At 42.0% G+C, this 113,802-nt stretch overlaps 1 protein-coding gene across 3 annotated transcripts; it reads right to left on the bottom strand.

Annotated features, from left to right (window-relative positions):
• Positions 1-23,342: 23,342 nt before the first annotated feature.
• On the bottom strand, positions 23,343-77,707 carry Tab2 (TGF-beta activated kinase 1 (MAP3K7) binding protein 2). 3 transcript variants are annotated; one of them, XM_059272766.1, is made up of 8 exons: positions 77,620-77,707; positions 45,225-45,412; positions 39,039-40,539; positions 31,477-31,637; positions 31,174-31,267; positions 29,926-30,006; positions 29,787-29,830; positions 23,343-25,309 (listed from the first exon to the last, which is right to left on the bottom strand). In XM_059272766.1, the coding sequence occupies exons 2-8, from the start codon at positions 45,324-45,326 to the stop codon at positions 25,220-25,222; spliced, it is 2,073 nt and encodes a 690-aa protein (XP_059128749.1). In that variant the 5' UTR covers positions 45,327-45,412; positions 77,620-77,707; the 3' UTR covers positions 23,343-25,219. The 3 variants fall into 3 exon arrangements, with proteins under 3 accessions (XP_059128749.1, XP_059128747.1, XP_059128748.1); XM_059272764.1 differs by lacking the exon at positions 29,787-29,830; XM_059272765.1 differs by lacking the exons at positions 29,787-29,830; positions 77,620-77,707 and adding an exon at positions 54,722-54,853.
• Between the last annotated feature and the right edge of the window lie 36,095 nt (positions 77,708-113,802).

Below are 113,802 nucleotides of genomic sequence, written 5' to 3'. Positions count from 1 at the left end.
CGCCCGGCGCAGAGATCATTCTTGAACCCAGAGTGAGCTCACAGCAAAACACTGAAAGAGATCCGTGCCCAACACATGCACACACACACACACACACACACACACACACACACACACACCCTTTATAGCAAAAACAAACAAAAATCTGCATGGGCATCCAGAGCAGGTGCTACTCCAGGCCTCTGCTTAAGGATCAGGGGTGGTCCCGGGTGGTCCCAGGTGGTCCCAGCCCACTTGATGCAAGATATCATTGGTCAGAAGAAACACACAGGGAATCGTCCACTTCCAAATGGGCAAGAGATACCCACACCTGGCACTAACACTGTATTAGGCAAGGTTCTTTGGCAGCCAGTTTGGTTTACAGAACCAAATGGCAGGATACCAGAGGAGGCAACATTCCCAGCTGCAAGCTCCACCAGGTGTCTCTTGTCCGCTTCCTTTTCATTCTGCTTCTTTGATTTTTTTTTTTTAATTGTCTCTTTCTAAGCTTTTCTCTACACAATGAGAGTCATTCTGCAGGCAGGTTTCAGCACATGTCCTTTCAGCTAAAGATTCAAGAGGCAGCCTTGACAAAATTCTGGGCAAGAGTTCTGATTGACTTGATGTGAGTCTTGTACCTACCCCCAGACCAATCACTGTGGGAGAAGGTGGTAATGGCTCCAGCCCAGACCTTATGCCCACCTCTGGCCAGCACATGGGTATAAATTGTGATTGTTAGTTTCTTTATGAATCTACAGGGTGGTTAGACACTGGAAGGAGGTGAGAAGATTCCTCAAAGATGGAGGATCATTGTCTAGACCGATGAAACACATGTCCATAGCTATGTTCAAAGCTGGGGATTGGACCAAGGCTTAGGATGCCCCCAGCTATCTCTTGTCCTACTGGGTGACCCTCATATCTACTCATCCACAGACAATACAGGCAGGGGGAAGGAGGGAGGTCTCCTGCAACAGAGCTTGGAGTGTTACCTGGTCATCAAGCCAATTTTGGGATCAGAGCCAGAAAAGTGTTTTGGTAGACCACCATTAAAAACCCCTATGGTTGTGGAAATGGCTCTTCGGAGTCAAAGGCTGACCTAGTTCCCACCAGCTTATGTTCTGAGTTGATTTTTTCAGAGCTCACAGAATTCTCACTGTCACAGCAGCTAAGTGTGATGGAGATGGAGGGAGCAGCTGGAAACGAGGGGCCATGGACCTGACCCCACTGGGTAATGAATTTGTTGTGGGTTCCTAGAGACTCCTCTCTGTCCTCATGGAGGGGTGGTACCCATGCTGATTCTCAGAAGCAGAAAAGGTGCTGAGAAAACAAACCAAAAGGCCATGGGCAAGTGCTCAGAAACCAGCTGAACGCCATGCTGAAGTCTGGCTGACCGGCTGCCGTTGACTGGTGCTGCTTGACAGACAGACTGACAGACACTGAGTCACCACCCCAGTGACCTACTAACTGATGGCTTCTGAAACTGAGGAACACTGACAGAGACAGATTGACATGGAGGCTAGCAGGAACCGACGCCTTGACTAAACTAACGTCAGTTCACTGACAGTGACTACCTCATCGACTGGTTGACAGTGGGTGCCTGACTGACATTGATGGTGACTGACTGACTGAGAAAGACAGACGGATAGATACTTGTTCTGATTCACTGACTGGCTTATGTCAGACAATGACTAACATTGATTGGCTGACATTGATTCATTGATCTGTGGACACTGATTATGACTTTCTGACACTGAGTGACTGACATTGATTAAGAATACCTGGCTGACACTGAGTGACTGACATTGATTAAGAATGCCTGGCTGACAATGAGTGACTGACATTGATTAAGAATGCCTGGCTATGGGCTGGAGAGATGGCTCAGCCGTTAAAGGCTAGGCTCACAACCAAAAATATAAGAATGCCTGGCTGACACTGAGTGACTGACATTGATTATGAATGCCTGGCTGACACTGAGTGACTGACATTGATTATGAATGCCTGACTGACAATGAGTGACTGACATTGATTAAGAATGCCTGACTGACACTGAGTGACTGACATTGATTATGAATGCCTGGCTGACACAGACCATGACTTCCTGGTTGGCATTGAATTACTGATGCCAACCACGACCAACTGTCTGATGCTGCCTGACTGGTTAGATAGTCAGCCCTCATGGCTGTTGAGGATGACTGCTCAAATAGGATCACCTGTTCATGATAATTGTGATTTTATCTGCAGTCAAATTGACTCTTGAATATGGTATTTGTGTGATTATGGTAAGTCATGTCAAGCTCCAAAGTTGGTCCGTTTCTGAGAGAGGCAGTCAGAGCGCGTTTTCTCCACAACACTTACGCAGTTGAGGAAGGGGGCGAGACTGTTCTTGCGTAGAGGTTTCACCCTTGCTGCCGGCTCTTCCTCTCTCTTCCCCGTCCCCATCTCTCATTTCCTCCAGGTCTTGCTTCGCTCAAAACCACCCACTCATGAGTCCTCTGGGCTCCATGCTCGGCTTGGCCATGGCTCCCACCCACTCGTGAGTCCTCTGGGCTCCACGCTCGGCTTGGCCATGGCTCCTTTGCTCTCCCCCCTTCTTCCGTCTCTCACCCCCTCCCTTCACATTTCGTGATTCTTCAGAAACTCTCTCCATGGTTCCCTGGCTAACCAGCACTGGCATCTCCTCAGACTCCTCCAAAGCTAATCTTTTCTGGATAGCTTTCCATTTCTACATGTCCACACGGCTTCAGGGCACCCCTGGGATGGCTTTGCTTTGAAAGGCTGCTTTTCTTTATTGGATTCATCTTTGTAGCTAGGCCAGACTTCCCTGAGTAGTCCATGCATACTCAAAGGGGTGGGTTCTGCCTAACCCTGGTCTCCCAAACAGCCTGGTCAGTCAGGAGAAGGGACGCAATGTTCCAGAAAGAACAGAGTTCTGAAGTTCCCTGAAACGTTGGCTCTAACAAGTCACACCACTGTACTTCACTTCCTGGGCTGGGACAGGAAGGCCCCTTCTACTGAGCTCATGGAAGACACACTCAGAGAGTGCCATTCATGACAAGCCACCTGTGACCACAGAGAAATGGCGATTACCTGAAAACTCTGAAGGATGGAAGGCATAATGAAAACACAGTTCATTCACCGAATGCGTCATTAAGATAATATTGTTTAAAGGCACTAACGATGGCTAGTGTTACCCACATATTGTGAAGTTAGGAAAGTAGATTCCTTAAAAAAGAAATGTATTACATGTATGTGATGTGTTTCGGGAAGATGGCATTTCCTTTTCCTAGTGTCCTTTGAGTTGATTCAATTCCAGGGAAGTTTTTTTGGGGGGGTGGCGGTGTGGGGGAGGGAGCTGTTTTCAAAATAATTCTCACGATCTCTTTGTTGCAAAGGCAGTGATTTTTGGTGTTGTAGAACTCTGATATTGGCCAAGCTCTGCCTGGAGCTTGGCTGAGGTTTTTCTTTGCTTGTTTACCAGAGTGACTTAGGAGCTTCAATGCCAGGAGATTCCATGTTTCTCTCACTAGAGACCTGATTCCTTGGACTGGCCATCAATTCACGGCCAGGGTGGGGCTCCTGTGACCCATCTAAGAGTCTCCCAAAGAGACCCCCAGGGCTGCTGTTCTCTGTGCCCTGTGGCCTACATTCTGGCTTCTTCCCTTCTTTTAGGCCCCCGCCCCTCTACTGCTGAGTGGCTGCGGGTGAGCAGAATGCATGGTTATTTCTTATGCTAGTTGTTATTTCTACTGATGGATTAACTTCATTAGAATGCCTGAGCACAATCAAGGCCTATGGTGCCCTGGAAAGCTGGGCTGGTTTGTGGGGGCCGCAAAGGGGTTCATGGGGCAGTGGGGGGGGGAGGGGGAAGCTCTGAATAACCCCAGGGCTCCTTCTTTGAACCTCTAAGGGACTGTGTGACCAAGTACTTTCATGTCATGTTGGAGTGGAAGGAAACTCTGAGATCTCAAGGAGACTCCCATCTAGGGAGGCCAAAGTACTTGCTCAAGGCACAGAGGGAGTTTGTGATCCCAGGACCTTTCCATTCCTTGGGGCTCTCTAAAGAAACAATCCACCTATTTTTATCTATTTATCCAGGACATGTATCATTTCCAATCTCAGCTGTGTGCCTGATGAGGTTGTTCCTGGCGCAGGGGGAAGTCTTTCCTTCACAAAGCCTCTTTCCAGGTGAAGGCAAAGCTAACTCGCACCACAGAATGGCCAGCCTACCTGTTACCTGCTGGTCAGTGCCACCCCATTCGCCATCACTGTCACCTTTGGGAGGCTTACTGTGAGGAGGAAATGGAAACACAGAGAAGCAGCTTGCTAAATGCCAATTGTATTGATGTTATAATTGATATCAATTTATAATTCATTTATAAACATTTTCTTCCTTTAAAAACAATTAAGTGAGGCAGGCTTAGTGGCATATACCTTTAATTCCAGCACTTGGGAAGCAGAGGCAAGAGGATCTCTTTGAATTTGAGGCCAGCCTGGTCAACATAGTGAGACCCTTTTGTTTAGAAACAAACAAAACCCCAAACCCAATTAAGTGTAAAGGATAGTACCTGCACATAACCTCACCCAAAGATGGCTGCCTTAGCATGTGGAGGTCTGGTTGGGAATTCTCTCTGCAGAGCTGGCAGTTCAGAAGCTTTAATAATGGTCACAGGCACACAAGCCAGGTGTTGTTAACTGTTTTTATTATTTACAGTGGCTGCCCCTTCAGCAATGGCTGTCCTAATCAGAGACTGCAACACCCACTGCTACCAGCAGCAGTTGGGCTGGAAGGGCCACAGCCTGAGGGGATTCTGTGCCATCAGGCACCAACTCTTTCAAAGCTACTAAGGAAAACTTTACCTAGATCTCTATCCCTCCAAAGAACTCACGATTCAAAGGTTGAGGTGGAATTCTGCTCACTCAGAGAGGCTGAATAGCAAGTAGTTCACTTTCTCCCTTTGCTGGCCTCTTCCCAACCATCCTTCTGCTCAGCCCCCACTTAAGAACCCTCAATACATGTGGTTCCTCCCTACCACTTCCTGTCAGCTAGTTGCTCACTCAGCCTCCTGCTTGCAGATTAATTTTATTTAATCAAACAAGTGTAACACATCTTTTCATTGTTAACAAAAGCAGTAGGAAAAAAAATGCAACACACTTTTAAAATAATATTCCACACCACAGCCATTCAGTCATCAGAGAGGATGCTAGAAATGATTGCTTATTGTCCAAAGTGCTCAGCCCTAGCAAACCTCAGGCCTTGAGCTGTCTACATAGACTGCCAGCGATTCTTGGCTCCTTTGCTTTGCTGGAGGCTCAGAGGGCAGGGTGGAGGGCTGCAGCGCTTAGATTGATTCTCCCAGATTTCCCTCCCTCAGTAAAACAGAAATCCCTTCCACGCCCATTTTTGCTTTTCTCATGGCATCATACCTGAGGGCGGTGGTTCTCAACCTCCCTGACGCTGCAACCCTTAACACGGTTCCTCGTGTTGTGGTGACCCCTCCAACCATAAAATTATTTTCACTGCCACTTCCTAACTGTAATGTTGCTACTGTTAGGAATCCTAATGTAAATATTTTTGGAGATAGAGGTTTGCCGAGGGGGTTGTGACCCATAGGTTGGGAACCACTGCCTTAGGGCACCTAGTACTTTGCAAAACCAGATTCAGCCATGACTGCACTGTGTCCATGTAGAAGCAGATGTGATGTGGAGCTGTGGATGGAGGTTTGTGCTTCTCACAATTTATTTACTTGTTACTGAGACCAAGTTGAGGGTTGCCATCCTCTTTCACACCCAGCCCCTCTCCTGCCTCCTCTGGAGCTTGGTGTGAGGAGGGAGAAGTCAGAAAATCCTTGCAGACTTTCTGATTCAATGTACACTCACCTGCTCTAGTTTGCTATTCATTTTTAAAAAAATTTAACACACTAAAAAAATCTAATCAAAATGGATCGTAGGCCTAAAAGTGAAACCTAACACTACTACAAATGCTCCAGAAAGGCATAGAATGCAACCTCGAGCTAAAGATTTTAAAATATGACACCAACAGTATAATCTACTAAACAAAAATTGACCTGGCCTGTTCTCTGAAAGACAGTATGAGGAGAATAAGACAAGCTGCAGATGGGAAAAACATTTGCAAAGCCTGTATCCATAAGAGGACACACATGCAGAATACACAGAGCTTGTAGCCACAAGAGGACACATTTAGGTGGAAGTTTTTGTCCTGCCAGCAACTCCAGATACCCAGTAGCTGTTTCCCAAATTACCACACAGAGGCTTATATTAATTATAAATGCTTGGCTGGTAGCTCAGGCTTATTACTAACTAGCTTTTACACTTAAATTAACTCATAATTCTTATCTATGTTTAACCACATGGCTTGGTACATTCTCATCTTACTTCCTCTGCATCTGTCTGGCAACTCTTTGACTCCACCCTCCTTCTTCCCATCATCCTCAGTTTGGCTTTCCTGCCTAACTTCCTGCTCAGCTACTGGCCTGCCAGCTTTTTATTAACCAACGAGAGTAATACATATTCATAGTATAGAAAAGGATTGTTCCACAGCAGATACACATGCAGAATACACAGAGGACCCCTGAAAACCAATCACTAATAAAACACTAATGAAAGTATGGACAGCTTTATCTTAAAAGATACTGGAGGAGGGAGGTGGCTCAGGGGTTAAGCGCTTGCTGCTCTTGCAGGGGACCTGGGTTCAGTTCCCAGCACCCACATCAGGTGGCCCACAACTGCCTATAACTCAAGCTCGAGGGTGCCCAATGCCCTCTGGCACGTAACCGCACATAGGCACACACATATACACATAAATTCAAACAAAAAAAAAAGACTTTTAAAAAAGATACGAGGTTGGCAGAATGGCTACCTCAGGGAAAAAGTGCTTTTCATGCAAATCTGGTGTGAGCCTGGTACCTGGAACCCACAGAAAGGAGAAAGGAGATAATTGACTCCATAAAGTCGTCTTCTAACCTCCACAAGTATACTTGGGTATGCAATTCTCTTCCATAATAATAAATAAAATAGCCGGGTGGTGGTGGCGCATGCCTTTAATCCCAGCACTCGGGAGGCAGAGCCAGGCGGATCTCTGTGAGTTCGAGGCCAGCCTGGGCTACCAAGTGAGTTCCAGGAAAGGCGCAAAGCTACACAGAGAAACCTTGTCTTGAAAAACCAAAAAAAACCAAAACAAAACAAAATAAAAAAACCCAAACAAAAAAATAATAAATAAAATAAAAAGTGAAAAGCTGTGGGTGATCAGTATGCATTTGAAAAAGTGCTCAATATTCTTACTTTCTGATAGGATGCAAATGAGCTGTTACTACGGAATGTATCAGTGAACTTAAAATTCAAAAGATAGCTCATGTGAAAAGACTGTCTTCCTCAGTCTCTGCTGTTATTTCTAGGGTGTAGGGGTCAACTCTCACGGCTGAGTCTAGCTGTCTCCAGGCCCTGCTGAAATACCTCACACTGGCAGCCCAAGGCAAGAGAGAGATCCAAGCAGGACACCCGAGTCCCCATAATCTCCATCTAAGCCAAGTCTTCCTCCATATCTGTGCTCAGAGATGTCTGGGAGGGTGATGGTTTGGGGTGAGAACACCTCTGTGGACCCTGGAGCCAGTTCTGTCTCTCTGGAAGATCACTGAAGCTGGGACCAAGTGAACCCGAGGGCTGTGTTATGTGTGACCCCACAGCACCCCCTCCTCCCCGGGGCTCAGACAGAAGCCGGACTTTTTCAGCATCCATACAGAAACAAAAGCCAACATTTGGCTTTTATTCAGAGTTGGACCTATTCAAATCCCCCCTCCCCCATACGAGAGTGTGAGCAAGCATTCCACAGTGCACATGTGGAAGTCAGACAGCTTGGCAGGGGTCAGTTTTGCTCTTTCATGGTATGAGTTCCAGGGAATGAACTCACACCGTCAGGCTCTGTGTCCAGCACCTTCACCTTCTCAACCATCTTGCCAGTCCTATTTAATTTTAAAATATTTTATTAATTTTTATGTGTGTGGGTGTTTTGCTTGTGTGTATGTAAGTGTACCACGTGTGCACACCCATGGAGTCCAGAAGATTGCAGAGAGTTGTGAGCTGATGTATGGGTGCTGGGCCTGGTACCCAGTTCCTGTGCAAGCGCGCTCTTTATCGTTGCTAAGCCATATCTCCAGAACTCTCCTATTTAATTTTTTAGAAGAGAATTTACTGAATATCCTGGTTAATTTTTATTGTCAACTTGACCCAACCTAGCGTCATCTGGGAAGGGCTGTAGACAGATTTTTCTTTGGGCTGCCAGCTCACACACAAAAAATGATATGGAGACTTATTAGTTATGAAAGCTTGGCTTATAGCTTAGGCTTGTCCCACTAGCTCTTATAACTTAAATTGACCCATTTCTAGTCATCTACGTGTTGCCACGTGGCTTGTGGCTTTTACCTCTCCTCCTGCATGTCTTGCTCCTTCTGCATCTGGCTGGCGACTCCTTTCTTTTTTCCAGAGCTCTCTCTGTCCAGAAGTCCCAGCTGTACCTCCTGCCTAGCTATTGACCATTTAGCTTTTTATTAAACCAATCACAGCGACACATCATCACACCGTGTAAAGGAATATTCCACAACAAGGGGCATCTGCACTGATGAACTGCCTCCATCAGACTGGCCTGTAGGCATGTCTATGGGCCATTGTCTGAATTACTGACTGATGTTGAAGGGCCCAGCCTACCGAGGGCAGCCACATCCTTAGGCAGGTGGTCCTGGGTGGCATAAGGAAGCCAGCTGACCATAAACCAGTGAGCAAGCCAGTAAGCAGCCTTCCTCCGTGGTTTCTGCTTCAGATCTATAAGCAGTTAATATTTCCTTTGTACAACGTTCTAGTTTCCTTTCTGTTTCTCTGATTAAACACGACCAAAAGCAACCTAGGGAAAGAAAGCTTTTATTCCTGTTTAATTTCCAGGCCATAGTCCGTCTCTGAGGGGAGTTCATAAGAGGCTGTGGAAAGAGAAAGGTTTCATTGTCACACGCTGTGTTGACTTAGGACACATTTGTCCTGAGCATAGGACTAAAAGTGCTACTTCTAGGTAGGCACGGGTGCTCCTCCAGAGCAGTTCAAGACACCTGATGCCCTGTTGGAGAGTTGGTCATGTGAATAGCAGCCCTGTCTCTTGTTCATTCCCAGAGGGTCCTAGCCATCGCGCTCGAAAATGGAAAAAGGGAAGGATGAGTGTCACCCCATGCAGACTCTTCCTTCAATTCCAGAATTAGTTTCTCCCCTCAGTTCTCACATCAAACGTCGCGTCCAGGATTGTTTTAGAAGGGCCTCAGACCCCGCCTTAATATTGGCAGGGTGCTGGGAGGAACCTCTGCAGAGTACCGACCTCAGCGATCTAACCTTTAGAAGGAAAGAGAAAACCATAGTCTAGAAAGTTCTCTAAAACGATGCTGTTCTTACGGAGTGAGGCAAGTCTGCTATGGCTGAGTAAGAAACCCAGCATCCTGCAGTTCAGGTCCTCGGGCCACCAATCTGACATTTAGCGTTTGGTGGGGTGGTCCCCAGCCCCTTTCCAAAACCCATGCGCGTCCCTCCTGAGACCACTAGGTGTCACTGTTGCAGCGTGACTCATCGACCTGGGGTGCGACACTTGGATCTGATCCACTGCTTTAGACTTCCTGCACCTTGGGTCCAGCGGCTCCTGGGGCCAGAGACCACGGGGCGGTTGATGATTGCACACTACAGGTAAAGCTGCATCTGTCATCTGGTAGGTACAGTAACAGTGTGGACATCACGGACCACTAGAAAGGCAAATTGAAGAGGTTTTTGTTTTATATCTTAAAAGTCAAACTACACTATTTCAAACATACAGAAAAAGCCAAAGAATATCGTTAAGAGCTCGAATGGAATCTTAATATCTTCCAGGCTTGATTCGTTATTTCATTTGATAATAATTTATAATTTTCTGTAAACAGATATGGATATATATTTTAATGAAATGATGCTTGGATACCTTGTGGTTTTTATTACTATGGTTGCTCATATCCTTATTAAAAATGTGTCCGCTGTCCTTCACACCTTTCCACTATTGTTCATACACTGATTTTTTGTTTGAATGAATCTTGGATGCCAGGCTCAGCTGATCACTGTTGAGACTCACCCTGGCTGTCAACTCGACCTGCTTGGGGAAAAGGAACGCAGTTGTGAAGAATTGCCTCTATCAGACTGGCCTGCCGGCATGTCTGTGGGGCATTTTCTCAGTTACTGACTGATGAAGAAGGGGCTGGCCCACCGTGGGTGGTGCCACCCCTGGGCAGGTTGGTCCTGGGCTGTGCAGGAAAGCAGGGAGTGAGGCAGTAAACAGCATTCTTCCAGGGTCTCTGCTTCAGCTCGGGACCTGACTGCTCTTGATGGATTAGAAAGATGAAATAAACTCATTCCTTACCCAAGTTGCTTTTGGGTCATGGTGTTTATCACGGCAACAGAAAGCAAACTAAGACAATTACACTACTTTCATCCTTTAGGGTGAATTTTATTTCATACATTCGTACACACACACACACACACACACACACACACGCACACACACACACACTTTTTTTTTTTTGTTTTGGTTTTTCGAGACAGAGTTTCTCTGTGTAGCTTTGTGCCTTTCCTGGAACTCACTGTAGCCCAGGCTGGCCTCGAACTCACAGAGATCTGCCTGCCTCTGCCTCCTGAGTGCTGGGATTTAAGGCGTGTGCCACCGCCACCCAGCCACTTTTTTTTTTTTTTTTGAGACATTGTCTCTCTGTCATCATGACTAGCCTGGACCTTACTACGGAGACCAGATTGCTTTGAACTTGCAGAGACCCTTACCTCTGCCTCCCGAGTGCTTGGATTCCAGTCATGCGCCACCACACACGGCCTCACAATTTCGAAGTGCTGAGCCATCTTTGCATATGGAATATGCTGGCTAAAGCTCCACCGTTGGCACAGAAGTTTCTGCAGTGATGAAATGTCCCACCCTGTCCCCTGGGGGACACCATGGCTACATGTGGTTAGTGTGACTGAAGGGCTGAACTTCAATTGTGATTTAATTTTAATTAATTATACACATCAGCAGCCACATGCAACTCAAGGCTGCCGTGACTGACAGCAAATGTCCCTGCAAAGCCCAGCTGTGTGCTGCACGCCGAGCTGCGTGCCGCACTGCTGGGGATTTTCTCCTAAGTTCTCCCGGGCTCTCTGCTGGTGGTTACTGAGCCCCGCCCCCTCAGGTTTGGTATTTCTGTCTTGGGAAATACAATAAAGAAGTCAAGACTGCATATTCCCCAGGGAAATACAGAGTCACCGGTGTTGACACAGCCTTGACCTTGTGAAATACCATGGCCAGCAAGATTGCTTCATGCGTGAAGGTGTGTGCTACCAAGCGAGATGAGTTTGATCCTCGAGACTCAAATGGTGGACGGTAAGAACCAACTCCCGGATACTGTCCTCTGACTTCCACATACATACTGTGTCCTGGGGGATGAGGACGAGGCTGGACAGACAGGGCCCTGGGCTCTAGGTTTGTCTCACTCATGCTGACCCTAGCAAGGCCTGCTCCCAGCTGTTGTATATATTGAAGGCTAAGATCTGTTTGGAAAGAGTTCTGTTGCTAAGAAGATATTGAAAACCATTGCTGCGCATCAAAACTGGCTGGCACCTCCTGTCTGGCTTAGTGCGAATTTCTAACCAAAGACTCAATTTACAAATGGGCAGAGTCTTCTTGGTCTGCTCTGACTGGCTGAAGTCTAAGTCTGTCTGACAAGTGGACCTGGAGTTGTTCTCTAGTGGTACACGAAGTTAATTTACAGAGCTTAAGAAATACTGTGGCACCTTTGGTGGTGGCACACGCCTTTAATCCCAGCACTTCGGAGGCAGAAGCAGGCAGATCTCTGTGAGTTCAAGGCCAGTCTAGTCTACAGAGCAAGTTCCAGGACAGCCAGGGCTACACAGAGAAACCCTGGGGGCCTGCACAGGTTCAAGCCAGACAGGGTCCCAGTGCTGATAGTGGACACTAGTTCCCATCCCTAATTAAGAAGCTATCTCCAATTGACATCCGATTGCAAAAGAAAAATTAATTTTCTCCAGTGGAGTCTTAGTGGGTATACAAACCACACTTAAGGGTCGACCTCATGACTAGAGGTAGATGGTCAACCCAAAACAAACTCAGTGGTATTTTTTGTAGATTTTTTTTTTTTGTCTCACATTGCTTTATTTAGCTGTTAAAAAATCTTATTGGTCTTCTGTTAGTATATTATGGCTTCTGACTTTGTGTTTTTATGGGTATTTATTGTTTTTGGGTGTGTGTCTGTGTGTTTCTTGTGTTTTTTTTTTTTAAAAAAAATCTGTTGTTATTATTATTTTTTAAATTTGCCTGTTTTGTTTTTTTTTAAAGAGACAGAGAAAGAAGGTATGAAGTTGGATGGATGTGGAGGTGGGGAGGACCTGGGAGAAGGGGAAACCATGATCAGGATATAAACAATGCTGTGGCCATCTTGAGTCCTAATCTCCATGCCTGCTCCCAAGGATGCTGGCTGAGCTTTCTCCCTATGGTTTCTCAGCACATTGTAAAGATAGGCAAAACCATGCGTGGAGCATGGAGCTCTCTGTCAAGACTGTGGTGCTGGCCCTGCCAGAAGTGAGCTCCGAGTCTTTGGTGTCAGCTTCCGATAAACCAGGAACTCCAGCTGACGCGGTTCCTTGTGTCCTGATCGTTCTTGGTGCTGACCCTTCTGCCCTCACTTACAGGGATGGGCTGGTGTTGATGCTACTAAAGACATACTTCTGCCAGTAAGTCCTCAGCACCCACACGGTAGCTTAGAACTGTCTGTAACTCCAATTCCCAGGGGGTAGGGGGCGTGGGAGGGGGTTCGATGGCTTCTTTTGGTCTCTGTGGGCACCAGGACATTACTAGTGCATAAACATGCAGCCCAAACACCCATACATCACCACCACCACCACCTCCATCACCACCACCACCACCACCTTCACCACCACCACCTCCACCACCACCACCAACTACAACACCAACACCAACAACAAGAGTACTTGTTGCTCTTTCAGAGGACCCGAGTTTGGTTCCCAGCACCCATGGATTTATATGTAGGACATGAAGGTGGAAATGAGGGAGGGCTATGAGGGGCGGGAGAGACCCAAGGAAAGGGGGAGTGGGAGACAGGGGAGGTGATAAGGGTGAGTGTCTTGAAAGCAGAAGAATGTGGACACTAATCACGTCTTTCCCCAGAATGTACAAGGGAGCCCACAGCCCTCTCCCCAGGGATCTCTTCCTAGACTCAGCTGATGCTGTCTTTTGGAATGGATCAGCATGGAAACACTCTGCTCTAATGGTTTCTTTTGGACCACCGCAATATCGATCCTGTAAGGCCATCTTTCTGGAGGCTAGACTGAGAAGAGCTTGCTCAAGCTCTTTTTCTTTCCGTTTTTCCGGCCGAGCAATGTTTTCAAACATAAAATGTTCCCTTGTAATTATGCTGTCTGTATTTGAAATCCGCCCCCCCCTCGCCCCCCACTTGACTTCAGTTCCGTTTAGTCAGCAGTTTCGGGGCCCCGGCCACAGATCAAGCCACTGACTGAAGACAGCGTCGGGTATGTGTGTGTGAAGCGAGGACTTAGAGTCTGGAGGAAAAACCCAGGCACCATTCCCGCCCCATCCCTGAATTTGATGTGGAAGGGGATTGTGTTTTTGAGGTGCCTTCTTCTCCCCCTTCCCTGTTCGAGGGCATCCAGACAGCGTGAGAAACAAGCAGTGACGTCAGCGGTAGGAATCCACTCTACTGAAACGGAAGGTGGATAGGATCTGGCGAGCAGACCACAGCTTAAGAGGCCAGCTGATGCAGGATCTGGGGCAAAGCTTTCAGCCCTCAGGGTACTGAGACACCCCCAACTTTGCATCTGCTTATGCCTCTTCCCAGCCTACCTCAACTCCAGTAGCAGCAGCAGGAGCTGCTGCAGGGGCATGCAGCTAAATAAAACCAGTACCAAGGTGACTAAGACCGAATATTTGAGTATTTAGCTACGAGCACCAAAGATAGAAGCCAGAAAAGTACGAAAGAGGTTTCTAGGTTTTTTGTTTTCGTTGTTGTTAAAAGGACACACACTTAGAATTTTATTTGTTCTCTGAATTTGAACATATGCTACTAAAGAGAGAACCAACATGAAAATATTATGCTTATTTTCTGAGACAGAAACTCATGTAATCTAGAGTGGCCTCAAGCTCCTTAACTAGCCAAGGCTGTCTTTGAACTCTTGATCTTCCAGCCTCTCTATCTCCAGCAGCATTTTAGCTGTAGAAGATTTGCCAGATTTTTGTGTTTGAATGGAAGGCCCTTGGCAGCAGAACAAGCAAAGGTGAGGAATGACTTTGTGAAGAGAATGTTCATACCCCAAAATCCAAGCCTGTCCCACAGCATCGCTGATGTCGGTATCCCTTAGGAGAACACTCAAAGCTAGTTATGTAGACTATGAGGCTCCGTCCCCCGTTCGAAAGAGAGAGCCCATAGGAGTGGAAGCTTAAGATACCAGGAGGGCAGGGACCTGGGTATCTGCTGCAGTATCCATGTGGACAGTTTCAGAACCAGGATACAACTCGTGCAGACCTGCGGTGAAATAGAGGAGGGACTGGTTTATACACTATTATATGTTATTAACACAAGTAAAGTAAGATCATGGCTGTTCTCAGACAGGAGGATGGCTGTGCTTTCGAGTTGCCTATGGGATGGGGCCTTATTTTCTATTTGCTGATTCCCATGGGATCTCTGCTTGGTGACTTATAGGAGTCTGAGTCGCTTCCTCCATGTACCTTTCTCAAGTGTGTTCTGTGTAGTTAACACCTTTTTTTTTTTTTTTTGCCAAAGCTTCTTTTTTTAAAAATAACTTTTATGGTTTTAAATTTCTATACATTATAGACTAAATGTTCATGTTCTCATTAAGTAAGTCAAGCTTTGAAATCTAGTCACCAGGGCTCTTTGGGGACCTCTGCAAGGTGATTAGGTTACAAGGGCCCAGGGAATGGGATCATGCCCTTGTAAGAGGCATGGCCATAGAAACACATAATCCCAGCACTTGGCAGGCTAAGGATGAAAGTGAATTTGAGACCAACCTTGGCTATGGAGGAAGACCTATATCAACAAAGCAAAGCAAAACAACATAAAAGAGGCCCCAGAGGATGACTTCTCTTCCTCGCTCTGAGAACAAGGCACAAAGAGTCTATGATTCTGAAATGGTACTTCCCCAACTCGGAATCCACTGCTCTATTGATCCTGGGTTTGTCAAGCATTTAAAACTGTGAGAAATTATTGAACTTGTTAAGACTGATGGGATGGACTTGATATACAATACAACACAACACAATACAATACAATACAATACAATGCAATGCAATGCAATACAAGACAAGACAAGACAACAAGACAATACAATACAATACAATACAGTACCAATGCCAACTGTATGGTTTATATGCAACAGTATGTACCTATCATGAGGTTTACATTTTTTAAGTTGCACGTTGTGTGTATGTGTGTTTGGCGGTGGTGCACTTGTCACGTGTGTGTATCACGGAGGTCAGAGGACAACTTTCAGGAGTCAGTTCTCTTCTACTTTGGGTGCTGGAGACTGAGAGCAGGTTGTCAGGAGTGGTGGTAAGTACCCTTCCCCACTGAGCCCATGAGTGTTGATAATGATACCTGTTTGTGAAACCTCACCCCGGTGAGCATGTAGCCCATTTCTATGACCCTTAAAGTCTGTATGTTTCCCTTTGCCATGGGTCCTGGTCTACTACCCTCTGCCTGCTGTTACTGTAATTGCTTCTGCCTTTCCTGTGGATGGTACTAGACAGGATGGAGTCTTCTGCACCCGACTCCCTCCATCACTGTGATGCCCTGGACACCCAGCCAGGTTCTATCCGCATCCGCCCTTCCCAATGCTGAACTGTATCCCACTGTACAGATGTTCCAGAGTCCATCTGCCTGGTTCATTTCTAGTTTTTAGCTGTGAGTAAAGCTGCTATTAATGTTTGTGTGAGTCTGTGTCTGAGCTGACCTCTTCCTCTCTTGGGCAGTGCGTTCTCATTTTCACTGAAGGTGGTGTACAGCAGTTGTTGAAAGCAGGACTAGAAGAAGTCACTTGATTTTGAATTCTTACCCAGATGCTATATTATATGTAATATATTATATTATACATTAGTATATAATATAATATAATATTATATTATATATGTTATAGCTGTGTGACTGTGGGCCTGTTATACAACCTTAGCCTTTCCTTGCTTCAACTCTGTCTATAGTCTACTCTTTGAGTTCTGAGGATTCCGTGAGCTACCATTTGTGAGGCACGTACTTCAGTACCTGTGGTGGTTTGAAAGAAAATGGCCCTCATAGGCTCATAGGGAGCAGCACTATTAGGAGGTGTGGCCTTGTTGGAGTAGGTGTGGCTTTGTTGGAAGAAGTATGTCACTAGGGGGCAGGCTTTGAGGTCTCAAATGTTCAAACCAGGCCTAGTATGACATTCTCTTCCTGCTGCCTGCCCATCCGGATGTAGAACTCTCAGCTCCTTCTCTAGCGCCATGTCTGCCTGCACGCCGTCAGGTTTCCTGCCATGCCTCCTCCGTGGTGATAACAGACTAACCCTCTGAACCTGTAAACCATCCCCACTTAGATGTTTTCTTTTATAGGAGTTGCTGCGGTCATGGTGTCTCTTCACAGCAATAGTAATCCTAACTAAGACAGCAGGTGACACAATTCCAGTCAGTGCCGAGCTTATCTGCTGCTGAGATCTTATCAGGCTGATGTGATTGCCTTTGGGGGAGAGAGAGGATTATGGGATGTGTGGGGTCACTTCTGCTTGGCATTTTCACTATCAAGCAAATGAGACCGTAGCCACTTAATAAGTGGCCTGCCTCTTTACATGATGTCACCTTGAGAACTTCAAAATTGCATTACAAAACAAAAAAACAAAAAAACAAAAACCACCTAATGCTTTGAGTAACTTTACGATTTCGTGTTGGGCCACATTCATAGTTATCCTGGGGTTCATGAAACCTGCAGGCCCAGACTGGACCCACATGTCGAGTGAGCAGCCCCAAAGCGAACTGAGACACAGAGCTATTGGGCAAAAATCTCAAGACTGCCACTCACTTCCTGTGACACAGGAAGCACCCTCTCTGCTCAGTTCCCGAGGGTGACACTGATACAGAGAGGAAATGCACGCTCCAGTATGTTGAGAAGAACCCCTGAAGGGTGGATAGTCACACCAGGAAGAACGAAGTTTCATTGAAAATGTTAGGCATATGATTAAATAGCCTTGAGGGAAACGCACTGATAAGGAAAAAAGAAAAAAGGAAACAGGAAAAGAAAACCACTGGACAGGGTAACTGGAAGTCAGCTGGCATCAGAGCACCCCAGCGACAGTCAGCAGCACACTATTTGATGACCCCTTGGTGGGACTGTTCCAGTGCGTTCTAGCATGGATTCAGAAGCACATGTGTGCAAGTCTAGAAAGCAGTGGCCTGCTTCCCCAGTGAACCAGGACACCCCAAATCCCTTGCTGAATGGTACTTTATAAGACATGACCGAGGAAGCTGGGCCTTCTTCAGAAATGGAGAGTGGATTGTATTAGAGAAGACAGTTACTTTGTCTAGAGAAGAAAGAGGGAATATGCTACCACTAAATTATATTCTTGGAGGATGAAAAGGGATTTTTTTTTTTTGGACTCTCAGTATCTTGCCTGTTAGAACCCGAGAGAGCAGCCAACGAGCCATTACATAACAGAACATCCCATTCACCGAATGGTGGACGCTAGGAACCAAAGCTCTGCCCACGCCTGATTCTAGGAGTTGTGGTTTCTGTGCCAGAGAAACGCAGTTGGGTTTTCAGAATCCGAACAGGAAGGCAGCACACTGACCTGCATGTGTCTTAATGACTAGGGATGGAGAGAGGAGAGAGGCTGTGGATGACAGGGATACGGGAGGGAAGCCTTAAAAGTGGCTGTGTTCTGGCCATTAGAAACTGAGTAACCATTCGGGGTCTTTCAGGACCATTTACAAAATGCACCTGCTCTTCGCTGGGGTGAAATGGCAGGTACGCCTCTCTTCAGCTCAGCACAGCCTGGCCGGCTGGACTAGCAAGTGTCTAACGCATACGTGCTGCTCTGTTCCGAGACAACTCTGACGGCTTTGCACAAGACCATGGGAAAGACTTATTAAAACCACGAAGGTAGTAATTAAGACTTCAAGCCAACTCCTACAATAGGACGCAGGTCTGTTTCATGTCACTTATTACACGGAGTCTTGGTTACATGGACTCAATTTACAAATACACGCAAGGTTGCGACTCCCATCCGAAACCTGTCTTTCCGCTTTCCCTGGGACACAGGAAGACAGGATTATCATACACTTGGCATTCAATATTTCCCTTTCCTCTTTTCTTCACCAATTTTCTTTGGAAAAATGTCCTCTCATGTCCCTCTCTGTTCCAGTTCTCTTCCCCTCCTCATTAAGACCCTTATCGTATCCAAAATTTAAGAAGCCACTCAAACACATATCCACAAAATGGGCAACTTTTCAGCTTTGAAATAAAAATTAGATGTAACAAAAATCAGGGATCTGGATTTCAAATGCCAATTTTTGAGTGTTTTAGAGTATTCACCAGTTCCATCCTCCACACATTAGGTAATGCCATTGTTACATTTAGGGATCTCAGCAGTATTTCACTTTATTTCAGCATTCCATCAGTGGTCTAGCCTGGGAACCTATCATTTATAAGATTGCTACTATGGGAAAAACACATGAAATTCCAAAGGCTGTACTCACTGGTGAGGCTGAATAGATGTTAGAAACATTACTTGGCCTTCAGATGAAGAATCATCACCATCAATAATTACCAATCTCTCTGTCCCCTATCCGATCCCACGATGCCAGGGAACAAATCTAGGGTCTTGTGTGTGGTGGGCAAGTGCTCTTATCACTGAGTTACATTTCCAGCTGATCCCTTCTTACCTTGCAAGGGGGAGGGGCGAATACCCTGTCAGAAGTACATGTAAATGGAGAGCAGAGCAATAAGGAACCCCAAGTTGGCAGAAAGCATTGAAGGGCTATGAGGGAAGGTGCAGTGTACAAGGGCCTCGCCACCCTTTAAAAAATTAAAGAAATGTATTTTATGTGGTGTGTGCATGCACACACATGCACAGGGCATGCATGGCTGTGTGCATGTGGATGTCAGGGGAAAACTTGGGGAGTCGGCCTCTCCTTCAACCATGTGGGTCCCAGGGACTGAGCTTAAGGCATCAGTGTTGGCAGCAGGTGCCTTTACCCACGGAGCCATCTTGCTAGCCCAAGACCTTCTTAATCTTGGCCTTTATTCTTGATAGGTTAAACTGAATTAGAGACAGGGCAAACAGGGTGGAGAACAGTATACCGGAGGGCATGTGCAAGGTCTCTCAGGGAAGCGGTCAGGCCAATTCGGATGTCAGAGGTGTCTATGGAATTGATCCCACGGAGAGAGCAAGGGGAGCACAGTGGCTACCTGAGGGCAGGAAGGGCTACTGGACAGGAGCCCGTGGACCAGGCATTCTCTCCAACTATACTGTAACACACTACAACACTGGAGCAGAGTAAGAACCAGGAAGTGGAGCTGGGCTCCCAGGTGGGAGTTTTTCCTAAAAAAGTCCATGGAAAAGATACTAGTGCTTATTTACAGAGCCATGGGGACCAGTGCGCTTTTGGAGCAGAGATCAGTAAGTGGTGATGGAGATGACTGGGTAGCAAGGGGATCGAGAGGAGGAAGAGATCTCCAGAGGGAGGCACTGGAGTGCTCAGAGAGTTTATATTTTTTTATTTTATTTTTTTGGTTTTTCGAGACAGGGTGTCTCTGTGGTAGCTTTGTGCCTTTCCTGGAACTCGCTTTGGAGACCAGGCTGGCCTTGAACTCACAGAGATTCGCCTGCCTCTGCCTCCTGAGTGCTGAGATTAAAGGCGTGTGCTACCGCCCGCAGAGGGTTTATTTTAGGCCACACAAAAATGCACATGGGCAGTCACCAGAGTCAGTCTTTTGAACACAGCATTTGTTGTCCTGGAGAAATAATTTGCTACATGCAGCCAGCCTTTGACATTAAAAAAACAAACACAAACACACAAAAAAAACCCCACTATGTAAAGCAGGCGGAGGTGATAGTTGATGGTAAGGGTTTCTTTGCAAGTATGAGGACTCAAATCAGCCTCCCATAACCCCCACCCACAGCTATGGGTGGAGGCCTACATTTGCACTCACAGTGCTAGAGAGGCAGAGGTGGGCGGATCTTTGGGCCTCCATGTGCACGCCCACCTGCACACATGTGTACTCCTCCACATACATGCCTTTGTAAAGCAACCCACCTTTGATACATGGAGACTTCGGTCTCCATGACTGAAACACCAAAGTCTGCTCCATGGAGATGTCCTCAGAGCAACTGAGAAAAGAGCATCAATACCTGCTAATTATGCTGTGGAGATGAAGGCCTTAATATAGCTCCCAATAAGAAAAAGGTTTGGATCAGTTATACACCCGTGGTGCGAAGCTTTTAATCCTCTACCCTACCCCTCTGAATCAGGCTCACGTAAGGAAGAAAACCTAACGTATAAATACCCAGCTAGAAATGATTTTTACCCTCTCTCTTTTATGTGCATTGGTGTTTTGTCTGCATGTGAAGGTGTCAGATCCCTTGAAACTGGAGGTACGAACAGTTGTGAGCTGCCACGTGGGTGCTGGGAATTGAACCTGGGTCCTCTTAACCACTGCGCCACTTCTCCAACCCTCAAATGCTGTTTTCTTGATGAGACTTTTCTTAGCTGCTCAACTGTGTTTTCAGGTGGAAGCAAAAATAAAAAGGCAGCAGTATCGCTGCATCTTCAAGTAAAATGGATATAAGATTGTAGGTTCAAACAAAACAAAAAGCTGGCGTCTGGGCTCCCGCTGAACTCACCTAGCTGGTAGCTGGTTGTAACATAAACCTGATAAATGAGCTCCAACCTCAGAAACCATGCTAGAACCGACTCCAGCAAGGGGTCCCCTGCTTACACATATGCTGTGGCGTGCATTCACACACACGGTGGTAGTTTGAATGAGCTGTGTCCCCTACAGTCTTGGGGACTTGCAGACTTGGTCCCCAGGAGGTGGCACTGTTTGGGGGAGGTTTAGGTGGTGTGGCCTTGCTGGAGGAAGTATGTCACAGGGTGAGAGGTGGCTTTTGAGTCTTGTGCCCATTCCAGTTGGCTGTTTCCTGCGTGTGCCACAATGTCTGCTGTTTGCCGCTATGCTGGACTCATCCCTCTGGAATGTAAGCCAAAAGAAACTCCATGCTTAAGTGGCTTTTGGTCATGGTGTTTTATCACAGCAATAGAATAGTAAATACACACACACACACACACACACACACACACACACACACACACACACACGATAAAGTAGAAACTGGAGCCCAAAGCGCGTTCACTTGTAGAGGAATATATTTTGCTATATAACAGGGAGTTATGCTAACTGTGAGCAGGCATTAATTCTGGAAATGGTCTCTGGTACAAACACTTATTTTCCAGGCTAATTCAGCCATGGACTGAGCATTCTTTTTTTTTTTTTTTTTTTTTTTTTGGTTTTTCGAGACAGGGTTTCTCTGTGTAGCTTTGCGCCTTTTCCTGGAACTCACTTGGTAGCCCAGGCTGGCCTCGAACTCACAGAGATCCGCCTGGCTCTGCCTCCTGAGTGCTGGGATTAAAGGCGTGTGCCACCACCGCCCGGCAGGACTGAGCATTCTTTACCTCTGAAACTTCTATCACTCACTAAAATTTCCCATTAGCGTTAAATTGGGGAAGAGGAAACTCACAAAATGTCAGTTAAGTTTGATGTTTACCAAGGCTTTATCAATTTAGAGTTAGGAGCTAAAACAGTTCTGGACTATGCTAATACAATCTTATGCATGATTTCAATTTTTCGATACAAAATTATTTTTATGGAATAGGTTGGCTGTTTGGTCATTAAAAAAAAAGAGGCTGGAGAGCTGGCTCCTCAGTTAAGAGCATGTCCTGTTCTTGCAGAGGGCCATGTCAGGGAGCTCACACTGGGGACCTACTACCTCTGTGGACACTACTCAAACACACGAACCCACACCCAGACACACATTACATGTAATTAAAAAAAGCAAGTAAATGGGATATGGTGCCATAAAAACCTGTCATCTCTGTACCTGGGAGGACAGCCCTGGCTACTATGCAGTTAAGACCAAACACCTAAAAAGTGTATGGGTGTGTGTATGTACTGGGCAGTGACAGTGACTGGTGTTTCATGTTTGCACATTTATTTGTGCGCACGCACGCACGCATGCACGCACGCACGGCAAACCCACGTACAGCAGGTAAGAGAACACCTGGGAGGTGGTTGTCTCTTCCCACCATGAGTTCTGGGCACTGACCTGCCTGCTGAGCCGTCTCTCTGGCCCTGGCTAAGGTTCCAGAAAGTGTCCCCATGTTCAGTTTATATGACCTGCCCACTCCCATCCCTGAAGAGTGTGGTGGTAATCTAAGGATGGTGGCATAGCGTACCCTTCTCTGAGGCTTTAGTAATTTCTAAAGGTAGTTTCTAGACCACCATCTTGTGTTCAGGCCTCCTGTTCTTTGGCAAAGAAAGTTTTTCTCTCACTAGGTCTCAGAAACTCACAGTATATCATGCCTTCGTGCACAGACCATGTTAGAGACACCACCAAACATGGTGTCTCTTACTTTTCAAGCTCAGAAAAACTCTTGAGTCTTAATGTTTTGACAAGTGTGACTCTGAGAGTTTTGTTCAAGAGAAGCACCACTGTACACTCAACACCAATGCATCATGGGACTTAGCAAACATGAACTGACTGGGCCAGAGAATCCAAGAAGTCACATTTCTTTTGAACAATAGGGTAGAATTTTTAAAAATTAAAAAGAAACGAATAGTTAAAATATACCCTGAGAAGAAGCTGCTCTCCACTTTCTTCTTCGGCTGAAATCCTGGTTGGTTTTATCAGTTAAAAAGCCTGGCAGCCAGAAACAAGGCATGCCTAGAATCACTGGACTCGGGAGGCTGAGGCAGGAGGACTGCAAATTTGATGCTCGCCTGGATTACATAGTGAGATCCTGTCCACAAAAACGAAGTAGCCAGCCAACCAATTAAGACACTCAAAAGAAACCAACAAAAAAATCCACAAACCGAGGGGAAGCTGGGAGCTTCTGAGAAGACTCAAGATGAGGTGCTGTACTTTCCCGACTCCAGTTAACCAGGGAACACTGTGCGGGGCACAGACTGTCCCACAAACTTCAAAAACAAGTCACAAAATCCACATTAGAATATAAGTTTTTTAATTTTTATAAATAACTTATCTGTTACAAAGATAGTTTACCCAGCTAAATCACAAAACCATCAACTCAAGATATCCAAATTACGTTTTATTAATAAAACAAGTAAAAACTGATTTACCAATCTTCACATAGAACTGCAGAGGAAGCTGAAAAACAAGGCCTACTTTGAAAACAAAATGCATCAAATGATCGAGGTTTGGGGCCTGCTGTCTAGTGACCTAGGATTGCCATATTTCTTTCCATATTCACGAGGCAAAGCCTGGAGCCAAGGCTCTGACCCCTGCAACGCTCATCTGCAATAATCCTGTTTAGTGGAAACAGCCACTTGTGAACCTCGACAGCGGGACAATCTACATGACTCCCCATCTTTTGCTGTATTTCAGCACTTCCCTAGCCCCATTCTAAGCACTGATAATTTCATCATTCTTTTTAAACGCAGTTATTTCTTGATTTCATTTAGTTATATACATTCCTGATCGTATGAATAGTTATTTTCCTTACAAAAATATATCATCAAGATAAGAGATGTCTGAGGTTGTTTCAGTGTTCAAGTCTGCTTGTTTTCTTTCTTTTTTCCAGCTTGTCTTCAGTTGTCTAAAGATGACTATGTTTTATAAATACACATGAATGTCACCCAGTCAGGTTAGAAATGGACTGTCCCGACAGCGCAGCAGCTACACTTCCTTCCAGGAAGAAGAAAGGCTGCTGGCGCCGCTGCTGTGGCTGCTTCTCAAACTACTTCCCAACGAGAACCTCCCGTGAAGTTCTGGGGGACACCCACACACGGGGCAAGATGTCAGGGGGTTTAAATACTTTTTGCTTTAAGCTGCTGCAGGGGACAACGACATGTTTGGTCACCCACTGCTGAAGTCGGTGCACAGTGTGACCTACCGACATGCCTGCAGTGTTTCCTGCAACTCCCATGCAGCACCTGCATATCTTCTCAGAGCACTGGCACCCAAGGGGACGAAGGACAGGAGCAGGAGAGGGAAGTTATCTGTGCATAGTTTCATTTCATTAATGCTTTTTTGTCTTATGGCATTGCTTTTCTCAGTAAGGCTTAAAAAGGAACATGATTGTGCCTACTAAAAGGGAAAAAGAACATTAGTTAACAAAGTCTATTACACTATACATATAGAAATATAAGAAAATAATGAAGAGATCACTTAAAGCGGACGCGAGAGATCTGTACAGTAGGGAAGGCTCTGGGGCGCTCACTGCGGATTTGCAGACAATGCACACTGCTTTCCTTTTCATCACCAGATCCTAGATGCTGGCTTCACAGAGACGTCTTCAGAGAAGACAAAGACAAGGCCAAGAGTACCACAGATTGTGAAGTTTGCCCGCATCCACTGGCACTATGCGGCAGCAGAATTTTTACATAGTCAAACCTTGTTCCTTCTCTTCGTGTATGTAGTGTTTCACCAAAAGCTTTAAAAACACAAAAAGCTATCATCCTATTCCTTCCTCCTGTCAAGATCAGTAGTGACAGGAGGGAGAAGGACTGGGGACGCCGAGGCACTGACGGGGTGAGAATGGTCCATCGTGGACAGTGACACTGTACATGGTCAGGCAGCAGGCAGCCCGGTCTCTCGGGTCACCTCTCACGTGACGAACCTCTACTGCCCAGGACGTTAGACTGAGGTATTATTAGCTCTGTGGACTGCCACTGAACACAGCAGGCCACCGTCTTGTCACACCTTCAACTGGACTAAACCCTATGGAGCAGTGAAACGTTTCCCCGTCGACGACAGATGACTGTCTTGAATTTCAGATGCGGCTGTAGAGGAGACACGGGGCCTTTGGCTCAGAAATGCCGAGGCATCTCACACTGTTCACAGCGGATTAAGGCCGGGTGATTCAGAAAAGTACAGGCAGTGCAGTTCCACTGAGCGCCCTCCTCATCCTCTGTGTCTTGAGTCTTTGGTGCTTTGATGGTGGGCCTTTGATCTGCAGGGAAGCCGGAGGAAGAGAAGAGTTAGAGAAGCAGGGAAAGCCCACAGAGTCCACCAAATCCCTGGGGACTGACCGAGGTCGCAGGCCAGTGGTGAACTAACTACCATGTGCTTTCCCTGCGCTTCCCTCTGGGAAGAGCCACTGGATGAACACAAACACCTCCACAGCCTCACGGAAAACACAGCCTCACAGTCCTAACATCTACCAGGAGAAAGGACACTCCTTACAATGTCTGAGTGTCACGTTAGCCCATGAAAAAGGTTCCTGTTGAGAGTAATCATGAGCTCCATTTCCCATTCAAGTAGTGTTGATATTTTTTACTAGGAAGGGAAGTTTCCATGAAATGTATTTTTTTTTAATCTACTGAGAAAGTAAGTCTTTAGTAACTGTTTTATTTGAGACATCTTAATCTCCTGGGTGCTGGGGTTTTAAGTATGTGCTATAAACCTTGTTTTTAAACAACTAATTCCTTCCTTCCTTCCTTTTTTTCTTCTTTGAAACAAGGGTTTCTCTGTGCAGCTTTGGGGCCTGTCCTAGAACTCACTTTGTAGACCAGGCTGGCCTTGAACTCTCAGAGATCTGCCTGCCTCTGCCTCCTGAGTGCTAGGATTAAAGGTGTGTACCACCATCGCCCGGCCTCAACAACTACTTTCTAAATGTGTTTACACTTATGTCAATAACAAATGCTGAAAAAGTAAGCCCGTGTCAAAAAATCCTCACATTTTCCTGTTTTATTTTTTTAAAATTAGACATGGTATGGAAGAACACTGACTCTGGATTCAAACAGCAGGGAGCCTTTTATACTGTGTTCAGAGATCCTTTGCTATGCAGCTTTTTAGCTGTCACAACCGAAAGTCACCCTCCTCAACACAATGACAGGACATTTTTATCTAGCCCGTTTCCTATTATATTTAAATTGTAATCTAGCCGATTGCTTTAACACTTATGGATTTTGTGTATGTACGTAGAGGGAGTTGGTTCGTTCCTTCTACCACGTGGATCCTCAGGATTGAACACAGGTCATGGAGGTTGGCTAGCACCAAGTGTCCTAACCATCACCACCCTGCCAGCTCCAGCTGAGCTGGTGTGTGCGTGTGAAGTAAGGTCGGGGTCAATCCCATTATTTGTGTACGGAGCTCTCAGCCTCGCCAGTCTCATTTACTGAAACACCGTTGTGTGTTTCTGGTCCCTTATCGAAGACACGCTGGTTTCTGCTCTGTTCCACGGGTCTGGTGTCAGGCTGTGTCTATGTCTGCACTGACTGGATTACTGGAGCTCTGTCCTCTATTTTGAAAGAAGAGTATGTTATCTCCATCTCTGTCCTCACTCCAGATCCCTCTGGGTACTTTGAATCTTTCTTGTCTGAATTTTAGGATATTTTTCTTATTTTTATATAGAATGACATAGAATTTTGATAGTGACTACACAGAATCTGTGGATGGGGGCTGAAGATGGCTCAGCAGTTAAAGAACATTGGCTGTTCTTCCACATGACCCTGGTTCAATTCCCAGCACCCACACAACAGCTCCTAACCTTTAGTTCCAAGTGATCTGACACTCCCAGATACATGCAGGCAAAACACCAGTGCACATAAATAATATATCTGTAGATCATCTTGGGTATCTTAGATATCTGAACAGTACAATTTTTCCAATCCATGAACATGAATTTTTCTGTTAATTTCCTTCTTCGGTATTTATAATTAAATAAATTCTTCTGGTATAAAATTCTTCTGCCTCTTTAGTGAAGTTTATTCCTAAGTATTTTATCTTTTTGATTATCACTGTGAATGAAATTGTTTTCTTGGTATCTATGAGTTTCTTTTGCATAATTGTACAAAGAAACATAAGACTGATTTTATATACTACAATATTAGTGAATTCACTAAGTAGTTTTAATAGTGAATGCTTGAAACCATGGCTAATACTGACCTTGATATATGCTATGTTTTTCTTAAAATACAAACACCTATAAAACAACTTATAAACTAGGCACATTAAAAGAGTAATATCTCATAGTAAAACAGATTATAACACTATACTAATAAATTCTATCTAAAATTTATAAATTATTTATGGAATATTCCACATAGCGTTTTCAGAATGTGATTAACTGGCTAACCAATTAATAAAGAGAAACTACAACTGGACATACAACATGATCATATCTTCTGCAATTAGGGGCAATTCTGTTTCCTCTTTTCTGATTTGGATGTCTTGTTGTTGTTGTTGAAAGAAGGAGAGATGGTGGGCATTCCTGTCTTGTACCACGTTAGACGAAGGCTTTCAAGTTTCCCCCACTATGATATGATCTGTGTGGTGTGGACAAGTGGCCCTTCTGATGCTGAGGTTAGGTTCCCCTTCGCTTACTGACTCTCTTTACTAACTTGGTGTGTGCGTGTGCGTGTGCGTGTGTGTGTGTACATGCATGCCAGAGCACATGTATACATGTTCAGAGGACAACTTGAGGAGTACATTCTCTCTCTACTGTTTGGGCTCCAGAGAATGAATCCAGTCCCTGAGATCTCACAGGAAGAACTCTTCCCTGCTGCAGGATCTTGTACTTTATCCTTTAATCTTTGTGGACCCATTTCCATCAAATGCTCTTATGTGCCTATTGACCCGGCATGCTTTCTTCTGTTTCTACGTGTATACCACGTACTCTAATCTGTCTATGTCGAGCAATTCTTGTATATCAGGGGTAATTCCCACTTGGCCATGCGATGGACTTCCCAGAGTGTTGCTAACAGTGCAGTAAGAACCCCCACATCTGTGTTTGTTGGTATCTGGGCCTAGAGCTTCCCTTTACTTGCAGAGTCTCTGTCCAGTCTTGGTCTCATCAAATATCTGCAAGTGTTCCTTTTCAATTTTGCGGGTTTATAATTTTAGTTTTTCAAATGTTTTAATTGATTTCCTATTGTTTTTAAACTCTCTGATTTATGTTTAACCTTCCTCATTCCTTTTCTTCTATTAACTTTGGGCCTACTTTCTTATGCTAGGTTCCTGAGGTATATAATTAGGCTGAGTTATTGTTTTTTAATGCAGGCTTTATCTATAAACTGAACATCTGTATTGCTTTTGTTGCCTCTCACAGGTTTTGGTGTGTTTGGTTTCTGTTTTCTTCCAGATACTTCTGTGTCAAAAGCAGGGTTCTGGGATCAAACCTCAGGCCTTGGACTTGCTAGGTAAACCCCTGTCAGTGAGCTACATATCTCTAGCTCATTCTCTCCTCAAAGACCCAGTGAAGAGTGGAGAATGTGTTGCTTACTTTCCATGCATTTTCTGGTTTCACTGGACTGGTTCAAAGATGGCTGAAATGACTCTGATCTTAAATTTGTTAAAACACGTTTTAAGATAGCTCTGTAAATGCTGTGTCTTCCTATTGAATATATCCTTTTATCATATACATAAAATCACATTCTTTGTCCTTAGAGAGTTTAGACTTAAAAAAATATCTTGTCTAATTAATATAGCCACTCATGATTTCTATTAGTTACCACTTAAATAAAACACCTTTTTGTATCTCTTGATTTTTTAGTCTTTAGGTCTAAACTGAGTTTCTTGTAGAGAGAGCGCATTGTTGAATCCCGCTTTAGGATTCACCCATTAGCTCTCTCAGCTGGTGGTGAGTTCATGTATTTCCATGGAAGGCACTCATTTATTGCTAAGTGCAGACTTGGCACGGCCTCTGTAACTTCTTCCTCCTCTCGCCTTTCCATCTGTTTGTTTCCTTGTTGTTTGACGATTCTTGTGTTTACTGTTTTTTAAAGCATCTGTATACTTGTTAATAGTATGTTTCCCCTACTTTCGGGTTGCATGGATATCTTTCAGTTACATCTTTCTATTTTAAGTTAGTTGATGACTTAATCTCAATCCCATGCAAAAGCTACACTTTCACCAACTCTACCTTTCCAAATATGTGTTCTTGTAGTCAAAATTTGCTCCCTTAATGTCTATTTATTCTTTTTTATTTAACTTCTCTTAGGGCTAAAAGCAAATTACGCATCATGAATGATTAACAGTGTTATAGTGACCTAAATGTATGTGCCTACATCTTTTACTGTGGTCAGATTTATGCTATATAATATATGGCAGATATGTGATCTTTATTTATATATGTATTCTCAAGCCTGGCTCAAATACAGACATTTCAACATGTCTCAGCCTGGTGCACACATATTCTGTGACTGTCAATGATGTAAAATGTTACTAGATGATACGTTCTGAAATTCACCTGGAATTCAGGATATATTACTCAGAATTATACAAAACAATGTTCTCAAAACACTGAATTTCTCTAAGGTGACTTCCTCAGCATTATTTAAAAATTTAAGGAAAATAAACCTTTGTACTTTCTGTTTTGGGAGTACATAGTGGCCATTAAGGTTTCAAACATGACTCTTAAAAAGTTAAATACATTACATCTTTGCACCCCCACCGACCCCAGAATGTAAATGAAAATAAACAAACACCTTCCTAATGAATCCACTCCGGAATGCCAAAGTTGGAAGCACTTCTAAAGTGGAAGGTTGAAAAAAAAAAAAAATTAAAATTTTCTAAGATTTTGCTTTTCAAAATGTAACAGTTTTCACACTTAATGGAAACACTAACCTTTGGGTTTTGGTGGCACAGGACCTACAAATCCAATATTGTCATAAAAGTTATGAATAGCGCTGGGGTTAAAATGTGGTCCTGAAATATATAAAAAGTAAATATATCAATATTTATAGCTCAAAAATACTTAATTTTATTTTTAAAGCAAGCATTTCTTTCTAAAAATAAACAGAAATGCTTTAAATTGTACCCTCTTAATTTCAAATTATATAATAAGATTTCAAAAACATATCTCAAAGATAGTATTCATAAACAGGCAAGTGGTAAACTGGGAAGAAATGAAATTAATGCTTGTAAGAAAGAATTAGAAGCAGACCCCTGGTTCTATGTGACAAGTTAAAATGGTAGCTTATTGTCATTTAAAATCAATTTAAGCAAAATCCATCATCTTTCAGTATAATGGATGTTAGACTACACACAGAAGTATAACTTAAGACTTCTTTGTTAAGTTTCCTTTGCCTCTTTTTTTTTTTTTTTTTTTTGGTTTTCAAGACAGGGTTTCTCTGTGTAGCTTTGCGCCTTTCCTGGAACTCACTTTGTAGTCCAGGCTGGCCTCAAACTCACAGAGATCCGCCTGGCTCTGCCTCCCGAGTGCTGGGATTAAAGGCGTGCACCACCACTGCCTGGCTCCTTTGCCTCTTTTTAAATTTTATATATTTCTGTTATTTCTCCAACTTCAGAATTAGATTTCAGTGATAAAATTTTATTTCGGTTTTCTATGGAACGGAATTAAATATAAGTACTTTTTACTGCATTAAGAAATTATTGCTGGTTACTAATTGCTCAAAAAAGTATAAAACCCTATCATGGTCCTAAAAATATGTAACTCTCCTTTTATGTCCTTTTCTATTTTATCAATTAAGACAGTGCCAGTGAAATGAGAACACGCAATTCTTGAAAGGTAAAAGGAAAAAGTTACAGGGATACATCCCTATTAATAAATCCTGTTAGGACTCTTTATGTCTGGAAGCCAAACCTCTGACCACGCAGCTAGACCTACAATCACTGTCTTCCCTTACCACAGGGCTCCAGCAGATCTAAAGGCTACTGAGTGTGTCTGGTTTCTTGAACCAGCTACATACTTACTGGGGAGGAGGGGGCATTAAAAAGCCAATTGCTCTTTAGCACTACTTGGCTCCAAAGCTGAGTACTTTGAGACAGTGACTGGTAAGTCTATTCTCAGTCAGGGAAAAGAGTTGGCAGATCAATTCAATAAATTTCGGCTGAGTATGCACTGAACTTTACCTCGGGCTTGAAAAAGATCAATTTCTTTGGTTAAGCAGTCAATGTCAATCTGGAGTTGTCTATTACAACTTCTCAACTGCTGCATTTCTTCGAGCTGAAAAATAATTCCATGTAAAAAAGGTTTGTATTGAATTCTCATGTCATTAGTTAAGAAAGAATGGAGTTTGGCAGGGGAAGGGAAGGACAGAAAAACAAGTATGAATTAAGAGCGTCTGCAGAGAACTAGAGCAAGCCTTTACACTGTGGCAGCCAGCCTACTCTCCTGTGCAAGCGCAGAGGTCACAGCAGTTGTGTAAGACTTACTGAAGGTATTTGGGATATGGAATTTGATCTCTTCAGGCGCCTTCGAGTTAGATTGTTTTCCATCTCATTGACCTCAGATTTGAGTTTATCCAGCTTTTTCTTCTGCATCTCGAGCTCTCTTTGAAGCCGTTCCATCCTGGCCTTCTGGTGCACCAGCAGAGCTGCAACAGGACACAAGTGTGAGACCCACCCGCTCCAGAGGCTACCCTAATCAGACACGACAATGGAGACCGCCAAACATTTCTGTGACAGTTTGCCAAGAATCCCAGAGCTACATTAGAACAGAATATTGTGAAGCACTCAAAATTTCAAAATTCTCACTCTGGAAACTGTCTCAATTATTTAAGCAAATATTCTACACTTAAAATTTTTATGGTTTGGATTAAACCTATGTTCTGGCTGAAGACAGTGTCTGTAGTCTAATCCCTTTTAAACAGTTCTAGCATAGGACACTAACCTACTTGCTGCTCTGTAGTTCACATTTGACTTTTGGAAAGGACAAGTCTCTCTCCACTTGCATGATACACTGGTCTGTGCACGAGATATTCTAACATGATAATTTTACAGATATTTTATAAGGGAATATGGAATGGAGAAAATACATTTTGATGTAAGTAACAAATGAGAAAACCACATGAATATTAGCAAATTGTTCAAGCTGCAAATTAAAACTGCCATTTAGATAAACAAACACTTTTTCTCATTCTCAGACTACATTTTGTGAAACTATTTTAGCAGGGTTTCTAAAAGAAGCAATAAATCTTGCAGCATAAATGCTGAGCTACCCAGAAAAGCTTATCAAGCTGTCAAATATTGGTGTATGTCACTGGGAGTGAGCCCTGGGAAATGGGAACTTTGTCTTTTAGGACACTTGATTAGAAAGACACCTTGGGATGATACTACCCAGAGAAAATAAGCTGATGTGAGGAAAGTACCTTAAGCCCGCAGTATTTTTAGTGCTTCCTATGTTTAGAAATGTTTGGATACACAAATACGTACCATGGTATTCCAACTGCCTAAGTGTCCATGCTACACAGGCTTACAACGTACAGTCAGCAGGTAAACCAGGGTCTAGGCATGAAGTAGCATTACTGTTCAGGTCTGGAAACTCCATGCTGATTGCATGGTGAGTGGAGTGGCTACACGGAACAGTTTTCAGACTGAATCACTTGGTAAATGTTGTATAGCTAGCTGTACATTTAAAAATGAATTCCACGGGAAGACAGGGAGTATGGAGAAAGGTCAAGATCTGAAGGATAATGGTTAAAAATGTCCCCAAATTGAAGAAAATAAAAATGTAATTCTAGAAGATAATGGGACAATTTGTTCACCTAACTAAATTATCAAAGAATGCAGACAAAGAAACACACTTTCAAAGTCTGGGAGACTTTATCAATGACAGGCAGCTGCTGAAGTAATTAAGAAAATTAAGATGGACTATGATGACAAACAAAAAGCTGAGCCTAAAACTACAAGACACCTGTGGTGAGTGTGGGAGGATGGCAGAGACTGTTGAAAGCAGAGTGAGACTAACATACCAGAAAAGAAAAAGAATTAGGAAGTACAGAATCTGAAGTATACCATGGTCTTGGAAAGAATGCCCCAGAACATCTTCTCCTGTGCTTCTCTGTAAGGGCTTAAATTTACATGAAGACCCATTCTTGTATGCCAACATGCTAACTGTTTAGGAATTACTAATGACAGGAATGAAGGTGCATTTCTAAATAAAATACCCAGTTTCTAAATGAAAATAACAAAGAGAAAAATAAAGAACATGGTTAAACCTAGCAGGCAAGGAAGAACACAAAAGACATAGAAAACAAAAAAATTTGACAAGGATAATTTAAACTGTTACTAGTGACCACAATAAGTGCAATCTTAAATAAATGTATTTGTTGAGATAGAGATAAAGGGGGGGGGGGAGATTCTTAAAAATATCTATTTTAGCCAGGCGGTGGTGGCGTTCACCTTTAATCCCAGCACTCGGGAGGCAGAGGCAGGTGGATCCCTGTGAGTTCAAGGCCAGCCTGGTCTACAGTGTAAGATCCAGGACAGGCATCAAAACTACACAGAGAAACCCTGTCTCGAAATACCAACCCCCTCCCCTAAAACCTACAAAACTATTTTATTTACTATGTATGACTGCTTTGCCTGCATGTATGTGTATTCCTCATGCCTGCAGAGGTCAGGAGAGGGAGGAGGATCTCGTGGAACTGGAGTTATAGATGGTTGTGAGCCTCTCCATGTGGGTGCTAGTAACTGAATCCAAGTCCACTATAAGGGCACTGCTGAGCAATCTCTCCAGTTCGCAAAGTAGATTTAAATAATTCACATTTATGCTCTTTATAACAAAACATTCCACTCATCCATTCTTTTAATGAGCTGAGAGGCTACTACATTGTAGGCAACTTCCTCACCCTGTGGAGTTTACAGTAACAGGGAGATCAGGGCAAGAGAAGACAGCAATATCAGGACTCTTTAGGGAGCCTTAAACAGATGGAAACAGGGAATTAAAAATGTAGCAAGTGCCTCTTAAGTCTTCTTTTTGCCAAAATTAAATTAATGGATAAAACTAATGTAAGCACGCACCCCTTCTGTTGTGAAGACAACCACAAACTGGAGTGGTTAATTACTAGCACTGCTCCTGGAGTCTAGGCACCTCAGAGAGAATGGTGCCTTGGTTCAACTTCTGCCAGGTTCTGATGGACACAGATGTTTCTTAATTTTACTAGAAACTGTAAAAAGAAACTTCAAGTTCTAGATGGTGTTAGTTTTAATATTTTTTAGGCACTTTAAATAAAGCCTAGTTCTTCCAGAAACATAAAACTCAAAACTATTAGAAGAGAATCCACTTTAAGACAATCCATTGTAAAACGTACTAGGTATTGATGGATGTAAAGATTTTAGAATTATTGGGAAAAAAAGGTATTTTTTTTTTTTTTTTGCTACTAAATGTAGTAGGTACTTATTTCTCAAGTCTTAAATTTATACGACTTAATGTGCCTAAATTAGGTATATGCCTAAGTCAGCTTTTAAAACAAATCTAAATTCTTCTAGACTTCAACAGGGTTGGCAGCACAGGGTGTATCTGTTTTATATATTGCTGTATTACTACTAGACATTTATTTGGTGACTGAATCACAAAAGATTCAAGACAGCAGCTTTTAAAGCATCCTGTTTTCATCTGTTTTGCCATTTTTAAGGCTAGTTGAAATCAGATCTTGCAGCAGGGCCTGTAATTCAAAGAACAGACACAAGAAAACTGAGGCTAATGTGGATCTCTGTACCTCAGACATCCACATCATTCACACTCAGTACTGAAGAGACCTGTGCTGGGCACTACCTTGTTGGCATTCTTTGTACATAACTAAGACTGCATGCAACTTACAGCACTAGGTACAGACACTGTCTAACGCTTACTTCAGACACTAGGATGCTCACAGCTTAGACAGATCTCTCCTTTAAAAAAAGACAGCAGTCTTCAAGTTTGTGACGGAATGTCATGAGGCCAGTTCAATGTGGTTTCAAAGAGGATCACCATAACTAAAGAGAAACAGCACAAGATTTCTGCTGTCTGCCTTTCCAAATCACGGAGCTGGAAAAGGTTTTCTAATTATGATACAAACCCCAGAAACCAAAAGGGAAAAGACCGGCAAATCTGAATACACAAAAGTAAAGCACTCAAAACATTAAGTGAGCACAGTCACTGCATGTCAGCAAAGTAGACTCAGCACCCTTCAAAAACAGGCATGCTCACAAGTAAGAAATACGAGTGTCTTCAAGACACTCATCTTCACTCATAAACTCCAAATGATACATCTGTATGTCTCAGAACAAAGACATGTTTTCTTTCCAATCACTTATTCACTTGATAGAAGGGCAGAAAAGTTCTTGTGAACACTGTCAAAGTGCTCTCTGTTCACAAATGGTGTACACAGATTAGTACAAGAGGCCTAGGAGCCTCCACGTAGAAAGCGGTCACGTTTACTGTAGCAGGAGAGGGTGGGAGGCAGAATTGCAGTGTACTCTGACCTGGGTGTGGCTAGAGACCTGCTTTACCCAAAGAACTACGCCTGCAGAAGCCAGGGGCATGGCTGATCTGCTAGCATTTCTGTTGTCATGGAGCAGAGATGGAACTTGTTCCTATCTGGTTCTGCGGTGGGGATGATACAGAACAGAGCCTACCAGCTAATCTGTAATGACATAGAGTATGAGGCAGGGAGACCATGAATTCCAACTTATTTAGGGATCACAGAAAGGCCCTGTCTCAAAAAAAAGTTAATATTTGCATATAAGCACATCCTATATGTACTTTAAATAGGCTCTGGATTATTTGTTATAATACCTAATACCATGTAAACATTAAATATATAGCTGTAATGCTGGCTTGTTTAGTGAATAAGAAAGTCTGTATTTCTGCAATATAGATGTAATCCTGACAGGTTCAATTTATCAATATGTGGTTAGATGTGATTATCTAACCGATGTGTTTACAGATATCCATATGCATATAGTATATTCTAAAAATGTGCTTATATGTATATATAGTCATATGTATGTATATTTATATATATATATGAGTGACTATAATGAGAAAGATTAAAAGGTTAATAAAAATTATATTAAATAGTTAAATGGTTAGAGATGGAGACATATTTTTCTTTTCTTTTCTTTTTTTTTTTGGTCAGGCCTTTTTAATGATTTGCATATAACTTCTATAATGCTCTAAGTCACCAGTTGCTAAGCAGAGCTCTCCAAAGATGGGCTGTGCCCTCAGGAGGCAGTTATAGAATGGACTTGCAATTGCTGGAGCTCCTGTATCATGGTGCTGGATGGGCAAGCGCATTGGATAACCCTGGGTCTAGAATTCGGCATGACTTAAGAGTCTCTTTTAACTCTAAAATTGATGCCAAATTAAAAAGTGGTTCCCGTAAAAGAGAGGGAAGAGCCAACAGGTAAGAGATTCATTTGAAAAAAAAAAAAAAAAAAAAAAAAAAACTAACAGAAAAAGTGAACCAGAAAGCAGCTTGGTGTCAATTTGTAATTACTGAGGTAATTTAATAACACGATTATAATAAACAATTTAAAACCAAGTTCTATAGGAGACATTTCTAAATAGCAGCTCACAAAATTAAATCAAGTACCAATTTAAAAATTGTAACTAATTTAAATTATATTTCCTTTTGAAACAAAATCACTTAATTTGTACCACAACCAGAATTTTATTAAATCTCAAATAAGAGTGCTATGATTTGTACCGGTGAAGGATGTACTGATGAAAAATGACAAGGAAGGAGAAACACAAAAATCTATAAACTTCTTTTCAACTCATAATTTTTCTAACTTGAATATCTACTTTAGGTTCACAGGTCAATGCTACTGTTTAACAAATCACAACTTCTGTTACTATTAATAGGACAATAGACTCACAGGTATAAGCTGAGACAGGACACTAAGTATTATTAAAATAACATTTTACACACGTCTGTTTGTAAACAACGCAAGCAGTCTGCCATCTAACCCGTCTTTGGAGAGGTTTCTGGAGGAGGAAGATGGAGCAATCACTGGCAGCTCTACTACTTTCCTGAGCCTGGCTTCTCTGACACATGCAATTTCTTCCACCATGAAAACTGGTCTGAACGAGGAAGTATTTGATTCCCTTCATCTATCGGAGTGGCCAGCCCGACTAAAGGCATGCCACTCTGGGGAGGGGACGAGGCAGCGTCCCTGCTGCTCAGAAGCCGTTCTCTCCGACGGTCTCAACAGGAGGGAAGAAGAGCAGAGCCTGTAACTCAGAAGAGCAGCTACAAAGGCCCAAGGATGCCTTTCTTCTACGTAGGGAAGCCTACGAAGGCCAGTGGGGCTGCACACAGCAAGCGAGGTAGTGACTGAAGGGAGAAAGCAGGCCAGCAAGACGGCTCAGTGGGGAAAGCACTTGACACCGACAACTTGATAAACTGAGACTGATCCCCCAAACCATGTGAAGGTAGGAGAAAAACCAACTCCGAGTGTGTCCTTGACCTCCACTCAAACGCTGTAGCAATCCATTCCTACCCACATATTCATGTACACAAGCATGCAGGTGTGAACATAAACACACACAAACACATACTCATACTCTAAATAAATGTAAAAAAAAACTTCAATAAAAGTAAAGCCAAAAAGTAGACGAGGAGGGCTGGCAGGCATGTACAGCTTGAGAGCTTTTACTGTGAAGAGACTTCCTCAAGAGCTGTTACCTGCACAGGGACAGATCTGATGCGGTTTTGATCAGCATCCCTCTGGCTGCTGAGCTGCACGGAGACCACAAGGAGGCAAGGGTGAGAGCAGGTGCACTTGCTACTGCACTCATCTCAGAGGTGGTGGCGTTCAAGAGAACAGGGACTAGGTGGATGGAGGGACAGGATTCTGGATATACTTGAAAGGATAACTGATAGGATTTTCTGTCAAATAAGATGTCACTGTGGAATAAAGGAGTCAAGGATATTTTAGAAAAATAAGTTGCCAGTAACTGCCTATGGGGAGAATAAACTGGTAGGAAGGCCAGAAGCTGTTTTAGGATTCAGTAAATCTGAGAACCCCATGGAATAGTCCAATACAGGGTCCACTGCGCAGATAAAGTGCCTTGAACTCAGGAAAGAAGTCTGTTTAGGGTACCAATTTGGGGTCATGAGTGTATATATAATGTTATTTAAAATCAAGAGGCCAGAGCTGGGCATGGTCATAGAGGCCCTTAATTCCAGTACTTGGGAAACTGAGGCAGGAGGATTTTGTCTTGGGCAGAGCTGGACTACAGAGGACTACATGTGTGCATCAGCTCACTACATCAAGACGCTAACTGTGAGTTCAAGCCGGGCCCTGGGCATTTGATGTTCTGACATCTCTATGGAATTGGAAAACACCACAGCCTAGCATAGATGAAGAGTCACTTAGTATGTATCAGTTTAAACAATGAGACCAAAGAGTCAGACCCCTCTAGGAAACTTAGTCATAAAGCCAGTGTATCAGCAAAGGATGAGGGGCTAGAGAGATGGCTCAGTGGTTCAGAGCACTCCTTGTTCTTGCAGTGGACCTGGGTTCAGTTCCCAGCACTCCCGTGGTAGCTTACAAGCATCCTTAACTCCAGGTACAGGGGATCTGATGACCTCTATAGGCACCAGGCAAGTACTTGCTACACAGACATACAGGCAGGCAAAACACTATTCATACATATAAAACAAAATACACTTTAAAACAAACAAGCCTAAGTTGATATCCTGAAGAGCTAATAATATTACTATAAAATTCCAGATTATATGATCATAAAATTGAAATTAAAATTTATATGAATACTTTCAAATATTAAAATAATATTATTTGAGACATTAAAGATGGAAGTTGGGCCAGGGATACAGCCCCAGTGGAAGAGCACTTAGTTTAAGCAGGCTAGTACTGCAAAACAGAAGAGAAGAGCAGGCACAGTGACGCCCATCTCTGTTGTGACACCACATGTCCAATAACTGCAGCATTTACTGGAAAACTGGAAAGGAGGGGAATGATCCCTCCTTTAACATTAGCATTACCTTGCGTGTAGGCAGCATCATCAGATCCCATACTCAATTTCCGTGCTTCACTGATTCTATCCACATGTGCTAAAGTAGGGTCCGTGAGGTGCTGAATATTCTCGGTTTCTACATAATGGTCAGGATGATTTAGAAGATTTGTGAGTTCGAAGGTAGGGGACACCACCCCTGGGGAGACTGCAGGGGGTTTATTGGGAGAAACCGTAATTTTGAAAGTATATTTTGTGTTGGGTTGAGTGACCACCACTCGAGGAGATGTTGCAGAGTTACTTCCTAATACTCGGCTTTTGGGAGGGTGGTGATGGATGAAGGCAGGGCCCATGCTCACTTGCCCAGACATGTTCCTGGAGGCCGCAGATGGCCCAGAGTTTGTGGATATGAAGAGTGTAGGTTGACTGCGCATGCCCTGCTCATCTCCTGTGGCGGCATTGGCTGAAATATAGACCTTAGGTTGACTACGGGAGATCATCTCCTCAGTACTTGGAGGACTGGCAGCTATGTAAACAGTGGGCTGATTTCTATTTAAGGTCTGGCTGTTGACCAACGAGGAAGTGCTGGCAGTTCGAGGTCCAGAAGAACGTAATTTTGAAGAGCTGTTTCTTTGTGGGGGTTCAAGTTTGATTTCGATCTGGTTTTTTCGAGGTCCTGTTGAAATATTCTGAATGTTATATTGGCTATGGGCAGAAGACTGTGAGCTACCAGATGAATGAATTGTTGGCGGTTGTGGAGTAGTTGGCGAACTGATAGGCATGTAGACATGAGAGGTCTGATGGCCCTGCTGATTTGGCTGCTGGGTTGAGGTATGTGGCAAAGGACTGGACGTAGGATAAGTAGTCCAAGGAGCAGGCTGCGAAGGCTGATAGGCTTGTTGAGAGTTAATGGGATTCAACTGAGATACCCAGCCAGAATGCTGTTGTGTCTGCCGAGCTGTACCACTAGGAGTTGTAATATAAGGCCTAATATAGATAGAATTTCCCTGTGGACTATTAAGTACAGGTGGAGGTACACCATGTATGTGCAAAGACGTAGGAGTACTACGACCAGTCTGTATGTTTGGGGCTAAAGTTACCATAATAGGATTAAACCTGGGAGTTTGTTGAGAGAGGTTTGACGTTCCTTTGCTGCCTAGGTGAAATCCAAGATGTGGTGTTGAATTTGAAGCACCAGATGTACTGGGCATTCCAAAAACATTAAAGCCTTGAGGAACTTGAGCTGGTGCTGTCTGTGGCTCCTGCTGAAACAGTTCGTTACTGGACTGCCCACCTTGAAGCTGTCCATCACTAACACTGTGTGTTAAAGTCCTACTTCCATTCACTCTACTTCCTTCTCTTCCATGGTGGTAAACATTCTGTGACTGCAAGTCCAAGTTGAGAGAAGTCATGTGATTTCGCAGACCAGAAATTCCAGACTCATCTGAAAAATTCAGGTCTCCTTCACCATAAAGATACCTTGTACTCTCCTGAGAGAGAACAGCGCAGCAGGCGTCCAGGTTGTTATTATTCTACAGAGCAAAATGAGAACAGGTCAATCTTAGTCACGAGAAGTGAACACAAACTATCATCACCACAGAAATACTCCACAACTAACAAGTGAATGTGTAACACAATTATAAGAGACTTACATCTTTTGATCTGAGAACTATTTTATATATATATATGTTTGAATTATTAATTCTCACTATTAGTATAATGGAAAAACTGAGGAGTAGCAGATAAATATAAACCCATTCCAGAGGAACAAAATAGAAAAAAGCAAAACCCCAAACAAAATGTTTTTAAATAAAGTAGCACATCAGTCATAAATTATCCACAAATACTTACTTAACATCAACTATATATGAAGCAGTCTTTGAGCCTGTGGAAGACTAAGGACAAATAGAAGCAAGTTCTTCCCCCATAGAGCCTGTCAATCAATCAGGTGGACAGTTTTGGAAAATGGCAGCAGTCAGTTCTCCAGGGCCTACGACCTCTCTAGCCAAGGACAGCTAGCTAGGTTTATAACACGCCAGCTAAATTCTAAATATTTATACTTAAAGCCACAAAGAGGTGCAGCTCTCACCTCTCATCAAAGCAGTTTCTTTTTGCAACAGACAGAGCCCATTACAGAAATCTACAAGTGGTGAAAATGCAGAGAACCACCTACTGAGGGGTGCCCAGCACCAATCGGTACTTCTACAACACAACCCCTCCTTACACCATGGAAGAGGGGATGCTAAAACTGTAAGAGCCAGGGGCAGGATTTCTGCTGTGACACAGTGTCTTCTTGACACGACAGGGAAGCTACACCAGAAAATCATAACAACACTGCTGCCTACCTAAGACATGCACAATGAGAATACCAGTCAACATGCCAATGTGAATGGGGATACTGCACAAGACCACTCCTAGATGAGGAGCTATAGGCAACTGATGGTTGCTGAGAGAGGGAGAACCAGTCTTCTTCACAGACAAGCACCCCCAGTTCCAAATGGTCAGCCCTAAACACATGTACATTAGAGCAAAACTCAATTAGCTCAGTGATCCTGTTTCAAAAAATGGCAGGGAAAGCTCCAGAGAAACAATACTCGAGGTTCCCCTCAAGGCTCCTCCTAGACACATGAGAACTTATATACATTAATGTACACACACACACACACACACACACACACACACACACACACACACACGAGACTGGACTAATGAGGTAGGTACACTTGATTCACAGGGCATATACAATTTAGAGGAGGAGAAAGCTGACAAACAGCCCTCCTCAAACTAAAACAAAACCATCAGAGATCTCCAGAGTTCTTGGTGAAGAGAACGGCTAACTGTGAGAGTTAGCTGAGCCATGTTCCAAACAAAGTGAATGAAGCAAGTTTAACTGGAGTGAAGATTCACATTTGGAAACTTCATGAAACACATGGTTATAAAGAAGACTGGGATTAAGTAATGGAGGATTAAAAACAAAAATAAGACACTACAGTTTGTTCTTTATTAAGCAAGTGAGAAAGCCACTGAACACAGACAAACAGAGAAGTAAAGACAAAAGAGTATTTTGGGGCCAGGCAGTGGTAGTATACGCCTTTAACCTTGGCACTAGGGAGGCTGAGACAGGCAGATTGCTGTGAGTTCAAGGCCAGCCTGGTCTACAGAGTGTGTACCAGGCCAGGCTCCAAAGCTACAGAGAAACCCTGTCTCGAAAAATCAAAAAAAAAAAAAAAAAAAAAAAAAGTATTTTGGGAAGACAATTCTGTTCATACTTAAGAAGCAAGGAGATGAATATTCTTTTGGCAAAGCAGTGAGTGAGAAGACAGGCGACAATAAACATCTGATAATAGAAATGAGTAACCAGAGACCAACCAACACAGCTTAGATACCAGAGGCGGGGGAGGAATCAGCGAACTGGAAGATTGGAAGACAGAGAAAAATCAACGGAGTTAAAATGTCTCCAAGCAGGCTGATGAAAATCCCCCCAGATTCATTAAGAAATGATAGTTCTTGTGGTGTTTAGTCTTACTGCAACTTGATGTGCTGTGTTTTGTAAATATCCATGGGAGACCTGCCCTTTCCTGAACAGAAATAGAGGAGAAAGAGTTAACTATGGCTGGGATATAAATAAGAAAGGAAGAAAGAAAGGAAGGAAGGAAGGAAGGAAGAAAGAAAGAGAGAAAGAAAGAGAAAGAGAGAGAGAAAGAAAGAGAAAGAAAGGAAGAGAGAGAGAAAGGAAGAAAGAGAGAAAGAAAGAAAGAAAGAAAGAGAGAAAGAAAGAAAGAAAGAAAGAAAGAAAGAAAGAAAGAAAGAAAGAAAGAAAGGATAGTCTATATCATTTGAACAAGGAGTGAACAAACAAGAAGTGAAAAATGTTGTTTTTTTTTTTTTCCCCCCAGCACTTTGCCTCTGGAATGCTTGGCTTGTTTTCTCAATACATCAAGATTACACTGAAGTATACTATACATTAGAGGTCTTCTTTATGTTGTTCTATAAAAGACTTTATATTTCAATCCCAGTTAATAGGTTTTAAAATAACACTGAGCGCTGGGCAGTGGTGGCTCATGCCTTTAATCCCAGTACTCAGGAGGCAGAGGCAGGTGGAGGCCAGGTGGACTACACAGAGAAACCTTGTCTCAAAAACACCATAACAAAAACCAAAAAAGGTGTGTGTGTGTGTGTGTGTGTGTGTGTGTGTGTGTATCACTGAGCTATGAATAAGTGTTCTAGATATTTCTTTCAACATCAACTCATGAAATTTGTTAACCTACATTATTTTCCTACTAGTTTTTCAATGACTCTCTGAACACCCTTAGTATAGCTTTATTTTCCTACACAATTCTACCTTCTACTTTATTTGAAAAGTTAGACTTGGGTTCTAAGGGATGGCTTACACTCCCCCCACCCCCAGCCCATCTCTGCTCTCTTCCCACCTTCTTAAAACTTTGACACAAACCTAGACATATCTGGGGGAGGGAATCTCAACTGAGGAACTGGATCCATCAGACTGGCCTGTAGGCAAGTCTATGTGGCATTTCTTGATTGATGACTGATGTTGGTACCAGCCCTGGGAAGGTGGTCGGTCACAGGTGCTTAAGAAAGCAAACTGAACAAGCCAGTTAGCATGCTCCTCCATGGCTTCTGCTTCATTCCTGCCTAGAGTTCCTCCTCCCTTGAGTTAGTTCCCTCAGTGATGGGCTGTGACCTGGAAGTGTGAGATGAAATTAAACCCTTTCCTTCGCGGGTCACTTTGGTCTTGGTCTTCATCCCAGCCACAGACCTAACTAAGAATTGTTACTTTTTTACCTTTCTTTTCCTGTTACACGCTATACTGATAAATATGAACGACTGATTCATTTGCCAAATATTTATAACAGGGCACTTTCACTACTGTTTCTCTTTTAAGAAGTGTGAGTCTTATATCCTACTAGTTAATTTACCTGGATTATACTTTTCCGTGGAGATTTTTATTCTCACTTAACAGTGAAGAAGTAAAAAATAAGGGTCAAAGACGTTATTGTTGGTAATCATCAAAACATGGACTCAAGTCTGTTCTCAGAATCTAAAACTCATGCATGCTTAACCACTGTAACAGGAACCAGGTAAGTCTGGAGACTTCCATGTACCCAAGGATAATTACAGTGTAGAATACGAGGTAAGACATCAGGATATTGAATAAACTGGGATTCCAGACCGCAGATTATCGTACTCTAGTCAAGACACCCAAAATTTATCTTGAAGAATGTGAGAGAAAAAATTTTAAGGCAAATATATAGCAATCTGTATTTACACTTATCTTAGCTAAAAGGCCAAGAAACAGCAATATCTTTATCTAGAAAGTAAGATAGATTGGTGGGACTCAAACTAGGTTAAACTAGAGGCATATAGACCAATTAAAAATACAGCTAAAAGATAAGGGTATGGACAAAATATATGTAGTCACTATAAAATATAGGCTTGCTAAAAAATGTCACTTATTATCAAATTTTAAAAGTAACTTGTCAAATTCCTAAGTATGTGTGAAGGATCCCCAGAATTCTTTTGATAGAAAAGATTTCCAGGTTAAATAAATGGCCAGCTACAACTATTACTAAATACTTAGTAATATTAAAATTATGGACTTCTAGAATTTTTGTATATAAATAACAATGTAGAAATTGGAGACATTAATTGGAAAACATATAAAGTAAACTTAGAAATATAAAAAACACCTTTTCCTTTACAATTGGGAACTTATGCACTGTCATACAAATTCCTCAAGTCAGAGATAAGGAACCGATATGCAAACAGGGTTTTGACAAATGCCTGAAGTACCAAATCAATAGAAGAACAAGCTTTCTGACTCCTTAATGACTTTTTCCTCATTTTTACACAAAGATCTGGGATTTTAAAAACCTGACAAGAAGACGAGGAAAAAGGATTAAGACCATAGCTAGCTAGCACACATTAATATTTCTACGTTCAGATCTTAGTTCGCTCTCCTATTTATACAACAGACAATGCCTGTATTCCAGGCAAGTACTGAGGCCCCATTCTGCCCCAGGCCACATTACTAGGAGACACCAAAGATCATTTCTTTTCACTGCAGCACAGTAACGAAGACAAAGAATTTTCCTCCAATATCTAAAAAACATCAGATTAATAATTAAAAAAACATAATAATTAATAGATTATAATTAGTATTTTTTATCAATAAATCTAGAAATCAATGAACACTAACCTGTAACATGCACCTGGATACAACAACTTCAGGTACTTCAGGGAATTTTTGTCGCAGGTCATGTAAAACCTGAAAATCAATTTGGTGGCTTCCTTGGGCCATTCGTGTGTCGCCTGCTCAGGACTATCTTAATAGGCAATTCTAGGCCTGAGTGGAATTAGTACTCATCTCTTCTGGCCAAGCATTTTCTGTGAAAGAAAAAATTTTTTTAATGAGAACTGATTTTAGAATGAATACTGCTGTGAATTTATAATTACAGTATGAAAGGGTATGTGCCTTAGCACCTAACAATATAACCATGAAAGTGTTATTTAGGCTTAATGATTTCCATATAGCTATACATACTACCATCTCTAACAGCAAATTTTGAAATGATCTACCTTCTCTATATTAAGGAAAAGACGGAACCACAGGAAAGCCTTAGGCACCCTAAGAACCTGAAAACATTGCTCTCTATAAAAGACTATGAAACTGTGTTTTGCTTTCTACCTAGTTCTTAAATGCACAGTCAATCCCACTACGCAAAGTAAGTCTTTTCTACTTCAGGTTTCCAATGTGTCACTCACACAGGTGTTTTTCTCTCCTTCCATGTTTATCTACCACTAAGTTTGATTGTCTTTATTTGCAAAAATAAAGTATTTTGTACCTGACAATTCTGTCTCACCTGTATGGCTATTGTCTGAGCCACCTTAATCCACCTTAGCCATTACTGCAAAAGTCTCCTGATGGTCTCTTCTCCACCTCCACTCTGTTTCAGTACCCATGCCTTTCACACCCACAATCTTTCCCTGTAAGCAATCTTTGTGAAAAATACACAAAGTATCTACCCCCGACCCCTGTGGCTCAAAATGGCACACCACAAGGACTCTTGTTAACTACACCCTCTAAGTTCATTTCCTACCACATTCCTTGTTTCCTCAATTGCTAATGGGCTTCTGGTATCTTCTCAAGAAGCCAACCATCCTTTTCCTGTAAGGCTTTTGGACTTACTGCTCTTGCCTCTAACATTTTATCCCTCAAAGACTTGAAGGCTCTCTTTACTTCCTTAAAGCCACTTATCAAATGCCACTCACTTAAAAGACACTGTCCCTGACCATTCTTCCTATGTTAAAAAAAAAATCATATACACATACTACATTTTCCCTCTGTAACATCAAATGCCACTCACTTAAAAGACACTGTCCCTGACCATTCTTCCTATGTTAAAAAAAAAAAAATCATATACACATACTACATTTTCCCTCTGTAACATTTATAAGTGATATCCAGAGGATTAAGAACTCTAACATTAACTATTGTATTCCCAAGATTAGATCATTCTAGGTTCACAAAACATACAACACTCATTGGATAAAAGTTTTATTATGAAGTTTCTTTCACATTATAGTGTCTAAAACATTTCAAATGATTTAGACTTGGAAAAAAATAACTTACAACATTAGAGATGGGCAAATAAACATGTAAATGAAAACACCTTCATTAATTAGAAAGATGAAGAATGAAAACAAACTCTAATTTATTCCATTACTAAAGCATGCACAGCCATGAACTACTGACCTACTTTTCTAGACAATGCGGACACAGATGAGAAACATTATTCAAATGTACAACTACACTCCCCGATAGGACAGAGCGGTTCATAGAAAAAGAGGACCGTAAGTCAGCAGCCTAATCTTGTGCACAATCTGGACATTAGTTAGATCTCTGAACTACACACATGAGATATACTCTGAGCAGCCAGGCTAAGGTTAAAATAACCCATCTGAGATTCCAGGGTTTATAGTTTGGGTTCAGCCAAGTTACCTGTCCCTTAGAAGAAACCAAGCACGCTTATCCACTGGGGGAACACAAAAGAATCCAGACTTTCTACATGTCATTCCTGTCCTTAATCACATCCCAAACGATTAAAATCAAACAGGAAAAACCAATCTATACTCAAGAAAAAAGGCAACCAACGGAGAACAAGCCCAAAATGACTTGGCTACTGAAATTAGCAACACAGATTTAAAAGTAGCTATTTAACTATGCCTATGAATGTAGGGGCAAATATACTTGGACTTCTCAGGAAATAAACAGAATTATACTGATGTACTTCTATGTGTGAAATTTGCATATAATAATTTTCTATTGAAGAGCTCGAACATCTGAAACAAACAATTCACTAGACACACTTGTCTACTGTAGGAAGTCAGTGAATATGAAGATAAAACCACCTGGAGACAGTGAGAGTGATGAGTGGGATGGGGGCTTCCAGGCCCTCAGGGTCCAGCGGGTGGTAACAAAAGCTTTAATGTACTGATAATGAGTGATCAGAAAACAGGACACATTAGTGGGTGGCTAAAAACAAACCTGATGCAATTTTGCCTAAAAATTTCCCAAGTTAGTAAAAGATACAAATTTACAGATTTAAGAAAAACCATACAGAGGTCCAACATGTCTAACTGCTATAAACCATGGAAAGAGATCTTAAACACACCCAAGAAATGGCACCTACAGCCAAAGGAACAGCATATTTATAGACAAGGCTCACTCTCTAGCCCAAGGCTGTCTTGAAATTGGCTCCTGCCTCAGCCTTCTGAGTTCTGATATTAAAGGGGTGAGCTACCATGTCCACCTGAGTGCTGACTTATTAGAAACATTGGAGGCCAGTAGACAGATGATACAATGTGCTTTGTTTTAATTTTCGAGACCCAGGCTGGTGTTGAACTCACTATGGAGCCCTAAACTGCCCTGAAACTCAAAATCTTCCTGCCTTAAGTAAGTAAATAAATAAATACCAGGCAACTAATTTTAATGCCCCTGTAGAGGATAAAACTATAAAAAAAAAAAAACCAAACAAATGTCATTCACTTAATATCAGTATGAAAAACCAAGATACCTTAACAAACTTATTCTGGAAGATTATTTCTATTCCCTATGGTAGGATGCTAAACTTCTCAGTTCATAGAACTCCGCTACAGTGCTTTTGACATCATAGCAGTTACCACATAGGTTTCTGTACGTTTCTTTAACTAGTCTCATTTTGACAGCTGAGAAAGTGTATCAAAGGTGAACCGTATTAACATCAGTTTCATGGATTCACAGTGGTGACACTATCATATTTACTGCTGCATAATAAGTACTTTAAAGTGTATGGCGGGATGTGGAGACGGCTATTTGTTAAGAATGTGTACTGCTAACTCAGAGGAACCAAGTCCAGTTCCTAGTACTCAAGCTGGGACGGCTCATAACAACCTGTCACTTTAGCTCAAGAGGATGTGACCCCTTTTTGGGCGTACACACACACACACACACACACACACACACACACACACACACTGCGGTAAATCTCTAAAGAAATCAGTTTGGTTGTACCATCTATTTTGAAGTGATAAATCTGTCCTAACATCATTGACATATTAGACAATTATTTGAACATTAAGTGTGTTCTGCTGCAATTTCATTGGGAGAAACACTAGGTAGGTAACTAAAACAAAGCCCTCATCTGGCTGAGCAAAGCTGCACACAAGAACACAGAAGGTCCCTGAGAGCACAGCCCCAACGTTTACCAGCCCTGGCCTCTGTGTGCTGTGAACTACAGCAGCCACAGCCTGTCAGTGTCCTTTGCTTCCAGAACTCTTGGTTCACTATCTCATAAAGCTCACTTCCACAGGCAAACTTCAGGTCTTGTTCGAGGTAAAGGTCAATATTTATTATAAGATTTACACACATTCCTTGACTTTTTAACATGAACAAAACTGTACTATCCTTTAAAAAGAGTCTTAGCTTTTAAAAATGTTTATGACTACAGTTTTTGAGAGCTATATCTCTAATCTCCTTTTTTCCCTACCAGTTCTGTGCTGGTTTAGGAAGGGATACTTTTATAATTCAGATGGGAACAGAACTAGATACCTGTCAAAACTCCTCTGACTTTACCAGCTACTGAAACAGTAACCTCTCCAGGGTGTCCAAAGGGAAGGCAGAAAGCTGCTCTCTCCCTACAGGCAGTTTCATGTAGCTTCTGTGGACTGGCTGACATTAGCAGACTTCAGTGAGTTATTCTGAAATAATGTCTGTAACTGTAAGAAAGACTGATGTGCAGTCGGAATAGTTAGATGAGGTTACCATCCTTTAAAGGTAAAGGATGTTATAAAATCTTCATCTCAAAGACTTCCAACGTAAGACAGAATCTTATTATTTACACACACCCCCTATTCAAATACTTTTTACACTGTTGCAATAGTATAGGCCAGGTAGGTAACAAATGATATTTGATTTATTTTTAAAGAATTTAAAATGTCATTAGCCTTTAATCCCAGCACTCGGGAGGCAGAGGCAGACGGATCTCTGTGAGTTCGAGGCCAGCCTGGGCTACAGAGTGAGTTCCAGGAAAGGCGCAAAGCTACACAGAGAAACCCTGTCTCGAAAAACCAAAAAAATAAAATAAAATACAATAAAATGTCATTAATCAGTCTGAAAAAGTCAACATTCTTCTTTTTCCTTTTCTTATCCAGACAGGTCTCACTATGTCACCCTGGCTGGCTTAGAACTCTCTATATAGACCAGGGTGGCCTCCAACTCACTTTACCTGCCTCTGCCTCATGAGTGCTAGGATTAAAGGGGTGAGCCACCATGCCCGGGCCATCAACATTATTTTTCTAACAACTTATTGGAATTTTATTTCTTGAAATATGAGGTTATAATTTTAACAACAATCTCAAAATATGTTAATATTTTTCTATGATAGAAATAAAAGAATTACAGCTGTTCAACTAAAAATCTGAAATTAAAATATTATTACCATTTAAGATAAAAATAAGAATTGCCAGGCATGGTAGTGCACGCCTTTAATCCTAGCCCTTGGGAGATAGAGGCAGGCAGATCTCTGTGCGTTGGAGGCCAGCCTGGTCTATGTAGTGAGTTCTAGGATAATCAGGGCTATGTAAAGCGAACTTGTCTTACAACAAAACAAAACAAAACCCCAACAAATAAAAATATATTTAAAAAAGATTATAAACAATCAGCATTAACTTTGTCATAGAATTTGTATGGAATCACATTGTAAAATCAATTAACTGCTAAGACAACAAAATGTAACAAACCAGTCATCCAAATGCTAATTATTTTAAGCTATCTATTATGGCCTAATCTAGTATATTTAATAACTTGAAGAGAGCAATTAGTATTACCAAAAACTAGACAACTTTACAAGCCCAGAATAATTAACTTCCCCCCAAAAAACAATACATATTAACAGTCAGTGTAGAATGATTTATACCCTCTCTTTCAAAAAGAAACCTTCCTATAATCCTATCACTTGAAGCGAGACAGGCAGATCCGAGTTCAAGGTCAGCCTGATTTACAGAGCAAGTTCAGAGAAACCTGATCTTGAAAAACAAGGGTGAGGGTGTGTGGAAAAAGGGAAAAAAAAAAAAAAAAAAAAAAAAAAAAAAAGGAAGGAAACCTTCCCAATTTCTTCATTTAATGCACTGCTTCCAGGATATAAATGCTGGCCATTTCTTATGCCTCACTAGTTAAGTTACAAGTTCTTCTTAAAGGAATGTGCAAGTCAGCCACACTTGGCAATTATGTTTTGTGGTTTTGTGGTGGATGCTGCCATTTTCTATGGATTAAGAAAAGTGCAATAAATCTGAGACAAACATATTATATAATTGACTACCTTGTGTGTATTTTCCACTTCATATCTTATTATTTTCAATACTTTAGCATTTTAGTATGGAAACAAAGTTACTTTCCAGTGTTCCCTTTCACTGTAATCTTTCAGATAATCTATCCTGGTCATAACTACCATCTTTAAAAGAAAAGAGCCACTAAGCATGTTAACAAATTCTTATTTATAGCTAAAAAGAGGAGAAACGAAAACCAGAATATTAGAAAAACTCATGTTTTGGTCTTATAGCCATAAACAAATTAACTTGACACATGAAAATTATGATAATAAAGTTAAATGCTAATTTGTTAACATGTGATGGTCAGAGGTTGACTTTTAGGAGTTGGGTTGCTCCTTACACTATGTGGATCTCTGACAAGTGCCTGCCTTTAACTACAGAGCAATCTCAGTTCCCCTCCCCTTCACTCCAAACAACTACCTTCAAGGAGAAATATATTCTTGCATAGCCACATTAAGGAAAATCATGAGTCTTTCTCTTAGTGGAATAAGACATCCAAATTACTATATATAAGAAGCTGATGGAAAATATCAAGACACATAATCCACATATATTATAAAGCCCTCAATATAAAAAGTCAAAATATATACCCTTTAAAGAGACTTAAAAAAAATAAATGCATAGGAAAGGCTTTGAAGGCATTTTTAAAAAGATGTAGTTTCAATTTTGTGATCTTTCTTTCTTGCTTGCTTTCATTTTGGGAGATGAAGAGTTTCTCCATGTAGCCCAGGCTGGTATCAAACTCATGACCCTCCTTGTCTCAGTCTCTGAGGGCTGTGATTACAGCATGTGCCACCATACCCAGCTTCCTAGCTTTGTTTCTTTTTCTCCTCCTCCTCTTCTTTTTTTTAAGAATATATATTCTCCACTCTTGGGCACACACCCAAAGGACGATTCTACCACAAGGACACTTGCTCAACCATGTTCATTGCTGCTCTAGGCACAACAGCCAGAAATTGGAAAGAACCTAGATGTCCCTCAACATAAAAACAGATAAAGAAAACATTTACGCAATGGAGTGTTACCCAGCTGTTAAAAACGATACCATGAAATTGGTAGGCAAATGGAACGAACTAGAAAAAGAATCATACTGAGTGAGGTAACCCAGACCCTGAGAGATAAATATGGTATATATTTGCTTTTATGTGGATATTAGCCATTGAGTAAATGATAATCAAGTTACAATCTATAGACCCAGAGAGGTTAGGTATAGAGGAAGGGACAGGGGTGGAGCGGGAGGGGGTGGGCGACAGCAACATGGATCTCCCTGGAAGGGGAAACAAATAGATTTCATGAGTGAACTAGGAGCGGGGGGTGGGGGGGATGAGGGGAGGACAGGACTGGAATGGGAGGATCAGGGAGGGAGGGTGAGGGAATTTGGAAAGAGACACCTAGAACTGAGGGGCATCTGAGGAGTGGTATGGAAATTTCCTAAAATATATGAAGGCAATCTTAATAAAGTCTCCAAATAACAGGGGAGACTCAGTCCCAACTGGCCATCTCGTGTATCTGAATGAAGCTTCAGGAGTTGTTTACTCTACATACTCCTTACCTTTCTTTTAAGCAATTAAACTCACAGGTAGATAAGTCAGCTTACTTAGTTTGAGTAAACAGTTCCCCTTGAGTTAGCCTTTGGGTGAAAAACTATGACCTGTCTCTTCTGTAAGTTGTAAACAACTCCTTTATGGAAAGCGATCCCATGCAAAGGTGGACAAAAGATAGCACCTTCCCTGAGCTTACAGCGTAATTACTGTGGTTCAGCTGCATTTACTATGCACCAGGGTCCTACACTAATGCTAATTGGTATGATTTTAGTCACTTCTCCTAATACTCCTACAGTGAGGATTAAAGGGAAACCCAAGTAACCCTCATTTCAAGTCCCTGACACAACTATGGATGCTGTCTTTTATTAGGCTCACTATGCACAATCTCCAACATTAACTCAACACTCACTGTACTACAGCCCTTCCAAAGGACTGACTTACATCATAGTTAGTTCTAAGAAGTCTTCACTGAATTCCCATCGCCTACTAAATCAAGTCCAAACTCTGTGCACTTCACATTTGAAACATATTTAGCATAGCTCTATTTCTCACTAAATCCCAACTATTCTCTAAGCACACTGGACTACTAACTTGTAGGTTTTAGAACATAGACCTTAAAAAATACTCTTGCTAAAATCTAATCTTTCAATGCTCAGTAGAAAGCCTTCTTCACAAAGGTGATTCCCTCTGGTACTCCCAAGCACATGGGTTTATATCTCTATTATAATATTTTATATTATACTTGTTCCTCAATATCCAAGGAAGATTAGTTCAGGACCCTCCACTCTCATCCCTTCAAGACACTGGAATGAGCAGATGCTCAAGTATCTTATAAAAAAAAAAAAAGGCATGTTTTTGTATATAACCTACACATACCCTACATTACTTCTAATACTCAAATACATGTAAACCCTAGGCAAATATAGGTTAGGGAATATACTGCTTAGGGAATAATGATCTTCAAGAATCTGTATATGTTAAAAGTACATATGCAATCTGTACAGGTTTAACTACTTTCTGATCTATGGTTGAGACAGCATTTGAGGAGTAGAGGGTCCACTGTATCAGCCTGTATAAGCTCACTGAAAGCAATGGTTACTTATTTTTATATCCCTACTGTACCTGGCAGTGTCTTATACACAATGTATGCTCAACAGCATAGAAAATGTCATCATTATTAATTACATCTCTGAAAGTAGCAAAGCTTGGTATTCACGTACATTTCCTTCCTTAATTTTCCTTTTAGTTCACTTAATAGGGTAACGACATTCATGTAACTATGGTTGCTCCCTTTCTACTTGTAATTCAACATCACTGAGCCATGATTCTTTCAATACCATAAGTCATATAATGCTCCTACAGCAAATCATTATGCATTAACACTGGAGAAGAAACGAGAGGAAGCAGTCAAACACACGCTGGAGCACTAGGGTCACTGGTTAAATCCTCGGCTAGGATACAAAATTCCCTTGTTCAATTTTGGGTCATCTTTGGCTTAGATGAAGTTAAAATTAAAAGATATGCATGGCTATCTACTAACTATTACTAACTAATTATTTTCATCTGTATTTATAAAACAATTAATGTCCTTAAAAGTTCCAACCCCAACTGACTTGACTTCCTAGTCGATTATTTATGAGTAGCTTTTCTAATGCACTAGGAAGCCTCAGCTTTCACCCTTATAGTTACACTCCGGGGCAAGCATTGGAATTTTTCCTATTTGGCTTCTTTCAAACAATCAAGTAATATATAGACCTCAAGTATATATTTTTGCATATATGTAAATATTATATTGCGATACAATTCAATTTAGGTAAATATACCATGTAAATACAGTATTTGGTCTTATCTATAAATAAAACCTATCATTTCCAATGACTGGGGAATGTGCTAACTTTCATGTAAACGTATCAGAAATATAGAACAGTTAAGGACACTGGAAAGGAGAACCTGCTTCATTTATGTAATTCCCACATTGCTGTCGAAGCTTACTTTTCAATGAAGACCAGAGTACTATTTTGCACATTTTTAGGACTTGACTACATAGCACTTCAGTGTTATTTCTCTTAAAATGCTTTTGCATTAGTTTGGCACTATTAGTAAACAAATTAAACTAGAAATACTCAGGCAAAAGTTAAGCTACAAGTCGGTGCTAGCCACATGTTACTAAATGTTAGGGCGGTTACTAAGTCACTCGGTTTCAAAGCCAGAGAACTGTAAGTTGTGAACTGTGTGCTGTTACAGATCACACAGCCTACGTGTGAGTGCCCCGACTTTTGCATACCTGGAAATAGAACAATTCAAACTGTAGCTGTCCTTGGTTGGCTAAGTGGCAGCTTACAAATGTTTAATTAAGTAACTGCAGTGAGCTCATCTCTACTGGATACTTCTTTTCCAGAGCAGGTCCAGGAACTGGGTCTGGAGCCTTGAAAGCAGAAGAGAAACTACAGTAAACTAGAGGTAGGCAGAATAATGATGTGAGCAGACAACACTCTTGAGGTCTGAAAGCAGGAGTGCTTCCTGAAGGCTCTAGCAGAACAGCTCTCAAGCAGGAAAAGGTATCTTAAATACACCCTTACAGGCATACTCTTCACCTGCCCAACTCCTTCTGAAACTCCCAGTTCTGGGTCGTGAACAAGTAGCCTTTATGAAATCTCCAGTGGTTCTGAACAGCAGCCTGCCTGCCAGAGGCCAGTGTGACTGTAACAGAAGCAGCAAGACCTATTTGGGTGATAAAAGTGGAATAACAAACCCTCCACACTCAGGTCACTTTACCCTCCCTCGCTACCACCTTTTAACTGCTGTCCTTATTTCCTACATCAGACACGCTGCAGAGCCTTCCTAGGACTGTTTTAGACAGATTCAGGCAATAAACTCAATTCCAAGGTCCAGACAGGGTTTCTCTGTGTAGTCCTGGCTGTCCTGAAACTCCCTCTGTAGACCAGGCTGGCCTCAAATGCAGAGAGATCCACCTGCCTCTGCCTCCTGGTGCTGGGATTAAAGGTGTGTACAACCACATCTGGCTCAAATTCCAATTTTCAAAAACACTTGGTAATGCTTAAAGAAGGTGGCAAAGAACAAGTCATAAGGTGTGCTTCTTAACCCACTGGAAATTATTTTCCCAGATTCACTAAAAAGAATTTCTCAGGCCCATATGAAAACAAAAACAAAATGGCAACTACAAAGTTAGAGAAATGGTAGACAATGTATTAATTAGTTTCCCAGAGACCTCGAATGATGTCCTTGCACTTGATTCTCAGTAGGCTGGCCCTTTAGGAGTTCCTCTAAGAAATGAATCCCACAATAGTAAACTGGAATCTCTGTTCTGTCAAACATGAGGACTGTAATGGGACAAAGATAGTGTGGATAAAGGCTTAACAAGCAAACTCCCTGCATTTCTAGTACATACCTTTGGGGGTGGGGGTGGGGTGGAAAAGGAAAGCTTTCCATGTTTTGTGATAGCAGGTTGTAGAAAAAATCCTGGAAGACAGGAACCTTAGTTCAAAACTCACTTCAATATGGCCTTGAATTACAATGTTCCCATCCAAAGTCTCCTTTTATCAAACGGCAGACAGCTGCTCATTTCCCTGGCTGCCATGCAACTTTGCTTGTGTACACAAGCACCTCAAGTCTTCGGCGTATCAGGTTTCCAATACACTCTGCTGCATTACTAAAGAATGAAACATATTCTTTCCTGTTTGCTTCATTTCTGCTCTGAACATGTAGGTATACTTAAACTTTCATTTTTCACAGATGCTAAAGCAACACCTAGGTCTAATAAGCTGTAGGTGTAATTAAATGCATCACATTCTAAGAGATGTAATTGATTTATTAACACTGGTTTCAAAATAACTACAAGACAGTTCAATTCTCAGAGTTGAAGAGAAACAAAGGATGTAAAAATTTACACTTTGGACACCAAGATAGTCTGTAGTAAACAAGGACAAAAACTTCTCTCCCAGTAAAGTAGAATATAGGTACAACAACAGTATGTTAAAATGTAGCTCTGGGATGCAGAACTTCAAAACCAAAACCACCACCACCAAAACCCCAGGAAAGTAATTATTCCATGATATAACTTGGTTTTTATGCAGTTAAGGCAAAGAAAATCCTTCTACTACATATGGGTAATAATTTCCCTCTTACTGATAGAACAGTGGGTTCCACAGAAAATCATTATTTACCAAATATGGCTCTAAGATCAGATTACAACTCCTCTGCCACTTACCAAGTATAAAGCAAGTGTCACAAGCCACAAGGAATTTAAGGGAAAAAAAACACAGTTACTCAAAATGTATTCATTACCACAACTTTCTTTCAACATAGTTGAAAAACTTAACATGGAAGTATACCACTCAAAATGGAGAGGTGGGATTTTATTTGTATAGTCCTCAGGAAAGCAAATAAAGGTCTGAAGAGATTCCTGTCACTCTCACGGAGGGCTTTCACTTTAAAGACTACTAAGGAGGGAAAACACTATAGACAAATCAATATTATGTATCTGTTTGTTTGTTTGTTGAAACAGGATTTGTCTAACAGCTCTGGCTGTCCTAGAACTCACTTTGTAGACCAGGCTGGCTCTGGACTCACAGAGATCCACCTGCCTTGAGTGCTGGGATTAAAGGTGTGTGCCACCACCTCTCAGCAACATTAGGTATTTTTAATTTTATAACTAGCTGTCATATTGAAATCACATTACTCATGGTAACATTTTAGTTATTTTCTTTGCTTTTTTCCATGTCTACAATATTAAATAATAGTAAATTTTTCTCCCCCTTTCAATAATACCTGATTTTATTTTATTATTATTTTTAGTCTAACTATATTATGTAGTATTTCCATAACAATGTTATATAACAGTAATGTTGGGGCTAAGGAGGATGGCAGGGAGGTTTGGGGCAGTCTCATTATATAGCCCAGGCTAGCCTGAAACTTGTTATCATACTGCCTCAGTCTCCTGTACAATTATAAGCAACATCCTAATAGGCTTTGATTTGTGACTTTTTACTAGAAATTTAGCATTTTACTAAATACTAATGGGAATTCTAGCATCTTACTATTTCTAGTAACAAAATGGTGGTTTCTGGTCTGAGATGTGAAAACTTATGAATCTTTCGGGCTGGAGAGGTGACTCAGAGGTTAAGAGCACTGCTTGCTCTTCCAAAGGTCCTGAGTTCAATTCCCAGCAACCACATGGTGGCTCACAACCATCTATAATGAGATCTGGTGCCCTCTTCTGGCCTGCAGAGATACGTGCAGACAGAACACTGTATACATAATAAATAAATAAATCTTTATCTCTATTCTTATTTTACTAAGAACTCTTAGTGAAATAAATGTTGAAGATTCCCCTATTCCACTTTTTGGCATCCCTCAAGACATCCACACCCACTGTTCACCATTAACATGAATTAATTTATAGTATTATTTTAGTGATGTAATGCTGGAGTCCATTTGATAAGTTCATCAAGCATTTTTTTCATCAACTTTTCTGGGACTAGTCTGCAGTTTTTTGATCTATTTTACTATCATTGGTATGCTTGGCTTTGTACCTCAAAGTTCACCTTTCCTTCCTTATATGTTCTGAATTAGTTACCTGAGGCTATAAGTTTTAAAAGAATTCAATTATAAATTTAAAAAAGAATTGAAAGTCTCTAAGGACTGGTTACTCTGTAAGGGAAGGTCTCCCACCAAGACTGGCATTTGCATTTTATGTGAGACCAGACCCTATTCCTTCTCTCTTCCCTTGAAGTTTCCTGCCTTCGCTTTAACTTATAGACTCTTTTTTTTTTTTTTTTTTAAATTTATTTATTATGTACAGTGTTCTGCTTGCGTATATCCCTTGAGGCCAGAAGAGGGCGCCAGATCTCATTACAGATGGTTGTGAGCCACCATGTGGTTGCTGGGAATTGAACTCAGGACCTCTGGAAGAACAGCCAGTGCTCTTAACCTCTGAGCCATCTCTCCAGCCCCAACTTATAGACTCTTAAGTCACCTTAAACACACTGCTACATGCATACACCAAAGTTGCCAGTTAAGTCTTAAAGTGATTCAGCAAGTATTAATTCACAAAGCTACGTACTAAATTGCTGACGCAGGCCTTGCCCTCTACACCCTAGTCTATCTAGTAAGAAGCCAACAAGAAACCCAGAAGCCACAATTGAAACCACACAAATAAGAAACAATATTCAAAAAAAAAAAAAAAAAAGAAACAATATTCACTAGGCTTCTTTCCTGCTTGCCACTCTCACTAAAACCCACTCCTACCCCTTCTCCAGTTGGGGTCTACTACATCAGAGGTCATAGACCCTTTGGTTGTCTCAAGGAAGCTGCAGATTCCTGAAGAGTGCTTTTGAAAACAAAGTACTCATGATTATAAAGATAGTCAATTTTATTGAAATATGGTCATATAACAGTGTGACATGTCCAAACCTGGATGCATGCATAATACTGCAATTGAGAATAGTGATTATTCCCAGAGACTGGGACCAGCAGACCAATGAAAAGATATGGAGAGTTTGGTCCATGAGTAAAAACAAGGTTTAAAAAGCACAAGATAAATGACTAGTAGGGAAAATGATGTGAAACAACACAGCTACTTTTTTTTTTTTTTAAAAAAAAAAAAAAAAAGACAGGGTCTCATTGTATGTAGACCAGGCTGGCCTTGAACTCACAGAGATCTGTCTGTCTCTGCTGCCAGAGTGCTGGGAACAAAGTCATCATGCCCAGCCTAGCCTTATTTGATTTCTTATTAATACCTAAAACACACACACACACACACACACACACACACACACACACACACACACACACACACACACACGTTGTAGCAGGAGCCTCCAACAATTATAAATCTAAATTCCAAAGTGGTAATATGTGCAATTACACAGAGACATCCACACCTAAAGTACAACATGAGAACTGTCCCACAGTGCTAAAGAAAGAGGCACTGCTGATGCTACTGTGGTCTGCTGCTTTCGTAAAACCCTATCAGAGGTAAATGTTAATGGTCCATTAGAACTCAACAAAAACTGAGTCCTTTCTCCCTCAAATTCTACCCTCGGGTGTCTCTGGGCTCATGTGATTTAGATTAAACCTCTCTACTGAACGTCACTGGAAAAGAAAAGGCAGAGTCCCAGGCTGGTCAACTCTCTGGTAGCTGATCCTCTTGCAGGATTACAGGTGTGTATCACCACGCACGGTTTATGCTGTGCTGTGGTTGACCTCCAGGCCTCAGGCATGCCAGGTAAGCACTCTACTTACTATGCTACACACTCATCCCTAAACTGACCTACTTTCAATACTTGAGCATATTCCTCCTACACGGTCCTGTTATAGAAGGACATTTTCATACAAGTCCATTCTGAACACTAAGCACACTCCATGCCTTTCCTCTTTATCCTCCCCTCTCACCCACAGAAGAGGAAAACAGCCCCTTTGTTCCCCTGCAATGTTTCACATCTACTTTGATGTTACATAGAAATATACCATTTTATGTATTTTTATCAAATCTAGGAACTGAAAATAAGAATATATATAAGACAAATGGTACTTGTCTTTCTGAGACTGGCTTGATTCACTTACTATGAGTATTTCCAGTTACATTTTCCTGCAAACCATGGAACTTTGTTCTTTTAGGTTGAAAACATTCCATTTATGTAAATTTACCACATTTTCTTTATCCCTTCCTCTGTTTACCTTTGTGACTGTTGACTTGGAGGCCTCTGGACAAATATTGAAGTGGTATGGCTGGATCATATGGTAGATCTATTTTTAGGTTTTTGAGAAGCTTTCATACTGATTTTCATAGTTGCTAGACTATCTTACATTCCCACTAGCAATATATAAGGGTTTCCTTTTCCTCACATCCTCACCAGCATTTATTAATATTGTTTTCTTAAAATCTATCTACTCTTATTTCCCATCAGTCCCTAAATCCTTAGGAATCTACTCAGGCTTTTATGAACATGCTCAACCCCTCTTCCTTCAGTGCCCAATGTTTTTGCTTGGAATGTAATTTCTCCACGTTGACACTTACTAAAACCACTTCTTCAAAACCAACTCTAGTCTGATCTCCTTCCTGACTCCTTTTCCCTTGCTTCAGTCCACATGGGCGCTATACTCAAAATGACTACTGCTCCTGCGGACCAATGAACACTGTGATTCTTCATTTTTCTCTTATTGTTCTGCTCTTCTGGTGACATGGACTAGATGCTTAAATATAGGATACTGCCTACATGCAATATAGACATAAAGTATACAAAGTAAGTAAAATGCTCTCAATAAATCAATACTAAGACTTTTGTTTTGCAACTTCAAATACCAGAAAATACATTGAGAAGGCCAAATGTCCAGTAAGCAGCTAAAATGGATATTTTAACACCCCAACAAGAACCTAGATATCACTACTCATTAAGAATTGACAAGCTTACTTACTGGGCAGTAAGGAATTTCATGAGTTATTAATTAACTTAGTAAGTAAATTAGGGAAGAGATACCTTAAAAGTAGTAGTAAAATGCTTCATTCTAAAATGTCTCTAAGTGCCTATAACATGCACCTAGATTCTATGGACTAAGTTCCCACACAGCTAAGTGGCAGGCCTTGGATTAGAATCTGGGTTTCTGATTCATTCTGAAGCTATGAAGCAAACACTGTTTCTGTCTTCTACAAAAAGATTTAGTATGAAAAGTAGGTACATGTGTATAAGGTTCCCTATTTCAGAAGGAAGAGAAATATGAAATATAAAAAAATAGACTTGGAACTAAAACATACTTATTAATATAGGTTTATATAACATACATGATGTAGATTTTAAAAACTCCATATAAAATCTACAAATGCAGATTTGGGGGTTAAGCTTTAATTACTTTATGCAAACAGTTTTACTGAGTGATAGGAGATGAGTGATGTCCTATTTACTGATTACTCTTTGAATTTTAAACATAGCATATAGTTGCAGTTTTCTTCAAATAGCTCTAACAACTTCACTTATTTCACCAACATAAAAACTAATCTGCCTATGGCGTGGAGGTGGGATGAGTTGACAGTGATGACACTGGTGTAGTCTCTAAGTCATCTTCATCCAGGGGACAGACATCTCAAGAGGAGACTAGGAATGAGGGCAGGAAATAAGGAATCTTTCTCCACATGTAAAAACTCTGCTGTTGGCTATGACTAAAAAGAACATACTTTTTCCTAAAGGGAAGCTCTTAGACTAACAGCAATGGAATTCAGACAGCGAGGGAGAGAAAGGGTGGGTCTGGAACAAGTAAACCAGCATCCCGACAATACACACTACCAGCCTAAACAACTCAACTAAAGCTCTGCCTCCTACCCGATAATGCATTTCTAGTCATTGTAAGTAGTGATAGGCTCTGAAGCCAGGAACCCCAGCCTCCTAGCTCTCATTCTTTGCTATCTTCATATATGCAATGGCAAAGTTTCACTAATCACTCCCAAGGTCTTGTATCCATTCCTCTAGTCCCTCCTTAATATTCTGGTTCAGCTGTACCTTGATAACCAATTAACAACCTTCCATCTGATACCTTGTCCTACTCAACAGCTTTTCTAAGCTGTACTTTACAATTGCAACAGGCCCACTAACTGCCTAAAATACACACTGAATCACATCATATCCTTCCCGTAAGAAGCAAGGGATTTTATAGTTGATTGGTACTGAGCGTTTTGACCTAAGAAATGCAAAAGAGGAAAGCTAAGAAGGAAACGTGACAAAGCCAAGAAGGTTAGCTCCATGAGAGCACTGGTGTCAAGCACACTGTACTGGTTCATGCCTGCATTCCAACACTTGTAAAATCCAAGGCTAGCTTAGGCTATATAAGACCCGTTTTGTTTGTTCGTTTTTAAAGTATCAAGAACGTCAAATGAACAGAGGAAGTTTAAAGCTTTTGACAACAGTAAGTGTCAGGTACTCAGTCAAATGATTTATAATGTGTTTGTTCATTTAATGATCCAAATAATCATGTGAAACAGGTATTTGGTTCAGTTGAGCACATACTGTTTCATTCATATCATAAAATAAATATGAATATACAACTATTTTTTCTTATTCAAGACACTTAAACAAGGTCACTAAATTATTATCTTAGTGTCAATAGTATCAGAGAGCACCATATACATGCTATTAGCCTACTATCATGGACTGTAATGTGTATACAGATACGTACACATGCATACCTACACACACACACTATACATCTGCAAATAAAGATATTTTAGTGCTAGTAGACAGCTCAGCTGGAAGGATCCGAGTTTGATCCCCAGTACAGGTATCTTGGAAAAGCGAGGCATGTTTACCTGCCTTTGCAATCCCAGCCTTAAGGAGTCAGACAGGTGGATCCCTTGGGCTTTATCTCCAGCCAGCCTAGTTGAATTGGTGAGCTTCAGGCCAGTGAGAGATCTTGTTTAAAAAAACACAGTGGATAGGCTCCTGAGGAATAAGGATCACTGGAAGTGCTCCTCGGCCTCCACATGCATGTGTACCCATGCATAAATAGTATTTAGAAATTATTTCTCTGTTATTTAAATGTACGATAGTAAAGGCTCAGGGTTTTTGTCTTATATAGCTCAACATGAGAAAGTGTATGCAGCTGTTTTTGTTTTGTTTTCGAGACAGGGTTTCTCTGTGTAGCTTTGTGCCTTTCCTGGAACTCACTCTGTAGCCCAAGCTGGCCTCAAACTCACAGAGATCTGCCTGCCTCTGCCTCCCGAGTGCTGGGATTAAAGGCATGTGCCACCACCGCTGGCATGGAGCTGTTTTATAAGCATAATAAAGAACAAAGAAAATTTTGTTCTATACTTACTTCTGCCATTTACCTGCAAATGGAGAGAACTAGATAGGAAATAGACCACAAAAATTTCCTAAAAGACATGCTACTACGTATTCAATGAGCCCAGACTACCATCTGCAACATGTAATCCATTCAACCGTGTTCTGGACCAAAGAGAAGATGAATCTGCAGAAGGCAAAAAAAATGCACACCTCACTGGCCTTAGGCTGGTGATGGTGTTATCATGGGCACACTCCCTAGCAGTGGGATTTAAAAGCCTCAAGGCCCTACTCAGAAAAGGCAGGCAACTCTAACCTGAAATCTTAAATGCATTTGTTTTCAAAGTCAAGTACATGTACTAGCATTAAACTTTCGGTAGGCTGTATGCATCATTCATTCATCACAAATATTTAATGACTGTCCATGTGTTAAAACATTGTATTAGTGCTAAAGGACTACTGGGACAAGTAGCTCTGATACTGCCACACCCACTGTATCCTTGCAGTATACTCAATGAACTTTCCTTTTTCAAAAAGAAAAAAAAATATTTAAAACAACTTAGTACAAAATACTGAAAAATTAACAGATTATCAATACAAGTTGGTAAATTCTGCCAATAGGAGTAAATAAAGCAATGCTAGCATTATATAAATCACCAATAAGAAAATATGCTAGGGCTAATGATCAGTTACAGCAGGAAAAAAAATGATGGTGTTTTAAAAATACTGTCCAGAAGTTAAATGTAAAGCAATCTCAGCGGGATCCAGAAGATGTGCCTCTCCTCCTCAGGTCTCTGTGACTGAGGTGCACTCCTTCTCTGCACCTCCTTGTCAGCTGTTTCCCGTCCTAGTTTTCCATCTGACTCTCTGCATAGTTTTATGTACAAGAACTGTGTCAGGAATGTCATCTGAGGACTGAGGAGCAGTGTCAAGCTCTTCACAATATGCATAGGGACACTTCAGTTTACAAAGGCTTAGGACAAAGCTCTGAATTACTAGTAAAAAACTACTAGATGAGCAATATTACAACCACTCATCTACCAAGTAAGTATGGTTCAAGATAAATGCTTCAACATAGTCATCCTCAAAATTACCTTCTAATGAGACAATTTCTGGTGTTTTTAACATCAGTATTCAACTGTCTGTGGGTAAATAGAACCAATCCACACTTTCACAAAGTTCTTCAGTTTGCCATCAGACTAAGTGTTCTAAACAGAAAGGAATTACAATCCACAACAAATCTATCTATTACCTCAACTGACAAATTTTTATTTCTAGCCTGAATCTCTTACCTAAATTCCATTTTAAGTATTGAGTGAATTGCCTACTTGATCTTACAAATTATATGTCTAGAAGGCATTTCAGAGCTAATGTGTTCCAAAGCAAGCTCCTGATTGCCTAGCCCAGTCTAAACTTGCCATTTCCCCACTCTTCCCAACTCAGTCAACAGCAGTTCCATGCTTCCAACTGCTTGGGCCAAAACCCTTGGGAGTCATTCCTGATTTCCCTCTCATGCCTCACATATAATTCATCAGCAATTCTTGCCCACACAGGGCTTGAAACACATCCAAAATCTGACCTTTTCTCACCCTTTACTGTTACTACCCTAGTTTCAGCCACTACTGCCTCTCATCTGGATCACTACAATCATTTTCATTATAGTCTCTTCCCTTTGTTTTAGTCTCATAATCTATTCCATACATTGCAAAGTAAAGTTTAAAAAAGGAAGTCATCTGTTTAAAGAAAATAGACGTTAAAACCCAGTTACTGATGTATAAAAAGTATCTGACAATGTCCAAGACCCAGTCATGATAAAAACTTTTAGTCAAACTATTAACTAGAAAGGGAACTGATAAACAGCACCTAAAAAACAATGTAGCCAACACATCCTTTGCGGTCAAAGATTGACTATATCCTAAGACTTGAAAAGAGCTAGACAGAGCTGTAAGGCAAGAAAAGAAATAAAAGGCACACAAACTGAGAAAGAACAAAAATGGTCCATGCTCACAAGTACATAGAAAACTCACAGAATCTACTTAAAAACAAACAGTAGTTTTCAAAAGTCTCAGAACACAATGTGTATCCACAGCAACCAACTATACTGATGTATGTTAACAACAATTAAAAGTCAAAATTTAAAACATAATAGCAACTTACAATTGCTTGTAAAGTCTAGGTATAAATCTAATAAAAATGTGTATGATTTATACGCTGGAAACTACAAAATGCCGATGAAAAAAAGGGTGAAAGATACTCTATTCATGGATTGAGTCAATAAAGTGAGAATCTAAATTTTCTCCAAAACTGACCTACAAATGTAGTATAATTCTTAACAAATTCCCAGTGGTGCCTTTTTTTAAAATATAAAAATAGATGATATATCTCCATTGTCATATATAAAGCTTTTAGAAAACTTTTGTAATAAGAGAAAATCTTTGAGAACAGATGAGTTCTGAGGGGTGGCAAGAAAGGTACAATCCATAAAAGATAAAATGGATAGAAATAATGAATAGCTAGACCATCAAAATAAAAAAATTCTTTGTAAAAGACACTGTTAAGAAGATAGAGAGAACTCACATGCTACAAGAAAATATTTGCAACTCACTAACAGGAGACTTGGATAGCATAAAGAAATCTCTAAACTCAGTAAACAATCCAGTTAGAATATAGGCACACCACCACCAAGGATACATAAACAGTAAAGCAGCACATGAAAACATATTTACATCACTAGCTATTAGGGAAATACAAATGAAGCTATGATGTCATGTCACCTATTAGACTGGCTGAGATGAAAAATACTGACAGTACCAAATGCTGGTGAAAACGCAGAGAAACCAGATCTCTTATGAGGTAAAATGGCACAATAACTCTAGAAAGTTCTAGTTGTTCCTTATAATTGTACTATAAGAAACAATATGTATTTTAACATACTGTTATGTTAAAATGTATTTTCACATAAAAACATGTACAAAAGTGTTCACAGTAAATCTACCTCCCTACCTCCCTACGCAATACATACCTACATACATACCATTAACCTATCTTTTCCTTTGGGAACTAAAGGCATGGTTTGGAGAGGAGCTTCTACCAAACAGTGGTCAAAGAAGAATCCTCTTCTATGCCTTTTCTAATGTCGTTGGTCCAACCAAATTGTTACATACATCAATAGTTCATTCCTTGTTAATGCTGAGAACTATACTGTTGTTGGATGTACCACAGTTTAATCACACACTAATTTGAAGGCCTGAGTTCTCTAATTTGGGGTTATAAAAATCAGGCTGGGAGTTGTGCTCGTATTTCACACAGAAATTCAATGTTAAAGCCTTGAATTGCTACCACCTCATATTCTTTTACCCATGTATTCACCAGTCTACTTGCTCTCCCACATATATGTGAATGCCCTTACCCCTTTCACATATTGCCACACTTCTGACGCTTAGTTGGAGCATTGATTTTCTGTGTCATGCTGTTTTCTGATCGATACCAACCATTTGGTACACTTCACTGTCCCCTGATGAGTTCATCTCATTTACTATTAGGGAAAATAATAGTGGTTTTATTTTTTTTTTATTTATTTATTTATTTATTTATTTATTTATTTATTTATTTATTTATTTATATTATTTTTTCCCCTTCTACCTGTCTCATGCATGGTCCTGACCAGTGGTTTTATTATTTATTTATTTATTTATTTATTTATTTATTTATTTATTTATTTATATATATTATTTTTTCCCCTTCTACCTGTCTCATGCATGGTCCTGACCAGCTCACTCAAGTAACTGATCACAATTTGGCTACTTTTGAAGAATAAACCTTTTCCACTTGTTAGTCTTTTCCACTGAAATAGGCAATGTGTCTTTTGTACAAAGTGGTAATCCTGTCCAACAACACAGAGAACAGTGAGGAAACCTTAGAATCCTCCACATGAGTGAGAAAGAGCACATTCATTCTTCACTTCCTACCTTGGTACATTCATGTGCACACTCAACACACAACCCCAAGCTTTATTTTTATAATGTCAAATTCGAGGCCCTCAAGTCCTTCAAACTGATAAATGCTTAAGTAAACTGCAGTACATCCCAACAATAGTATGCTTCTCAGCATTAACAAGGAATGACTTATCGATTCATACAACAATTTGCACGGATCAAGGACACTAGGTAAAGCCAAAATAAAAAGTTAACCTCAAAAAATAACAACATAAAATTCCACGTATGCATTTTCAGTGATAAAATTATAGTGTTGTGCCGGGCGGTGGTGGCGAACGCCTTTAATCCCAGCACTCGGGAGGCAGAGCCAGGCGGATCTCTGTGAGTTCGAGGCCAGCCTGGGCTACCGAGTGAGTTCCAGGAAAGGCGCAGAGCTACACAGAGAGACCCTGTCTCGAAAAATCAAAAAAAAAAAAAAAATATTATAGTGTTGTTAGCAAACAAACTGGTGTTTGTCAGGGGTTAAGGTTGAAGGGAATGGTTAGACTATAAAGGAACAAAAGAGTTTCTTAGTGATGATTACAAAGTACTCTGACATCAGTCTAATTATGACGACTACACAAATCTATACACATTATAGAAAGATACATATGCAAATCCCAATTAATAAGCCATGTTCTAAGAAATAGGGAAATGCAAATTAAGTTTCATCTTAAGACTGTTAGCTTCCTTGCTCATCTTGAATAAAATCTAAAGTCCTTAGCACAATCAAAAACTACATGGAAAGTACATACTTACATATCATTTCCTATGGCACTGGCCTTCTAGCTCCTAGAAGATAGCAAATAGGCTCCCATGCATAGGTTTTTGCATTTGCTATTTATATTTGGAAACACTTACCATTATCATTTCATATTCAAATACCTGCCAAGTACTATCTACATAAAAATTCCCATTTTCTTCCATGTAAATAGAAATTATGCCCCCTTTTCCTTACAAAAGAATCTTAAATCAATACAGAAAACTCAAACAACTTTCAAAACCTGGTCTGTTCGGTACTGGTGAATGCTGTCAGGATTCACCAGGAACTCAACCCAGGCATATATGTTTACCTCTACTTCCCACTCAGTATTCCCTCCTTGAGTCCATTACTAACTCCCTCCTTAATTTCATAGCCTGAATTTTGATCCCTGTCAACTCTCAAACAGCATAAGGCCTGCATTTCCTCCTAATCCAGCTCCACTATAGCCAGTCTTTTTAGAATGTTAAGTACTTGTGTTCCATCAGTGACAAGATGAAGCCAGTCTTCTTTACAGAGTACACAGAATCTTTATGCTCTGTTTTCTTCCTAACTTTCCATCTTACTTTCTGTTTCTAACACCACTAGGGCTCAGTGTATGTGGAACTATTCACAATTCGTAGACCTTCCTGCCTCATGTTTTAGGCATGCTTCTTTATTTGTGAAATGGCATCTCTTCCTTGTCTTATCCACTCTGAGATTAAGTGCAATCTTTGTCTTGTTGTGTTGTTTTATTGCTTACTGAATCAGACAATCCCTCCAGTAGATTCCTGAAGGACTTTGCTTACCCCAGTTATAGCATTTGTCACAATATACACTTGTCTCTAGAGCAAGAATGACATTTTAGTAATCTGTCCATCCCCTTTACCTAGTAAGTACCTGATGCACAGCAGGAATCCAAAACTTCTGAGTTAGTTGTAATAATAAAGACTAGACAGCCAATAGACTATGTTGTAATCCTGGCATTCTTTTAATCATGTGACACCATGAACACACTGAAATACTCATTAGTACCTAGGTTTAGTTATGATCACTAGCTCAATGTTCCCATGGACTAGTTGTCTTCCTCAAAAAGTACTTCTTGTTCTACTTTCAAAACTGCAACAATGGTACTTGACAGTCATTCTCTGAATGTACGTCATTGTGCATGAGCGGAAAATCTCATGAAGAGAATGAGGATGTCTCACTCGGGCCAACCAATCACACAGTCTGAAAATCTCTAAGCATGCAAGTATACTTTTATATGGAAGAAAGCAGAATCGCTATATGTGGAAGTGGGAATTTTCTTTTAAAATCCCCATTTCCACTTGTGTTTATTTTTCCATTTTCTGGGAAATCATCAGAAAGATAGCAGAGCAACACTTTACTCCAGTATAACGCTGCTACATGCCAGTCACAGAGTGACCAGTTACCTCAGTGCAGACATAGAATACTGGTGTTTGGGTTCGGTGGCTTTAAACTGAACACGTAATCTGTTCTGCATTCTGTCTGTAACCCTCCCCCTCCCCAAGCGCACACGCGCGCGAGCGCGCGCACTCCCTTTGAAGCAGTCTTATGTATTCCTAGCTGGACTCAAACTCAAGGATGGCCTTGAGCTTCTGTACCTTCATGCTTCCAGCCCCAGTACTGGGATTACAGATATTCTTAAATCTTTTTTTTTAAAATCAAAACTGTTCGTGCCTGCATTGTCTACTTATGATAAGCACCAATTAAAAAAAAAAAAACCCTATAATCTGTAAAGATCAATATAAAGTAAAAGCAAAGACACAGAATGTCAAGAATAAGAAAGGAGGGTTGGAAAGATGGTTCAATCCTTACAGACTAGGCTCACAACCTCCTCCCCCCAAAATGAGAAGATGGAAGCAAGTACATAGCTATACAAGAAGCTTTATATGTACAGTTGAATATTATTTTTAAAAGGTATAGGATCCATTTTACATTTTTGGTGCTACTCATTGGTGCCTACTCGGTTCCAGGTAGATACCGTGCTAGATAAAATAAGATATACAGAAAATATAGTTAGGATTACTGTGTAAATTAGGTAATACAAATATTCACTTTCTTAAGACAAGTCTTGGCTCAAAAAGTTTGAATGAGGTGCTGGAGAGATGGCTGAAGCCATTAAGAACACAATTTTCTCGGAGAGCACCTGAGTTTGGTTCCAGACACCTACATCAGATGGCTCTCAATGGCCGTAACGCCAGCTCCAAAGCAGCCGACTCACTTGTGTGTACAAACCCACACACATAATTTAAAAGAATATTTTAAAAAGTCTGAAGAACAGTTAGCAACTGAACTCCAGTGATAATGGAGCAGTTAAACAACAGTTACTTAATAACTCTAATTTGAAATTGGATTCAAGTGATTTCAAAGCCAAATCTTTCCTTATTAAGCCTCCAATACACTAAAATTAAGACAATTAATTGATCTGACAGAGACTCCCAATCTGACAAATTAACAAAGAGATTAACTCAAAAGCAGTGTTGTCCCAGTTTCTGAGAGAAATTAAATCAGGTGAATTTTCTATACCTGTAACCCCAGTTCATTAGAATTCAGACTTGATTGGAATCTCTGCCTAAAAAACTCCCTGCCTGGTTTTGCAAAATCAAATTGTTCAGATGAAATTTTTATTTGTATTAACAAGTATTTTCTCTGACTGATAATGAAAATCATCCCACTGAGCCGTCACAGGCTCTGCACTGACGTGACCAACAGTATCACTGGACTACCCGACTTAATCGTCAGGGAGCCACTGTGATGGGCTCCCTTCTGCTAACACTATAAACTTAACATTTATATAGAAAAGGTCAAGTGAAAATTTCATTAATGCAAATAAATGTGAGTAAAATGTTAACACCCAAAATCAGTCATATTTAATAACTCAAAGTAATTAACAAGCCGGGAAGTAAAAATTCACTAATCAAAACTAGTCTCTAATGGATTCATGCCTTTTTCTATTAACAATGATCAGCATTCACACCACTTTACTAAAACTCTTTCCATTCTTTCCTCCCTTCTTTCTCTCCTCCACGGACCTTTCTACCTCTACATTAGTATTTTAGCTTCTGGGACTTCAAAGAGGCATGGACTTAGTCCCCTATTTTTCCTTAAGTGAAACAAGAAGGCCACTTTTTAAAATAAGGCAAATAGAACAGTTCTTCCTTCCTTCCTTCCCACCCACCCTCCCTCCCTCTCCTGCTGTACCTGTGTGTGAGTCAGACTTTCTTCCTGGAGCCTCAGGAGCTGACTGACACCTGGCACTGGTGCTTCTCTCCACAGCTGATTAGCAGACGAGTCACCACGACAGAATCACAGACACTCGGCTGGCACTTCGCTTATTTCCCAAATAATACTGCAGTATGCCAGACTGGAACAGACAGCACTGGGTATACGCTTTGTGAGGGTGGGTGTTTTTGTTGTTGTTGTTGTTGTTTGACTACTGGGTGCACGCACCTGCCACCGTCCATGTGTGGAGGTCAGAGGACAACTGTAGGATTCAGTTCTCTCCTACCATGCTGGTCCATGGGATCAAACTCAGGTTGTTAGCTTTGTCTATGACAATACAGGCGCTTTCACCTGCTCAGCCATCTCTCCTGCCCAGTGAATTTTTTTCCCCTCTTAATCCAAGAAATGTTTTGCGTAAATGGCTCAAGGATATTTGACCTAGACAGCTTAACTTTTAGGAAATCCAGAATTATTATTCATCAAGTAGAGGATAATTTGCATGAGAACAGGAAAAAGCTGACCAGTGTGAACATTAAACATACAAAGACCAATCACTGCTAAAGTGCGGGGTCGTTTCTCCCCTTTCTTCTGTGGAAGTACCATTATCTAACATATCAGGAACTGAAGGAAATGACTGGACCTTTTAATTCATAGTCAGTACAGATCAACAGTACCACTGAAACTGCCTTAAAGGGATTAAATAAACCTCACCTTTAAGTTAGTTAAGGTATATAATTATACGGGAATTATTTTTCTATTTTGCCTTTAAAAGCTGCTATCCCACAGGGTGTGGCAGGTAGACATGCCTCTATCCCAGCTACATCCAAGGCTGGGGCAGAAGTATAAGTTAGAGGCCAGCCTGGACAACTTGGCCAGGCCTTGTCCTAAAATAAAAAATAAAGGAGGTTTGGGGCTCTGCCTTAATGGTAGGATGCTTGCTTAGCATGCACTGGGTTTGGTTCTCCATGCAGGAAGAGGTACTACTACCCCTTTTCATATTCATGTCTATTAACAGCATAGGAAGTTAATAAACAATCGCCTCAATGCAAATCCATTCCTTTATATTTCCAGGATTGTCCTTTCTCAAAAGTTTTGCTAGACTTAAAAAACATGATTTTACCTAACAATTTAGGCTATGCCTAAGATCAGAAGCTCAACCAGGTTTATATCTCTGATCGTAGCACTGGAGAGAAGGACGTAGCACAGAAGGACGGCGCTGGGTTCTAGGCCAGCCTAGGGTACATAGCAAAACTTCTGCTTCAAAACAAAACTCATACACTTGAAAACTTGAGCTTAGTGTACCATATAAGCTTTCAAACGCAGGAGTTTACCATTAAAAAGCGTAGTGTGGAGCACGCCTTTAATCTCAGCACTCTGGCGGTAGAGGCAGACAGATCTCTGTGTTCTAGACTAGTCCAGTCTACACAGTAAAACCCTGTTTCACAAACACAAAAATAGTAGTGGTGGAACAAAAGATGTCCATTACAAACTACTCAACATATATCCTGCTGGACTCCTAGCTACAGGCCAAGCACTGCCCAGCATGTGAAGAAGGCTACAAAGAAAAAAAGACATAGTCTATCCTGAGGAGCTCAATTTAGTGATCTCCCGGTGTTATAAAGATTTGCAATTTGAATGGCTATTTGGTTTTTCTTCAAAATTTTATTCACAAGTGGAGCATTTCACTTTTGTAAATGTTTTCTTTAATATTCTGTAAAGTCTTTGAAATACCCTTGTTTATACAGTAAAGGAAAAACTGACAGGTGAACATTTTACTAACATTTTCTGTGTGCCAGCATGCACTGTGCTAAATGTCTTAAGTGCATGAACTGGAATTTTATATGGTATTTGCTGCCCATTTGTTAAAAGTGTTTAGATCCCGCTTATCAACCTAGATGACAGGCCCACAATGCTCCTCCACCAGAAGGCTGTAATGGTACTCCTGTATTACTCTGACTAGATGACATATATCAACTCTCCAGAAAACACCAGGGACAGACTGTTCTTTAATTAATATTAGACCACGGGCAAGGCTGCTTTAAGTGGCCAAATGAAATGTAGATTTAACAATGTCCCCATAGTGCTGGTAGAACGTGCTGCAGTCACCAACTCAAACATGTTTATTTTGCAGAGTTCCAGAAAGGTAACAAACAATAATGGTACAATTTACCCACACTCTACTGCATATGACTTGCATATAAAATGTACCACTTAATCATCATAGAAACCTTAGACATTTTATTTCACAGATTAGGAAAGAGAATCTAAGAAATCAAAATTGGCCCTAAATACAGTGGCAAAGTGGTAAGTGGCCCAAACCAGGGTTCAAAGAAGGATGGTAAATTCCAGAATTTTCTACTGAGTCACAAAGTAGCTTTTTAAAATACTAACAATAGGAAATCCCTACTAATTGAAACTCTGTAACAATTTGTAATCTGAAGCAAAAATATAATTTTGTTTCCAAGTTATAAAGGATATTCTTAGTAAGAACATCACTGGATAGTTCTGTTTTCTAAAATCAAGATTGGTACTCACTGCAGATCTCAGATCAAACAAGCAATGTTCATTGCTCAGCTTCCCTGTTTTCTTTCTCCAGTGGTTTGCCCCCAGACACAGTTCTCATTTATTATGTCTTTTATCACTAACATGTAAACTATATGAGAACAGAAAATTCTGTCTGTTATTAAGTACTACATCTCCAAGATCTAGAGACTATTAGGGCTTACAAAAAACTCAAAAAGTGAACGAAAACTTGATACACAGTGGGAATTCAAAGATCATTAGTACCATTCTTTACTAACCAGGATACCATGTCTGTTGTACCAAATTCTGACATTGAATGGATGATTGAAAATATGATACAAGCCTGGTACACACCTGTAAGCACTGCACTAGGAGGCTGAGGCCAGCTTGGGCTAGACCCCCCCCCCCCCATCTCAATCAAACAAAATGAATGAGCTCAATAAAGCAAAGCTTTACTTATCACATTCAGCAAAGCTTTACTTATCAAACACCACTGGAAGATGGGGTTGAGGATCTACGAAAGTTTTGAATTAATGTACTTTTTAACTGGTAAAACCTAAAACTATCTCATAGAAATCTTCAAACATCAATAACTTGTCAGCTGGCAATTCTCATCATGCTCAGGACATGATGGGAAACACTCTTGAGTCAAGAGAATCTAAGTGAACAACTATGTAACCCCCTCCCATTTCCTTTAAAAAACAAAAACTAGAAGGCTGAACGTAGGTAAAGCACCGCTTATACTAAACAGGCTGTTTTGAGAGACGAGGATACTTAGAAAACGAAAGACAGCACTTTCTCCTTAATACCGATAACCAGTTACCAAGCTCACCATGAGTTCAGTGATCAACCACAGAGAATGCAGAGTAGAGTACCTAGCAACTCCAAGAGTACTTCCTTGGAGATTGTGCCTTTGACAAAGTGTGTGTTCTTGATTTTTTTTTAGGGGTCAGAATAACTAGGACATAAAATATTAAAATACTGGTAAATACTTGGGGAACATAAGCCAGAGGTCAACAAATATGTACATTTAATTTTCATTTGATGTCAGTTATCTCCAAATTTTTTACCATCTGATTATAGTGGTAAATGAGGACATACACAGCTTGCGAGAGCCCATCAAAAGAAAGCAAGCTCCTTAGTACACAGTCCAGCCGTCACTTTCCTGTCCTCGCAGCCACGACCGCCCACATGTCCATACTCCTGCAAACTGTTCATCCAACACCAGCACCTTCCTCCCTATTCCTGCAGGGCACTGATCTTCACACCTGTCTCTATTATAGCATAGCCCTTGATTTAAAGAGCTCTTATTAAAGAAAGACAGCAAAAGCCAATCAAAACAAAAAAAATCATTGTTGCTGTTCCTGGGGCATGTGAACCTGGCCAGGCAGATATAATGAAACTTGAAACTTTAATCTATGAGCCTTACATATTATAAATATTTCCAGGAACTTAAAAAAATGCAGGAAAGCAAAATTTCTTTTCTAAAGTATCCTGATATTCATAAAAAATAAACATTTAGTGTGTATGTGTATAACTTCAATTTTAGAAAATTCACGCCACAGGGGCTTTTCTAGCACATAACTCAGGAAAATCAAGCAATCTATATACCATACACCTATCTCTCAAAATGAAGGCAGCTCACTGGTACGTTAACAGCTTTCTAAACAGTTCTCTGGAATTTTCCTTGCATAGAAGTAGAATAAAGCTTTTATTCCTGTCAAGGCACAAAACCAATCATGCGGACTCTTGCTGGAGTATGAAACACTCAATATTGACATAATTAGGGGTCTATGTAGTACCCACCTAACCATGCAGAATTTGCCTCATTTTACTAGGTGTTATAACTACACATCTTACCATACCCTTAGCTAAAGGCAAGGGCTTCTTTCTACAGACTACCAAACACAGGCGGCTCTTTCAATCAAATGGGACTGACTTAAAATTTGCTTTTCAGGAAGTATACCGTTTGCACCGATGATCATTCCATCCACTTATTAATGAATTACACACAGGTTCTCTTATGAGAGTTCACAGAAGGTTTTGGATAGTGATATTTCATAGTGTCCTTTGGGAACCATTTCTAACTCAGAAAAAGATATTTCATGAAACAAAAAGACAAATGTGATGGCGTATGTTCTGTGGATAGCATGATAATTAACATTCAACTTTCAGTTTGATTCTTTAAGACTGAAAACATAAAGCACTCTCTATTACAAACCGGTGGAGGGGCAAACAGAAGTTCTGAATCACTGGAATTTTTGTTCTATTTCCTGTTAATACACGGATAGTGCCACCATTCAACATACTCATTCCACACACATTTTAAAAGCTACAGAAGCCTCCCTGAACTATCTGGCTACTAACTCGGCTCATAACTCATGAATCTGAAAATTCTTCCTAAGGATTCAGCTTAAAAGCAGCTAGTTAAAGCTTACAGCTAAAGCATAAAAGCAACTCTTCATTTATTAGAAACGCCTATGTTTTCAAAAAAAGTTTCAAATTGTCAAGTTTTAAAAGTAACCATGGATTCACCTTTACAGAAACATTAAGGGTATTTCTGAAAAGGTGTCAAAACTCTGCTATTGTATGAAAAGTGTGTGATAACTGAAAGCCAAAAAATCTAATCTGTACCCACCAAAATTCCCAGCGAAATCTGAAATTGCATAATGAGCAACATCTTTGAGTATGCCAAGACAGAAACTAATTCCTTTTATAACATGTCAGCCAACCTGACCCTAAAATTCGGCACTTTACTAACTTAACGAGAACTGACAAAATGGATGCAAAACTATACTGCCTGGCTGTTGCCTTGAATACAACGTTAGTGTCCAAGAACTTTGCAATGAACAAAAGTCCATCTACCAACAGCCTCCTGTGCTTCGGGAAACCCGAATTTCAAAAGACTGGAAGAAAAGCACTGCGAGGCTGCAAATCCCCTCCACTCTCCTAGAAACCCCTCTTATCAGAAACATTTGAAGAATTCCTCCATAACAATCAAGCTGACTTGAATGGAAACTTAGCATCTCAAATATACTATATATGGAAGGAAACTTGGCCAAACACGTAAATACAAACGCAGACGCTCCCTGACACTTTGGGTCTACAGCTCTGCAGGAACCACTCTACAGCATCAGCAGCAGACAGGCCCACCTGTCACCTGTCAGCAGCGCCCAGAGACCCTCGCAAAGCCTCCCGGTTTCAACCACAATCTCACAGTGGGCCTGGTGAAGCTAAGGCGGGGGGGGGGGGGGCACCCATTCACCGCGGGGCGCGCTCCCCACTTGGGAGGAGGGCTGAAGAAAAAAGCAAAATCGGAAAAGGGAGCGATGTGCTTCCTCTCCAACTTACACCTAACTTCCTTGGTGCTCCCTTAACTCTCGGGGGGGGGGGGGGGGGCCCTAAGTCAACTTTATCCAGACTGGGTCGTCGTGTGTCCCTCCCCGCCAACCCCGCACCCAAAGTAGTCTGGCTCCCTCCCTCCCCTCCCACTTCCAGATCACAGGCCTGGGGGCGGGCCGGGGGAGGGGGGGGAAGGCAAGGCACCCCCACCCCGGCTCTTCCCCAGCGCTGGGGCTCCAGGGCAGGCCCGGTCGGTCCCCGTCCCCCCAATCCCCCCGACGCCCCGGAGCCCAGGGCCAGGCCAGGCCTTAGGCTCCCCGCCCCCACCCGCCCCGCAGGAGGACTTGGGGGGGCCTCCCTGCGCCTCCTCGCCACGGCGGGCAGGACCCAGGCGGAGCGAGGAAGGCGCGGACGCCCCGACCGGGGCCTCGCGCGCCGGGTGGTGGTGGTGAAGGGGTTGGGGTTGGGGGGTGGGAGAGCCGGTCCCCGAGCCAGGCAGGGCAGGCACGGGGGGGGGGGGGGGAAGCGGGCTGAGGATCCCCGCCGAGGCCCGGCAGCGCCGTCCGCTTACCCTTCGCCGCCGCCGCGGCTTCCCCCTCCTCCTCGTCCGCAGCCGCTGCAGCCGCCGCCGCCGCCGCCGCCGCCGCCGCCGCCGCCGCCTCTCCCACTTGGGCAGCCGTCTCCCCCGTCCCCGTCGCCGCCGCCGCCGCCGCCTCCGCCACCACGGCCGCCGCCAGCGCCGATTCCACCCGGCAGGGGGGACGCCACAGCCCTCCCTCCCTCCCCGCTCAGCCCCCTCCGCCCGGCCGCTGCCGCCGCTGCCGCTGCTGCCGCCGCCAACTCCCTCCGGCCGCCGCCGCCGCCGCCGCCGCCGCCGCCGCCGCCGCTCGCTCGCGGCTGAGGGGGAGGGGAGGGGGTCGGCCTGGGGCGCCCCGCCGCCGCCGCCGCCGGCGCCTGGCGCGGATCAAAGCGAGGATGGCCGGGGCGGCGTCGCCGCGGCCCGCTCTTCGGCTCCGGCTCGCACGGCCGCCCTGCCTCCCTCCCTCCTCCTCCTCCTCCTCCTCCTCCTCCTCCTCCTCCTCCGCCCTCCCCCCACCCCCCCAGCTCTCGCTCGCTCTCGCCGCCGCTCCGCCGGCCCCAGTCCGCATCAAAATACGGCCCCACAATATGGCGGCGCGGCGGCCGGCAAACACCGCGAGATCTGCGGCCCGCGGCCCAGGCCGAGGCGGCGGCTGTGACGAGGCCTCCCTCCGCCGGCTGGAGGACGGGGGGGGGACGGGGGGGAACGATGCTCTGTTTTCCCCGCCCCACCACCTCCGCCGGCACTCGCGGTTCTCTCCCCCCCACCACCCACCACCCGTCTCGCCGTGGCTGAGGAGGTGGCGGCGGCGGCGGCGGCGGCGGCGGCGGCGGCGGGCGGGGGATGACGACGAGGAGTCGGTCGGGAGGGAGCGCGGGCTGGGGAGACGAGAGCGGCGGGTCCCTCACCCTCAGGCCGGCCGGGATGGAGGGGGAGAGGGGAGGCGCGGCCGAGGGGCTCGGCGGGTCCGGAAGCGGCTGACAGGGCCGCCCGGGTCGGCGGCCACGCGCGGGGCTGTCGGCCGGGACCCCGCGGAGCAGGTGGGCCCGCGGCGGAGGCGGGCGCCGGGCCTGCGGGGGCCTCCGGGCCTGCGAGCCGGACACACCCCCTTGGAGCCGGGCCGCGCCGAGGCCCGCGGGTGACCCGGGAGGGAGGACGGAATCCCGGGCGGTGCGGGGCGGTGCGGGGCGGTGCGGGGCGCGCGCGTCCTGGAAGCCGCCGAGTGGGGATCGGGCTCTGGACTTTTTTCCCCTGACCGAGCAGCTGGGTTGAGGCGCGAGGGGGGAAAAAAAGAAAAGGATCTCGATATTGCGAGGGAGTTGTTTCGATTTTAATTGCGCGTTCCTAGAAGTCCTAGAAGCGGAGCCAAAGACACTTTAGCTTGGAGGGGAGAGGGGGACTCTTCAAGCTTCTATCTTCTTAAAGATATATGGGTTTAATTTTCCCTCGGGGGGGGGGGGATGTTTAACGTTCAGATGTTCCTCACAGTGTAAAATATTTATTTGAAAAGCCTGGCGCTTTCATATGTCCAAAACAAAACAAGACAGCATTTTTTTTTTTTCTCCTGACCCTGTCCAAAGTGTGCATATCGCTGCCAGTTTCTTCCTTGAAGAAATTCTTACTCCCGAGAAAAATCCCGAAGGACTGTTTTTATTATTCTGTTTCCAATATAAGCTCCATGGGCGCGGGGGTTTTAAAAACTTTTAACATTTAAATATAACCCTTCCACTTTCTTTTAAACACTAACTTAAAAAAATACCTGGGACAGTGATGGCACACGCCTTTCATCCCAGCACTCAGGAGGCAGAGGCAGGAACATCATCTCTGTGAGTTCGAAGACAGCCTGGTCTACAAAGTGAGTTCTGGTACAGCCAGGGCTGTTATACAGAGAAAACTTGTCTCCAAAAACCAAAAACCCCCGAAGTATTGGGGTTTAGCTCCAATTCAAAACCTTCAGCCCTTCAGAAGTCAGAAGTGCTAATGTTTTACACGACTGGAACTTTTAAGTTTTTCTCGGTTGGAGATGACATTAATAAAAGTAAAAATATATACTTTAAAAAATAATTTGTGTGTGTGAAGTAAAAGTAAATGATGACTTACATAATAGATGATATTTTCATTAATCCACAGTAATGGAAGTCATTGAACCCTAATACTTGACAGCAGTTCCCTGAGGAATTATTTCCATATACAGTGTAACTGAAGCAATGACTTTAGATAAATTGAACCAATTATTAAGTCAATAAGCTAAGGCATAATGCCAACATATACTTTTGAAATAATAGAGTTAAGTTCTTTAAAAAATCATTTCTGTTAGAGATTTGTTTTATGAAATGCGTGTACACATCTTAATAGAAATTAATGTTATCTATATAAACAAATGTAATGGCTGTGAGTAGGTCCGGTATAAGAACCAATAAAGGAAGAGAAGATGTGTGTGATATAACAGTACATCCATGCACAAAGTCTGAAGAGCTTGGACCCCTGTCTGATGATAAGAAAGTCTCAGACAGCTGTGTAGAGGAAAATTCTATGAAAGAACCAACTTATTTTAAAAACATCCGCAATGTTGTAAGAAACAAAGACCTCAGGCCAAAGGAAGCTAAAGGAACATGACATCTAAATATAACTCGACAAGGACCGAAAGTTGATCCCTTACCGAAGAGAAAAAGTTACAAGTACATTAATGAGATAATTGGTGAAGTTGAGTATGGACTACAGGTACAACATAAATACTGTGTTTTTGTTAACCTTCCTGAATTTGTTCTGTATGATAATATTCTTAAAGAAACACATTGAAGTACTAATGGGGTAAGAAAACATAATGCATAAAACTTCCTCCTAAGTGGCCCAGAAAAAAAATAAGCATGTATGTTCTATATGCCCTCTGTATATAAATGTATACATTCACATCTGCCGTACACATACAGAAAGAGTGATAATACAATTTAAATCTTGGCCAATCAGAGATATTTTTAAAGTTAAATTCTAGACCATCGGTAATACCTTGTTTTGAAAGTTTGCTTGTGAGCCTAGCCTTTCACAGGCAAGCCATCTCTCCAGTCCAAACAGTCTCTCATCTCTCAAGCCCCCCAAAAACTTGCAATATTTTTGATAGGTTTGACATTATTACAAAATAAGTACTTTTTGAAAAGACCAGTCTGGGCTGGAGATGCATTGCTCAGGGGTAGAGCACATGCCTGTGTGAGGCCCTGGGCTTGGTCCTGAGCACAGCAATGGCAGAAACAATTAAAAGGAGAACTTGAACGCTAGGAGTGTCCTTATCTCAGCAAGGGAAGACGTACAGTGAGCTGGCCGTAGATGGTTGCCTCTTAGTTTTTCACCACTAACACTGCAAGTCTGGGTCATTGGGTATTTCTTTGGTTTTTATCCTGCTTGATTTGGAACATAAATAGCTAGGGATGCTTTTATGTATTTGATAAATGCAATTTCTATGTTTTTTTTGAGTTGTTAAATAGTCATCTCTATCCACAAGACTGATGAAAATGAGGACAGACTGTCTTCCAGGTATTCTCTGTAGTGGCTACAGGAGACTGGATTAAAATCCCAGTTGGCATTCGAGAACACTTTAGCGTAGTTTTGTACCTCTGACACAGTAAACACTAGCTGCCTGTGATCATTTAAATGAAATTAACATTCATACCGTCAGTTGGACCGCCCGAAGTTCAAGTGTGCAATAACCCATATGTTCCGTCTTCCCAGAAAATGCTGTTCAACAGTGCTGGTGGTGGAAGAGATTACACTGTATAAATAGCGTCTGCAAGGTAGACGGTGATAGTAGCCATAGAAGCTGAGGAGAGGAGAGATTACTTTGCAGGGCGTGGAAGTAGGAAAAGCAGGGCACGTCTCAAGAGGAAGATTGCATGTGACAGGTGGAGGTGAAGCAAGAAGGTTCCAGGCAATGACAACCCGAACAAAACAAGAGAGACTTATGTGAGAGAAACACTTAATTCTGCATCTCTATAGCACAAAAGACGTGAAGGAAGGCAGGGCTGCCTAAAACCACAGACGCCGAGCCTAGCCTGTTCTTCAGGCAATGAGAAGTGACTTGTGTTTGGACAAGAGAAAAGATGAGATTAAATAAATGGTTCTTTAAGAAGGATGCTCTTAAGGCTGTCAAGATGCCTCTGTGGGTAAAGTGCTTGTTGGACAAGTATGAAGACCAAAGTTTGATCCCCAGACCCCACACAATAAAATCAAGGCAAGATGGCACGTATCGCTAATCCCAGCCCTGGGGAGGCAGAGGTAGACTGATCTCTGGGGTTTTTTGGCCAGCTAGTCAAGACGTTGACCTCTGTGTGTTCTCTCCCTCCCCACCCCGCACCCCCAAGGACACTGGATTAGGAGTGAAGCCACATCATACAGCATTGCAGTAGCCCAGATGGGACACACTGAGAAGCTGCCGTAGTGTGGACTATTAGATAGTTTTCAGTGGCATTTGACAAATCTTAACATGGCCTAAGTCATGAGACATGATGCTGTACACCTGTAATCCCAGCACCTATGAGACACAGGCAGACAAGCCAGGAGTTCAAAGTAATCCTCAGTTCCGTAGTGAGTTAGAGGACAGTCTAACCTGAAACATCTTATTAAATAATATAAAAATTCATATCTCAGAGCAGACCCCAGTCTGAGAGCCTTGAAAGTGCAATAATACAGTCAAGGTCTGGGTTCTTTGCATTTGTGCTCTGCTGCTGTGAGCTTCTGAATCATTCTCAGGCCAATAACAAGATGGTCCTAGTAGTTCCGGGCATCTAGAATGCTAATATCTAGAAGGAGAAGGAAGGAGAGGGGAGATGTTTTCCAAAGCTGCTTTCCTTACTCCTCCTGTGATTGTCACCTCGATGAGACTGAGACTCGCAATGAGACACCTCTGGGCATCTCTATGGGGCGTTCTCAGAGAGGTCTGACTGAGGTAGAAACACCTACCTTCATGGGGGTGGCACCATCTCCTGAGCTGGGGTTTCAGACAATCAAAATGAGAAGGTGAGCTGGGTACCAGCATTCATCTCTCTCTGCTTCCTGACTGTGGATGCAACATGACCAGCTATGCATTGCTTGGGGGTGACGGACTCAAGCTTGAACCAAAACCCCCTCCTCCCTTAAGTGGCTTTTGTCAAATACTTTGTATGACATGAAAAGTAACTAATATAGCTCCCCTCTCCCAGCTGGTTACCTTTCCCTTCCCCTGGACCATATTTGAACCACATACTAGTCTCCGGTTCCCATGGTTCATAAGTTTTGAAGAGTAAAGATGGAGAGGTAGGTACGAGTCCAAGATACGCTGAAGCCTTAAGCCAAATGACTCAGAAACATAGAGAAAGGAGTAGATAGGAGAAGAAGTGCAATTCTTTTAACAGTTCTGGTTTGGGGATGGCAGGGATGACTAGCTGGAGATGGGGGTAGGAGGGAGAGGGGATGAAATAATAAGTCTTGACCATCCAAGAGAAATACATAAGAATAATGTTGAAGGCACAAAAGGAACACTTGACTTCTAGGAGAAGGGATATTTTTTGGAGACAAATGTAAGAGAGGAAGAAAACTGCAAAGGGTGTGTGTGTGTGTGTGTGTGTGTGTGTGCGTGCGCGTGTGTGCATGTGCAAACTGAAAGCTCTTCCCAAGATTTATATGAATGTGCAAAGGCCTAGAATAACAAGATGATTCTGAAGAACAAAGCTGGAAGACTTACCCTGCAGAATTTCAAAGTTCATTATGAGGCTCAGTAATTGAGACAGTGTGGTATTGGCAGAGGGCTAGATGAATATACCAAAGGAATATAATAGAGAATCCAGAAATAGAGCCGGGGAGCTTGATTTACAGCGAAGTCGCTGCCACAGCAGAGCGAAGAAAGGATAATATTTTGAACAAATGGTGCTGGAGCAATTGGCTACTCATCTGGAAAAAAGGGATATTTGACTCCTACCTCACTCCATATACACTAATTAATTCAAGATGATCATAGACCTAAGCGGGAAAGTTTTAAAATAAGCTTGTATTCATCAAAAGATATGATCAAGAGAGCGGGCTGGGAAGAGAGACTGTATTTAATACACACGCCTGGATAATGGCTCATAGAGAATCGGCGAGAGAATCCTGTAAATCAATAAGAGAAACCAAGCAGATCAGATTTGAAAATGAGAAAGGCTGTTGTTGTTACTAGAGGCCCTTCTTTTTCTTTTTTTTAAATTTTGAGGCAGGGTGTTATTGTAGTTCAGTCTGGCCTTGAAGTCACTATGCAGCCAACGCTATCCTTGAACTCCTGGACCTCTTGCCTCTCTTTTACATGCTGGGATGCAGATATACATCACCGTGCCTCTCTAAGAAAGACTCTAGAACAAGTGCACTACAAAGATGATTTCTAATTGGCCAACAGATACGGGGGAAATGCTCCATATAACCCCTTGTGAGAGAAATGAAAATCATAATGAAAATGCCAATGAAAGACATAGACCAGGCCAGCCTGTTGGTTTTGTTTCTCCAGAGAACTCTAATACATCTGGCTGTCACTTGTGCATTAAGAACACATGCATGAATATTCATAACACATTTATTTATAACAGCAAACCCAAAATGTTCATAACATCCTTACCTGATGAACCATCTTGCCAGCTATATTTTTATTCTTTAAAAATTTTGTGTGTGTGTGTGTGTGTGTGTGTGTGTGTGTATGTGTGTGTGTATACACATGCTACAACATGTGTGATCAGAAGATAACTTTGGAGAGTTAGTTTTCCATTTTAACCTTTGCATGAGTTCGGATTGAACTCAGGTCAACAATAGACTTACACAGTGTGCTGGCTAGTTTTGTGTGTCAACTTGACAACAAGCTAGAGTCATCAGAGAGGAAGGAGCCTCAGTTGAGGAATTAGTGATCAATGAGGGAGGGCCCAGCCCATGGTGGGTGGTGTCATTTCTGGGCTGGCGCTCCTGGATTCTGTCAGAAGGTGGGCAGAGGAAGCCATGGAGAGCAAGCCAGTAAGCAGCTCCCCTCCATGGCCTCTGTATCAGCTCCTGCCTCCAGGATCCTGCCCTGCTTAAGTTCCTGTCCAGACTTCCTTCAGTGACGAACAGCAATGTGGGGGTGTAAGCCAAATAAACCCTTTCCTCCCCAACTTGTTTTTTGGTCACGGTGTTTCATTGCAGCAATAGAAACCTTAACGAAGACATAGAGGAAGTACTTTAAACACTGCACCATCTTGCCGGCCCAGCATCCTTATTTTTAATTGCCTGAAATTGCAATGACACAAGTATTTGTAAAGACAAAGATGAATAAATTGGTGTATTCATTCATGCGGTGAAATATTACTTAGCAATGAAACAAAATCAATTAATTCCTTTATAAATGATTAATCAGTCTTTCAAAAAGGTTGCTGAGAAATTCAAGGGAGGAGTAGAAAATACTTTTTTTCAGATGTAAAAAGATGCATCTGAAACTACATTAAACTAGATAGAAAAATTAACTCGAAATGGGTCATAGACCTAAACATAAGAAATAAAAACATAAAATTCTTATAAAAACAGAAATAAATCTTGCCTAGACTTAGCAATAGTCTCTTAGCTATAGCACAAAAAACATGAACTGAAAAAAGAAAGCCAGATAGGTTGAATTTTATCAAAAGCTTTAAAACTTCTTAATAATCAAGATAGCACAGATCCATACAAAAAAATTGAATGCACTTGTTTGCAGTGTATTTACTCATAATGCCAAGAGGTAGAAATAACTCCAAAATTCATCAGCTGATGAGTGGATAACAAAATGTGTCACACCCATCAGTGGACTATTTACTTAATAATAAAGAGAAATGAGGTATTACATCATAAACAAATTTGGATAACACATTCAGCTAATTTAAAAAAGTCAGTCATGTTGAAAATTACATATTGGAAAACATATATTGAATGATTCTATTTACATGAATTGTCCATAATAGATCAACACACACACACACACACACACACACACACACACACACACACACACGGATTAGTAGTGACCAGGAGCTAGAAGAGAAGGAAAAGCTAATATGACTGTTCATTAGCGCAATTTTCTTTTTTTGGCCGATGAAAATATCCTAAAATTATATATTGGATATGGCTTTACAACTCTATATATACTAAAAATCTCTAAATTTTACATTTTAAAATGATGGTGTTTATATTACAAGAATTATATATTAAATTATATAATATATATAATATATATTATATATATTGTTCCATATTAAAAATATAAATTAGTAAAATACTCAACAAAATAAATGAATTCATTCAGACATCATGAGAAAGTGGGGAGATATGAACAAGAACATGATCCCAATACTGTTCTGTTGCTGTGAAGAGACGCCATGACCAGGGCAACTCTGAGAAAAGAAAGCATTTAACTGGGGGCTTGCCTACAGTTTCAGAGGGCTAGTCCATCAGCATCATGGCAGGGAGTGTGGAGGCAGGCAGGCAGGGAGGTATGGTGCTAGAGCAGAGGCTGAGAGCTATATCCTGATCTGTAGGCAGCAGGTGGCAAGGGAGGGTATGTGTGTGCAGGGGAGAGGGAGCAGGGAGAGGGAGAGAGAGACTGGACCTGGTGTGGGCTTTTGAAACCTCAACCCCCACCCCCAGTGACATACCTTCTCCAACAAGGCCACACCTCCGTAATCCTTTCTAAACAGTTCATCAACTGAAGACTCAGTGTGAAAAAATATGAGCCTATGGGGGGCCATTCTCATTCAAACCACCACAATTCTCTGTTTGAAGTTCAAGGACAGACCAAATTAATGATGGTGACATAAGTCAGAATAGTGGTCCTGTACACAGCGGAACAGGATGAGCTGTGTGGATCAAGGAGTGTCACGAGGGAGCTAACTGGACTACAGACATGTTCTTTCAGTCCTTCTGACCAGTTATTTATGTTCATACATATGCAAAAGTTTATTGAGTTATACCCTAACAGACAAATGTAAATGTGCTAAATTTATTTTGTGTTTCAGTAAGAATGATATGGATAGTGACAGAAGAGTTAAACTCAGAAAAAGAGGCGGTGCATACCTTTAATCCCAGCACTCGTGAGGCAGAGGCAGGTGAATCTCTGAGTTTGAGGCCAGCCTGGACTATAGAGTGAGTTCTAGGACAGCCAGGGCTACACAGAGAAACTCTGTCTTAAAAAACGACAACAACAACAACACAACCCACAAAAATAAGTAAAAAGAATAAAGATCTTGGGTCGGCCATCTTTTCAGATGTGTGCAAACAAGACCTTCTTCCTAGCTTTGGAAAGGGATTGGAAATGTGTGGAGAGAAGAAAATGATGTGAAGACAGAGAACTGCCCATTCCTCCCTGACTTACTTCTCTTTCGGATAGATGGGTGACTGATGTGCACATTCTCTTATGTGTACACTGTAAGGCTTGTCTTAGGGCTTCTGTTGCTGTGGTAGAACACTTGGGGAAGCAAGGGTTAATTTTGTCTGACAGCTTGTAGTCCACAATCCAGGAAAGTCAGGGCAGGAACTCAAGGCAGGAACCTGTGTAGAGGCCATGGAGGAACGCTGTTTACCAACTAACTCTGGTTGTTTTCTTATCCACCCCGGGACTGTCTGTCCAGGGGTGGCACCTACCACAGTGAGCTGTCATCCCTTTGACATCAATTATTAATCAAGAAAATGGCCTGCAGACTTGGGTATAGGGTAATCTTACGGAGGCAGTTTCTCAAGATTCATCTGTCTGTAACTGTAGCTTGTGTCAACTTGGAAAAAAAAAAATCAACCAGGACACCAACAGTGTGTGTCACTATGGGGTGAGGTGCCAGAAGTGGTACTAAATTTGTTTAAAACTTCTGGAGAATAATAAAAATAGGTCTACGAGAAGTCAATAGACCCCTTTGCCTGTCAACTACCTGTAGTTGGAGTTTTCACTCCGGGTCCCGCAAGCCCCAGCAGTCCCACAGCCCACTTATAAAATAAACATACAGATGCTTATATTGTTTACAAACTGTATGGCCATGGCAGGCTTTTTGCTAACTGTTCTTATATCTTAAATTAACCCATTTATATAAATCTATATCTTGCCACATGGCTCATATAGATTTCACCAATAACTACCCTTTGTGTTAGGAGTGGACTTGAAAACAGGCTAGGGCTCTTAGCCTTTCTTCTCCCATATGCCTTAGACATCATTTGGGATGGTTTCTATTGGTATAAGCAACGGTTCACAGGTTCTGTCACCCAGCTATAAGCTGGACTCAAATGCTGGATATCTGTGCTTGCATTTGATTGGGCAAGACAACTTCCTGAATATCTGTGCTTGCATTTGATTGGGCAAAACCACTTCCTGATCTTTGAGATCTTTGGTTTCAGATTGGAAGGGATTCCAATTATTAACATTAGTGGTAGTAATTGGTCTATAATTTGTAAATATTGCATGCCCTTGGTTCCTTTCATGTTTGTGCATTAAACCCAGCACTAGGGGATCTCAGACAGGAAAGTGGAGAATTAGAGATTAGCCTGAGCTTTATTGTGAGGCCTTGTCTCAAAAAACTACCGTTAACAACAACAGCAATTTTGCTTTTGAGGTCCTGTGGATAGCATCCAGGGTCTTGAAGATGCTAAAAAACACTCTGCTCTATCACTGAGCTACACCCGAGTCCAAGGCTTTGGTCATCGTGTTTTATCACAGCAATAGAGAAGCAACAAATGGACTGTATATTCAAATGAATAAAGTCAACTAAGAAGAACAAAGAACAGATTTTGTTATTGCTGTTGTTTGGAATTTTGTTGTTGTCAGGGTGGTGCTGAGGTTTGGACCTTGTGCATGTTAGGCAAGCACTCCACCACAGAGCTACACTGAGAGCAAGCTTTTAAAGGAAGAACATCTGGGGGTTGGAGATAGGTTAGGATTGGTATGATAAACTCTACTAGACAAAAGTTCTGTCAGAAGCGTGAAATGAGCGGACGTGCATAAGCATCACACCTGTTCTTGATGTGGGAAGGATGCCATGAATATCTGTTGCAGTTTTGTAACCTTCACATGATAACTGTATGACCTGATCTGCAATAAGGAATATATTGATAATGTGATATTAAAAAAAAACTTTTGTAAGAGGGAATTTTGTCGTTTTTGTTTGTTTTTGTATCTGAGACAGGGTCTCACTCTGTAGCCTAAGCTGACCTGGAGCTCATTATGTAGCTCAGGATGGGCCTCAGACTTTCAACAATTTTCATTTCTCAGCTTCCCAAGTACTGAGATTGCAAGCATGAGTCATTATGCTTGTGTGTGTATGTGGGGGGTGGGGTGGGTGTGAGTGTGTGTGTGCGCAGACGTACGTGCATGCATACATCTTTAAGAATAAGGTGATATCCAGCAAGATGGCTCAGCAGGTAAAGACGCTATCTCCAGGATCCAGGTAAAAGTGGATGGAGGGGACCACTTCCCCAAAGTTGTCCTCTCACTACCACATACACCCTCTTCCCACACACTTAAGCACCCTCACAACAATAATAACATTAACAATAAATTCAAAATAAGCTTAAGAGATAACACAAAGCATGGGAAAAAAACACACACAATAGCAGGGTCAATCATTCTACACATATTCTGAATATCTTTCTTAGGTTAAGCATCATGTTAGAGTCACAGGGGCTGCATATCAGATATTTATATTACAATTCATAACAGCAGCAAAATTACAGTTATGAAGTAGCAATGAAATAACTTTATGGTTGGGGGCATCACAACATGAGGAACTGTATTAAAGGGTCACAGTGTTAGGAAAGTTGAGAATCACTGCACAAGAGGCTGCCTATGTTGTGATGAAGAAGGTGACTTGGGCCTTTATATTTAATAGAGACTGAGTTAGATCCCAAATTATAAAGGTTACTGAAGTAATAATGAAAAAGAATTCACAGACTAACAAGAAAATGAAAGAAAAGAATTGCCAGGCTGGCGAAATGGATCAGTGTTTAAAAATGCTAACAGTGTTTGCAGAGGCCCTGGGTTTGGTTCCCAGCACCCAAACCAGCTTTAACTCCCGCTGCAGGGTTCTGACATCCTTTTCTGGCCTCTAAGGGCACCAGCATGCACATACTTGGTGCACATACAGTCAATCAAACACACACACACACACACACACACACACACACACACACACACACACGAAAAGTAAATAAAAATTAAGAACAAATTCACTCCCCTGTTGCACGAATCCTAAATGGTCTTACAATAAAAACCTGGAGCTAGATAATGGGGTAAATGCTGAAAGATCAGAGAGATAAAGGAACAAGCCACAGCCACTACTCATCTCGCCAACTCGCCAGCCGATCCTGTTTCCACAAATCCTCAGACTGAATGCCTCTGAGTTCTCAGCTGAAAGGCTCTCTAGTTCCTGTCTCCTCACGCCTTATATGCCTTTCTCTGCCCAGCCATTTCACTTCCTATCTTAACCTTCCTAGTGCTGGGATTAATGGCATGTGTGCTTCCCAAATACTGGAGTTAAAGATGTGTGCCACCACTGCCTGGCTCTGTTTCTCTCCTAGACTAGATCAATCTCATGTAGCCCAGTGTGGCCCTGAACTCACAGAGATCCATTGGATCTCTGTGTCCCGAGTGCTAGGATTAAAGGTATGTGCCACCACTGCCTGACTTCTATGTTTAATCCAGTGGCTGGCTCTGTCCTCTGATCTTCAAGCAAATTTTATTAGAGTACAACAAAATATCACCACACTCCCCCATCTCTTAGATTCTAAATCTAATCAGCTGGAATTTTTTTTTTTTTTATCAAATTTAAAAAACAAGAAAACATTGCTAATGGTCAATAAACACTGCAGGAATTACTTCCACTGAATCGAGACCAGAGAAGACTTGTTTGTCTGTCTATTAATGGTAAAGACAAATCTTGGTGCTGGCATAGTGGAGACATGGGCATTCTTACATCCTAGTAGTGGGAGTATGATTGGTATCAGCTTCCTGCAGGGCAGTTTAACAACATGCATTGGAATTTAAAATATGCAAACAGTTTGACCTAGCAAATCTATTCCTAGGAAGGAAAAAAAAGTAGATATGTATTTGAAGATATAAGCCTCAATATTGCTTATAATAGTTGAAAAATAAGAAAGAAGATTATGGATCTTATCAGGTTGAGTTACATTAAGGCCCATTAATGTATTGGAATATGATTCAGTGGTTTAAGGATAATGTGGAGTCACACATATTGGCAGGAAAAGATGCCACACTATTATAGTGAGTGAAGAAGCTAGGTAGATTTCATAATAGATGGTTAAAAAAAAAAAAAAAAGACATGCTCTGGTCCCTTTAAAGAGGTGACTATGTGTTTGAATGGGAATATGTATGGAAAAGTCTGAAAAGACAGATTCTAAAACATAAAAAAGATTGTCTTTGGGTAAGGGCATTTTGGGGGTAATTTTTATTTCTATACCTTTTTGGGGGGTGGCATTTTCTCAGTTTTTAGTGGTGCATAAGATCATGTATAGGTCAATGAACAGAACAAAACTACCCAAAAGTTGTTTCTTATTTCCTCCCGACTCCCTCCACCAACTCCGTGGCCTTTGCTTAACCAAGACTGAGAAACTGAAATTTTTTTTTTTTATAAAGACTCTTGAGATTTGCACATTCATATTTTTTCCTGTCCTAAGTCAGTAGGGAAACCTTTGGAAGTCATAAACTATCCCAAGAATTTGGAGCAAAACGACAATCACAGAGTACTAACCTCATTTCCAAGATGGTTAAAAAAGAGCGGAAGGGAAAGAAACCCAGGCAGGGTAGGGACAAGAATTCTGAGCAAGGCTGGCTTCGAAGTCCGTCCCTTGGAGGGGGTTGGGTGGGAGAACGGAGGAACTGAGGGGACTGCCACCAACGTGTCGTTCCCAGACAGCGGGGGTGTCTAAATATACTAGGCTTTAGGGTCCCACAGAGCAGCAACGCTCTTTCCCATCACTTTCCTCCCAGTATTGCTAGACCGAACCAGATGTTCTATCTGTAGATGAACTTCCTCTTGGATCTACAGCCACTATTGGCAGAAAAATCCCCAAACACACACACACACACACACACACACACACACACACACACACACACACACACACATCCCACCCTTTTCTTGTGAGACTCAGGGGCCTAAGTATGTCTATCATACTTTAGACTGAACCGTTCTGTGATCCACACTGCTGCCAATCTACAAAGGGCTAAGAGTTAGGCCTCGGATCTTGGGCCCTACCCCGGGGAGGAGGAACTCCCTTACTCCGCGATTTCATATGGGCACCAAGCTAAACAGACAATGGTGTAATTGCAGTGTGTGAGGACCGGAGTTTTAAATCATGTGGATTAAAAGGGAGCTTTTATTCTCAAAAAAATGTTTACAAAGTACAAAATGGAGACAGTAAACTTTACATGACGAATTTGATGCTTTTGTGTGTCCACCGGTGCCATTTCTCCCACCGACCCCTACTCTCGCTTGCTTGCCTTGGCAAACTCGGAAGTGTGTGTTCAATAAGACTGTTTAGTTCCAAGTTTATAGACTCGTGGAGTAACCTCCATTCCCCACTCTTCTTATTTCTCTTAGAATAAAATTCCAACGTAAATTTAAAAACATGAAAACAGACTTTGCTGTGGTGCATGGAGGTAGGGTTAAAGAGAGACACTAGATAATTTTCGTGTGTCTAGACCTAATTATTGGTTTACCCACTAGAAAAATTCACAAACTTTTCTAAACATCTTTTTTTTTCAAGATAAATGTTGAAATGTTTGCTATTGTAACATGGAAAAGTTTATGAATTCTGAAGAATTTTATAATAATAAGTCTATGTATCTGAACTAGAGGAAAAATGACATGTTATAGAAATACTGGTAGACTCCGGTTTCAGCTACTGTAGCATTTCTTTAAATAAAGTTGAAAAGGATGTTACCTCAGATTTATGAATAACTGTTTTGTCTATGTTTCACTCAAAGTCAGCACCAGCGGGGAACTCTGTGTTCTACGGTTTCATTTTTTCCTTTGAACGGCTTTGCTTCCCACATGATAACCTCCCGGGTTTTGATTTCTAATGTTTTCTCTGTTAACAGCAAACAACAGGCAGGAGATTTAAGGAAGTGATTAGAGGAGATTTTATATATTTTGTAGCTCCTGAATCCCAGCAGTCTTGCAAGATTGGATAGGGTCCTCAGAAAAGGAAACATATTCACAGTGACAGCTTACGGCAATATTTGAATTTTCAGGCTGTCGTGAGCCAAGTTATATTATGAGTTCATGTAGCTGAATTTGACAGTAGAATAATGTAAGTAATGAATACTCTCATCCCAAGCCTACTCCACTTAAAATCAACATTTTAAAATCAACATTTCAGAAAGACATTTGAACAAGAAGATACTCTACTTTTCTTCTGTCTATCTATCTATCTACTATCTATCTATCTATCTATCTATCTATCTATCTATCTATCTATCTATCTATCTATCATCTATTTATCTTTCTATCTGCTTATCTGTGTATCTTGTCTATGTGTGTATATATGCCATAGCATGTCTGTAGAGGTCAGAGGACAATTTGCAGGTAACATCTCCTTCCATCAAGTTTGTTCCAGAAATCAAACTGAGGTTATTAGGCATGGATGTAAATGGCTTTGCCTGTGAAACCATCTCACTAGCCCCAAGACATCCTATTTTTAGCCAAACTTCATTCTCTACATTTCCCAAGCAATGTTTTCAGACTAGCAGAATGTGTATTAGACAGGGTAGTCTAGTCCTTTAGGTAAAATGAGAGGAGAGTGGGATCATCATGGTGTATACCTGTGCAGATCATGGACCGACCATGTGTATGTTACACATTTGCAGAATGAGCTTGTCAAGGAACTCAGAGAGTGTCAAAACCTGTCTCTTTGCTATTTTGCTTGCCGTTCCTTCTTCTGTCTATCAGAATGTGACATATTCCATAATGCACCCTCCCCTGGTGAGCCTGGGCATGCTCCTCTTCTGAATCTCCAGAAAGAGATCTGATCCAACGAACATGGACTCTTCCAGATTGAATGGGAAGACTTTTGTTACTAGAAGAACAGGAAAAACCTGTGGGAAACTTGGCTATCTGGAAAAATAGACTGTGCTCATCAGTAAAAATGGAGCTACAGTCACTCCAAAAAATCTTTAAAGAGAAAGAAATCTTTGTTCTCAGGAAAGAGCACCAGGTTGTCAGAAAAACAAGTTTAGAAACCTTAGATAATATTTCCTTGGCTCAATTCAGGATAGGTAGATAGAAGACCACCATCAGGAGAAAGCTGGTAGATGGGAAAATGGTAACAGAGACAGCCCTGAACAAAGCTACCTAACACTGATATATGAGAGGTAGGACATACTTGATACAGAATAACATATATAATAATATGTGATAGCTAAACACATTGAATCACAAATTCCTAAGCACTTCCAAACCAGGAGGATCCAAATTGCTAAGGTGTGTAGAAAAAGTTCAAAAGGGAAAAAAACCAACAAAAAACAAAACAAAAACAATGGCAACAATGACAGCAACAGCAACAACAACAACAACAACAAAACCCCACTGATTTCTTCAGTCTTTAGCTGTTATAGGTATCATATATATGTTGGTTAGTTTCCGTTAACCTGACATAGACTAATGTTATCTAGAAACAACTGGTAAATTGCTCCCATTAAATTGACCTGAATGCAAGTCTGTGGGGGAGATTTTCTGGATTAATGATTGAAGTGAGAGCACCAAGCTCACTGTGGGTGGTGCCATTCCTGGGCTGGTGATCCCAGGTTAGATAAGAAATCAGGCTGAGCAAGCAAGGGAAAGCAAACCAGTAAGCAGCAATCCTCCATGGCCTCTGCATTGGCTCCTGCCTCCAGGATCTTGCCCTGTTTGAGTTCCTGTCCTGACTTCCTCCAGTGATGAACAGCAATGTGGAAGTGTAAGCCAAACAAATCCTTTCTTCCCCAACTTGCTTTTTTGGTCATGGTGTTATGTTGCAGCAATAAAAACTGAAGTATCCATCCCCTCTTATAACAGGACTGACCCTAAAGGGCCAGTTGTGTTTTTGTCTTTTTCTGGGGGCCTTCTAGGACTTCTGCCCCATATTACCTCACCATCCTATGTTGACTCATGTCTGGCTTCAATCAGACTCTCAGGAAGTACATCCAGTCTGGTAGCCAATCAGGGTCCTACCTGGCCACAAGCAAGAACTGTTCTTTATTTTCAGTCAAATAGACCCCTGACACAGCAAACAGACCTCTGACACAGAAGACAGACCCATGACACTGCAATCACAGTTGCTGACCAGATGTCATGAGCCAATCATAAAATGATTCCTGTACTGGTGGAGGTCTATACTTAATCACTTCAAAGTTCACTTAACCACAGCTGGAATTCCCCCTTCTGGCTTAAATGGAGCCTGTGTGCTCTTTTTGTGATCACCATCTTGTCATGCAGCTGACCCCTGCATGCTAGAATTTTTACTCTTGAGAAATAAACACTCTTGTTGATTGTGTACATGAATGGTGATCTTTTGTGGGATGACTTGAAGACCCTAACAAAAACCCTAAGACAAGTTGGCACTAGCATAGTGGGGTACTGCTGTGACTAACCTGACCATGTGTTTGGGTGGGTTGTGGAAGGATTTTGGAATTTGGGGCTAGAAAAGCCATTGAGCATTGAGAACTCCATGGGATGTTCTGTAGGAGATTGGAAGATAAGAATGCTGACAGCAGTGCAGAAGATGGAGGCTTGGCTTGCAAAATTTTAGAGGGAATATCAAAACTCTATCTGGGCCATTTGCAATTTTGATTTAAGATTATGCAGTTCTGGTTAGCTGGGGCTGAAGAATCAGCTGTGATTAACATGATACCAGAGCTACTGAGGTGACATCTTTATATCACTGAGACAACTGATGCTGCTGGTTAGTTGGAGCTGAGAAATGAGTGGTGATTGAGAAGAGGCCAACATCACCTCAGTGAAATCTGGAAAATGTTTTCTGGGAGCAAAGAGAAGTTGTATTCTAGAGGCAGCCAATACTGTACCTTGTACTGGTAGCTAGACTTGGTAATATGTCAGAGTCACCCAGGTGGTACTGGTTTTGATGGCATGAAGGGGCCATGGAGAGCAGCTGAGGCTTGGCACTGTGAGAGGCCAGGAGAGGCCGTTGGTGAAGGTGCAGCCTCAGTGGCAGTTGAAGGCCCAGGACTGAAGGAGTCATGCAGAGAAGCTGAAGGTTGACACCATGAGGAGAGCCTATGAGAGGCTATTGGTGAAAGTGCAGCCTGGTTGCAGCAGAAGATCCCATGATTTTGGAGATGCTGGTACCATGGATGACCACCAAGAACAGCAACAGTGGATGAGTGGAGCCAGCTGGAGCCTAGAAGACAAGCTGTGTGTGCTGCAGAGGACGGAGCTAGAGAAGTGACCCAAGCTCCTTGGAGGAGTCCAGAAGATGGTGAGTGAATTCCATGTAATTAGACATTGAGTTATTTACACTGTTGGGGTTTGGTTTTGCTTTGTTCAGATTGTGACTGTGCCCTGGTTCTTCCCTCTTGAAGAAGGTATTTAACTTAATTTTGAATTTTAAAGGAGCCCACAGATGAAAGACGAACTTTTAAAAGAGATTGCATATTTTAAAGAAACTAAAAATTTAATGTGTTTGAATTTGTTGAGACTGTGGGACTTTAAAAATTATTTGATTTTAATGTGAGATCTTGGGGATGAATAAGAAAGGAAGGATTGTGGTTCAACAGTGATGTGTTTGTGTGTCAAGTTGACAAGGGGTCAGTTGTATTGGCTGGTTTTGTGTGTCAACTTGACACAAGCTAGAGTCGCCAGAGAGGAAGGAGCCTCAGTTGAGGAAATGCCTCCATGAGATCCAGCTGTAAGGCATTTTCTTGATTAGTGATAAATGGAGGAGGGCCCAGTCCATGGTGGGTGGTGCCATCCCTGGGCTGATGGTCCTGAGTTCTATAAGGAAGCAGACTGAGCAAGCCATAGGGAGCAAGCCAGTAAGCAGCTCCCCTCCACAGCCTCTGCATCAACTCCTGCCTCCAGGATCCTGCCCTGTGTGAGTTCCTGTCCTGACTTCCTTCAGTGATGAAGAGTAATGTGGAAGTGTAAGCAACTTAAATCCATTCCTCCCCAATTTGCTTTTTGGTACTGGTGTTTTGTTGCAGCAATAGAAACCCTAACTAAGAGCCTGGGAAGAGAATTTTAGTGAGAGATTGTCTATATCAGTGTTTGTGGAAGATTGTCTTGAATGTCTTAATTGATGTAGTGAGACCCACCCTAAATAAGGGTAGTACCTTCTGATAGCACTCTAGATAAAAGGGCACGACAGAAGGAAAACTTTTAGCTCTTTTGCTCACTTGGCCTTCACTCTTGCTGGTCTGTTCATCTACTCTGTTGCTGCTGCTGTTCCGGGTGATAGTTCATTCATTGATACTAGAACTAGCATTAGGACTTCATTTATACTAACATAATTTTTCTTGCTTCTAAAATTAAGCTTAATTTTATGTCCTCTAGTTAAAACTATTTACAAATGGTCTATATAGTTTCAAATTAGCAAATAAAGGATTGAAGTGGGAAAATCTGCCTAAATTTTTGATGATAACTTCTGTTACCCCAAATGATGCTTCAATAACAACTGAATCTGTGGTTATATCTCAAAATCATAAAAGTATTTTAAAACATGTAACATGTTTGGCCAATAGTCTTTGTTATCCTTGAATATACAGTATTCTGCATATATTCATGAGTAAAGATGAAATATAGGGAACATCAAATGAAGATATAATCCTTAGATAATAAATGATTTTCACATGGTGTGTTGGCTATTCTTGATTGTCAACTTTATTACATCTGGAATTGACTAAAACCCCCAAATGGAGGGCACACCTGTGAGGTATTTTTGCTTAATTTGAAGTAGGAAGATCTACTTTTAATTCGGATATTTGAGGTAGGCAGAAAGGCCTTTTATTCAGATCTTTTGAGGAGGAAAAGACAGGACTTTAATCTGGATCTGGAGGTGGGAAGATATATCTTTAATCCAGATCATTTGAGCCGGGAAAACTCACCTCTAATTTGGGCTACATCTTCTGCTGGAAGCCTATACAAGGACATGGAAGAGGGAAGCTTTTGCTTTCTGCCTGCTTGCCCTCCCCTTGCCAGCACATCCATTCCTTCACTGGCATTAGAGCCTACCTCTTCAGGATTCCAGCATGTACTGAAGACCAGCTGAGACATCCAGACTCATGGACTGAGCAACTACTGGATTCTTGAACTTTCCATTCATAGCCGGCCATGGTTGGAATAGCTGGACTGCAGCCTGTAACTCATTCTAACAAAATTCCTTTATATATATGGGGTGTGTGTGTGTGTGTGTGTGTGTGTGTGTGTGTGTGTGTGTGTGTGTGTGTGAGAGAGAGAGAGAGAGAGAGAGAGAGAGAGAGAGAGAGAGAGAGAGAGAGAGTTGGCAAAATGAACCTGTAAGTCAATAGAAATTGCTGTTTCAGGTGCTACAACAGTCTAGGATTGTAGCTAATTGCTATGGGATAATATGGGATAACCAGGGTAGAACATGCATGGTGGTAGGGGTCTACCTTCCTTCTTACCCATGGAATCCTCTAGAACTGGGCTTATCAGCAGAGGAACACTCACCGGTTAGTAACTAACTGTAAGTTACTAAGTCCCTGGCATTGCCTCCTTAGGGTCTATTCCCACATATTAACAATGGGTCTGTCTTTTAACTATAGTGGAGGGTGGTGGCGGTAGACAAAAGATGGTCCAGAGCCAGACCTGAAAAAAAAACTCTGTGGTGTCAAACTAAGCTAGTCTCAAGGATTAACATTCAGTCAGGAGAATGTTGAAAGGAAGAGAGTAATCCTAATGATCCTCCTAAGGGTTATACTGATTTTTAAAACAGCTACAGAACTGTAAGATTTCATACCTGGGGGAGATTTCAAGGGCTTTTTCATTAAGTTCCCCTGTTTTACATGTGTGGAGACTGTAGTGTTTGGCTCAAGGCCAGAATTATTGGTGGACTGAACTCGACAATCAAGACTGACTCCAGCCATACCTGCTCATGCCTGAAAATTGAACAAGCATTGTAGTGGGTAGCCATTCCAGCTTTGATCTGGAAGTTCCAACCCCCATTGAGACTTCGGCAACTGTCACGCCTATAAGGCGGGGCCAAGGGAGGTGCCTGGGGACCCGACACCTGGATCACCCAGCGCTCTCTCCGGTTCGGGACCCTGGATGGTGGAGGTGGACCAAGCAGAGCTCCAGAGAACACTGCTGGACTGCGATACACCTTCCCCAGACCCCGCAACCTACCTATCCCTTAATTTGTAAGTTATGCCATTAAATAAATCTCCTTTTAACTACGTGGAGTGGCCTTAATAATTTCACCAATAAAGCATGTCTTATCTGTGTATTCTTTCTCTTATGCCAAGAAAATAGGACATTTTAGTCCCTAGAATCACATATACACTCTATGAGCTGAAGATTCAACAGGATTCACTATTACTAATAGATGGGCATTTTAGGACAGGCTTGTATTTGGGCTCACTAGAAAAAGAAGGTCTATCCACAATTAACTGTTTCTGCTTTTAACACAATCCAGGTTCCTATTTATTTATGTCTAGATTCAAAACTCCAAAAACAGGAAGAAAAACCTCTGTCTTTATTCAGAGCCTGAATTTTTATCTAGCCCAGATACCTGGGAGCAGAATACAGCAGAATTACCTTGAGTTTTACACACTCTTGGGCTTTACCATATTTCTATTGTGAATTATATAAACTGGGGCTGACCAATGCACACTAACATAATTGTTAGAGTCTCTCGACCAGCACCAAATATTTCAAACCAGTGCTAGACTCTCAGATGAAATATTTCCCTTGGAATCAGATTCTTAACATAGTTTTGTCCTCCACTGTAATGCTTTTCATTTTCTGTTAAATATGAAATACATAAAAATGTTAACAATTGTACAGTCGAGGAGTAAAAATAAACCCCATCCTCATTTGGCATGAGATCTGAGATACTTTAATCCAATCCCCAGTAGAAAGTTATGATTGATAGTAATGTAGCAAAGGGCTTTTTTTTTTCTTTTCTAAATTAAAAAACAGCATGGGTAAGAGGAATGCACTTAGGCAGTTATGGAATTAATTCCTGTAGCTAGGATTAACTTAAAATTTCTTAAATTTTGTCAGATGGGAGAAAATGATAGTTTATGGTATGTGCTGCTAAAATAAGAAAAATGAACATTTTTATGTGGCCTAGAGTTTATAAAAACGTCTTCAATATTTTAATTATTTCTTAGAATAAATAGGAAACTCTCACAACCCTAGTTCATAGATAAAAGAGGTAGGTGACTGATTTGAGATCACACTCATAGTAAGCAGTGTATTCTTTTGTCGTTGCTGCTTTTTTCTTTGAGGCAGCCTGTGTAGCCCAGGCTGGCCTGGAACTCACTGTGTAAACCAGGATGACCTTGAACTCACAGAGAGCCATCTACCTCTACTTACTGAGTGCTGAGATTAAAAGTGTGCACCGCCATGCCTGGCAGGTGGTGCAAGATTTTAAATTTTAAATCAAGAATCTTGATTTCAAATTATGTCCTTCTAACTTTGAAATTGCATGTTTTACCCCAAAGAAAATGTCTTCCTAAGGCATGGCACACTTATCTTTAGAAAAAAACCTAGAACAGGACCCATCTTATCACAAAAATATCAGAGTAACTATGAGCATAATTCTTGGTATATTTGCATATGGTTTGTTCCTCAGTGAACACACGTGCGTGGGTGGGTGGGTGTTGATCCTCGGTGTGGCAGGATCAGGGTACAGAATCACTGAGAGGTGGGGCCTAGGAGGAAGCATCATTGAGGTGGTTGTGGCAGCTGCCCTCGGTGGGGTTAATGTAGTTCTGATGGAATCCAGTTAGTTCTCACAACAGTGGGTTGTGATAAAAGATTGTTTCCTAGCTTCTTTCCTTGCTTTATTATCCATGTGTCCTTGCCTTGATGCTACCTGCCGGGAGGACCTCACTGGAGGCTGAACGATAAGGCCATCCAATCTCAGACCTTCCATTTCTAAAACTATGAGTTAATAATCTTCCTTTGGTTGTAAGTACTCAGCTTCAGGACTTCCCATTTTTGTAATTCACTACTGAGAGGTTTATTAATATCCTTTCCGATTTTATTGTAAAGTTTTTTGATTTTTTTATTTGAGAATTTCATACATGTATGCAATGTGTTTTGATCAAATTCATTTCCTACTTCTTCCTCTTCAGCTTTTTTTCTTTATTAAGAAAAGTTTTATTCATTTTGCATACCAACCCCTTCCATCAGATCCCCCTCTCATCCCTCCTCCTGCTCCCCCCCGACTCCCACCTTCCCCCCGGAAACCTACCCCACATCCCCTCTTCTGAAAAGGTAAGGCCTCCCATAGGGAGTCAGCAAAGCCTGGTACATTCAGTTGAGGCAGGTCCAAGCCCCTCCCCTCTGCATCAAGGCTGTGCAAGGTGTCCCACCATAGGTAATGGGCTCCAGAAAGCCAGCTCATGCACCAGGGATGGATCCTGATCCCACTGCCAGGGGCAGCAAACAAGATACTCCACCTTCAACAATGTGGAAAGCAAGGGCTGACCTGACCTGAAGTTGTCATCTGTCCTCTGTATGTGCACTGTAACATGCATGTGCTTACATTCCCAAACACACATACAGTACACATACAACCTCACACACATCACACACACACACACACACACACACACACACACACACACACACGAACACACACACCCTCTGCCTTAGTTAGGGTCTTCATTGCTGTGAAGAGACACTATAACCACACCAACTCTTATAAATGAAAACATCTAATTGAGGTGGCTCACAGTTTCAGAGGTTTAGTCTATGATCATGGTAGGCAGTATGGTGGTGTGCAGGCAGATGTGATGCTGGCTACATCTTAATATGCAGGTCACAGGAAGTAACTGTGACACTAGTGGTATCCTGAGCATAGGCAGCCTCAAAGCCCGCCCCCACAGTGACACACTTCCTCCAACAAGGCCACACCCACCCCAACAAAGCCACACCTCCTAATACTGCCACTCCCTATGAGATTATGGGGGCCAATTACATTCAAACTAACACACACACACACACACACACACACACACACACACACACGGAAAATAAGGCATCAGGGCTGAGGTAGAGTGTTTCCCCAGCTAATCAAGGTTCTGGGTTTGATCTCCAGCACGACAGAATAGACAAGCAAGCAAGGAAGAAAAAAAAATGAAATAAAATAAATAAAACTAAAAAAATAAGAAGTCATAGACATGAAAATTAAGAAGTATACATAATCCTTGACTGGCTCTTGAATAAAAAAAAATTATAGCCACAAAGGCTTTAATGAGACAACTGAGGATTTAAAATTGATTCTATATTTGATAGTGGTGTTCTAACAGTATTTCCTAATGTGGAGATAAGAAGAATGTACTTTTAGGAAACGTGATGGAGGGTTAGGGTATGGTAGACTGGAGAGCTGAAAAGGAAGGGCCAGAGAAGGAGAGAGGCGGGGGAGGAACACTGGGGAGAGAGAAGCAGAGGAAACCGAATGGATAAAACTAAATCTGAGTGGGGATCAGAGGCTCATCGTATTATTCTTGAAGCTTCTCTGACAGTTTGGAATTTTCCAAATGAAAATAGGTGATCAGAATGCATTATGTATAGCATAAATGCTACCATGAAACCCATTATTACATATAGTTAATGTATTCTAATAAAACATTAAAAAGAAAATAGCTTTTGGGTTATAGCTCTGGCTGAGCTGGTAACAGTGCATAATTTTGGGCCCTGTCATTATTTAACAGTCAGATGACCTTGGTCTGGGTTTATTTTGGCTCAAGGATACAGTCCATCATGGCAGAGACGTCTAGGCAGGGAAGTTACGAACTTGAAGCAGCTAGCCACATCATATCTACAACCAGGAGGCGGAGTGATGGACATTTGTGTTCACTTTCCCCTTGTATATACAGTCTTGAATCCCAGCCCAGGGAATGGCTGGACCCACAATGGGCCATCTTCCTAAACTTAATTAACCTGATCAAGATGTACCTCCTCCGTTCCCAGAGGCCCATCTCCCAGTGGACTCAAGGTCTCAACTTGAAAATTGGAATAAACAATTACAGGTCTTTAAAAAGGTAAAATTATCATGGGGTCGTTAGGATAGATTCTAATCTGATATGATTACTGTCCTTGTAAGTTAAAGGGGACTGGAAAGATGCCCTAGGGGGTAAGGGTGCTTGCTGACAATCTGGAATATCTGTGTTTGAACCCCAGAATCCATATGGTCAAAGGAGAGAACTCACTCCTGAAAATTGTCCTCTGAACTCCACACATGGGCCCGGGCACATGCATGCACAACCAGATACATCAATGTAACAAACAAACAACAACAACAAAAACCCCAAAGAAATTCAAACATAAACAGATGGCAGGGAAGGTCACGCAGTGACAGGGAGATGGTACTCAGTCACCTGCAAGCCTCAGAGAGGCTGAAATGGATCTTCCCTCACAGCCCTAAGAAGGAACCTGCTGTGTGGACACCGTGATGCTGCACTTTTCTCCAGGACTCTGAGCAAATCACTCTCTGTGGTTCAAGCCAGTGGCTACTTGGCCAGTCCCAGAAAACTCATAGAGAGGAAGGAGAGAGAAGACATTGACTCTCAAATCGTATGCTGAGCTTGCAGAGATGCTTAGGATTCACAGCTGGTCACTCACAGCTTTATATTTTTTTCTGTTAATTTTTTTAAACTAACTTTGCTATTGCATGTTTGATACTCTCTTGTCCCTGCCACTGAAACAATTTAAAAAAACTTCATTGGGTTAACTGTGGCTGTGCAGTATTTAACGTATAATGGTGTGGTGGGATAAACACATCTGTGCTGCTGTAAATTACTAAGATAAGGCATACGAAGTCATATGCTCTGTGAGTGATCTGACAACATTTTGAAAGAAATTTCTCCTTATGCATTATTCTAATATTTAGGCAATGATAATTTTGAAGGGTTGACATGAACACTAATTTAGGAACTATTTGAAAAGGAGTGTATGTATACTTCTCTACCCAGGCTGAACACACCTGGGGCATCTGGGCCTCAGTCACTCACTGAATTCAACGCTCCAGAGGAAAATGTTACTGGAATGTGCAAAGATCCAGACAAACCTGCATCCGGGGCCACTTTTTGTTTTGAAACCAGAAAGCCCGGGCAAACAAACAATAATAGCAGTGCACAGAAGAACCGAACCAATGGCATTTTACTGGAAATGAGTCAAAAAGAAAAGAGTGGAGATGGCCGGAGAGACGGCTCAGTTGGAAAGTACTTGCTGTACAAACATCAGGCACAGTGGTCCTGAAATCCCAGCGTTGGGGATGTGGAGATGGGGGTGGGCAGGGTCTGTGCAGTTTGCTGGCCAGTTAGTCTGGCTGAACCATGAGTTCCAGGTTCAGTGACAGATCTTATCTGAAAAAAAAAATGAAGGGGAAATAAATACAGGAAGATGCTGGACGTTAATCCCCGGCCTTCACATACAACTGCATACACATGAATATGTAAACATGCATATAACACACACACACACACACACACACACACACACACACAAGACTAAGTTGCTGTTTCCATTTCTCCATCTAGAATTAAAACAGGTGGATCTTTAGTCATCCTGGATGAGATGATAGGTTTATATAAAACCGTTTTATACTCTACTGTAAAGATCAATAAAATTCAGGGCACTTCATACTCAATAATTTCCCTCAAGGAAACAATTCTAAACTAGAAAGAGAAATCTGAAATTCTATAATAGTATATTATTGTCATTATTTCAACCCCTTAGCCAAAGGCCTGTCATCGAGAAGCCTAGCCTGAGAAGGTAGTTTCTGGAGTCGATGCTATTATTTTTAAAAGCAGCATAGCTCATTTGGAACCGCTCAGCCTGTCAACATTTTAGTCAGAGGCGATGTCATGATGTGTACCTGGAAAAATAAATTTATTCACTTCACCGCAAAACTAATTCAGGCTTTGTAAATTGAGAAACAATGAAATCTCCTTAATTAGCTTGGGTTATGTGATTTTTTTAATTAAAGAAAAACAAAGGGATTTAATTAAGATTAAAAATATTAAGGAAATAGGTCGTATACTTTGTTATGAAAAGACTCAACTTTTGAATAGGTCATTGTTGGTTTGTAGAAACTTTAGAGGTGTTTTTGTTTCCAAACCAAAAATTTGCTGGATTTTCTTAATAACCTTTGTGCCTCTTAATTTACTTATTGGAACACTGTCAGCAGCATAGTTCAGGACAGTTTCAAAATTAGCTTAATGATTGATTCTGCCTCTACTAAAAATGCATGCCGTTTCCTTTATCCTCCTTTTCAAAACAGGCAAATATTCTCGCCATGCTTTCTGGAATTGTTTAAACCTGCCGCTCCATTCAACTCGTTTTAGAATTACTCTCATTGCCTCAGTCGCTCATTCTAAACTGGTGCTTAGCACTTGTTTCTACTTAGATTTCTTTATTTTGTTTCATGTGGATGAGTGTCTTGCCTGCATGTATATATGTACGCCACATGTGTGCCTGGTGCCCTTGGAGGTCAGAAGAAGGCATCAGATTTCTTGGAGCTGGAGTTATGAAAGGTTTTGAGCCATTGCTGAAGTTAAACAATCTGTAGAAACATTTAATCTGATTTTTAATTTGGTATCATATTTTAACCAAACTTTCTTCTTTCCTTCTTCACTCTGCTTTTCTCCTTCCCTCCCTCCCTCCCTCCCTCCCTCCCTCCCTCCCTCCCTCCCTTCTTTCCCTCTCTTTCTTGCTCCCTCGCTCCCTCCCCCCCTTTCTCTGACAAGTTCTCATACAGTAGAGGCTGGCCTTGTAGCCAAGAATAGCTTTGCTTCAAATTCCTGATCCCCTTGCCTCTACGTCCTAAGTGCTGGTATTACAGGTATGTGCCACCGTGCTCAGCTCCTAAGCGTTTTCTCACATGAAGGACTATGAACATGCCAGGAGTAGCAGAGGTTATTCAACTGATTCTCTGTTATATATTTGAGTCTCCAGGCTTCGTTTTCATAATGCAGCTCTAAACATTTTCATGTACATGAGATAGTTTCACTTAACAATTGCCCATTCTCTTAAGAACTGAATAGGGAGCTGGTGAGATGGCTTAGTGGTGCTTGCCACCAAGCCTGACCGCCTGAGTTTGATCCCTGGAACCCACATGGTGGAAGGAAGGAACTCATTCTTGTGAGTTGTTCTCTGATCTCCGTATGTACGCTGTGGCACAGGCACACATGAATGAATAAAAATGTAATAAAAAATAAAAAAAAACCTACGTAGGGTCCCACAATAACTACATTGATTCCTTCTGCGGAATTTTTCATCAGAGACCAGTCCCTGATGCCTTGATTATAGCATTCTAGGCTTTTTCTAGATTGCTTTTTACATTCATCCAGCCTTGGCTATTACCAACTCCCAAATCCATTTCCATATTTTCAGGGAGAGTTGTAGAAACAACCCCAACCCCCAATCCCAATTTTCCAGCTCCAGTCTGCTTTATGTTACTATAGCAAAATACTTAGGTTGGATACTTTTAAACAAGAGAGGTTTGTTTGACTCACAGCTTTTGGAGACTGGGCATCTAAGGCTGGGTGGCGTTATCGGTTCAACCTCTGGGGAAGAGCCTCCAGACTTCATCACAATTTGGCAAAGGATTGGAAAGAGAAACAGGTGCACACAGAAGGGGCCAGTGTCAGCGATGGGCTTTCAACAACCCACTCTCTAGATAATTGCCTTAATCTTCCAGGGCGCATTGCTCCAATGTGACCTAGTCATCCTCCGCTAGACGCCTCCTCTAAACGATTCCACACTAGGGATCAAGCTTTCTATATAGGAACCTTTGGGGCATATACCCAAAGCACAGCGCGGTGGTTTCTCAGCACTCACAGTGGGACAACTGACATTTTGAGCCAGGTAAATCATTGCAATGTGGGACCATCCTGTCTGTTGCAGGATGCTCTATATTGCTCCAGATCTCTATTCACTGTCAATAGCACCTGCTCCAATTCCACTGAGACGACCAAAATCTGTATCAGACATGGATATGTGAACTTGGGAGGAGAAAATTGCACTCCCCGCCCCTCTCCCCCAAGTCAAAACCCACGGGCTATAGGTAGTATTGACGATTGTGGGAGAGGACACAAGGTGAATAACTCAGAAAAGGCAGGCAAGAAGAAATCAGCCAATAGGAAATCGGGCGTGGGGAATCCTTATGAAGAAAGGTTCAAATGGAATGATAGGGACAATGCCACACAGCAGTAGTCTGAGAAGTAAGTAAGAAATGAGAAATGGGGAACAAGGAGAGCTGTGCTTGAACTTGGCTTTGAATAGCATGTCTGGGGTTCCCTGTATGTAGAAGGTAGGCAGGCTCCAAGGCAACTGTATTTTTTTCATTTCTCATTTCTCCTTTTCCCTTCTGCCCAGCATCCATCTCTTTATGTTCTCACATCCTTTCTTTCTCCATACCTTCTTTCTCCATTCTTCTCTCTGCTAAGATAGGAGTTTTTAAGCCAGAGGGAAGGGAGTGTGCTCCCACTTCTTAAGTGGCCGTCGTTTACTTTGTGGCTTGTTTGACCTTGATGCCTCCCATCTGGCTTCACAGAATCCGTTCTTCAGGGACTATCTCACGGGTTACACTCTTGACTAAATTTCTCTCATCCCTTTCAATGGGAGGAGCTGCCTTCCACCTCAGAGTTCCTATGGCAACTTATCCTTCCCCACCCTCAATATTCACACGAAGTATTGCTTGTTACCACCTAGGGGTCTTGATCAGGTTGATTTTCTTTGCCAGTTAAATAGTTAAATGGCAGGAAAAATCTTGAGTGTGTCAGGTAGCAGCAGGGGGAAAAACTCCAACACCAGATAGGAGCAGACAGAATCAGCCTATTTAAAAAAAAAGGCTTTTATTAGGGGTGAGGAAATTCTTGCAGAATAAACACATAGAGAGACAGACACTCCATAAAGTAAAGGTGGGCAGTACAAAGTACAAGAAGAAACTCCACCCCTCCTTGAGGGCTGGGGGTTCCAAGGGCTTTGAAGGGTCTTCCTCCCTTAATTTAGGGTTGGTCAGTTTGATGAAAGCCAGGATGGTTGATTGCCCACAGCTGCTGTGTAAACATGTATGGATCTGGCCTTAAACTTGTTGAGCCAATCCATCAATAGGGGGCTCTATTGGTGAGAGAAAAGCCCACTTCCAGGCTTTTGTCTCAGGTCAGGAGGGTGAGGAAGTAGCCAGTCATCTTTATTACCTAGTCATGGCCCCTCTCCCTATCAGGGACCTGTCTAACTCTTCATTCCTCACAGTCACATGGTTTTGCACATAGGGGTGCTATACAGTTCATTTATATATTTTTTACCCTACAACTTTTAGCTTATAGGATGATGATTATGCAAATTCTTACATTTTTAAATAAAATTTAATCTCTCAGTGTTGACTGGAGTGTGGAGGCTGGTGTATTTCAACATTTAAGAAGCTTCATGGGAGAATCATTTTAATTTTTTTCCTCTTAGGCAATGGGCACGTTTATTACAAAAGTTACAACGATATGTTGGGTAACATGATAATTATAATAACTTAGGAGTTGAATTATAAATAAGAAGTCATATATTACAAAGAGAAAATATAATGGTTAGACAGAGGGGCTTTGAGCTAGCACTGAGAATAGTCTTGATATGTTCCTGCAGGAGATGAATTAGCTTCTTTTGAGAAATGAAAAAAGTACCCCCACCAGACTGGCCTATCGTCAAGGCTGCAGTGTTTTTGTTTTTTTTTTTTTATGATTGATGATTGATGGGGGAGAGCCCAACCCCTTGTGGGTGGTGCCACTTTAGGGCAGGTACTCTTGAGGTGTATAAGGGAGCAGGCTGAGCAAGGCACTAGGAACAAGCCAGTGCGCCATATTCATCCATGGCCTCTGCCTGGTTTCTCCCTTCAGGTTCCTGCCCTGACTTCCCTCAGTAATGGACGGTGACCTGAAACTGTGAGCCAAAATAAACCTATTCTCCTGCAAGTTGTTTTTGGTCAGGGTCTTTATCACAAGTGTAGAAACACAACTGAGACACGCGAGGTCAAAGTCAAGCTAATATTTCAATGCATTTCTTCTAGAAAGTCAGGCAATCAATGGTCTCAGTTAGAGCTATGAGAAGAAAGAAACAGTTTGCTGAAAGGTAACTGTACAGGTCATGTTGACATACTTTAGCACTGGGGTCCTTTAACAGGGTCACTTGATCTCAACCTGTACCTCAGGTGACTGAAAGTAGAGCACTCATCCCCAGAAATTTGAATGCACTGTTACTTATATCCCATGTGTCTTAGGTTGTCTAGTGCTGTGATGAGACACCATGGCAACTATATAAAAGAAAACATTTAATTTTGGCTGGCTTACAGTTTTAGAAGTTTAGTCCATTATCTTCATGGCGGTGTGCCTGCAAGCAGACACAGTGCTGAGAAGGAGCTGAGAGTTGTACGTCTTGATCCGAAGGCAGCAGAAGCAACTATATGCCTTACTGAGTGTGGCTTGAGCATAGGAGACCCCAACGCACCCCTCCCCCCACTCACACAGTGACACACTTTCTCCAACAAGACTACACCTACTCCAACAAGGCCACCCCTCCTAACAGTGCCACTCCCTATGGTGGGCATTTTCTTTTAAACCACCACACCATGGAAGCTGCTGGTCCTGGGCCCAGGTGCCAGACTTTACCATCCTTTTTGCGCTGAGGTCCTTGTATATGCCCAACTACAATGGAATGATTGTATTTTGAATACTTAATTTGGTGAGGTAGAAGAACAAAACTATTTTCCTCACACACTATTTTTAATGACTCTCTGAACGCTCTTGCCCCATCAGGTTAGAAGAAGATCCTTAAGCATCGTGGGCCGGTCCTCTGACTTTTCAATCACTTAGAATTTTTTGAAGTAAGTCTAGTTTAAACTGTAATCTCATATCACGTTCAAGATTTTTCTCCATCGGCACGGCAGTCAGGCCTTGTGGCTTGAACAATATTAAGCACAGATGGCACATGTCCTATTGCTGTTTCACCTTGCCTGCCTAAGGCACCTGATTGGTCTAAGAAAAAGTTGAATGGCCAATAGCTAGGCAGAAGAGGGATAGGCAGGGCTGGTTGGCAGAGAGAGGAGAGAGGGAAGAGAAATAGGGAGAAAGAGAGGGAGATGATGCCTGAGATCAGCCAGGCAGGCAGTGGGCAGCAAGCCAGACACAGAAGCAGCAGGAAAAGTAGGACACACAGAATGAAAGAAAGGTTAAAAAGCCCCGAGGCAAATCATAGATGAAGAGAAAGAGGTTAATTTAAGTTAAAAGAGCTGGTAAGACAAGCATAAGGTAAGGCCGAGCATTCATAACTAATGATAAGTCTCCATGTCATGATTTGGGAAATGGTTGGTGACCCCAAAGAAAGCTGATCACAATGTCCTGCCCTTCTGCTCCCTTTCCATGTCCAAATTTGAGGAATTAGAGACAGAGAGAGGATGTAGACCTGACCCCAATCTCATGTTGATTCTGGCTCTTTCTTTGCTGTGCCCGGTAGCTGAGGCTGCCCTTCCTGTGGCAGGTGTCTCGAGGCTGATCGTCCCGTGGAGACGTGAATATGCTCTCAGGAGATCACATGAAGCCTCTGCACTTCACGATTCCCTTTCTGGAAGGTCTGGCATTGGCTCAATCTCTTTCAGACTCCTTAGAACTCTTCCCCCACCCCGGAAGACTTCCCTGCTGTTTGATACCACCTCCTGCCTGGCACGTCTTCAGGCTGAGATGCCTGGAAGTCTACTTCCTCTCAACAGCCGTGCCCAAGAGCTACTCAACTGACAGGAAATGCAGGTGTCCATTTCATGTCAAGAATAAACACTCATGTTTCTCACTCCCTTCTAGCCTCTAAGATGTACCATGTCCGTTTCTCCTGTGCAGATCCATGAAGAGAAAAGCATCCATTTCACCACTTAAGGATGTCATTCCTGCCTCTTATAGTGCTGCTAATCCTGATTTTTTTCTCATTTAGGATCTATTGTCGTTTTGTGCTGGGCACCTTTGTTATGAGGAGCTGTCCGGCAATTACAGGATTCTTAGCTCTCTCCCCACTAAAGGAAAATGATGATGGTCAAAAGATGTTTTCACGTGTTCCAAAGATCTAGTAATAGGGTAACTGACTTTCTGGTGTTAGGGCCTGGACATCTCATACCCTGATATAAAATAATGTAGAAGTCGGCTTCCCTCAGTCTATCAACAACCTGATTGAGCCTGTGACCGTGCTACTACTTTACATGGCAAAACTAGCTTTGTAGAGATGACTGAGTATTTCAATGAGACCATCATCCTGGGTGGTTTAGGTGAGTTTATCTTAATCACAGGCTCCTAAAAGGGCGAGGCAGAAGGGACGGAGTGAAACAGCGGAGGCCAGAGAGATGCAGTTTCTGGCATGAAGGGAGGATGGAGCCATGAGCCAACGAAGGCAGGAAGCCTCTAGAAGTCATAAAAGCCCAGAAATTGATTCTCCCCTGGAGCCTGCAGAAGGAATGTAATCCTGTCAGCACCTTGGTTTTAGTTTAATGAGACTTGTGACCTCCAGTATAGTAACAGTCAGGGTGCATTGCCTTAAGCCGCAAAGTTTGTGCTGATTTCTCATGGCAGCAATTGGAAACTGAGGCATTCAGGAAACTCTTCATCTCAACCCAAACTAGAATTGCTTATCCCGGGCATCTGGGAAGGAATTACTTCTGGGCAGGAAGCAGCGTCCTCATTTTTAAGAGTGCTTTTCCTGAACCTTGCTCACTCAGCCATGAGAAGGGCCTTGCCCCTTTCCGTCCTAGGATGGGGAAGGGTTGTCTCTCATTGCAAACAACTGCGTTCCTCCCAAAGGTCTTTACTCAATGGCCTCCTTTTCTTCTGTCTCTGCTAACTCAGTCTTTGGGCGATTTTGAGGTGGGATGGATGTCAGTTCTACGTCTGCATCTGACCCAAAAGTCCACCCTCTTTCAGATTCCAGCCGAGAGCCGTTTTGCCATTCTTGGCCTTTGCTACTTAAGGCAAAGGCAAATCACATTTTATTCTCAGTTAACCTCAGGAACAGCCATGGGAAAAGCCTTTTGTAGCTTGTGACAGGTAAGTGGACTTCTGGTTGTCTGTGAGTTATAAGTACGATGGTCTGGTTGGAACCTGAGATCCTCCTGCCTCAACATTTTGAGTGCTGGAGTTGTAGATGTGTGCACTCGTGTCTGGAAGAGGATCTGGTTTTCATTAAGAGACCCATGTCCCATCTGTGATGGATTGCCATTGTCTGCTAGTGCTTTAGTGATAGTCTTAAGCAGAGGATGTGATTACGCAGCTAAAGCCTTCCTAGCATCGGCTGTGGATAAGGGACAGAGATCTGGTCCAAAGGACATTAGTGACTTGCAGGTCATATCCATGGAAGGACATGACTTGTGCTTCCTTCCTCCTTTCTCCTGGGTAGAAATGCAAATGAAGTGATGGTGAATTAGCTCTACCAAGAACATGAGGATGAGAGAGCCACAGATAGAACCTGTACCCATGGATGACCTGATAGAGTTGGCTCTCCATCCTTAAGTAAGGTTAAGTAATGCATGTGCTGACACACCAATGATACCATTCGCACCCCTAAACAGAACCCCTGTCCATGACTTTCTTAATGTTCTGTATGGTAGGGTTCCTGTCCCAGTTAGCTATAACCACCAAATTGTCATAGCCCAAAGTCATCAGAGAAGTGGATCTCTGTTGAGGGATTGTCTAGAACAGATTAGTCTGTGAGCATGTCTGTGTGGGATTGTTAATCACTATAAGAGGGCCCATTCTACTGTGGATAGCACCATCCCTAGGCAGATGGTTCTGGGCTGTACGAGAAAGCCGAGCATAGGCCTGTGAGTGAGTGAGTGAGTGAGTGAGTGAGTGAGTGAGTGAATAAGCCAGCAAGCAGCATCCCTCCATGGTTTCTGCTTCAAGTTCCTGCCCTATGTCCCTCAATAATGGACTGTAACCTATAAGATGAAATAACCCCCTTCCTGCCCTAAGTTGTTTGTGGTCATGATGTTGGTTACAATAACAGAATAAAACCGGAATTGTTCTTTAAGACTGTGATGAGGCTGATGTTTTTGATGACGTCTTCCACTTAGTTGCTGTGAAAATGTAAGAACAAGGTGGCGAAGGGGGATGGGCAACACAGCATGGCAAATCCAATGCTATCATTATTATGCCTTCCACAATCCTCTAGCAATTCCGCTCCTTACAACCACAGATGGTCAGTGGTACCTCTGATTCTTCAAGACCTGGTTTGGCCAATACCTCATTCATGCCTTCTTCACACAAGCCCATCTACTGGAGCACTCTCCCTGAAGCTACATGTAATCTCTGATACATGATTCCTCTGGATCCAGAAGAAGAAGCAACTAAGAAGCACAGCAGGAAAATGAACCACATGTGGATTGGAAATGCTCTCCCTGAGCTCTGCAGTGGCACAGGTCTGTGGTGAGCTGCTAAGGTCTGAATCCTAGGCTACTGCTTTTGAAATGTATATGTTTTTAATTATCTGGTAAAGTTTCATGTATTTATAGGATACAACTTATGTCTTCACGTATGTGTATATAGTAGATAGTAGCCTGGCTAGAATAAATTCACATATATTAACCCCCATCGTTATCATTTGTGTGTGTGTGTTATATGTGTCGTAAGAACCATTAAAATCTCTTCTGGTAGCAGTTTTCAAGCATACAATGTATTGTTTTAACTATAGTCACCATAACTACAATACATTTTTTCAATTGAAAAAGAATAGTTTGGTTAAGAGAATGAGGAGAAAGTCACAGGCCAAGACATAATATCTGTGGAGTGTGTGTGTGTGTGTGTGTGAGAGAGAGAGAGAGAGAGAGAGAGAGAGAGAGAGAGAGAGAGAGAGAGAGAGAGAGAGACAGACAGACAGAGAGAGAGAGAGAGAGAGAGACAGAGAGACAGAGAGAGAGACAGAGAGAGAGAGAGAGAGAATTTGTATGTAGAATAAAGAACTCTCCAAACTCAATGACATAAATACC

This window comes from Peromyscus eremicus, chromosome 8b (assembly GCF_949786415.1).
Source record: "Peromyscus eremicus chromosome 8b, PerEre_H2_v1, whole genome shotgun sequence".
NCBI lineage: Eukaryota > Metazoa > Chordata > Mammalia > Rodentia > Cricetidae > Peromyscus > Peromyscus eremicus.
The sequence above is the reverse complement of the archived record's forward strand: the minus strand, read 5'-3'. Positions and strand labels throughout refer to the sequence as shown.

Excerpts from the sequence above, each read along its gene's own strand:
- Tab2 (XM_059272764.1), bottom strand. The coding sequence starts at position 45,326 with ATGGCCCAAGGAAGCCACCAAATTGATTTTCAGGTTTTACATGACCTG. Across the intron at positions 31,268-31,476 it reads CCATATCCCAAATACCTTCA|CTCGAAGAAATGCAGCAGTT; the intron begins GTAAGTCTTACA and ends ATTATTTTTCAG. Across the intron at positions 25,310-29,925 it reads TGTGCCACCAAAACCCAAAG|ATCAAAGGCCCACCATCAAA; the intron begins GTTAGTGTTTCC and ends GCTTCCCTGCAG.